General features: G+C 42.4%; 2 protein-coding genes across 2 annotated transcripts; one reads left to right on the top strand and one right to left on the bottom strand.

The window, feature by feature from the left end:
- Nucleotides 1–3559: 3559 nt before the first annotated feature.
- Nucleotides 3560–9523, top strand: LOC310995078 (uromodulin-like; the record flags this gene model as incomplete). The annotated part of the gene is made up of 8 exons (XM_083984007.1): nucleotides 3560–3659; nucleotides 5574–6350; nucleotides 6543–6610; nucleotides 7221–7369; nucleotides 7684–7929; nucleotides 9072–9228; nucleotides 9328–9403; nucleotides 9504–9523. The coding sequence occupies 8 exons, from the start codon at nucleotides 3560–3562 to the stop codon at nucleotides 9521–9523; spliced, it is 1593 nt and encodes a 530-aa protein (XP_083840133.1).
- Nucleotides 9524–31989: 22466 nt separating this feature from the next.
- On the bottom strand, nucleotides 31990–107355 carry ntng2b (netrin g2b; the record flags this gene model as incomplete). The annotated part of the gene is made up of 8 exons (XM_083983204.1): nucleotides 107225–107355; nucleotides 105001–105879; nucleotides 88515–89158; nucleotides 64628–64800; nucleotides 60667–60696; nucleotides 37670–37837; nucleotides 34403–34537; nucleotides 31990–32213 (listed from the first exon to the last, which is right to left on the bottom strand). The coding sequence occupies exons 2-8, from the start codon at nucleotides 105220–105222 to the stop codon at nucleotides 31990–31992; spliced, it is 1596 nt and encodes a 531-aa protein (XP_083839330.1). The 5' UTR covers nucleotides 105223–105879; nucleotides 107225–107355.
- Between the last annotated feature and the right edge of the window lie 36824 nt (nucleotides 107356–144179).

Here is a 144179-nt window from a genome sequence, read left to right as displayed (position 1 = left end):
TCTATTGTGTTGTCTAATATCAGCGTGTTAAACATTTTTCTAGTCTCTGTTTCTATTTCTCTGTTGTTGTTTTTTTGAGAGAGAGGTTTCTAAGCCCAGTATTAAGTCCAGGCCTTTTGCTGGGAATATTTATCCATTGATACCTGCATTTACATGAGGCAAACTGCTGCACGACTAATATTGCAAGATGTTTTGAATTGAATGCTTTGATTCCTGTGATTTCTTTTAGTTGTGGCCTCTCACCTGCAGCAGCTTGAGTCTTTATTTAGACGCAGAGAGAACAATGAGGGGAACAGTAGAACGAGTCTCTCTGTCAGGTCCTGATCTTAGGCCACCTGGTGAACATGTGGTTCTATTTTTACACAGTATGGAGCTCATGTTGCACTAATTTTAATGTTGCAGAGGATGAAATGAACAAACACACACAGACACAACAAAACCAAAACAGTTCTAAAGCTGCAGCCTGCCACTATTTATATCCAATATTGTACAACATCTGCCTCCGTACACCTGCTTCGGTGAAATCTCTGACTCACTGTCTCGTGCAGCTTCAAGGTGGATCTAATTGCCACAAGTTGCACTGTAATTTATGAGCAACTTTCAAATCTGAGAATGTCAGCGGAAAGAACCACCAGCTGGACTCTCAGGCTGCAGATTGGGGGGAAATCTGCACTGCAGTATGGCTGAAGCAGAAGCCGACACTACTTCTGTGCCATGCAGCCCTCTTCACCTCGGTCTAACAGTGAGTTTGGAGATGATCTGAATCTTATTGAAAAGAGGCTGCTTTGCACTGAGGGATTTTTTTTTTTTTGGCCACTTGGGGGCAGCGGAAAGAGATTGTGATCATGAAATTCACATTCTCGTATACCTTTTATAGTAACTGAAGCAAATTTGGTCGGCAATAGGTTATACATATAGGCCTATTAAAGGTCCAGTGTGTAAAATGGGGGGAAAACCGTGATATCTAGCGTTCAAATTCTAGATTGCAGCACTCACTCGCGGTCACCCCTCCCATCCCTCCCATCGGCAAAGTGAGTGGCCTCCGAGGACAAAAAACCTGTGCGTAAATGGCGTCTTCTAAGACTGGAACGACTGGGAGTATTTCAGGAGCATCGATGTGGTGAACATCTAAACTCGATATGTTATAGGTTATCGCTCTAGGTTACTCCTGAACCGTGCTCTCTGGCTGGCTGGATTTTCCGTACAAATGTGGCGGCGCAAGATGGCGACACTCTCTAAAGCAAGACCCTTGCTATATATAAAATAATAATTATCAGGCTACGAAAACCAAACAAATTTTATTTTATAGCGATTATACACTTAGCCTATACAAATATGGTTAGTATTCAGATTTTGCCAATAAACCTTGCCAAATATTATACCCTGGACCTCTAATTCATCCTTCAGACTCAGAGGTATGTTATCTTTTGAAGTCATGAAATGGATGTAAATTCAATATTTACTCTCCCTTTAGCTGTGTTTTTTGGTCTCTACCAATTGACCCTTTGTCAAGTCCTGCCCCCCACGGTTACTGTTGCTAGGTTCGCCAAACAATGGTCACGAAAGGGTGGAGACAGGGAGGGGGACATGCAACAATGGGGCCGCCGGGTGGGTTGCTGCAGCGGGTGTGCTCTACCAAGTCAGATACGACGCTCGCGGCTCAGCGTATTTAATCTGAGATTTCATCAAGCCTTTCGGTGGAAAAACCCTGACCTATTCAAAATTGAAATCCAGTCCTGGGGAGGAACACGCTGTACCACTGGTCCGGCTGCATACCTGACACTGACACTGTGTGGCACATCTGACACTCTTTTTAAAAAAAGTAGTTCCTGTTTATTGTTTGAAAAGTGCAAAAGTGCAAACTGTGAAAATTCCCTCCAGAAACCACTGATCCTGCTGCATATCCGGCTGTGTGGTACACCCAACGCTGTGCATCTTACCTGAGGCTGTGCGGCACATCTGACACTCTCTTTTTTTAATCAGAATGGGCTTTATGCACAGCTCCACTACTTCCTGAAATAAGCCAGCTCGTTTATTTCCTGTCTAACATTATTGGACCAACTGATTAATACAGGTGTGTCTGACCATTGTTGTGAGGTCAGACACACCTGGATTAATCAATTGGTCCAGTAATGTAAGACAGGAAATAAACGAGCTGGCTTATTTCAGGAAGTAGTTGAGGTGTGCATAAAGCCCCAACATTCCGCACTCACAGTGTGGCTTTGTTGTTTTCTCTTTTGACAGACAGCTCCGCTCTTCCTTGTTTGCATGACAGATAACTAGAGCATAATCGCAGCCCATGTGTCACAAAATCACATGTGACCATAAAATACTGATTTAGATCTAAAATAATTGATTTTGATAATTACATGCTGCTATTGGACATATTGGTACAATGCCTGGAAGCCATCTTGAAAAATGGCTGCCATATTGAATTTTTTAGAGAGTATTTGTGCCAAATTTTATGCTTTGGAGTAACCTTGATAATGAATAAAAAAACTAGCTCAATCTACAAAGTTTAAAAACTGTATACATCCAACATAATTGACAAATATAGGGATATATCATGACACATTAGAGAACTGGGAAGTCAAACTCATCGTATAACCATCGTGTTGAGGTACATGAAGGGTTGGAGGTGATAATAAGGCTTCATGTCTTTCTGACAAAGATACCATTTCTTCAATCAATTTGCCTCTTGGTCAACATTGTGTGGTAGGACGAAGAAGGGCCCGGGCGGGGTTTGAATGCGCGCGCTGACTGTTCGACCAAATGGATATCCCTGTGGCCAAGTGTAACGGATGTGCACTCACTCCACCCATAAAAGACGTGCTAACCAACTTGCCAAGCGGTTGTCAACCTCTTGGCGAAGAGGTTAGCATCGTCGCCTCCGGTGCGGGAGGTCGTGGGATCGAACCCCACCTAGGGCAGGCCGTGAGAAACACAACGCAGAGGGCCAGATCGACATCGGCTACACAAGTAGCCAGGGCACATGTTCAGTTGGAGGCATAGTAACAGGACCATCAACTGTCACAATTGGATTTGCATTTGCCCATATGTGATCTGTACACCTTCTGGGTAAGTATAGATGAATGAGTCATGTCTCGCCCTGCTTACCCTTGGCCTAGTCTATTGGAATCTAGAACCCACATGTATAGAACCAAAAACTGTGTGTTTGTAGCTATGTTTAATAGATTATGAGTTTCACGGTGGCCATCTTGAACACCACGGACCCTCAGCGTATTTAATCTGAGATTTCATCAAGCCTTTCAGTGACGGTGAACGGCTGCTGCAGGTACCACCACTACCGCATTTTAATCCAGGAAAAACCCTGACCCAGGCCTATCCAAAATTGAAATCCAGTCCTGGGGAGGACAAGCTGTACCACTGGTCCGGCTGCATACCTGACACTGACACTGTGTGACACATCTGACACTCTTTTTAAAAAAAGTAGTTCCTGTTTATTGTTTGAAAAGACAGGAATTAAACGAGCTGGCTTATTTCAGGAAGTAGTGTAGCTGTGCATAAAGTGAATTGTGTGGCCCTTATCGGAGTGAGTATGGCCCACTGGAAAAAAATCTTGCCCACCCCTGCCCTATGTGACCCCCCTCATTTCGTGCCCTTCATTCTGGGTCAGTCTGCTGCCATGGACGTGCTCTGTACACCGCAGTAAACTCTGGAACTATGGACTTCCACACCCAAAACTCAAGTAGTCGTTTCTTTTTGATGTCATCAATGTTGTATACTGTACCTTTGTGACATATTTTGGGTCCTGTGCCAACAATGATGAACCTATAAATGCTGGGTGCTGGATTACTTGCTTTTCACTTCCCCACCAGCTGATATCCCACATATTCTCTCCAAGGTAAGTGCAGACAGACACTGGCACGGTAAGGAAGTTCCTGCTCATCCTTTGAAAATATGATTTTGTTTAAGACATTTACTTTGTGCTTTTCAGCTGGTTTGTGTTGTGGATGTTGTCCATAATGGGTGTGCCACTGCCTAGGGGTTTGCTATTCCTCCTAATTTTGCAGATTTGGTCAAGAAACTCTTCAGGTAAGTTGTCTGGCATTGTGCCATTCTGGTTTAGACATGATGGTACATATTTACTGTCCAAATGAAAAATTAAATGGTACTGTAAATTAATTTATACACACAAATCTTGCCACCTCTAAAATTCTAGGGATGGATTACACAAATTTCTGCCCTTAATATAGTCCACGTGACATTTTCTCTTTTATTCCATTAAAGTAGCTTTAAAGTCAGAAAAATGTCTTTGACATATGTTGTGACATATATATATATATATATATATATATATATATATATATATATATATATATATATATATATATATATATATATATATATATATATAATTAATTCGATTAATTTTTTTAATCGAGTCCCGGCCCTAATATATATATATATATATATATATATATATATATATATATATATATATATATATATATATATATATATATTAGGGCCGGGACTCGATTAAAAAAATTAATCGAATTAATTAGAGGCTTTGTAATTAATTAATCGCATTCTAATCGCATATAAATATTTGACCTGAGAACAGTGAGAAGCATTTTTTTTTCACATGGATTTTAGTATACCATTGAATGACTGAATACATAAGCTTAAGCATTCAAGGTGGTACTTAACCAAGACCAACAGACTAGGGATGTAAATTATCGATTAATTCATTAATCGATATTTGATACAGATTAAATGGTCTTTCCTTCCAATACACTATGATGATTACTGTAGTATTTAACTAGGCTACTTAAATCACAGTAGCATAAACTTATTTGTTGAACTCAGCCTGATGTAAACATTAATAAAACTCAGTAACCAATCACATAGCAGCTCCATGTTGTCCCTGTGTGATGTTCAGGGACAGGTCAGGACAGTCTGAAGACAGAGCTCTGAGGGTGAAGTCCTATCATAATGAGATGTGATGCACCTGTGACAGTGACAGGTCATAGATATAGCGCTGCAGCTGAGCAATTAGCGCTATATAGCGCATTTAGCGTGCGCCCGTGTCTGTGTATCTATGTGCAGGCAGAGATCAGAGATGGTGTTTTAAATAACCATGCTAGCGTTTCACCAGCTCTCATCTCTGCCAGTCAGCCTCTCAAACTGCCGCCTCTCTTGCGTGCGGGCGCACCATACGTAGACACACGTGAGAAAAAAAAAAAAAAAAAAAAATTTGAAAAAAAAAAAAAAAAAAATTTTTTTTTACAAGTGCGATTAAATGCGTTAATTTTTTTAACGCGTTAAATTTTGTGTAATTAATTAATCGTAATTAATGCGTTAAAGTCCCGGCCCTAATATATATATATATATATATATATATATATATATATATATATATATATATATATATATATATATATATATATATATATATATATATATATATATATATATATATATATATATATATATTTTTTTTTTTTTTTTTATTATGACTTTCTTTCCTCTTGTCTTTATCAAATTATACTGTGAGAAATGTCAGAGTTAATTTTAAGTACGTTAAACTATCCTCTGCCTTTTCACAGGGACCCTTGTCTTCAGCTGTGACTCATGTAATGCCCAGGCCGACTGCCTGGAGTCACAGGAAAGAGGGGACACCTTTGCCAGCCAGGGCTTCACTTGTGTCTGTAAAGATGGCTTCGTAGGTGACGGTTTCACCTGCTACAACACAAAGCTCTGCAGTGACTCCTCTTGCTGTAGCCAAGGTTATGGCTGGTCACCAGAGAGGGGCTGTGTAGACATTGATGAGTGCTCCCTCCCAGACTCGCCCTGTCCACCAGCTCAGGTTTGTGAGAACATCCCAGGCTCCTTCACCTGCATAGAGCGTCCACCCAGCCCCAGATTTGTCCGATCTCCCTCATCTGTCCAGTTCAGTTGTGGAAACACCCCTTGCCCTTCAGGCATGGACTGCATCAATGGGAGCCGCTGTGCTGACCCCTGTGACCATTACACTGTACTGGACGATGACTGGCGCTCAGTAAATAACACCCAGAATGACATATTACACTGTGACCAGCATGTTAGCTGGCAAGGCTGGTATCGTCTGTTTCTAGGGCAAGAAAGTGCTCACATTCCAGAGAGGTGCGTGGAAATGAACAGGTGTGGAACCCACGCTCCTCTGTGGATAACACAACCTCACCCCACACAGCCCCATGAAATTGTACAACGCACTGTGTGCAATCACTGGAACAACGACTGTTGCCATTTTTCATCACACAACATCCATGTCAAGCTGTGTTATGGAGGCTACTATGTCTACAAACTTGTGGTGCCATCTATTTGCCATCTTGCATATTGTGCAGGTATTGTCCATGTGAAACCCCTTTACACTGTAACAAATTAAATTATCTAATACACCTATTTTACTGTTTCAGACTAATTACAACATTATTTTACAACATTATTATCATCTTTTGTAGTAATTAATGTAAGTTCATGAACAGTAAGTGTCACTGGTTTGGCATCAGTACAGTAATGTTTTTAATTGTAAACAGATGTGAACAGACCAGCTGTAGTTCTGACAACCACACCTCCACCATCACCCACTTCTGCCAGTCCAGAGGTAAGCGTCACTGCCACGAATGAATGTAAGTTGCTTTTCATGTTTTCAACTGTCTTGACATATTATAGCCCACTTGCCTCCACAGATTACTCATCTTGTTTGTGGCCGTGATGAAATCCAAGTGGGGCTGGATGTGGCTGCCATAGCATCCAGGGGTTTGAACCCATTGACTGGACACATGGCTGTCCTTAACTGCTCCTCATCCAGAGTGGGTGATGGCGTGGTTTGGTACCAAGTGCCGGCGGAGGGAGGTGCCTGTGGAAACATGCTTACGGTAGAGACTTAATTTGCAATTTTTTTTGCAAAAGATGGACATATGGTAGCTAGAAATCCAGGTCTCCTTTATGCAGTATCCCACATCTTCACCTATGGATACCTTACATCTTCACCTACTCTGAGCCTTATTCCTTTGCGTCCTATCTTCGTTCAATGTCATGTGACATCAAAACATTTATTAATACTAATATAATGACTGGGTTATTAGTACCCAAGTATGACATCTCTATTCTCATACTCCTCTGCAGGTAGTACCTTAAAACCTCCTGAAAGTCCTCTCAACCTGCTCTAATCCTTCAACTGACTAATACTGTGACCATCCTCTGTCTTTCAGACCAACCACACACATGCCACCTACTTCAACAGGTTGTTTTTGTACCCAACAAACGGCTCCTTCTCTCATCCCGTGAGCCTTCCTTTCTCCTGCGTCTATCCCCTGGACACAAACACTAGCCTGAATATGGCTCTCATACCAGTCCTCGAGTAAGTAGCTCACCTTTATGATCGATGATAATAAAATAAATAATGAAATGGTTATGTGTATATTTGTGATTATGCCATTCTGATACCATCATATTACAAAAATAGAATAAACAACCCTAACCATAACTCATGTATTAGAAAGATGTGATGCACAAAATAGTGAAACTGTGCTGTTATTTAGGTAGTTAAGTGTTTATTTAATCTGTAACAATCCAATATTGATTGTATATTCAGAGTGTTGAGAAGCCTGAGTGATTGACAACAAGACAAAGAAAAAATGACAGGTGATCATTAAAAGTACTTTCTCTTTACAGGTCTGACCCAGATGGTATTTCAGGATCAGGTGCCAGAGCCAGAGCCTCCATGTCTTTGTTCCACAACTCCAACTTCACTGAGGCTTACACAGGGAACCAGGTCCATCTTCCAGTGGGCTCTCCTCTGTATGTGGGTATCCAGGTGGACGAGAGAGATCCAAGCTTTGCAGCTGTTGTGGACGACTGCTATGTCACTCCCTCATCAAACCCTCAAGATTCCAGACGATACTTTCTCATCCAGAACAAGTAAGTGTGAAAATGGCAAAAGGTTAAGGGCCGGATTTACTAAGATCCCAGATAGCGGGCGCTATATTGTTTGCTCCCGCTATAATATTGCGAGTTTGGTTAGTGCACGCAAAACAGGTGATCTACTAAGAGTAACCCGCTAAATGAAAACACGTGCAAACCGCAATATGTACATGAGGGTTTTGCGCGTGGTAATCGTTTCCGCCATGGAGAGAGTGGACAGAGAGCTCGACGGACGAAGGGACAGAATGACATTTGATCCGATGCAGACAAAGACAGCATGTGTGTTCATCTCTCTCGCGCTCTGTTTAGATAAATAAACACAAATCGCTACAGGGCCCAACTCGTCATATAGTGACGAACAGGCAGCAGCTGCAGCGACAATCACACACCTGTGTGTGTGCCGCCCATGATCCAGTGGATTAATAGAGATCTCAGGTGGGTCACACGGATCTAAACGCTCTGACCACTGACCAGAGGGATCAAAGACGGGTGAAGGCAGCGGTGATGTCTCAGTCCGGGACCGGGACTGAGAGACGGAGCTGAGCAGCCAGGTGAGAGGAGAGGAGAGGAGAGGAGAGGAGCGGAGCGCACTGCAGGACAGACGTGCCCCGTGCGTAACGGCGCGTAAAAGACTTTTAACACGGCTGAAAAACTGTTACAGAATTACCCAGACTTGAGGAAATGCAGAGATGTAAGATCATGGGGCTCTGACAGGTATCAAATCAATAAACGCATACGTTTTGGCAAAGTTGTATCAGTTAGTACATGGTTTTCAGACGTGGTGAATAAAGACGCAAAAACAGCCACCGCAATCTCTTCCTGGTTTGGTAAATCACATTGCACGCGCTAAATAAATCTATTTGCATCTACTCCTCCCAGTATTCTGCATGTTCTGGCTGAAACGCCCATATTTACATATGCATCAAGGCAAACACGCTAAATGGATCGCACGTGCTATTCTGCCCGTGTGAGGGACGCAATCCTCGGTGCGTCCGGTTAGTAAATCAGGTTCCACATGTGTTTGCGCGTGCAATCACGTTTGCACACGTTTTAATACACGCAAACCTTTAGTAAATCCGGCCCTAAGTGTATTAGTGATGTGAAGTGGTCCTAATGACCTGTTGTGTTTTCTCTGTCAGGTGTCCCACTAACCGTCAACAAGTGTCAGTGGTTGAAAGCGGTTTATCCTCCCAGGCTCGTTTCTCTGCCCTGTTCTTCTCACCTCAGAGTGAATACCAGAACATGTATCTTCACTGCGGCCTCAGCCTGTGCCAGAGGAGCGGGAACTGTGTCCCAGTAAGTCACACATTTCACTTTTATCAGTCAAATGATAATTGCTGTTGCTTTAACATTGGTTTTGATGTGTTTATTTCCCCCCATTTTTCCACTTTACAGGCTTGCAGAGGGAGGAGATATCGCTCTGTTTCCAACTCTACTCCTCTGCAGCCTGTCTCCATTGGACCAATCACATGTGAGTATAAATACAATCTGTTCTCAGGATGGATGTCTCAACATACTGATCAATACAGACTATAATAGTCATGTTTTTACTCTTTCTTCTTTATCTTCAGGGGACAAGTCTCTTGAGTGAGCTGTAACATCAGTAATGACACAAACACGGTCCATGATGTGATTGTGATTTTACGTGTTTTTTTTCTAACACTGTTGATTCATTATGATTAAATCTTACTATATATCATTCATTACACCGTTATATCACCTGTGTAAGGATTTTATTATGAAATCAAATTAAAAAAACCTATAATATCAATAACAATCAATAATAATGATTTCCTGTGTGTGATAACATGTTTTATTATTCTTTAGTGGGCAAATGTGGGTGGATGTTTTCAGTGTATTTCTGTTATATGTGTGACTGTGAGAAAAAGAAAATCACTTTGGGACAATAAAGGCATCTATCTATCTGTCTAATATCTAATAAAAAATCAAGTTGGCAATACTTTTCCTCTGCTCTGTGCTTATTTAATGTAAAACAGCGGTTTTGTTTTGTACTGATTGTAGCACTGTGGTCCTACTGCCTTAAAAAAGCTTATTAACATTTGATGTCTCCAAATGGAGACCTCCAAAATGACTCCAAACTTCCTCACAGTTGTACTAGAGTTCAGGGTGATGCCACCCACCCAAACTAGCAATCTGATTGGAAAATGTGTCCCTGAGATGTTTAGTTCCAAACACAATAACCTCAGTTTTATTTTAATTCAGAAGCAGGTAGTTAGAGCACATCCAGGATTTGATTTCTTCCAAGCAATCTTGCAGATTGATGAGGCGGCTTCTATCGTCTGGCTCTGTCGATAAGTAGAGTATCGTCAGCGTAACAGAGAAACTTGCGGTACACCATATATAAACTACTGTACTCTGAATGGTCATTGTTTAAATTAACAAATTGAAACCTGTCAGATAAGTAGGCCTACGACTTAATCAGTTTCAGGGCAGATACATTAATTCCAGTTTCATGGTCTAATGCAGTAAATTGCTATGATCAATGGTATCGCACGCAGCACTGAGATCCAGAAGTACAAATACAGAACGAATCGCCTTGTTGTTTACAACTACTTCCGGGTAGAAAACCAGCACGTAATTTGAATGAGAACAATTAACAAACAAGAGTTTAATTAATGTTTTTTTTCACTATCACCGTTTAGACAAATCTGAAATGATTGAAGAAACATTACTTTGATCAGTGTAGAAGAAATATTCATGTCCAACAACAAACTTAATTTCTTAACTCAGCAAGGGCTGTCTTTAGTGTTGGGAAGCTAACTCTTGTCTCTATCACGTCTTTTCTTTTATTGAATTAGCATGCTAACCAGCTAGCTCCAGTCCGTCAGCCTCCAATAGGATGCTTTAATGTCCCTAATCAACTCTTAAAAACTCTCTAATTTAAAACTTACTTTCACAATTTACCAGATTTTTTTGTGGTCTGAAAAACGTGAAGAAGATTTTAATTTTTAATTTAACCTTGTTAGTGGATGTTCAAGTCAGAATTCCTCATCTTTGATTTCAGTGTCTGGATTTCGCCAGTCGAATTTTACAAACCTGATTTGAATTTTTAGATTCCATCATGACTCTGAAAATTTCTCTGAAAATTTCTTTTAAGCAACTTTTTGAACTTTTTTGGACACTTATAAAAATGTAAGAGACTATCAAATATTTACTAGTTGTGGATAGATTTCCTAAAGCTCTCAGATATTTTTCATAAAAAAGAGCAATGTTGTAGGCTATGTGTTGCAGTCAAACTGAATCATTTTAGTATACAGCAGGGGTTCTCAACTAGTCTCACTCTGGGACCCACATTTTCCCATGGTCATTAAGTTGTGACCCACATTTATAGAATTCAAACCAAGATTTTTTTTTAAAAAGCCTTTAAAAACTCATTTTGCTCTTTTTTGAGCAAAGTGCATTTCAGAGCACATGAATGAAACTGAGGAGGACCATGACAACTGCATGTACGGAAGTGAATAAAAAAAATATCAAACTGTACAAAATGGAGACCAACAAAACGATATATTTGACCTCTGATGCATCTCTGCATTCAGAGCATGTTCACAAAAGTGAATAAATATCAAATTGCACAAAATAAAGACCCACAAAACAAATCAAGATTCACTGCATTCAGGCCACATTAATAAGAAACTGATATCTTTGCATTCAGAGCAAATAATAAGAAAGTGAGGAGGACCATTACAACTTCATGTGTTCACGTGACGCGTGCCTTTCAATATAAGTTATTTTTCAAAATAAAAGACATGTCCAACATCCAACATTTGAATTAATTATTTACTTTTTTGACCAGCTGTCCACGACCGATCCAGAACGGGTCCGCGACCCACTTTTGGGTCCCGACCCACCAGTTGAGAACCACTGGTATACAGTATTATAAAAATCAGTCAGTAATAAACACAACCTGATATTATGCTGTGTGTAGCAAAGGTACAGGTTTGTAAAAAAAAAAAAAAAAAAAAGTAGACCCCTCAACCAACAATGGAAACTTCCATTCATAACAGTGTCCACTGATCTATAACCACCCACTGAAATATAACCCTGTCCCTGACGATTGCACTAACTCTTCTGTAAACCCCTTTTTCTGAACTTTCTCAATCTCGTGCTCGTTTCCAGATTCGTCCCTCATTGTCCTCCATCTGTCTCCCCCTTTTCCAATTCTTTTCTGTGGTTCTACTACAACTACACACTTACCTTTTCCACAGACTTTCAGTATAGCCTGACACTTCCCTCCACCACATCACCATCTGTTCTTCCACCATCTCTCTGCCTTCCCTCTTTCCCTCTATTTCCATCAACGCTTTTCCATTTCACAAACAGACCTTTTGTCTGACACATTGCTCTCTCCGCTGGTTACCACAGCAGCCAGGTTCAGGCGATGGTCATTTCGTGTAAAGAACCCCCCTCACTCGTCTGTCTGCAGGACAGAAATAAGTTGTTAAAGAGGCCAAATGACAAAAATGTATTAATTAAGATACTACATCACATCATTTAAATGCAGATTAGGACAGCAGAGTTCCAATCATAAAGAATAGTAAATACCACAAGGCCTATGAATTATTTAATACATAAGAAGATTGAATTGAAATAAGTTGAGGTTTAGTATATGCTGTGAAGTGTGAAATGAAAGCTGGCCCATATTCATAAAAGTGTACCTGGTTTCTCTGTGTTTGTGTTTTGCCTCCTCTCATATTAACGCCCACCTCCCCATTTTCCTGCACAGATCCTTTGTCAGTTTTCTATCAGGTCGAGGATCACATTTTTTGAATTATTACATTCACGCCATAAAAGAATCTAAATCCCTCAATAAATATAAATACATAATTAATACCTTTTTGATGAACAAAGCTGCCTGAAAACTCCCACATACAAACGCTTGCATCCATATTTCTTTCTTTTTTTTTTTTTTTTAGGTAGGATGGTGTGTGGCTCTGTGCTTGGCAGCGTCTGTCAGTCGGCCAGTTGATCCACTTTGAGGCTGAAATATCTCAACAACTGTTGGATGGATTAATGAGCTGGAAGTTTACTTTCCCCCGAGGATGCTCCCACTGACCCCATAGTGATCCCTGACTTGTCCTCTAGTGCCACCGTGAGGCTGAAATGTGCAGTTTTGAATAAAAATGTCTTAACTATTTTTGAAAGGTTGCCATGAAATTTGGTACAGACATTTGTGTTCGCCTCAGGAGAGTTTATAATAACTTTGGTAACCATTTAAACCAGCAGGGATTCTTGAGCCAGCAGGAGATGAGGCTCAGGATTACAGCCAGGAGCTGCTGGAGTCCCTGGGCCTCCCTCATCTTCATAATCCTCACAGTCTGAACGGAGAGTTTGTGATCCTCCCATAATGTTCTTGTGTGTTGTCACCTGTTCATACTTCTGCTCTGCCATCGCTGTGATGTTGATGTTTCCCCACTTTAGCTTCTCATTATTGCACTTGTTCTGTCAGGTTCTGTTGATGCAAAAGCGATTACAATTTAAATTGGATTTGCCTGAAATAATACCGGTGGTTAAGACCGTTAAGACAGATTTCTGTTTGGTGGGATAAAAACATCGAACATCCAACGAGATCTGGAGCTTTTTATGCGCTCTAATGAGGTTAGATGAGAAATAACAATGGCTTCTGTGTGGATTGTGGGACATACTTTGCAAATGAAGCGATCACAGGTGCACATCATCAGCGAACATGAGAAGTTAGTAATCAAATATGTTCATTTCTTTTGATTGGTATTTATAAATAATGTGAGCAAAGTGTGTGTTGGATTTGGACGACAGAACTGCACGTGCGGTTCCCTGAGGAATCATACATGCAAACAGCTATGTAATATCTGCTTTAATTGGTGGTTCCCAACATCATTGCTAGTGAACCTGTCTCCCAGCGCGGAGCACTAAAACTACTGATGCTGCCAAATGTAATGCTGCACTCGCACTAAAAATATCAGTTTGCATTATGGCTGAAGTCTCCCATGTTCATTTAATCAAACCACAGTCTTTTGCATCATGCACTTAGAAATCTTTCACTGCCTTTTTGTAAACTCCAAGCTGCTGTCTACTGCCATCTGGACACTCTCCCACACAGTCCAGATTTGTGAAGTGCAGCACTGACTGTTGTCTTTCCAGAGAGACCTCGTGTAGCAGCCAAGGAACGCTGTAGTTCAGTTGCACAGGTCCTTGGATGTTGGTCACCTCCTCCCTCGACCAGGATCCATTGATGCTTGTTGCTTGAGTTGTAGTTGAGGACGTCTGGCTCTGAGAAGGAACCTGAACTCATGGCTGCACTTCCAGATACTCTATGTTCCCACGAAGCCCCAACACTTCTCCTGGAAGTAGCTGTTTGATTTAGTTTAAGGCACTACAGTAAATGTACAATACCAGAGGCTCAGTGTGTCTTGTGTAGTGTCTAAAGATGTTATGACTGCAATGGGACAGATTTTCGTGATTCTTTTTTTTTCTTTTTCCACTGAATACAGCACTGAGTTAAACAGTAAGTTATTCCTGAGGAGCTCCTTGTCATGCTTTGTATTTAACTGATGGAACGTGTCACCAAGTGTGCCGTGATGGACGTCAGTGATCCTTTTGAGAGCTGCAGGGAGCTTAGTCCACATGCTTTTCTGATTTCCTGAGCTTTCTGACAGCATCATGAATATTTGCCCATACTGACACCCTTCACTGCTGCAACATTTCCCCCTTTTTTTGTTTCTTTCTCTCTTTTTTTCCCCCCTGAATGTTTCCTGGTTCTCATTAAATTCTGAAACCACAGAGGGTTTGTAGTTTTTAAGCTTTAAGATATTTCACCAACGATAGACCACCGATCAATCATTTACATCACGGTAATTTTATCCTCATGATCTCATCTTTGTTCATCAAAGCATCTGCGAAATCAACGCTCATTTATTGAATCCCCTAGTTTGAGGTTGAATACGAGGATCAATGCGAGGCAGGTAGTGAAGCAGGACTTAACTGAAAATGATTTTCTCAAGCACCTGCAGAACATAAATCTAGTCTACTCAAAACCTTGTGGAAAACAAATCCTTCCAATCGCTAGAAAAAAAAAAATCTTGGTAATAATAGGTGTTTCTCACAGAAGTAGAAAAAGAGCAGGTTTAATAATAGCATTAAAAACGGCTCTGTTCCATTTCAGTGTCAACAACCAGTAAGAACTGGCACAGATAAATGGAAGACACCCATGATAATTGGTTAAATCTGTGTTTGAGACAGAGACTATGAGAAGTTTTCCATTAAGTTAAGAAGCTGAATTAATACACAATTGCACAAAGATAAACACACAGAGTCTGAGAAATACTGTATCAATCCCTCATACGATCAAGGTGAGTGACAGCTGATTGTCCAGATGTTTGCTCTGAACTCCAACCAGTTTATGACTCGGATCATTTCAAATCCATTTTGGGTGGCAGCTGATATAGGAATGTAAGATGCATGTGTCTGTTTGAGTGGAAAGCAAAGCATTGACACAAAATACAAAACCAGATCAAACACGCTTTGGGAAGCACCTTTGAAACGAGGTTGCAGACTACAAAGTAGCATCGCTTGTCAATTATGTTGAAATGCTGGAAAGCAAGAAGTGTAATCACAACACTTGAGGGCAGAACGTCTTCCAGCGAGGAGTATACGGAGGCAGAAAGAAGTCACTGAAGAAAGTGTGAGTATCGCACATTAACACAGTCAACATTATCAGTACTTGATGTACAACGTGTGGTGAAAGTCGTGTCTGTCTCATTTTTTATTTTTTTTCCCCAACGCTTTTAATATTTTTGATGCGTTCGGTAACTCAAATATGGTGTTGGAGTTTCCTCTTTTCAGTGTTATTAACATTAAGATGATGACATTATGATAACATTAATGATTATTCTGCTGCATTTAGTGAACATGTATACACCTGTCACTACATCTGATAAACACACACACAGTCACAAGGTAATTATCTATCTCCTTTTTTCTTTTTTGAGCTTCTAATGTATCTATCTAATCTCATCATTAGTAACTCAAATTACGACGGCTATAGTCATTTAAGTATTAATATATGTCTTGCATTATGTACACTGCATTGCAGATCTGATGGCATTTGGCACAGGCAGCTTTAGCTCCATGTCCTCTGGGAGCCTCCTGGCAGTTGCTCATCAATACCATGGCCTGGTGGCACATTGGAGAAAAAAAAGAACAAAAAAACAACTGAGTTATGTAGAGAGCATGGTAAACATCACTCAACTTTACAAATTCCCCCCACTGTTATATCTCTTAAAGCTGCCATTTGGTCAACAGTTGCAGTGATGTAGATAAGTCCATTTATTTATTTATATATGCTGCATGTGTTCCCGTGGCTGCCTTGCTGAATTATTACTTGTTATGACACCTCTCTCAGATGGGGCATTAAGGATAAGATGAAAAGAACTTGGCAGAGGTCCTGCGATGCCTGCACATGCTGAACCTGTGAACGCGTTTCACTATGTCATGAGAAATTGATACAAGTTCATGTTATTTTAGATTAAAGAATCTGCCATAAATGGAATAGAAATCGGAGATTATCAGACTGTAAGATTAAAAGATAGTGGAGCATCACTTTAGATAACATTAGGAGGACTTTACTTTTATATTTGAGGGCTGGTTGTGTCTTAAAAAGAGTTACATGAGAAGATCAATAACAACAATTTGATTTCAGCATATCCAGGCGAGAGTGAGCGTTTTGTCTGGAGGCAGAGTCTGTCTCATTCCCTGTTATTATTTCTGTTGATATTAAAGAGCGCTGTGTCAACAGAGGAAAACAAATGACGTTGCTTCCTGTCGGCTCCTGTCTGGCAGCCAAAAAGCAGAAGTCATGTGCCCCAGCGCGTCCATCCTCATCATCAGTGGCGGAGGTGCAGGGTATGATAGCATGGCAGACCTGGTCACAGATGGTACACTTAGGCGCCCCAGAGGCTGCCTGCTGGCAGGACACACACGTTACACAAGAAACACTGTTATCCTCTGCTTCCGCTTCAGACACGCTGACCAATCACCTCCGTCAGGTCCTCCTCTGAACAAATACCACTGATGCACTCTTCGGGTATCTGGCACACTTCTCCATATACCTGCTTCTTTTTAAATTTTCGACTGAATAGACATAAGGAGACTTGCCGATCTTGTTTTTTTGGCAGAGGATGAGTGAAAACACTCACAGCATTTATCCTAAAAAGAGGGGGGAAAAAAATAAAAAATGAATGTATCAGTTTTTCTTCATACACTCTGACTAGTTTTTTTGATCTATGCTGATTTTCTACTGGAGTTAGAGCAGATAAAATATGGAGTATCCAGATTTGTGGGAAATGTAAAGATGCCTGTAACCTTTTGTGCAGCTGATAATTGCACTCTGTGGTGTTAGCCCAGAGTTTCTGTTGCTGGGTCTGCAGGGAGACTCTGAACAGACTCTCTTTCTTGCTCCGTCTAAATTGACCTTATTGACTCCATCACTATCTCTTTCTTGTGATGAAGTGCTTTTGGCAGATCTCATTAAAGCGAGACATTACATCTAAAAAGAGGCTTATAGCAGCTCTCCCCACGGCCTTACATCCCTGTAGCAACATTGAAAAGTTCTTGAATCAATCGGAAATTTGAAAACCCCTGCTGTTCCTTGTCCAGGCCGTCTTTAGACATCTTCACTCGGGGAGTATAATGATGACGTAATCTCCTAGAAACCAAATATATAACTGTCAATAAAAGTGAAGATTGGTAATGCTAATTTATGGGGGTCTCCTGAGCAAAGATTTGCACCCCCATTATTACCTCATACGTAAACCAGCCGATCATATTTATCTGTCCTGGGTTTTTGGGGTGTCTTTTAGGTCAATTAAGGTCTTTTAGATGGTTCTTCTACAAGACGAGATTAGATTATAAAGGACCAGTCTTGGCTCATAATGGTACTTTTAGTGCAAATTCCTAAACAAATGTGCAGTTGATCAAATTCTGTACAACCAGCTGATACACAGTGAAACTGGGGCTTTGAAAGCTCTGAGGAATCTGATCTCCTCTTGCTGGCACTTGTCAATCACATATTCCTACTCTTTTTCAGGCTACATTAAGTTTTCATGTCAAATTTGAATGGCTGCTCACAGGTTTCAATACACACTGGTAAAGGTTTTAAAAAATGATACCTTTTGGGAAAAGTGTATAACCTACGACTATTGTTTCCTTAGCTCAGAAAAATATTTTCTTTTTTTCCATCAGTGTACAGTAAATACATCTCTGAAGCCTTCACTTGAACGTTCAGACGTGTGACAGTAGCTGACACAGTGCTCTGCCATCCATGAAGAAACTGCGGGAATGGGATGACTGTGAGAGGAGTGTTTGAGAGAGACATACGAGAGCAGAGACCGCAAAAGAGGTGGAAATATACAACAACAGAGCAACTTGGGGAGGCTTTTTGAAACCTGAAAAAAAAAGCAAAATCCACTGAATTTGAAGGTATTATACATGAGGAACATTTTAATCTTTTTGTGGGAATTTGAGTGTGTCGGGTTGATAGATATTGTGGTTTATACCCAAATGAAAAGAAGAATTAGGGCAGCAACAAAACCAAATTCAAAATGACATTAGAACATGCATAATGCAATACTGTATTATACTGTGAATATGTGAGCTACATGCTGGGACAGGCCTTGAAATGGGTCAATGGGTTACTGACTGACTGAGTCAACACCATTGACAGTGACTGAGTGATAATGTTACACCATTGGTCAGCTGGTCAAGTGTTGTCAAGAGTTTTGTCATTGGTTTTCGCTCTTTTGATATAGTGTGACCAGCAAATGTAGTGTCATCAAGTTAACCAGTTTTTTAGACACCACTATGACCATGTTTTGCAACAGATGTGGAGATTTTGGACAAACTTTGTTACTTTCTAATGGGGACAGTCGCTGATATTTCCCCACCAGGGCAAGGTTGGACTTTTCCTTCTGCACATTTAAACTTCTCTATGCAATTGCGGATTTGCGGAGTGACTGTTTTACAAATGCATATAGCCTACAGTAGTTGAAATCATGGCACAATCACTATCTTTTACTTATTGTAGGGGTGATATTGTTCAGGAGGATGGATTTGGTTGGGGTCTGGTTGTATTAAAATAAAGTATAAGTGAGAATAGAGAGTAGGAGAGGATCAAACGGATGAAGGGCAGAAAGAAACTGAATGACACCAGGTTGAATAAAAACACTGCACAGTCCGGTCATACGGTGCTAGATTTTTGCCTTTCCCCCCAAAAAAGAAGGTTGTTTCTCACTTTCTTTTGACAGTTTCTTTTGAAAGCGATGCTGAGACTGAGCTGTGCTGTCTTCTAAGCAAAACTCTCAGCGTTCAGGTGACTTAAACTACAGGTATGTCACTGCTGGAGATGATGTTTACTCTGCAGAGTTGTGCATTTCATAAATGTCAGAGCTTCTTTGTTGATGAACTCAGCTTCCTTCGCTTGTCTCACTTAGTTGCCAAGAGTTCTTTAGAGTCTCGTTTCTTTTTTTTCTTCTTCTTTTTTTAAAGACTATTTCTTGCTCCAAATTGTCTTGACCTCCATATTGCTGAGCGGTGTTTTTCTCTCAGATCTAATTTATAATCAGCACAGTTGGACATGCTGAAATCAGAGAAGTGGGTTTGTGAATTCCCTCCTGCTGCTTGAATTGAATAAATGTCAGTGTTTACCCGAAGTCCCTGTTTGTGTGCTCCAATGTATTTGGGCAAATTTCATATGAAGGACAGAGTATTTACTTCAAAGGTTTTCCTAAATCAAATCATAATCCTTTCCTTCAATAAAAGTGGTTTCCTTCAGTCTCTCCTTGTGACAGGTAGCCTACTACTTTATGCCCAAATTTGTTTTTAGACAAAGCCATCTGGAGGTATGTGGACTCTGCTGTTTTGTGTGACTGTGAGGAATGACGGTCAGGTCCCTGGTGTCCTTAATGGCTAAAGTTTCTTCATGTGAATAAAAGTGTCCAACTTGCAGATGAATGCACCCTGCACCTGTGTCACCTGTGGGTTTGGCATATCATTGCCAAAAACACAGACCAGATGTAGCAATGATGAGTATGCAAAAATATGCATGCATGCATGCCCAACTTTGCACAGAAAGACTGATACATGTAATATGGGGGATTTATCTTGTCAGCACATCCAAACAACAACACACATATTATTATATTATAGTACAATAATTTAAATATAGGCTACATATAAAGGTGACTTACTCTGGAGTGTGACAACTACGGCTAACAAAAAATTGTCATCAGCAGTAGGTTATGTACCAGTACCAGTACCAGAACCAGAACCAGTACCAGTAGTACCGGTACCAGTACCAGAACCAGAACCAGAACCAGTACCAGTACCAGAACCAGTACCAATAGGGGAGACCGGGGTTGGTTGGCACACTTTTCACTCTTTGCCATAGCACTCTGGCATCATTTATGTGAGAATATTCAAACCAGCATTAAATGAAAGGTTAAGGTCTCAGCTTTAAAGGAGCATTATCGCAAATACAGCAGTAATAGCATAAAATAAGATGAAATATGCAAAAGATGGGTCGGGGGGAGCCATAACTAAATTTACAAAAAAAATCGCCAACAGTGTAGTGTCCGTGGGGCAAATGCAGCATTTGTCTTTGTTATGATCCAAGCCGGCCCGGCGCTTGCTGCGTTAAAATGCACTCGGAACTCGCAAATCCGACCCCTGAACCGGACAAATATGCAACAGTAAGTAATGTAGCAGTGTTAGGCTGTCACAGTCACTGAATCGCTGGTAGAACACTTTGTCTCCACGTCCCGTGTCTTTCTTTAGCTGTCCTCTCAGCGTTATTAAGGAGGAGGACGTTTCAGTTGCTGTTGTTGTCGTTGTTGTGGTTGTGCGCGACGTAGAGCTGCCGCTTCCACTAGCGAGTTTTCTTTTTCCCGCGATTGCACGTTCATGGAGGAGGAGGGGGGGGGGGGGGGGGGGGGACTAAACGAGGCTGCTCTCTCTCTCTGACAGCTGCCCACTTGTTTATATCTGATAAGCTCCGCCTGGCTCCATCTAGTGGCCGAATTAAGGATTTGGATTTGCGATAATACTCCTTTAAACTAAACACATTTCAATGTCCACCTAGCCTATATTCTAAAATCCATTTATTTATGAATAAAATCATACTGCTCACCCCGACACGGGGTTGGTTGGCACACTTCATGGGGTTGGTTGGCACAATGTAAAAATGAATGGATGAAGCAACCAATATCAAATAAATTGGAAATTTAATTCTAATAATAAAGATAAATAATCTAATTTAAGAAGATTGCATGCATATATTTGCATTGTTGTTGTTTTTTCTACATTGTGGGCCTTTTCATTTTTCCTGCCCCAAAATAATGAGTGGACACATGCTCTCCAAAAATAAAATGTATGAATGACATAAAAATACAAGGTCGAGCTTTAAAAAAAAAAAAAAAAAAAAAAAAAAGCCTACATTTCAGTGCTATTTTGACTTCTTCTGTTGCGCCTTTCTTTTTTTAATCAGGGGAAACAGCGCCCCCTGGGTTGTAACGACAGTCAACGTTCCAGCATGTGTGGTCAAAGATGGCGTTACACTCTGAAAGTCGAGTCCGGCCTGTGGATTGAACCAGACGCCAGGTGCTGTCTATCAACCTTTGATTAAACTCTTCCCCCGGACTTTGCTGATGTCCACGACGCTGTAGGTCCAGGATAAACCATGGGATAAACTAAAACAGGCGACATGGAGCTTTTTCCCTCATTGTTCCTGTCATGTGTCATGTTGGAGAGCACAGGATATCTACACACCTGCATCAACAGAAAAGCAAAATGGCCACCACAGCAACAACCAAGACACTAGAATGTTATGGATATATGGACCAATACAGCTTCATGGAAGAAAGAAGAGCAGCTTCCTCATCTAAAAAGTAAGTCCATCATGGCATCTGTCTGTCTTTGTGGCTGTTTCTCTACCGTCTTGTTCTCTATGGGTTAAATGTGTTAGCATGGCTGTGTGTAGGCCTATATGTGTGTTTTCCTTCCAATACTAAAGCAAGTTGGGGCTTTGGAGGTCACACTGTGTGCTGCTGCGCCTTCATACTGTTGTTGTTGTGTGTTATTGCTTATTTCTTGGTGCAGAGTCTTGTGCGGCTTTGAATATTTTGAGTTTCTCTCTTCCTAATCATTCAGTGGTTTGTCGTCCACTCACTTGTTGATTGTCTGTGAGAGTGACAGAGGTCTGTGCTGAGGCTATTCCAGAAGCTACTGCTGCTGAAATGTTTTTGTCCTCTTATGTCCTCAAGTAGAAAACTTACAATAGGCCATGTTGTTGTTGTTGATTTTCTGTCTGTCAAAAATATAAACATGAACATGGCTGTGTTATAGGCCTACTTCATGAGAGTTTAAATGGAAAAAAAGAAGCACAAATCTGTGTTTGCTCTTTGGACAAATAGGAAGATGACTGTTGTCATGGAAACTGTCCGTCAGCTTCAAGTGACAGCTGGAGCATCAGTCTTGGGAAGAATTGCTCTTTGTCAGGCGATTGAATTGGATAGTGGTTATTATCAGTCTGAGAAACCTTGTAACTGGTTAAGAGATATATTATCGAATAGCATTTAGCCTATAATAACCCCTTTGCAGGCCATAATATGTATTCAAACATATTTTTAATCTGTGCATCCATACGCTGGTTTTAGCCTAAGTTTGAGCGTCCGCTAAAGATAGCAGAGATTATTCCAAAGCGGAAAACACCACGGGCCAAGGTCAAGTGGTTTGGCACCACACTCCCACACTTTTTATATGCAAAATAAGTGTTTTGCCAAAGGACGGACAGAGGTCCATAAATAACTGGATTGAGTTTTATCCTTGACACAGAGTCTTAATTATATGAGGCATGAGCTACACTAGTCATTTTGAATCTTGTACATATTTTAATGCATCTCAAAAGGTCTGTCAGATTATTCATTTGAAAATCCTAATATGAAGTTGTTTATAAATGTCCATCTGTCAACATCTCAATTGCACTTTCTGCTCCCCAGAAATCATCGCCACAATTAATATGCATGCACATTTTGACGCTAATCTGCAGCTGTATTTAGTGTGCGTCTGAGACTCCCTTCTCATGATAAAAGTTTGATCGGGCCAGCCGCTCCATACTCTGTTTTGAGTTTTGAGAGAAGAAAGTGCTGTGTTGTTGGAGAATCCCCAAAAAAGAATTAAATTGTGCATGTACTCAAGTGCTGCATTAAAATGCAAAAGCTCAATTTCTGATATGGGATATTGTGTTCTTATTATTCATATCTGTGGAGTCTACTGCTCCAAAACAAAGTTAATTTGCCGCCTGAAAGCACTGAGACATCCCTAAAAGCATCCCAAAATTCACCAAAACATCAAGTAAGAAGGAAAAAAAGCATCCTTCTTACGGCACATTCTCCGTGACAGTATAGTCTTTAAAAATGCAAAAGAAATTTCACTGAGACACAATCAAAGCGTATCACAGAAGATTCCATGAAAATCCTTGCAGATGCTTCGACTAACAAATGTTTTAACGTTCTTAGAAGTCACATTCATGAGCTGCAAGCCACAGGCATCCGCTCTCACATCTCCATGCAGCTGTAGATCTGCAGCAGCAGGAGGAGAGGGCAGACATCCCAACCTTAAGTTTAACAACTGGCACTCGGTGCTCTGATGCCGGCCCCACTGGAGCACCGAGGCTGACAGCTTAGTTTGAATTGACAAAGATTTCATTTTCTAGGCCTGAAGCACATGCAGGCGTTTTGAGGGTTACATACTGCACAGCAGCAGCAGCCGTTTCTCAAACGTATGCCAACATGTTTGAAATATGGCACGCCGATATGTCACAACTAGTGCATGTGGTGGTAAAGGACAGTGTGGGAAACGAAGCGAAGGAAATGGAAGACAGCTGAACTAAACCATTGTCAGTGATTCTCACTTGCTTATCTCGACAAACAAAACAAAACCAACAAACTTTGACTCCAATAGAAAAGTGTAGAATAGATTATAATGTAGGCTACAGTAAATGCATTTTAGTAGCCTTTTTAAAACCTGTCATCTATTGATATTTGCCCAGAAGATCTTCATGAACTTTTGCTTTAAGGGAATAATGAAGATGTGTATTTTCAGTGTGTTGCTCTAGTAAATTGTTGTCAAGCACGGAGGGTGAAACATCTTGGCATATTGTCTTCAGGTTGTCCATCAATCTCTGTACTTACGGCTCATTCTCATGGACTTGATATATTGAGGGACATTGTACAAATATCCACTAGATCTCATGAGTGAACTGATTAGATGATGATTTGTGAGGTGACACACTGAACCACTGCATCTCTTTTCTCTCTGCAGTGGTGTTTAACACTGCCGTGTTTCTGTGACACTGACCCTGGTTTTATACTAAATGTATGTTGGCAGGCGTACTGCTGTCACACTCCTCTTTAGAGCAACATGCTGTTTTTATCTATTAAACTGTTTTTGTAGAATTGTTAAATCAATTTTATTTCCTTTCCTTACCTGAAAGCGATATTGGCATTCATGATGAAGAGTCTGTGTTATGGATTTCAACTTACTCTTTAGGGGAGCGTGTGTGTGCTGTGGGCTTGTGTCCAGCACTTCTTCTCTCTGGGTGTCTGTCTTTACAGATTTCTTTAGCTGAGCCTCGGGCTAAATGCCTCAGGTATATGTCACATCAAGATGAGTGAGGGGAGCTTGACCAGGGGAGGAGAGGGGACTACACTCTGCTGACTCAGAGTTACATAACATACTGTATATTTAATCTAATCATATTATATGTCCGCTTTCCTTTTCTAATTATTGTTGGTGTATGACCTTGACATAAACACCTATTTCAGATTTGGTTTGTTTGTGTGTCCATGAGTGAGGAGTTCTGGTTTAAGGGAAGCAGTGTGTGTGTGTGCACCGTGCACAAGTAGATGTCAAACCTTTAATGCCAGCCAGAGGCTGTTGCGTCCACATACTAGGTGGTGGCCTGGTGAGACATGAATTATTCATCATATTAATGCAGTTTTATTCAGTGATTTTCACAGGTTCAACCATGTGACTGCACCGCTTTGCTGGTAACAGGTGGAGGTTTAGAGGGTTTAGAGGGTATCATGTATGTTCTTCTCACTATAACTTCACTCTGTAACAAGTGCAGCCAACCTGGGGATGTGTTTCATGGTTTTAATGTTGGCACTTCTTAATATTTTCTGTTTGGAAAAGGAAAAAGATCAAATAATTTACATCTAGGTTCTCACATATTTGCAGTTTCATAGGCACTAAACATTTCTTCCTTGTCATCACTATTGATTTGGATGATACAAGTTATTTATCAGAAGGATCAGTGTGACAGTACACCGATTATTAAATAAGTTTCTACTGAGAAGAAAACAAATTAAAATTTACACTTTGACATGGCAAATGGCAAAATGTGTGGTGATATGTCATACATGACAACATATAGCCTAACTTCAACAATACATAATATGAAGACAGATAGTGATGGGCTTTTTAATCTCTCTTGTTTTTATAGAAAATCTGTAAACAACACTGCTGTAAAAGATATCTTTGAAGAAATATACTGTGCCGCACTTTTATACTTGATCTTATAAAACTGTCAGTATCTTTTATTTAAATGTATTCAGTTATTTAATCAGGGTTTGACAGAGTATAATGCTCTTTACCCAGAAGAACAGAGTCTTTTGCTCCGTCTCTCTCTTTGTTTTGTTGTTTTCACTTTTTTTTTTTTGAAGGGCACCGGAGTCAGATGTCAGTGGATCAGCTGCACAGGAGTGACATGCAGCCTTTTTAAGAGCAGAGCAGTCGTAGCACTTTTGTGACTAAGCATTGTTGAGTGTTTTGAAAAGATCCTTGAGCCTCAGCCACAGGGTGTTATCTTGACCTAGAACTGCAGACTGTGTGTCCCACTGTATCCATTTACTGCATGCATTAATGAAATTGCAAAAGTTGCTTTAAAAACACTGCTAATCCGTCAGCAGCGATGTTTGGTTTGCTGTCAGTTTTGTTGACGATTCCACGAGGATGGAGGTGTGAACTGCGTGACGTCCAGGGCAGGAAGGATGCTGCCATTATGTCCTGTATCTGTGAGGAGTAGAAGGAGGGTGACGGAGACCAGCTGTTGACCAAAACCTATTTGAAGCTCTGATTTTAATTGGCTCGTGTAAGATATAATGCATTTTCCCTCTGATTTTGGAGCAGGCTACAGTATAGTGGCTTGTTATGGCTATTAAATTAGACAAAAATTGATTTTATATCCATGGGTGTAAAGTCAAACGAGGTGCAGGATCGGGACGTGATGTTTTATCTTGGGATGCACTCATCCAATCTGTCAGATCTGTATGAAACTGACCTTATTAAGAGACTCTGCAGTGGCCAGATATCTAAAATATTCTCTGGTGCTCTGGGATCACTTTCTGCTAATTGTGATGCGTTAAACTGCTGCTGTGACTTTTCACTTCCTGTTTTTCCACCATAAAAGCGTCTTAATGTGAAGGCAGTAGTAGCTATTTTGTAAAAATAACATTATATTATCACAAAGTGGAATTTAAGTCTAAAAGTATATTGTTGTAACTTTTTGTTTGAAAGTCGTTTTGAAATATTGCACAATATAATAATAATATTGCAGATTTTATTACGTCTTTAACAAAGCTTGATAAAGGAGAGTGGCTCATAAAATGAGAACTGACCTTAAATCTTATTAAACAAAAACTTTTCAGCAGCAGAGGATAAAAAAAAAACAGAAAACAGGAGGGAGCAGCTTTGAAAAATGTTCTTTTGAGCCGGCAGGTTTTGGTTTATGAGGAGAAATATGGAGCCATGCACAGGTGGTTGTTTGGACAGTGCCACATATCTGTGGGTACACAGAGGCTTTGATCACCATTAGTCTGCTGTTAAACAGTTTACTCACTGCAGCTCAGCGGTGTTTGTGTCTGTTTACAGCACCAGTTTAATCCTGCAGCACAAAATCTGAACCTGAACGATGGTGTGTGGATGTTTCCACTGATAATTAGGAAGTTGGATTTTTTATAGTCTTTTCAGCCTCTTAGCTTTGCGTACTGCAACCATGATTCCCCAGTAGGTTTCATACAGGTTTTAAATGCAGATAAAGCTCTGGTATACGATTGGTATTCGGTGTCAGCAGATTTCCTGAGGAAAGGTTGGGATGGTGCATCCCTAATATTGTTTTTTTGAAATACTCGCATCCTTGAAAGGGAAACTGATCTGAGTTCTGCAGGATGTAGTGATGGATGTGGACATGTCAGGAAATGTTACCTTTACAAAAAATAGAAATAAATAAAAGAAAAACCCACAAGGAGCTCAGTCAGGTCTTTTCCAGGGGGATGTCGTCTCGCCAAAGTTTTGCCGTAGCACGAACTCTACACGGTTTTACGAAACATGATGAAACAAGAGATGAGTTTTGAGCACACACCACCACCACGAGTCACGACCCTGGAAGAAACCAGGTTGTGTACAGGAGAAAGTCATGCAGCCCTGCACAGAGTATGACTGGCAGACACCCATGGGCACACGACGTGGTGAAGGTATAACAGGTGTGTGTGTGTGTTTGTGTGTTTCTGTGTGTGTGTATCCCTCTTAGGGCAATCAGACGTGGAAACCATGCACAGTTGAAAATAATCCAAACAGGAGGCTGTAGTGTCGTACAGCTGGGACAATAGTGCAGCGATGACGAGGACAAATAGAGACATTTTTTCACCAAACTCTGAGTCACATCCTGGAGACCAAAGACAAACTTATTCAGCCGCTGTTCTTCTCCCACATCTCTGATCTCTTACAGCGTTGGCAGGTGCTATCGTCTACCTGTTTAAGATGAGATGATAAGTGTTATATCCTCCTCATGCTATGGCGGTGACAGTATGTACCTCTGAATCTGCAGTACTCAGTCCTCCTCTTCATCTCTCTTATTTTGATTTACACGTCGTCTGGGTCGTCTCGCAGTTATGTGCCTGACCAAATTTACTTGAGCGCCCACTCACTTTCTGTAAAGCGATAAAAAAAAGAGAAAAACAACCCAGAAATTTAAAGATTTAGAGCTTCTTTTTTACACTATTCAGCTGTTCAGAGGTAGGATAAAAAAGAGGAACTGTGTGCCGTTCAGAGAGTTTACTCTCATTCATTTTTCATGTATCTCAAAGCAGCAAAGCACAACGTTGCTCCATTTTTGATTTAATTAGGCAGGTTGATCTGAATATTCATTTATTACTGTAATAATTATTGACAGTTTTGTCTTCAATAGAGGCATCGTTTGGCAGTTCCAGTCCTATTTGTCCAATTTTAACTCGTGAAAAAATAAGCAGCATGATTTTTATTTTGATTAACAACGTGTTACTGGAATATTTATAGTTTGTAAAATGTCAGCACAGATTCGTTTGAACCATAAAGCCACTTAGTAGGAAAAAAAACAGCAAAATATTCTGTTGTAGAAGTTCACAGTTTCTTAAATCCACTACACTATAGATATAGCATCCTTCTCTCCTGCAGCTGTAATGTTTCTTTTTTTTTTTCATTGAATTTTAATCTGATTTTAATTTGTTCGGTGGCAGAGAGCTGGGTGCACTGCAGCTCAAGAAACGGATGCAAATAAACAAAACACAAGAAAGTGAAGAACATTTTCACCATTTTGACAACACATGCATCACATTAACGGGAAGAAAAAAAAACCCTCGAATAAGTAGATCACAAGCAAATTACAAAACAAATCCACCAATTTAACTAAACATATGCAAATAACGAGTTCACGGATACGGAAAACAACACAGAAACTCTGCAAGTTGTAAACGACAACATGATAGAAGTTTCCATGGGACATTACAAAGTCAACACACTGAATTGGCTAATGATAGAGTTAGGGTATCAGAAATGAGAAGTATAAATGAAAAAAACATAGTCAATTATTTTTCAATCATCATTGATAGGTGGTTCATGTGTCCAGTGTTGAGTTTGTATTGTCCCTGGGAATACCTGTTGTGTTGTGTCATGTAAAACCTGCAGAAATTCTGTGTTTTCTTTCTATTTATTTATGATAATATGTAGGGGTGCACCGAAATGAAAATTCTTGGCCGAAACCGAAAACCAAAAATGAGGAAACCAAGGCCGAAAACTGAAACACCGAAAGAAATGATTATGTCAATTATTAGAACCATTAGTTCAACTAATCGCGTCTTTTTCTTTTTTGCTTGAAATAACAGCAATATGAATGGAAAGCATAAGAAACATCCAGATCTGGACGTTTCTTATGCTTTCCGAATTTTCGGTGCATCCCTAATATGTAATGTCAAACTGGTGAGTGTTTCTAATTTGCTCCTTTTATTGATTTTCTGTATTAGTTGTATGAGTATGTTCATTGTTATTTCTCTTTATGAAAGGATTAGACAAACTAGCTATTTGGGAGCTCTATATTATGAACTGGTTTTCTGTTTCCCACTGCTTCCTTCCAGTAATACAAAGCCAGGCTAATTGTCTCCAGTTTGCAGCTCCATACAGTAGGCTATGCACCGCGCGGGTATGAAAGTCGTGTCGATCTCCTCATCAAACTCTCAGCAAGGAAGCGAAGCCGAATAATCATATTTCCCAAAATGTTACTCGGCTCCTTTTGAGTTTTTTTCGAGCGTTGAACTTCTGAACTTGTCATAAAGTCAAGAGAGTTTCTATTTTAGTTCAAGACACAATTAAGCCTGTTTCTTACAGTGGGTCTCGCATTCATCCAAACAGAGCTTTGTTTTTCTCCTTTTTCTCACAGGTGGCAGTTTTTTGCACTGTGCGTAAACATGGTGTTACAGTCAATCATTAATGCATACAGTATCCTATCCTGCGTTACATTTCACGAGTGGAGCCATACCTGCTCTCTGATCCACCATGAAACGTCTTCCTTTATATCATTTCTCAGCTCAGTGTTGTACATTCATAAACTATTCCCTCCCAAGTCTCCGTTCTTGACACCATTCAGGCTCAGAGGGGATGAACCCCTACACACAGAATAGCTAATACAGCTACCATCAGCTCAGAAACAGAAGAAGAAGAAGAAGAGCGGCAATACCAGAATCCTTGTCTTGTCATTTCTCACAGGCTTAGTCTCGCTTTTATCTTTTGATGTACACTGTATCCTGCTGTAATGCCGCATTCATGTCTCTTTATCCACTGTGTACCTGGGCTGACTCAGCAATAGAACAATTCTCTGTGAAATCATGTTGTAGTTTCGCTAAAGGGGGCGAGGGCAGAAAAAAAGAGACTTGAAGGACATTTTTTTTTTTTGCAATATGTCAGTGGCACTGGCCTTGTTGCAAATATCAACGATCTGGAGGAGAGAAGGAAATTTGGCCTCAGGTTCAGTCACTCCGTCTCCCAGGACCGTTGAGAATCAGTGTTTGTATTATCGAAAATATATATATTTAATAATTACTTGTTGTGGTGCATGGAGCATCTGCATCAAGTGACATTTTCCAGATATAAAAAGCTCTTTGCAACTTTTATCAGAGTAAAATAATTTATATTAATAATTCTCTGGACAAGAAAAAAGTTCTTTTGTGATTGTCAGACAGGCCGCTGTATTTCAAATTGGAATAATCCATTCGTAATGATGAGCATTCAACACCATGTCCAAAGTGAATGAAATAGATCAAATGGATGATTGGGAGTGACAGCTCTTGTCTCAACTTGTTTGATTTTTTTTTTTTTTTTCTTTTTTAAATCTTTTCTTTTTTCTTCTTCACCCCACTGGAAAAAAAAGTAATGTTAACAGCATTTAATCATGGACACTTGATTTGAAATGAAAAAAAGTACAAGCAAGAAGGCAAATAACAGTCATATTTACTGCAAGGTTTACACTCGGTGTAATAAAATGCTCATTTGGAATAGTTGTAAATGTCATATTTTTTATAATTTATTTGTAACTCGAAACAAAAATAATTTCTACAAAAAATAGTCAAATAATGTCATATAATATTGATACGTGGTTGATATCTTTTTCTCTCTCTTTTAGACTTCTGATAAGTTAAATTCTCTTAAATTCTGCTTCCTGAATACTTGTGTGAAGATTAAATCTCGCTAAGTGTGGCAACAATCACTCATTCCTATAACAACCATAATAGTGACTAAATTTTTATAATTCGTAACCCCCCCCTGGATATTATATAATATGTATAATCTCAGCGACTGTTAGTGGGCACATTAGATACAATGACTGAAGATATAATACTTTTTTTTTTTTGTTTAAAAAAAATGCAGCAGAAATAGAATAAATGTAAAATCAAGTCTCATCTTCTGAGAGGAAATGAAACCTGGTTAATATACTATGTTGTAGGCCTCAGCAGCAGGATCAAATGCACAGCTCGCCTCCCGACCCGTCCGTCCGTCGCTCGTCGTTCCTCCTCGTCGTGTCTACTACGCGTCTCTCTCTCGTCCTCTCACCGAGTCCGACCACACAACACACACACACACTGGCCGTCAGTCTACAGGAGGAGGTGAGATCCTCAAATCAACCAAAGAACAACGAAAAAACAACAAAAAAAAGGAACAAAAAGAAGAATAAAAAGGTCCTTGTGGTTACAACAGCCATTCCCTTTGAAGTGAAACAGTGGTGATTCCTATAAGTGTTTCGTTTATGCTTTTTGGTTTGATGCACATTGCTCCAGCTCAGAAATAAAGGGAACAGTGGTTGGTATGATTTTTTTTTTTTTCCCCTTCGTCTGTCTGCTTCGTCTCTTTTCTGTGAGGTCGCTCCCTGTTTTTCTCTGTTTGTCCTTCTTCTTCTCACACCTGAGCACACACTCGGTATCATAACCGTCCTGTGAGGTGTGTGTATGTGTGTTTGTGTATCTGAAAGGTGACTGGAGATAGTACTTGTGTGTTGTGTGTTTTCATGTGTGTGTGCTCTTTTGCCAGTGCTGCGGTGTGTTTGTGTGTGTGTGTTCAACGGGTCCATGACTTGGCGGCCCTTTACCTACACACATATACATCCACTCCTTGGTCTGAGGGGTGGTGGGGCGAGGGGGGTTTCGTGGCTCAGTGGGGGATTAATGTGGCCAGCAGGTGGGCTAGCAGAGTGCAGAGCAGCAGGGCGGCCGTGGAGAGGCGCGGCGAAGAGGCGGCGTTGCAGTCCTTGCCCGCCTCGCAGCGGGACTGTTGGCACAGAACCCCCTTAAACTCTGGAGGACACACGCACTTCTGGTTCTGGTAGCACGTTCCTCCGTTCTGGCACAGGAGCATCTCCTCGTCGCAAACGTTAGCTGAGATGAAAGCAGACCGAGAGAGAGATAGGGGTGGGAGAAAAAATTGATTCACATAAGTATCGCAATATTATTTGTGACGATTTTTAAATCGATTTTCTTTTCAAAAATCTTTTTTTTTTCTTTTTATATTGTGCAGTGTGCATTTGTTCACCTTTTTTTTACATATAGAGTGTCCAGGTTATGAAAAGAGTTCACTTTGGAGTATGTTAATTTATAGGCTCCTACAGTATTTGTGTGCAGATAAATGTTAAAATGTAGCAGGGCGCGCGATCGTAGTGGAAATAATGAAAGTAATGGCAAACAAACACTGCATATCTCCAAAATCAGGCAGGTTTCCAGAATGCCAAGTAGCCTACTCATTTTAATGTAACAATTGCCGATGAGAACCGGTGTCAAAAAGGAAAAAAGGAAGAAATAAAAAACAATCGATCACGGACTTCATGATCGATTACCACGAAGCTTCGATTTTTTTGGGTCAGCCCTACTAAAAATTGAGAAAATCGGCAATTTCATAGAATCACAATTTAAATCGAATCAGCATCCAAAAAATATAGAAGAATCTAATCGGGAGAAAAGCCTACTGTATCGTCCCAGCCCTAGAGAGAGAGCAGCAGAGGGTGAAGAAGTGGAAAAGAGGGAAGAGAGAGTGAAGAATTGCAGATGCGAGGGGAACGGGAGTTCGAGGAGTTGGGAATAAAGAGGATGCAGCAAAGTGACAGGTGGTAAAAGGATAGAGGGGGAGTAAAGAGCACAAAGAAAGACGTATGGCAAAGTGACAGACAGGTGGGTGAGGATGAGGAGGGGCAATGTTGGAAAATGCATGATTGGAAACAGCGATACAAGGGCATGAGAAGAATTCAGGGCAGAGAGAACAAAGCAGAAAAGAAAGCAGGAGGAAGGAAAGAGGAAAGATAAATTCTCCATTCTTTGCCTCAGGGACGACAACAGGTAACACCTGCCTTTTTTTCTTTTTTTTTTGCAGCTCTTTTCTCTGTCTGTTTTTCTCGAGCCTGCAATTTCTCAGGGTCAACTTAGAATCATTGTCTAAAAAAAAACCCAACAGAAAATAAACTGCACGTATGATTGTTAAGTAATGATAGGAGGCGCAAATAGCATCATTAAAACGCTATAAAAGACATTAGACAAAGGTGCAGAGGTAGTTGCACTGCACAAGATACTTGACCTGGAAATATTCAGACGGAAAATCAGGCTTCCATGGCAAGAAATAATTACACTGGAGAACAGTGTTTTTTTTTTTTTTTATTACACCAAGGGTAATTGGCTCTGTTGGGTTCAGAGTATTTGGAGTAAGATGTCAAACCTTAAAACACACACTGTGCTCCATGTTGTAATAAATAAAGCTATAATGAAAGAACATGCATGCCAGTGGAGGTTTGAACGTGCGTGTTGGTGCTGGGGGCGGGTCTATTTGAGACGGAGGCCCCTGACTAGATGGTAGATGGTGGAGGAAGGCGATTCCCTGTAATGGGGTTAAGGTGTGACAGGGTCATCAATTAAAGGAGCCGCTGATGCTGCTAATGAGCTACATGATCTATTCCCCCGGGGGTAAAGAAAACATCGAGGAGATGCACTCGCGATGGGACCTGGGAGTAGGGATGTCACGATTATACATTTTCTTGGTACGATTATTGTCAGAGAAATAATCACGGCGTTGCGATTATCATGATTATTACGCATTAATTAGCTAATTTCACAACACTATGAATGTGTAAAATCAAATATAGTCAAAAAATAATTACATTACTAATTGTTAACACAAAATATTTCAAGTATCTATTAATATAGGAACAATTATTAATCCCTCAGGGGAAGTGTTTGAAATATTCAGGTCATAAATTGTCATTACATATCGTTTTTTTTTTTTTTTTTAAATACAAATGACATGCTAACATTTAAATTCCAGCCAATTCAATGTTATATTAGTTAAATGGACCAGTATTTGAGCATTTACCTTAATTTTGGCGCACATCTGCCGATATGGTTCCGACATAATCTTTTTTGGGAAGTGACGGTATATAGGAATCTTTACGATTAATTAATTGTGGCGTTTAATACCGCGATTAATTGTGAATACAAGTAATCGTGACATACCTACCTGAGAGGCTACGGACATTTCTCCAACCCTGGACTTTTTTATTTATTTTATTAAATATCCATACACTTACGGTAACAGCCTTGTTTCCAGTAGAAGCCTGGCTGACAGTCGTCGCACTTGGCCCCCGTGGCGCCGTCTTTACACTGGCAGAAGCCTGTGCCGTTACACCGGTCGTGAACAGAACCCATCTGGTTGCAATTACACTCTGTAAAAGCGGCGGAGGAAGAAGAAGAGAGAAGAGAGGAAAGAGAAGAGAAAAGCGTCAGAGTTGTTTAGAAATTCCTGCTTGTTGTAGTTTTTTTTTTTTTTTTTCAGGGGGATTTGATCTACAGTTGAATTAAGTTCAGCCAAAAATTGTGTGATTTGTCTTTGGTATTGAAGCTCTTCAGAGATGGAGCTTCTGCAGAGTACTGAGCCCAAGATGCTGCAGATTCAGACCCCAAATTAAGGCTCTTTTATTTCTCCAGTCTTTTGTGTCATTTTCAGTGAACTAAATATATCACACAGTTTGTGATACATGTTGCTGTCAGGACTAGAAACTACTGTGATTTTAAATTCATATTTGCATGTTTTTAACTCGGTGTGTGTGTGTGTCACTTGGTACGCCACCTCTTCACAAGCTGCTCCTAAGGTCTCAGAGAGGTGAACGTTTTATAACAAGTCTTTCAAACAAATTCACTGGCAGCCATCATCATACACCCCTAACACTGTGAAGCGACTACAGTGACTCATCCCGAGCAGAGAAATGAAATGACAGATGTCCTATGTCAGAATGTACTAAGTATCTCAGATGTTGTTTGGGAAACTAATCCCGTTTAAATAGAACTGCGAGTTCTTTTGATGGTATGATATCTGCTTTCAAAGGCAGATAGAACAGGTTTAGGGGGAAAAAAATGGTATTTTGAACAGTTGTGAATCTTTTTGTTGAAATAAAATCAAAACCTTCATGATTTAAATGGCCAATCAAACATTACAAATATAAAGTTAACCTCTGAAACGCCCCAAATTCTCCTTCTCACATCTGCCTCGCTCATGTTTGCTGTGGTGAAATGTGAACTTGTGTCACTTAAGTCTGACAAAGATTTACCACTCAAGCTTTTTTTTTTTCTGCTTTAACACAAGACGACATTGAATTTTCTCCGTTTCCCTCAGATGTCTGCACAATATTATCATTACAAATGCGTGTATTTTTAGACGCTGACTGATATCCACATCAGTGGAAGCTGCTATAGCAGATCAGAGACGGTAAAAACCTGCAGATCTGCATATTTGTGCAGCATCTGTGACTTGATGTTGGCCGCTAGCTCAGTCTTTCACTTAAAAAAACCGGGATCAAATTAAGTTAATTTAATATAAGATTTATTATAAAATATTCATTAAGGAGAAATGGGCCAAGATGCCCAGATTACACAACCACAGCGAGGCGGTTGGGATCCATCCGCGTGTCTGTGGGTCCGTGTGCATTAACACTGGGATTGTACTGTATGTGAGGCGCTGGGAAGGAATGTGTGTGGGTAAAAATGTGTATCTGTGTGTGCAAAATGCATTAGTGTTGGAGGGCGCATCGTTTTCTTGCTCTAGAGACGCTGGTGGTGTGAACTGATTTTTGTTGCCATGCTCAGTGTGCCAGTGTGCTGGCAGATGAGCTAATGGGGCCTTATTTGTGCTGACTCCAAGGCCTGGCCCTGTGTGTGCTCCCCAGCCATGGCGAGTTTACCCTCCAACCCCCTGCCGTCCACCTACAGATGGATCCAAATCAACACCAGATTTCTGCTCCACAGCAATGCAAACAAAGTGACCTCTTGCTAGGACGTGCCCTTAATACGGCCGGGTGCCGGAAAGAGTAAATACTGAGTGAATGCAAACAAACCGGTGCGTTTGTGCATAAGGAGGAGTATAATCAACAGTAGTCTGGAAGCACGTGAAGAGTTTTTTTTTTTGTGTGTGTGTAATTTTTTGGCTCTGTACTCCAGCAGATTGGATTTTGAATAGAGTTTACATGTTGACTTTGAGCTTTGAGGATGCTTCAGGGGGTTTGCATCAATATTAGGTTAACGGGGTTAACGCACAGTAGCAGACAAGGACAATATAGTAAACTCTGCTCTGACCATCAACACCATAACTTTGTATGAAAAATGTCCTTTATAATTTCAGCACATACTTTGTTAAAGACCAAACTGAGGGCAAAAAAACCCTCAACATAGGCTATCATCACCTATTCAAACATCCAGCAGACCAGAAAGCTGCTCACTGCCTCTGTCTGCTGCGTCGAGATGAACAAACAATGTGCTGAAAGATGCTAAATGATCAGTAAAGCTGATGGGGACAGTGGAGTCGAGTGACCTCTCTCATATTACACTACAAATAGTCAATTCAGCTCGGCCTATTGTCTATATAAGAAAACAACACGTATGCTCACAGTAATTGTACTTTGTCATCGAGAATGCAAACAGAAATATGCACCAGATTTATTTATAACTATATATGTCCATTATCTAGTCAGCATAAGGCTACATGTGGTCTGAAATATAAATTATTTTTTTGAGATATCATTTCCAAAGACACCAGCATGACAACATGATGGTGGTAAGAGTATTGATTAGTGCAGCTTTGAGTCCAGTTACTATTGTGTTCCTTATAGTCACATATAGTATAATACTATAATGATATCTTAACAGTTCAACTGATCTAACAGTGCTTCAACTAAAATCTTAGGGATGCACGATAGCTATTGGTACAGATAGCTATGGACTTGATATTGGCTGATAATAATGGACCAAAATACAGTACACAGATAAGTCTCATAATGGCATTTTTTGCAGATTACTAGAGCCAATTACAGTTAAAATAGTCTTGAATTTTGTTCATTTTCAGTGTGTTTGCCCCTTGAGTTGATTTGAAACAATAATAAATGTTGATTTTTTGAAGAGTCGTGACTGTTCTTGTTTTTGTTGTGATTACAGTAGTGATGTTGTTTGCTCAGAAGCAGAGCTATAATGTTAAATTTATCTTTACTCACCACATCTTTGCCTCTCTTAACTTCATAAACTATTAAAAATGTTATAGGTATCGGCATCGGTTATTAGAGGCAGATAGCTATCGATTATCAGCATTGGTAGGAAAAAAAAAGTTATTGTGCATCTTTATAAAATATGTTTTCCAACAGTAAAGACATGTGTTCAGGTTTCAGCACTGGACTTTCCATTTGTTGTGCTTGAACTTTAGAAGCAAAAACAGACTCATGTCTTCTTCAGCTTCCTCTGCCAATCACAACACACACAAACACAGACACACACACACTCTCTCTCTCGTCTCTGTCCCTAGTGTGTAGACTGACCGACGCAGACGCTCTCATCATCCAGTTCAGCAGAGGCGTTGCGGAAGTATCCCAGTCTGCAGTGTTGGCAGTTCTGGCCCCTGGTGTTGTGCTTGCAGCTGACGCATGTGATGATGTTCAGGTAGTCGATGTAGCTGCAGCGGTTGGAGTGGCCGTAGCACTCACAGTCTGGAATAAAAGAGACAGATTTAGAGTCATTTCTTAGGGGGGAAGAGGATAGTTATACACTTTTTATGTGAAACTCTCATTTTAAATGTTGAAAAATTGGAGTAGGAGGACAGTTAGTATTTTTTTCCCCTTCCAAGCCGTTTTGGTTCTCACAGGACTCCTCGACGACGACAGGAGGAAGTGATAAATGAGTTGCACTAACAGATGTCTGAAAGTTTTAGTTTTAGACGTCGGTGAAGAAATGAATGACTGTGTGTGTGTTTTATGACTCGCCTTTCTGACTCTATATTGGTTCAATAAAGACAGACCACTCCCTCTCCATTACTACACTCACAGGTTTGCTGAGTCTGCTTCACTGTGCTGCACTGATTACTGATGGGAATTCCACTATCCTGTGTGTGCGCGTGTGTATGTGTATGTATATGTGTATGTGTGTGTGTGTGCATGCTTGTTTATGTATATGGGTGCAAGGCGCGTCGGTACAAGCATGTTAATTGTGTCTGGGAATTTAATTGCATTACAGCATGAGTAGATTATAAGCTACAGAATCGTAACCGAGGGAGTTTGTGGTGAGTGATACAGTAGAGTAAGAGTTTTCCGCCTGCACCTGGCGCTATGTAATCAGCCTGACCCTGATTAACCTCGGAGAAAACTCGTCTTTCTTTCCTCTCCGTTCGCTGTTTGTTCTTCATCTCAGCAGACTTGGAGTTCTCTTTCATAAAGCGCTGCACAATCAGAGCTCGTAATTAAATTTTCCCTTTGTAATTCATGAATTATCTGAGAGGATTTGAACGCAAGTTTTTTTTTTTTTACTCTACATGCTCGATAAATTAAGACTTCTTCCAAATTTCACACCCTTAAACCAAAGCTAAAAAAAAAATGCTGTGGAGAATGGTGTAATTTCTCCACAGAGGGAGAAATGAAAGCCCGGTATCATTTACCGTCGGATCTGCATTGTGCAGAGGGTTGCAGCGAGAGGTGGAGTTTTTTTTTTTTTTTTTTTTGCTCTACATTCTCGCTACGATTATCTTGGCTGAGGCTGCTACCTAATTAAGGTTTTATTAAGCTTTAGAAGTTGGCTGCAATAGTGTGCTGCAAGGCATCACTGTCCTCTAAAGAGGCGTTTACCAGGCATGTTTATGCAAATACACATTTAAATGCACATTAAAAAGTCGGAGTTTAGCTGTTTAATCAGCCGTCACATTATTATTTTATTATTGTTTGGTTGATGATGCCAGCTGAAATATTAATGAGCTGGTTTAAAGGAAGCCAGCGAGAGGAGCACCATAAAATGCCTCTCTCAGCACTGAGGGAACCATGCTAGCAGTGTGGGAAGAACTGCCTAATTAAATATAAATGGTCAATTACTCCACAGACTAGAGAGGCAATGGGACATTGTTCCACAAATTAACGTTACTAGTCAAGATGCTGCTTTATTGGTGTTTATCAGCCGTGGATTGTTAACGGTGAAAGACGGTAACAGAGAGACTATGAGAGATGGCTGTCTGCATCAAAGTGTGTGTGTGTGTGAGGTTGAAAGAACAATATAGTTCGCTAACAAGCGTTGTTTTTCTGAAATTCGGTCTGCAGAAGTGTCAGCGTGGGCAGTTAAGGTAAATACTTACCTTGATCGTGATGAACATTAGAACAAACACAACCACGAGGGAGTCACAGATGCACAGGGAAACAGCGAGCAAAATGAGAAAAGAAAGAAACTTAAAACATGCAATATGAAAGGAATTTTTCCACAGGTTTTTTTTTTATCCTGAGCATCAACACTTTCGTCAGCTAACGGAAAACAGACTACAATCTACCCAAGCTCAAGTTTTTCCCGTCTGTATCCTCGGACCACGCACGTGCTGCAGCTCATGTTGGTCTCTTACCTTTGAAATCATCGTATATGATCCCAAACAACTGTCTGGCCTGCGGCTCTCCTGAGATCAAGAGTTTCAGAAGCCCTTGAGGGATGAAGGAATCTTTGTGTAAGAGGCGTCAGCTCATCATTCACCACCGTGCCGTACACTCGTCTATCTACAGCACTATACCATCACACAGCTCTGTCTTATAGCGGAGCATTAGTACTACAGAGAGGTCGTATGGATTAGGTGGAGAGGGGGATTCCCACTAGATTCTACCTTTGCAAGAAAAAGGGGAGTTTCTTTGTACTATAAAGCTGATAAAATCCTCACTCAGTTATTGGAGCGAACCCAAAAATCAAGTTCAGGTTATATAATGAGTCTACATTCAAGGAACTACTGTAAGGCTGCACCGGAGTAAAGGGTTTTCAAGATAGATTACATTCAACACTGCTTTTACTGTTTACAATCTGATGTTTTTGTGTTTTTTTTTTAAACCTCCAGTAGGTTTTCTGGTGAAAATATGTAACACTTTTCAAAATATTGTGAAAAAAACACAATACAATTTGATATTTGACTTTGCAAACAGCAGCATCTCAACAGAAATGATCATATGACACAGTTTTCTTCATGTTCTGGACAGCACAGTGGGCACGAGTCTCGTTATGCGACTATGTTGTGTCAGACAGTGTTTCTATGAGGAAAAAGAAGAAAAAAAACCTCTTGGTGTCACTTTCTAAGTCATACTTGGATGAGAAGTCTGGAAAACGCTCAGTTAAATGGAAATTTTGAACATTTTACAATGTCATGATAACTTAATCTTCTGAAGAAGATTTTGAGAAATGATTAACAGACCAAAGAAAGAATTTTAAAAACTGAGATGGTTTGTCAAATGGATTCAAACTTTAAATGTTTTTGTGTCAGGCCAACACTGCAAAAAAAAAGAAGAAAAAAAAAGGCTTTACTTTATACCAATGACAGACATGGAAGATTCAGCCAAGAGGAAGATGACTCAACTGAGGGATCAAATGATTCAAATCACCAGGTTTAATGGAGCTGGAACATATTAGATAAATGCAACACTGTGCCACCTATTAACCTCATCATGATAAGTTTGGCTCCCAGTGTGCAGCCAGTTATGATTCACTGTGCTGCTAATACCTCATGTCCAGACTCTACCTTTCCTTTTCTGCCTTTTTCCTTCCTTCTCCTCTCTGTCTTTGTCTTTGTGTGTCTGTTTTGTGCTCTCATGACTCCCTCTTCCCTCCTCTAACACTACAAAGGAGCTAAAGCTTACAAATAAATCTATACTTATGACTATCTCAGGCGGTTTTACCAGATATTTATCAGTAGCCTTTCCTGTTCTCATAGTCTAATGTATTATGTGTGTGTGTGTTCACAAAGTAAAATATTCATTGTTGTTTCTTTTCCAAATGCAAAATTTTCATACTATTTATAAACAACAAGACATAAGACTTGATTAAAATTTAATAATGTTCCTTCTGTTCTGAACATGGAAGAGACATTGTGTTTATTTCAAGAGCATCTTCAATGTCAAATTCATCTTCCTCTTCCTCGTCTATGCATCAACCCCCCCGATCCCTCACCACCTCATCCTCCTGTCTGCGTTTTTATTTCTTGCCCTTCAGTGTCACTCATTGTCTCAGTTAAAAAATACGGTGCTGCTGCCGGTACCAAATTAATATTTAGCCTCATAGCTTATGTTGACTGACAGGTTATCATGCCATTGAAGAGAGGAAGTTAGAGACTTTTATTTCCAGTTCCCATTTCTCACTCGGAGGTGCCACGTTTAACTCGCGGTGGGAGTTGGATCTGCATATTTACTGCGCTAAAAAAGCAATTTGCCACAAATATATTATTGCTATACCACCACTACAAATGGAGGAGATACCTCTGCTGTGGCCTTTTCTTTCTGTGCGCTCGTCGTCGTCGTCCTTTCTCTGCCCGTGCCCGGATGAGGTTGTCGGTTTGTGGCCGTGACTTTCATGTTCGTGCGCCCCAAAATTGTGGGAGACTGAAACGCGGTGATATAATGAGCAAAAAAGAAAAAAACAAAAACAGACTCTAAACTACTGGTAAAGTGTTTGATTTGCTCTGTTTTCCTCTCCTTACCGTGCCCAGATGATGAGGTTGGTGCTCTGTGGCCGTGACTCTCATGCACGTGTCCCTCAGACTTGTGGGCTAACACACCATGCAGAACAACAACATGAGATTCTTTCTGCTCGGTCCTCTCGTCCTATATTTAGCATCTCAGATAAATAATGTGATGCTACTGTTGGTGCCAGCTTCAAATTTTAATGTATGGCCTAAGTTTACCCACTAAGCCGTTATATAGCCGAGCAGATGCAGATGGATGAATTCAGATACATTTCTTGCTGTTTATAGTGGCCCACTTTAACACTGGAGTTGCCAAGTGTAGCTTGTGGGGACGGTTTATCTACTGCATATTTAATGCAACACAGCTAAACTACAGTATCTAAATCTACACCACTACTTCCAATACAGATACCTTGTCTTTCATTATGGCTCTCTTCCCCGTGCGAGGATGAGGTTGCTGTTGTTTTGTGGCCGTGACTGTCATGTCCGTGTCCGTGAGACCCATGAGAGACTGTAACAACTGTTGTCACCAACATAGAGTCAAAAATGTTAATGCATTTCTGCTGCATGAAATTTATAGCAGGCTATTTTTATGCTTAAAGTTTAAAGGGATAGTTTAACATTTTGACAAATTGGCCCATTGCCATAATCCCTATAGTTTTAGCAGTAGGTTTGTTACCTTTAATTGTCGGTGCAAGCTATTTTTAGAACGGTGGAGCAGAGCTGCGAGCTGCTCAGAGCTACGCTACGGAGGCTCATGGGATTTCTTGGTTTCCCTCATCAAACTCATCAAATACACAATCCAACAACTCCAAAACGCTCTGGTGGACAAGTTGTGACCTGCACATTCACCACGCTATGAGATAATAACGTAAAGTTACGAGACAGAGTTTTTTTCAATGTAAATTTGTGCAAAACCGCTGATGGACGTTTCCGTTGGGGGCAGTTTTTCAGCAAACAGTCTCTGAATTTATCTAGAAAACAACTCCGTCTCATGACGTTCCGTTATTATCTCATAGCGTGGTGAATGTGCTGGTCACAACTTGTCCACAACAGCGTTTTGGAGTTGTTGGATTGTGTATTTGATGAGTTTGATGAGGGAAACCAAGAAATCCCATTAGCCTCCGTAGCATAGCTCTGCTCCGCCGTTCTAAAAATAGCTTGCACCGACAATTAAAGGTAATGAACCTACTGCTATGACCGTAGGGATTATGGCAATGGGCCAATTTGCCAAAAATGTTGAAATTTTGCTGAAAGTTTTTGTCACTACAGTTTGAAAAAGACAAGTACTAGAAAACTATAGCTGCTGCTTATACAAGAAATGCTCTGTACCGGTGTGCCCCTCTTCTCCGTGTGCAGATGAAGCCGTTTTGTGGCCATGACTGTCATGTCCGTGTCCGTGAGACCCGTGAGAGACTGAAACGACCATCGTCATCAACGTAAGAATCCAATGAGACCATGAATTTCTGCTGCATGCCATTTATAGGAGGGTATTTTAACACAGTGAGTTTCTGTCTCTACAGTATGTAAAAGCACTGGGACACTGCTGTTCACTGCTACAGATACCTTTTTCAGTTTGTTTCTCTCCACCATGAAAGGTTGAGGTTGTTTGGTGGCCGTGACTCTCGTGGCCGTGACTGTCGTGTCCGTGTCCGTGAGACCCGTGAGAGACTGAAACGACCATTGTGATCAACATAAGAACCCAAAGTTTACATGCATTTCTACTGCTTTCAATGCACTGTGTAGGAGTCGATCTATATTATTTATGCTTCAAATTTACATTTCTGTCACGACAAGTACTCAACAGTTCACAACTATCCAAGAGATACCCTTTCAGCTAAACTACAGTATCTAAATCTACATCTCTACTTCTAATACAGATACCTTTTCCTTCATTATGCCTGTCTTCCCCGTGTGCGGATGAGGTTGTAGTTTTGTGGCCATGACTGTCGTGTCCGTGTGCATGAGACCCGTGAGAGACTGAAACGACCATCGTCATCAACATAAGTATGAAAGATTTACATGCATTTACATTTCTGCTGCTCACAACTTTCAGATGGGATTTTTTTATTCTTAGAGCTGAGATCCTGCTGGAAGTTTCTGTCACTACAGGTGAACTACAATAAGTAAAAGCACTAAAACACGTGAGTTTACCACTACATGCACAAGTGTTACCTTTTTCGGCCTGTTTATCTTCCCCGTGCAATGATGTGGTTGTTGTTTTGTGGCCATGACTGTCATGTCCGTGTCCGTGAGATCCGTGAGAGACTGAAACGACCATCGTCATCAACATAAGAATCTAAAACTTACTCTGCTGTTTGAAATTTTTCAGAATCGGACACTTTATGGCTCGCCATAAACTGCAGTATGTAAAAGCACTAGAGCTGTTCACTGCTACATTTACAAGAGATACCTTTTTCAGTATGTTTATCTTCTCCGTGCAAAGATGTGGTCGTTGTTTTGTGGCCATGACTGTCATGTCCGTGCCCGTGAGATCCGTGAGAGACTGAAACAACCATCATCATCAACATACAAATCCATATTCTTCATGAATATGGTATGCTGCTACAAGTTTTGTCACTACAGGTGAACTACAGTTTGTAAAGGTACGAGAAAACTGCCACCGCTACATAAACAAGAGACACTCTTACTCTCGGTGTGCCTCTCTTCTCCGTGTGAGGAAGAGGTGGTTGCTTTGTGGCCGTGACTCTCATGTCCGTGATCGTGAGACCCGTGAGAGACTGAAACGACCAGGATCATCAACATAAGAATCGCAGTTTATAGGAGGGTATTTTAAAGCTTCGATTTGGACTGTGCTGACATTTTTCTGTCACTACAGCTCAACTACTGTATGTAAAAAGCACTACAACACTGGAGTTTGCCACTACATGTACAAGAGATACCTTTTTCGGTATGCTTCTCTTCCCCGTGCGATGACGAACTCGTGGTTTTGTGGCCGTGACTCTCATGTCCGTGATCGTGAGACCCGTGCGAGACTAAAACAATCGATGTCATCAACATAAAAATCCAGATTATACATGCATTGTTGCTGTGTCTCATTGTTAGGAGGGTATTGTAAGGGGTCGAGTTTTTTGTCACTATAAACTACAGTATCTAAAAGCACTGGGATACTGCTGTTCACTGCTGTATCTACAAGCGATACCTTTTTCAGTTTGTTTCTCTTCTCCGTGTGAGGATGAGGTTGTAGTTTTGTGGCCATGACTGTCGTGTCCGTGATCGTGAGACCCGTGCGAGACTGAAACAACCATCGTCATCAACATGAGAATCCAACGTTTACATGCATTTCAGATACTTTACATTTTTATGCTTTGAAGTTGTGCTGCTGTATGTGTCCCTCAGGCCTGTGGCAGACTGACAAACCACAATTATTATGAACATAACTAGTAGAAACACCTCATGAGGTTTTTATGTTTCCCTAGCAACCTAAATTGTAATGCTACTATAATGAAATAAGATTTAGCATGACTTGAAAGTCTGTTGTCAAATTTTTACAGCTTTGTGTGACTTCACACTGAACTACAATATTTATCTAGAAAGATACCTTTCTTCTCGTTCTCCCCTCCGTGTTCAGATGAAGTTGTTTCATGACCGTGATGCGTCTCGTGTCCATGCTCGACAGGCTTGTGGGGGACTGACATGTCACATTTATGATTAAAAGTTACCAAGTTTAACTGGGGTTAATCTGCTAATGCTACAGGGACACTACATGAGAGATACCTTTCTTTTCAGTGTGGGCCTCCTCGTGCTTTCCATGTCCGTGCTCGGATGAGATTGTGGTTTTGTGGCCATGTTCATGTCCCTCAGAGCTGTGCGAGACTGAAACACCACAATTGTCATGAACATGACAGGGGAAATGTAAAGTGGTCTCTCCTGTTCTTTACCCAACACCTTAAATTATCTTTAAAGGGATTGTTCAATATTTTGGCAAATCCCCTATAGTTTTAGCAATAGGTTCGTTACCTTTATTTGTCGGTGTAAGCTATTTTTAGAACGGCGGAGCAGAGCCGTGAGCTGCTCAGAGCTACGCTACGGAGGCTAATGGGATTTCTTGGTTTCCCTCATCAAACTCATCAAATACACAATCCAACAACTCCAAAACGCTCTGGTGGACAAGTTGTGACCTGCACATTCACCACGCTATGAGATAATAACAGAACGTTATGAGACAGAGTTCATGCAAAACCGCTGATGCATGTTCCCATTGGGAGCAGTTTTTCGGCAAGCAGTCTCTGCATTTGCCTCGAAAACAACTCCACGTTCTGTTATTATCTCATAGCGGGGTTAATGTGCAGGTCACAACTTGTCCACCAGAGCGTTTTGGAGTTGTTGGATTGTGTATTTAATTAGTTTGATAAGAGAAACCAAAAATCTCAATAACCTCCATAGTGTAGCTCTGAGTAGCTCGCGGCTCTGCTCCACCGCTTGCACCGACAATTAAAGGTAGCGAACCTACTGCTAAAACTATAGAGATCATAGCAATGGGCCAATTTGCCAAAATGTTGAACTATCCCTTTAAATAAAGTATGACATTAGCTCTGTGTCATAAACTGACTGACAGGCTGTCTTTATGCTAAAGAGACACATCCAGGTAAATATCTGATGAGACGTAATTTGACAAATTTAACTGCAGGTGGAAGTCGGTCTCTAGGATCAACTTCAGTTCTGCTCTGTAGTCCAGGATCAGGTTATGTGGCTTGCATTTGAATTAATTTAAACATATCAAATGCACATTTTTAATTAATTCAAACCTGAATTTTTTAAAAGGTGACAACCCTGTAATAAATAATCTAAAGCGCTGTATTAAATCTACATTGAAATTGCCACCTCTACATGTAAAATAAAATCCCTCTACCTTCTTTATGCACCTCTTCATGCCCGTGCTCAGATGAGGTGGCGGTCTTGTGGCCGTGATGTGTCTCATGTACGTGCTCCGCAGGCTTGTGGGGGTCTAACATCACATTTGTGAATGAAAGTTGAAGGTTTAGCTTCAGTTCACCTGCTAACATTACACTACACACTACACTGGTGCTAAATGAGACACCTTTCATTCAGCCTTACTTTCTATATGCGCCGCCTCATGTCCTTTGTGCCCGTGCTCCGGTGAGGTTGTAAGTTTGTGACCATGAGACTCATGTCCGTGTCCATGTGAGACTTAACGCATGACGATCGCCATGAACACAGCAAGAAAGAACATCTTAATTGCGGCAGATTTTACATTTAAACTGTAAGATGCAACTTTGTCTTGAAGCAAAATTTTATCAGCTGCTTATTTGATGTGTTTAAAGACGATACCTGTCTTCTCATGTCCCTCCTCTCCGTGCCCAGATGAGCTGCTTGGTTTGTGGCCGTGGGGCTCGTGAGAGTGTCCCTCCACCGTGTGGTGAGCTGAAACACCAATATATTCACTTATATCTGCTGTTTTTCAGGGGCCTGTTAGTGTTTTCAGTGCTGTTTGCAAAACTGGAGCATTGTGTCTCTCCACTACTTCTCCCACTGATACCTGTCTGTTCAGGTTTTCTGTCTTTGGCCTCCTCGTGCCCAGATGAGCTTGTTGTTTTGTGGCCGTGAGTCTCATGTCCATGTCCCTCAGGGTGATGGACAACTGAAACACCACAATCTTGATTAAATAACCACAACCTAAAGTAAAGTTTAAATGCATTTCTACTGCAACCCAAGCTTCTCATTAGTGCAGGTTTCTGTCTCTACACAGGAAGCTACAGTAGAAAAGAAACCAGCTACCTTTTCTTTCTTTATGCTCGTCCTCCTCTCTTTTCTCTCCGTGATCAAATGAGATGTGGTGGCCGTGACTCTCATGCGCATGTGCCTCAGACTTGTGGTGCTCTGACAAAGTGAAATCATTATTGAGATAACAATTAAAAACATCATTTTTGCCTTTTCTGTTTTAGCAACCTACAGTAAACAAGCAGCCATGACGGTGCATCTGCTTCGTCTGGAGACATCTACTACAGCAGGAACTACCTCGAAGGTGGTTTTGAATATTTTGGCAGGTGGTTGTATTTTTCTCTGTCTGTGGATAGATATTCGCTGTGATAGCGTCTCAGCCAAGCAAGATACAGTCACAAAATGTTGCAGGGTGTCGCGGCATGTGCGATCCCATCACTAGATACAGTAGTCGCTATGTTAAACTTGTTTCTCCTGTCTTTTCCTGTCCTCGCTCCTCCATTCATTCACTCACTATAATGAGACAAATTTCTGCTGTTCTTGGTTTCGAGTACTGAGGTAACTTACAGTTAAAGTTTAGCAACAGCACATGTACTGCATATAAAACTAGAGGAGCATTTCTACCTATGACATAAATCACAGGATACCTGTCTCCTCAGCTTTTCTCTGTGTGTGCCCTCTCTCCTCGTGCTCAGATGAGGTTGTGGTTTTGTGTCCATGAGCTTCGTGTCCGTGCCCCTCGGACTCGTGGATGACTGACATCATAATCATAATCATGATCAGAGTTACCATAACAAAATCATATCATATCAAAATGTTTAAAGGGATAGTTCAACATTCTAGCAAATTGGCCCATTGCCATAATCCCTATAGTTTTAGGAGTAGGTTCGTTACCTTTAATTGGTGGTGCAAGCTATTTTTAGAACGGCGCAGCAGAGCCACGAGCTGCTCAGAGCTACGCTACGGAGGCTAATGGGATTTCTTGGTTTCCTTCATCAAATTCATCAAATACACAATCCAACAACTCCAAAATGTTTTTGTGGACAAGTTGTGACCTGCACATTCACCATGCTGAGATAATAACAGAACGTTACGAGACAGAGTTGTTTTTGAGGTAAATGCAGTGACTGCTTGCTGAAAAACTGTCCACGACGGGCACGTTCATCAGCGGTTTTGCATTAATTTACCTTGAAAACAACTCTGTCTGGTAACGTTCTGTTATTATCTCATAGCGTGGTGAATGTGCAGGTCACAACTTGTCCACCAGAGCGTTTTGGAGTTGTTGGATTGTGTATTTGATGAGTTTGATGAGGGAAACCAAGAAATCCCATTAGCCTCCGTAGCGTAGCTCTGAGCAGCTCACGGCTCTGCTCCGCCGTTCTAAAAATAACTTGCACCGACAATTAAAGGTAACGAACCTACTGCCAATTTGCCAAAATATTGAACTATCCCTTTAACTCAGGCTAACTACATCCTCATACATGACAGATAGACAGGTATACCTTTCCTCTCAGCTTGTCTCTCTGTCTGGTGCTCCTTCTCCTCCTTCCTTCTCTCTCCGTGCTCAGATGAGGTTGTTTTGTGTCCGTGAGCCTCATGTGTGAGTTCCTCAACCACGTGGGGCACTGACACATCACAACCATTAACAACATCAACACAAACAGCGCTCTTCCTTTGTGTGTGCGAAGGCCAATTTACACAATGACTCGCCAAGTTGTGAGGAAAGTTTTGTCTACTGCATGTTTACAGCTGAACTACAGTCTGTAAATCTAACAAGAAACTCTGCCTCTACATCTAGAAACATCTAGATACCTTTCATTTCAGCTTTTCCTTCTTTCCTCTCCTCCCCGTGCCCAGATGATGACGTTGTTTTGTGTCCGTGACTCTCATGTCCATGCTCCACAGACTTGTGGGAGACTGAAACACCACAATTATTATTGAATAGCTGCTGTTTCCAGTACGACGCTGTGAGTTGTCAAATGTAATTTTGGTTGACTGCCCATCTGCCCGACTATGTACATCCACGTATATATAAATCTGTAGATTTATATATATACTCTCTGTTCTCTACCACACATTATAGAGATACCTGTCTCTTCGGGTTTTCTTTCTTTTTCCTCATCTGCCTCCTCCTTCTTCTCCTCGTGATGAAACGAGGTTTTACTTCTCTGGCCGTGAGCCTCGTGTACGACGCGTTCCTCCGCCTCGTGGAGGACTGACAGTCGACCAAAGAAGCACAAATGTAGATGTATTTCTGCTGTTTAACTTGCTCTTAAAGTTTATCTCCAGCTTGTTTCTACAGTTGACTACAAGCTCAACTACCGCGCAATCCCAAAAGTGATACCTTTCCTCTCAGCATGGCTTTCTTTTCGCTCCTCCTCCTCCTCCTCCTCCTCCTCTCTTTTCTCTCCATGAGGTGAGTGTGCAGGTTTGTGGCCGTGGGTCTCGTGGTGTACAGTGTGGGAGACTGTCACAACATAATCATCGTTGACACAACAAGCAAAGACAGGAGGTAAATCTGACAAGAGTGGCGCTGCTACATATAAATGAGATACCTTTCCTCTCAGCGTCTCTCTCCTCCTCCTCCTCCTTCTTCCTCTCATGCTCAGTAGACGCGGTTGTTTTGTGAACATGTGTCTCATGTGCGTGTTCTCCATTGTTGTGGGAAACTGAAACACCACAATCATCATTGATGTAACGAGAAAAGGAAGAGAAAAAGAACATCTAGTGGGATATATTTAACTTCTCTAGTCTATTCTCTGCATCCTGAACAGTAAATAAAAAAAAATCTAGTACATATTTTGCTCTTCAGCTTCAGTCCTCGTCTCGGGGAAGAATATGACACATGGTAACGTTATGATACAGCTCCAGTGCATTATTTGACTGACGGATTATTATGTCAGCGAGGAGATAAATTTAGATGCATCCCTGTTTTCAGTATTTAAGGTCTCAGTGTGAGCTGTCAGGTTTATCTACTGCACATTTACTGCATCATAACTTAACTAGAGTCGATAAATCTACAGGAATTGCCTCTCTACTGCTACACATGAAAAGAAATACCTGTCTTCTCAGTTATTGTCTCTTTCTCCTCCTCCTCCTCCTCCCTCCTTTTCTCTCCGTGCTCAGGTGAGGTTGTTTTGTGGCCGTGAGTCTCGTGCGCATGTTCTTCAGACTTGTGGGAGACTGACACACCACAGAAAAGACACACATCATGTGAGCTATATATATATATTTTTTTTTTTACATGGTCTTTTTCCTCAGCGACCTGAACAGTAGGAACTTTATAATTAGGCTGATACTGCAGTGCATGGGTAAAGATTACTGATATCGTCTGCCTTTCTTTCTCCTCCCGTCTTCCTCTGAGACCTTGTTTTCCTCCTCTCTTCTTTTCTCTCCCTGTCAGTTAGTGGATTGCCCCATCAGGGGTCTCAGCCCTGGGCTTGGGAAAAAGCTGTGAGAGTAAGAGAGGCTTGAGAAACTCCTTCATCACTGCACTTTCACTCTGGGTGTGAAAGAAATGACATGCTCTTCCTTTTATCTGAATGTCATGAAATTTTCTGACTGTTACTTTGCTGCAGCTTTGTTTCTTTTGTTTCCCTTTCGCACCGGGAAAACAAGGTTGTGTCTCCTGCTCTTTTATATTTTGTTGTCGTATTTATTCACCCGCTTGAATATTCATGCTTTCAATAGATTGTCGTATATTACACCAACATCTCCTCATGGGTGTGCTTCCTTATGTTGAGAATTAATGTTCTCTCCGGTGCTACGCTGAAAACACAAAACATCTCGCATCGGGATACTACCAGAGACAACTTTGCACACGCATCCCACTTTCGCTGCATTTTTAATTGTCTCTTGCTCAAGTTTTCCCCCCTCTTCCTTTTCCTTTTCCCTTTGTAAGTTCCACTTTCCCAGAGGGCTTTATGCTTTATGCCATTCCCAGGATCCTTTGCTTCAAGTTTTTTTAGAGCTATGGTGAGCACAACTGAAAGAAGATGTGAAAGTAGTTCAGTTTACGGATGAAACCCTCCTCCTACTTTTCTACCTTTTTCATTTCCTGCTACACAGGCACAATTCAATAAATCAAAAACACAGCCCGCCTCCACACGGCGATGATTAAGACTCAAAAACACGGATAACCAATCACACGTAGCGACCACACCATGCATGTCATTGAGGGACTAATGATCGCCAGACCGCTAGAGAATACGGCGCCGCACGCTTCCATCTGTGTTTCCCCCCTTGAGGTGTTTTTGCACGGGGCGCTGTGCATCTCCAGTTGTTCTTCTTCAGAGACGGGCATCCTGCAAGCATCCCGCTCCCCTGCGGAGCGTCCCGCCTTCAGGCTATCTCCCGCCCACTCGCTCCCCTCCCCTTCATCCCTCTCCCCTCCTCCTCCTCCCCTCCTCCTCCCTGGGGCTCCAGTGAGACAGGACGCCAGCAGCTGTTCTCACAGCACCCTGGACCATTTCACACAACTGGCATCATGCCATCATTACATCTCATCGGAAAAAGGTAACCCCTGCCTATACCTCCAGTCATGTCCGACTCTGGCCCCACTAGACCCGCTCTCTCTCTCTCTCACACACATCTGTCACGGGGCTGCATGCATGCACACAAACGAAACGTGCGTGCACACACATGAGGCGGAAAGAAAAAACTCTCTGGTGGGAAAGCAAGAATTCTTCTGAATCACGCTCGTTTTCAAAGCCTGATGTAGCACAGCAGTGAACATAAATGCATTTAATCTCGGTAACCCATGCTGCCTTGGGGGTGTACTGTAGGAAGGGACTGGTACCGTTCTTGGCATTAATCTCAATCAGCTCAGCCCAAAACCGTCGTCTGACATCAGACACTGGCAGCCGGAGCATTTCGGTGGTTTCCCGACGCTCTGCGCTGACTGAGAGGATGGGATGCGTGCAAGAGTCTGTTGGGCTTCGCAAACCATGACAGTGATGGAGCTCTTCATCTGCTCCCTCATTGGCAGGTTGACTCCATGCCAGAAGTAGCAGAAAGTGACCTCAAACAACATGTGATCATCTTTATTTATATCCTGACACTTAACATATTAATGCAGCGCTCGAATATATAAAAAAATAAAATAAATATGTGTTATGTGCTGCTGCAGTTAGTTGAGGTTACATTTTTTGGGGGGAATTGATGTTTTGGGCTTAGTCCTGATTCTGTCTACTGCTGTTACCTCTTCATGTCTTTTCATGGCTCTGATCCTGCGTCTGCTACACAACTCTCCCATTGTCTCTGAATGATGCAAAGACGATGTCAACTGCACTCAGACTTTCACCAACCATCCGCTGCCAGTGCTCAGTGCTCAGTGCTCACGCATCCTCCCATGCTTCTTCTCTCTCTCATCCAGCCTTACACTGTCTGCCTCTCACTCAACCCACGTTAACTAGATTTCACTGTCGCTATATAAATTGAAAAAAGCGTCTCCGACATGCAATATGATGCCGGGGCGACATAAAATGATTATAGCTTGTATATAAGAGCACGTTAGCGACTTAAGCCTCCTGAAAATTGCCCATTTCAGACGGGTTCCACACCATAAAAACCATCGCACTGGCTGGAAATGAAAATGATCTACAGTACTGATACTAAATTGGATTATTCTATTTTCTGGGAGCCTCTATATCTACTGTCATCTACAGCTATAATGGGTGTGTCTTACCTCCTTTCTCACTAAGCACCGGCTCTGAGTGTTTTTCCATAGTTTTGATCGGGCTCATGTGGTGGTGATCGTGAGAGTGAGAACGGAGGATGAAGTCCTCTGTGACAGGATGATGAGGAAGACGATGATGGTGATCAACAGCCGCGTGATGCGCTGCGGACTCCTTCGGGACCGGGTGAGACAGATGTGAGCGTTGGGGGATTGTTTCTGAAGGTGTGTGCTCCTCGGGTGTCAAGGAAACTTGGTGCACCTCTGATGGAGTGGATGCTGAAGGAGGGAGAAACCTCTGTTGTAACAGGAAGTGTGTCAGAGTCTCCCAGGGGTATATAGCAGTAGTGAAGGCTCAGATAAAGGGGCTGGGTGGGTAACACGGTGTCTGTTAGTGGGGGCTGAGCTCTCTGTAGCTCTGGTTTCTGCTGGTGGAGCTGGGGTTGTCTGTTGCATCAGTTACATGAGGACAGAGAATGTAAATGCAATGAGGAACGAGCAGGCTAAGAAATTAGCATAAGAGATGCTGCCTCAGATTGTTTATCCAAAGAAAGCCGAGCTTTCCCTTTTTCCCCTTCAAATGTGCACTTATATACACACACACACACCCTTTTCCTTTCCCAGTATGCACATTCATACACACAGAAGTGAGAACACACAATGAAAGTGTGATTTCACACTGCTGAGATAGGCTAAACTCAAAAGCTGTTCCACAACCCTTTCAGTGCTGGAAAATCGTGGTGTTTTTTTTTTTTTTTTTTTTTGCAAAACGCAGCGATTGTCAAAGGTGTGACTATTGTTAATATGGTTGTAGAAAAAAAAAAAGAGGAATCGCACTGTGTTTGTCAGTGTATTACTATTTTACACTTGCAATGTTGCGTACGGTCGTGTGCATATGTGTTTGCACACTGAATTTTGTCATGTTAGATCCGAGAGATGAAATGAACACTGACGAATAACGGAAACGTTCATTTTGCACCTTCACGACAGCAAATAATCAATTACCGATTCATATATTATCCAGCACTATACAGTGATGCAATATAACTCAATACGTTAAAACTATTTCCTCCGTGTTCAATTTTACTTGTATAGCCCCAAAATCATAATATTATCTCTAATGCTCTGGCTAATCACCACACTATTTCTAACTGATACGAGTCTATTAATGTTTGATGGCCACATATTCATTCAGCAGTTAATTAATGAGAAAATACTGCGATCGTAACGCTGACATTCAGCCCTTTGCTGCACACCACAATGTTCTGCACTGTTAATACATGTATAATGGTGCAGATTATAGAATATAGGACTGATAACAGTGACCACAGACTTCATGATTTCTTCTGCTCACTGATCCAGAATAGTCGCCTAAACCATGTTGTGTAAACAAAACTAAGGACGTCTCTGCTGCATCGTCACACCACAAACACATCTGATGAAAACTGTCATCTTCAAACTCACTCCTCATCCTAACTACTGTGCAAAAAAATTTAGCTCAAATAACTCTGTAGCCTAAAGGGACGGTGGGGGTTGCGTATACTGTGGGTGAGGTGCAGATGTTTTGTTGAACTATACACAGTTGGGAAGCAGCGATGGAGGAGGATGCACACGCAGGGAAGTGAGATCTAGAAGCTTTAACGTCTGGTCGTCTGGAGGTTTAGGATGGTTTTTCTTGAAAGCTCTAACAGGATCAATAAAAGCAGCATTTCACATCATTTCTAACTCTCACGGCTCTCTTCTAGCGCAGTCGCACACTACAATCAACGTCTAAATTACATTACACACAGGAAATCTCGGCCTACCTTTACTTAGCTGAAAGTGGTGAGGGTTTAGTAAACCGAAACGTGAGTTTCTGACCCCGGACTCGGAGTCACTGAGGGCAACAGACTCTGTGTGTGAAGGGAGGGAAAAACAAGGTCTTAGTGTCATTTTCAGCCATGCAACAGCGCCATCACACTCTCACGTAATGCATCAACGATCTAATCTCATTCATTACATAATCCTCTAACATGTGCCTGTCTGTCTTTACAGATGGACTCACTAACTGTCCCATGACACACTCTCTTGCACACACACACACACACACACACACACACACACACACACACACACACACACACACACACACACACACACACACACACACACACACACACACACACACACACACACACACACACACACACAGGCTGAAGTGAGTTCATGTGTGTGCTCGCCGCTCGGACACACATTAAAGTGTCTTCCACATAGGTGCATTTGCATATAATGAGATAATTTGTCGCTCGTATTAATACAGCCTGAGAAATGATAACAATAATGTTTAATGCCACCTGTCAGTCTTAGCATCCTCATCATTTATTACGACAGTGCTGGACATTGATTTAGCAACCGCACTAATGAAGCCATTGCGATTCGGGGACCGGGTTGCGTTGAGCCAGGACACACTAATGGCGGCGGGCTGAGTTGACAGCATGAATGTTATTAATATGTCACATGATTTTCCAGACATGATCCAATCTCTCTCTGCGTCCGAGGCCAAGTTCAACCTTTATCAAAATGCAAGGATTTCAACAGACGGTGGGGGAGTGAGTGAGATGATGGCGGCGGTGCACAGATGGGATTGTCGTTGATCTGAGTGTAGTACATCACCAGAGCTTGTAAGTTTGTACACACATTTCCATCTGCATGTGTGCACGAGTCTGCTATAGTGCCGTCCTTCGCGCTCCTCCGCATTTGGTTTTCAATGAAAAAGATGAAGTAGGGTCACGCGGGGTCACGGCGGCGGCTTGATAGGTAGATGTATGACTGACTGGGTTTTAGGATTTGGTTTTGATGGCCTCCCCTCCCCCCACTCCCGTCGTCGTCAAACGCCCATCCATCCAGCTGACCAATGGGCTGCGGGCTCTGTGGATCAGCCTCTGTTGCCAATAGATCGCTAATCCTCATCCGAGCATGCTCGCTGACTTAACTGGGGCAGGGACACATGACAAAAGGCTGCAACTACTATGACATGCTGTCCAACCTATAAGCATGCTGTAATGTTTATCGAGATGCAGCCGCCGCTTGGGTAACGGTGCCGACTCCAGACATGAAATCAATCACTGATCATAAATGTGAAATCGCACAATACGAACCTTAAGCTTGGATTTGCATTTTCATATTCCTGGAAAAGGTTCAGAAAATATGATTTTATATAACCAACTTTGATGTGGATGAAAAACCGGAAAATAAAAATCCCAGACTGCTTTGACGCTCTTCTACACGGTTCAAAGATTAAGTCAACTTTTTCAGCTTTTGCTGCTTCTAATATTTCAAAATAACTTAACAAGCTTTGAAAGCAGCTGAGAGTCAGAGAAGACGACTGAGGATGCAGGTTGTAGTATCCCAGATAACTGATATTATAATACCATCTAGTTCATCATGTCACAAGGCATTCAGTGTGTGTGTGTGTGTGTATTTGTGTGTGTACGTATCAGTGTGTGCATGTACAAACAGTAGTGGCGGCCCCTCTGTGAGAGTGGAACCTAAGACCTCAGATCCCCGGGAGGAAAAGGAGGGGATGAAGATGATTTATGGGTTTCACTGAACTGCACCATATGCCTGCTATAAATCTACACATACACACGTGTACATGCACAAACACACACATACACACACACACACACACAGATAACAAGGGTTTTCTCACATCAGGGTCAGGCTCAAGCCAAATGCACTTCTCTAAACGTGAGATAAAAAAAGGCACGAATGCACCTTTACACGTCTAAAGTGTCATTTGAACTGATTTTTTATATAAATCCAGCCATCAAGATATTGTACTGTTTTTTGCATTTCTTTTTTCCCCCCTTTTAACAAAGTTACTTCCAGTATTGATTAAAAACAGACAAAAAACATGCAAATATTCAATAGTTTTGCATAAGAAATATCAGAAGAGTTGCAAATGAATGTACCGTTGAGTGAGTATATTTCTCTGAATGTCTGTACAGATGGATGTAAAGTAGAATTTAATTGTGGCATAACTGCAAACATAAACAGAAAGTCTTGATGTGATGTTGTGCGACGGGTTGGGTCGTTCACAGCGGGCTTTAAACAGCTTACAGAGGACTGTAAGTCTGTTTATACAACGTTACAGCTTCTGTCAGTCCCTCCCAAATCACAGCTAATCAGTGAATTCTTTGAGTCCCCAACTGATGTCAGCCAAACAACAAAAGTCAAAAGTGCTGCGCTGTTCAGCATATGCTCTTAATGGATTTCCTTCAGACAAAAAAGGAAAGAAAAAAAAAACGACATCACTGCAGTACCGTAATCCTCCTACGTCCTAAGTGCTTTTCTGGTGGAACATGAGAGGTGCACTGCTATACCAAGATGGCAGGTTTAAATTTAGCATGAGGGCAAGCTGGAGTTTGAAGACCACTTTACTGTACATTCAAGCGGCTGACAGAATCCGTTCACATCCGTCCCCTGGCTGCTTTAAACCCAGTCAGTCAGAACAAATAAAGACTGAATGTCCATATAGTTTGATGCCTGCACTCTCAAGATGGGACAGCCCACATCGGACCCCAACGTCAGAGAGCTACACAGTCGGGGGAGGAAGCAGCCGATGTACATCCTGAGACCTCCAGGAAGTCACGGGATGAATTATGTATGATGTGTATACAGATAAAACCGCGCTGCTCGTCAGCGTCCATAAACACATCCACTGCTGCCTCACACGTTTGATTTGTCACAGGTGAACCGTGAGTCTCTCCACTACAGAACAGTGTTGATGTGCAGCTGTAGACGGTGCTGGATGAATACAGATCCTAAAATCAGGTTAAAAACTCAAGTCTAAGTTCAAATCCTGTCTTCAAATGGAAAATACACTAAAGCATCATCAGCAAAATATACTACGTAGCCTACGGAAAGTGAAAGTAGTCATGTACCGCTAAAGGTGGGACAAATGTAACTACCTGATTATATTTAGGACTATTTACAAAAAACAATAAATTCTTAAAGGTCCAGTGTGTAAAAAGCGGAGAAAACCGTGACATCTAACGCTCAGATTCTAGTTTGCAGTGCTCGCCTGCACCCACTCACCAAAGGCTGCCGTTAAAACATGGTGGCGCAAGATGGCGGCGCAAGATGGCGACACTCTCTAAAGCAAGACCCTTGCTATATCTAAAAGAATAATTATAAGGCTACGAAAACCAAACAAATTTTATTTTATAGTGATTATACACTTTTATACAAATATATTCATGAGTAGTATATTCAGATTTTGCCAATAAACCTTGCCAATTATTACACACGGGACATTTAATAGAGAAAAATTGAGTCTAGTTAGAGTATTTCAGAATTTCTATTTTAATGAGCTTAAATTAAATGAATATATTCTGAAATATGCTCAGTCACTTCATTGTTCAGTACAAGGTTACACCCAGGGCTTGATTAGCCTAGCTTAGCATAGAGATGGCAAATTAGCCTGACTCCCCTGTCCAATAGTAAGAGAACTGCTTATCGTAGCGCACTCAGTTTGTGCTAAGATAAGCTAAAAAAGAAACGGCTGCTGACTGCAGCTTTGTGTCTAATGGGCAAGAATAGAGAGTAGTATGTTGCCTCATCTACAGTAACTCCACCACCAGAAAACAAAACAGGCTTATTCTCCAAAATGTCAAATTACTCCTCAAAGGATTTATTTTTTATTTTTAGAAATTTAGAAACTGTGAAAAAAGACGGGATAAGTAAAAAACGACACCATTTATCTACAAAATCAGTGAAACCAGTGGACTTCAGTGGCAGATGTTTTCACTCTCAGCACTCGCTAATAGACGAAAATGACTGCAGTGTGTGCAATATGTGGAATTTAAATCTACAAAGTAACTAGTAACTACAGCTGTCAGATAGGGCTGGGCAATATGGAGGCTCGTTATTGAGCCCCGGCTGCTTGTGTGTGCAGTTTGGGACGGCAGACTTTGGCTGTCTGTGTCTGTTGGCTGGTAAAACGCTAACTTTTTTTTTTTTTTTTTCAAATGGTAGAAAAGGTTGTTTGTGTTTCCGCTGTTGCAAATAATGTGCGCCGAGATTGCACTGCTGTTTTTCTTTCATATCCACCTTCACAAATCCAAACCATTAACAAATCACTGATGTTCTGTGATCCGTCTTTGCTGTAGTTTCCTTATCTTGTGCACACGAGGTTTGACAGATACATTTATTGAACTTTACCCATTATTACCAGTGTTGTTGTAGAGATCATTTCATCACCCAGCCCTACTGTGATGGGGTAAATCCTAGCAGGAGTGATAAAGTATTGAGTAAATGTAGTTTCTCTATTCTACATCCAGCTAAAACTACTTTTCCGCACCTTCCTGACGGCCTCCGAAGGCCTCGTGGGCGTCAGCTGGGGACTGTTCAGCTTGTGAGATACTCGCGGTGCTCTGTAGTTTGCTCTCGAGTCCGCCTTCGCCTTCATCTCCACCCTTTGTCTCATCTTCGGCTTCATCCTCTGTCTCATCTTCAGCTTCAGGAACAGTAAATGAGATTGCGGCCATTCAGCAACGCAGGTGGAAATCTTGATTAAATCACAGAGAGCTGAATCTGTGGGAACCCGAACCGCTGAACCTGAACCGCCAGACCCCCTAATCAGTTTCCAACAGCAAATCATATCTGTTAAATAACAGCACAGTTGTATCTAATTGTGAGGGGAGATCTTTTGTTTTAAAAAATGCAGACTTCTGCAGTGCAGTCCAATTGCTCAGTCTATCCATGCATCAGCCTTTTACTGTTGGGCCATGTGGAGAAAAGCCCAGTGCTGTCAGGGTTGATGTTGCCACTTTGCCGATCGTTTCTGTCTAACAGCTCTGAGGCTGAGAGCCTCTCCACAGAGAGAATCCCTAATCAAATTCCCTTTTATTCCTGCCTCCCCGAGCTCCTCACCCGGAATCACACTGCATTACAACACACTAACATATGCCCACATCCTTCTCTCCCATTTCTTTATCTTTCTGTGTCTTCCCCCCTTCTCTCACTCTCTCAGCTGCCTTTGCTGCTGCATCCACTGCCCATTCTCACCCAGCTCTCTGTCATCCGCCCTCTCTTCAACGCATCAACACCGCTGTCTTTTACGCTAAATAAGAAAGAGGCACAACTGTGGAAGAATTCCTCCTGTGCAGGTTAGTCTGATGTGCTGTGATGAAAGGACATGGCGACAGAGAGAGGCCTATTAATAATGAAGCACACAGGGCCCCAAACTGCAGCACTGAGAGGGAGAGATGCATGCAGGAAAAGAAAAATGACTGACTAGAGAGCCAGCTGAACATCACAGGACAGAGAGAGAGAGAGAGAGGAGGAGTGGTGGTGGTTTAGGGGACGTACAGAGGGTGAAGTACGGGGTTAAAACTTAAATTTCCAAAACAATGAAAACATCAAAAGGGGAAGAGACAGGACAGAAGATAGTGGAGAGAGCCACCTCTCCTGCTTTGCTTTGCATTATTACTCACTAGAACCGGAGGAGGACCCAGCAATTGTACCTGAAAGAGAATAAGAAAAAGGGAAGAGGAGATGAGACCTTGTTTATTTATGCATTCAATTTGCCTAAAGACTTGAGTCAACCTCATTCATCAGACTCAGGTGCCAGAGAGAGCCTAAGTGCTGTTCTGCAAAAATACGGCGGTTGTAGACAGACCGACTCTCCTCTCAGTGTCCTGGAGTAATTAGTGTGGCTGCACCGCTGCTTTAAACCCCCCCCCCCCCCCCCCCCCCATATTTAACCTGTTAATCCTTCCTACATTCACCATCATCCTCATCACATATGTATGTTCAGAGAGGGAGCGGCCGCTTCACTAAGCTCCAGTCAAAAACCTCTTTTGCCCTTTTTGGCATATTTCCCCCTGATTGTATTTATAGTTAGCTTAGCTCGGCATGCATAATGCAATCTGTTAGAGACCAAACCGTTGTGTGAGCCGTGGCCTTTTTTTTTTTTTTTTTTTTTGTGTAGCATTTCAACCGAGGAAGTTGCAAACATTTTAATTTTTAAATCCCACTAATGGGATTTAGGAGTTTTAAAAGGGTGGCGATGGGCTCCGAAGGTGTGTGTCGGTACCATTAGAAGTGGGTCGGAAACAACAAGAAAAGGCTGACAATAGAGTCGTTCTCTGCAGTGAGTGTGCAGGTACAGGTGTGTATGAGTGTGTCTCTCTGCCTGTGAGTGTGTCCATGATTGTTTGAAAGGAGAAAACTATATAGGGAGGGGCTGCCCTAGATTATTATTTTATCATAGCTAGCTACTGTAGCCGGCTACACTCTCCAAGAGGATTTCCCCCTCACACATTCCCCCCCGTCGTTACACCGCTCTGATCTGCTCCCTGCACCGAGATGACGACAACCCAGAGACCTCAGCCTCTCCATCAACTTCCTTCAACTTCTCCTGTCAATTTCAACTATGTCTCTCATTTCCTGTTTTTTTCTGGACCCCAGAGTGATGACAAAACCTATGTACCTAAATATAATGTTGTGATCCATCACCTCTGATTAAAAAATTAAATTATAACAGTATTGATTGCAAAGCAGTCTTGGATCTTTGCAGTGGCACAAAAAAATAATGAAACTAGAATAAGAGAAGAGACGAAAACTGAGAATGAAGCAAAGAAATTACGCTTATTGGCCATAGAGAGGAGCTAAAGTAAGAGTTAAACCAGTGTTTTTCAACCTTGGGGTTGGGACCCCATAAAACTAAAACTAATTATTATTCTTTTTAAAATATGATTAAAAACACCACACACAATCCCAAACAACTGTATTCTATACTTTCATTTTCTCAAATTTAAATTGAGTTCAAATAAAATGCAGCATATAAAAAATATCTGAGTTGGCGCATCTTGATTGACGGGTTTGCCAGAAATTTGTGATGTCAAAATTGGGTCACAAGCCCGAAAAGGTTGGGAACCACTGAGCTAAACCTTTCTTTCATTTCAAAACTGATCAGCTAACAGTATAACACTACCGCTAGCATTAAAATTAGTGGGTCACAACAACCAGCAATTAAAACTAATAGGGCATTGAGCTAACATAAAATGAGTTGAGCTTAGAAAACAGATGAGAGGACAAGCAGTTAATGTGGCAACAGGCAAGCTTGTTAGAAGAAATATCTTTCAGGCTTACGCTAATCAATATATTTTATATAAACAATTGATTAAGTAAGCGGCCGTAGTGGAGAATTATCATCAACTCTGCAGTTACCCTCAACCCTACAGAGTGTTTTAGTATCTGCTGGCTCTTCATTTTGGTTTTTACAGCTCTCGGCTGCTTTGCCGTTTTGGTTTGCTCTGATTGCTGTCATCAGCACGGTTTTGATTTGTTTCAGTGAAAGAGAAAGCAGTAAAAAACCCTCTGTACACTACCTGCTTAGCATCAAACAGCAGGCAGGAAAATTTGGCAATTAGCTGGGGAACATAGTGGAGCATTTAGCAACTAAAGAGCCTGATATTTCCCTCAGGAGTTTGTCTGTTTGGAGACAAAATGAGAGGTAAAAGGAGAGCGAATATTGGACTTCATCAGGTGGCTAAAAGCACAAACGCTGCTCCACATCTGCTGCATGTGCAAGTCTGGCAGTATTTGTCAGTGTCGTATTGACGGCTTGTTTGATAATTAGTTTTAAGGCCGAACGTTTTAAAGTAGGATTTCCTTTTAAAAATAATCCTCAGAAGTTTATAGGGATAGGTTGACCTTTGGGGAAATACACACATTTGCTTCTTTACAGAGGGTTAAATGAGAAGACTGACGCCACTCTCGTTTCTGTCGAGTCAAATATGAAGCTGCAGTCAGCTGTTGTCGAGTTTATCTAAGTACAAGGACTGGAGATCAGGGGGAGGGAGGTGGTGGTGGTGGTGGTGGTGGGGGCGGGGGGTTGTTTTTTTCCTGGCTCTGAACAACAAACAACAAAATCTAGTTACCTAGCTGTGCAAAAAAACTTAAGTGTAAGAACAGTTTGCTTTTTCCGTTTTACATGTTGTTGTGTGCTGGACCGGTTCTTGGCGCTAAGCTGTTGCCAGACAGACAGATTGCTGTGGAGATCTCAGGAAATAATGAGAGAAAATGTGTTAATTAGTGTGCATTAGAGGTGCCGGTGCATTAGAGGTGTTGGAAGGCAAACGGGTTGTATTTCAACAAAGACAGGGTAAGTGTGTCTCCCTGTTTTCCAGTCTTAAGTTCCTAAGACTAACCAGCTGCTTGCAATGGTTTTTTCCCCTGTAACACGGGGTAGCATGGTCTTAGTTAATGTGGAGGCACTCATTGTTAGGGATGTCATCATTATAGACTTTCGTTAATAATCACAGTGTTACGATTATCACGATTATTATGCAACACTTTGAATGTGTAGAATCAGACTAATTATATACACTATACACTATAATATTTTTTAGACGTATTTCCTCTTTTGTCTGCTACTTTTTTACAGCATATTTTACAGGTTGACGAGTCGTAGTCGCCTTAATACAGTACGATTGTTTTGAGGGAATACGTTTTCCTCTGCCATACTTTACCACTTGGGCACACCCATGTTTCTGCAACTCGCATACAAGTGGTTGTTGTGTAACTTTGTCTTGTGCCGTGCGAGTTGCGCTGATCTGCCTATACTGTATGGTTCTAGGATAATCATTTTCGGAAAGTGAGGAATCTTTATGATAGGGCTGTTTGATTTAGCCCAAAATCAAAATCCCGATTTTATTCTCTCAAAAATCGATTTCCGATTACAATTTTTTCGTGAAATGACAAACTATTTCGTGTGTGTGCTGTTTGTGTCTTTTTAAATGGACCTGGAGTCTAATAATAAAGTCTGTCTGTCCGACTGTCTATCTACTGTATCTATACATACAGTACACGAGACGTCAACCGACTGCCTTCCACTGATTGGCCAGAGCGTTCTCACAGGAAGAGTCACAAGCGCGAGGTCTGACGCGAGAATCAAAACAGCGTATTTTAAAAACATTATTATAACACACATAATCACCCTAAAGACCATGGATGTCGAACATACAGCCCACGGGCCGAAACTGGCCCACCAGAGGGTCCAATCCAGTCCACGGGATGAATTTGCTATCGTGTGAAAATCGCACAGAAGCCAGAAGAGGCATAACATTGTTGAAATTGTAGTATTTTTCTCAAGGAATTTCAGGTTCTCATAACATATTTTGTAAAAGTAGTAAAACAAAGGGAATATTTAGAGTTCTCCTCATTTATACTGTAGGTTATTATGCTATTATTTCACTTTGTCCGGACCACTTGAGATCAAATTGCGCTCTATGTGGCCCCTGTCCTACACTCTTTCAGCACCATGGCTCAGTATGTAGATACTGTGATAGTTATGATACCATTTATAATAGCATATCAACAGATATCCATAGTGAAGGTGTATGAAAGGAGTCGGCTGTGTTGTAGTGCATGTGCTCTGCGTATACGTACAGGTGTTGGGGGTTCCGTTGGGCGTGGGCAGGAAGGACCCGGCCTTCCAGGACTTGGCTTTGAAGCCCTTCTTGCAGCGCTGGCAGTCCTGGCCCGTCGTGTTGTGTTCACACTGGCACTGGAGGTTCCCATCCTGCATCAGGCACTGCGAGGCGTGGAGGTTACACTTGCACCTTTTATTTAAAAAAAGAAAAAAACAAAAATAGACACTTAACACATGTGAGGTGAGATGTACGTGTTGAAGGGTATACAGTGTCTCTCCCGCATGAGGCAGCAAGTGAAAATTGTAATTACTCACTGGTTGTAAGAGCAGTGTTAAAAAGACAAGTGGAAGCATTAACTATTGAAGGTCTGACGCAGAGCGAGAGAGAGAACAACTGGTGTACTGCATTATGATAATAGATGAAGAACAACAACAACGAGCCTGCAGGCTTGATGTTACAACATGTGCATTTTGCATCATTTTGTTGTTTACCGAGCAAATATTGGAAAAAGTAAGAAAAGCTTAATATTCAGAGACTTTCTTTACACCTGAGTGGGTGCATGCGGGCCGTGTGTGGTGTTTTATGTGTAGACAACTATGCACGCATCAGTAAAATGCAGATATGACAGTTTAAACGCCGTCTGAAACTTGACTTCAAGATTCATTTGCTAAAAACACACGCACATAAAGAAAATCATCACAGTTGAAAATGTTACGTTCTCTGATATTTTGTGTCTCAAATCGTTTTTCTCTCAGAAGTCACTGGCAAAGCTACAGTACAGCATCCATTTCTATTTTGATGTGTGCTTGTGCAGTTTGTACAAATGCCAGTTCATCTGATTCTGTGGCTTTTTTTTTTTTTTTTTTGATTTCACCAGGAGCTTCACTGTTCACACTGTGCACAGCCCGACTGAGGGGAAAATAACAGAAACTACTTTTACAAAATGTGAAAGCTCTTCCAAAAGATAAAGGTCTCGTTCTCAAATGATGAATTAGTCGATTGAGAGAAAATGAATTAGCAAATCTTTCTGATAATCTATTCATTTCACTTATTTTCCCCAAGCTGATTTTTTAAAATTTTAATTCAAGGACTTTCTTCTTCTTTTTATCCCATATGACAGAAAAGTCGACTGATTGAATAAAACAAAGAACTGCAAAAAAAAAAAAAAAAAAGTTAACCTTGTGCTCAAAGAGATTTTATTGGTAATTGTTCCACTATTAACCGACAATGTATGGGAGAAATTATTAATGGAGCAATTAAGAGAATAATCAAGATGAAGCTGCTGCCTTGACTGAATCAGATGTTCATGTGTGGCAAATATATAACAGTATATAATTTTAACACAAAAATGTCATGGAAATAACTTCTGATGAAACGAATAGACGAGTGAAAGCTGAATCCAAAATAACTGTTGGTCCAAGATTATGCTAATGTGTTTACCCGCACTTCATCCAAGTCGACCATTTGGGAGCAAATGATTGTTTACAATTACTGCCGGAGAAATTCAAGTGTCTTGAGTGTGTCCTCTTTTGAGCTTGTTGCAAAAACCTTAAAGTGTGTGTGTGTGTGTTTGTGTGGACTAGACACACACTCCACCCTCAGCAGAGGGCAGGGCCCAGGTGGGCTGATCCTGAGGTTGAAGTTCTAGCCGGGAAGGAAATGAGCGTCTCAAGGACACTTCGGCAGCGACGACTTTAAATTACAGCCTTTTCCAGATGAGCGACTGGACTCCAATCCAGTTTGTTCCACTGGAGTGAACAGATATCCGTCTGCATCAAATATTCAAAGAATGGCCCCTGTATTCTGGAGAGATGACTATTTCAATCTTCCTTCCCCGCACTAATCTGCGCTTTCTCATCATTTTTTCTTTCTTCTTTTATTTTTTATTTTTTTGGGGGGGGGGGGTTATGCTGTCAGCCCATCAACCTCAAGCCTAGTTTCACAACATTAGTTTACATTCAGAGTAACGACGACGAGCGAAACTCAGAAACGCACACCGCAGTAATCTTCACAGTGCGGTTGATCACGGCGAGTCGTCGTTGTGTCTGATACCAACACTGTTGCTCTCAGTCCTATAAATTACCGGCGGTTTCTCTCTGATCACCTGGACGAGCTGACAGGACGCGCCGGGGAGAATCCATCCACCGACAAGGCCTTGTGTTTCCTGCACGCCTTCTGAAGGACACGAGCTGTCCACTTAGCAGGGAGGGAAATTGAACATCTCCTTTTCATGGAGAAAATAGTGCACGCGGTTGTGTGTGTGTGAGAGAAAGTGTGTGAAATGAGACAGGTGTGTGTGTGTGTGTGGTTCTGCTTGGTGTGATTGTGATGCATTTATCTGAGAGCGGCGATGACAGACAACAGATCAGAGAAGCAGAGGCACGGTGACTAATGCCCACGTTGAGTGAGTGACAGCGCTGAACGTATCACCGCGTCTGATCTCCTGCATCTTCACTGATAAATCTCATCTGTCTCATCTTCTTCGAATGTGGGAAGGAAGTGTCGCTGCTGCTGCTGACTGACTGAGTGCATGCAGGAACCAGAAGTGGTATAGTTTAAAATCTACACTCTTTAAAGAACAGAGTGATTTCCTGTAGGTGTATATACTGCTGTGTGTTTTGTGCCTAATGGCTGCAGCGTGGTGGTGGAGGGAAACGGCTTGTCCTCCTCGTGTCAATTAGCAGAACGACTGACACATCCTGATGTTGGAGCAGAGCCCGCTTGAGAAGATGCATCTGGGTAAATGAGTTTACTTCAATGAAATATGACTGACTTCTTAATATTAACTAACTCTGCTACTAGGGTTGCCAAAGGGGCGGAAAATTTCCAGAAACGTTCCATGGGAAGTTAAGCATATTCCAAATTGGAAACTTTCCATGGGAATTATGGGAATTATTGGGGAATTTATGGGAATTAACTGGAAATTGGGGGTAATTTAACCCTCCTGTTGTCCTCCTGGGTCAAGAAAGAAAGAAAGATGGAGGAAGGGAACAGATTGGATCAGGGAAGGAAGAAGAATGAAGGGAAAGAAGGGAGGAAGGAAGTGAAAAGGATTGTGGGAAGAAGGAAGGGAGAAAGGAAGGAAAGAAGGATCGGCAAAGGGAACAGATTGGGTCAAGGAAGGAAGAAGGAGGAAGGATGGAGGGAAAGAAAGGAGGGGGGAAAGAAAGAAAGAAAGGGAACAGATTGGGTCAAGGAAGAAAGAAGGAAGGAAGGGAAATGATGGTGGGAAGAAGGGAGAAAGGAGGGAAAGAAGGATGGAGGAAGGGAGGAACAAAGGAAGGAAAGGAGTGGAGAAAGGAGGGAGGAAGGATGGATCGAGAGACAGAAGGAAGGGAGGAAAGAATTTGAAACAGATTGGGTCAGTTTGACCCAGGAGGACGACAGAAGGGTTAAACAAACTGTATCATATCAAACATGAATGTAAATATTTAGTTTTGTCATAAGCAGACATCCATGCAAAGTAATACAATGACATTTCAACAGATTTGTCAGTAGAGCTTTATCAAGTTTTACTTCTTGTATGAACAATCAATTATTTTACTGAACAACAAAAACATGAATGTTGAGTAAAATATTACTCGCATACTGTAGACGCTTGTTTATCCTGTTACATGCAGCGTCTGTTGACTCTCTGACGTCTGCCCGATTTCACGTGAATGCAACATCAAGAATACGTTCCGATACGCAACCGCACCGCTAGATGGGGGTAATTCCTACATATTATACCTTTAAATCTGGTTGTTTTAGCCAAGATTATGCTACAATATATTTTCCCCAACTATATTTAAGTTCCCTGTTAAGGACCAACCTTTAATTTTGTAAATTTTGGATTTATTCCCATTTATTCCCATTTCAACTTTGAATTTTGCAACCCTATCTGCCACTAATTTGATGATTCATCTTGTGTTGCTCGGTCTCAAAGGAGGAAACTTTGCGGACACACTTTATCCCCGTGACCTGATTTTCTGACTCCTGCCACATAAAACGGCCCCGGGAAGAAGAAGAAGACGACGACCAGGAGTTTCTTTCTTTAACGTTGCACTCCTTCCACATGAACGACGTGACACTTCGACTTTTTTCAAGCGCCGCCGTGTCTCTTTTGCTCCCTCTCTTTCGGTTGACAGCTTGCTGTGGGATTTCTCCTCCGATCCCCTCCTCTTCAGTCCCTCCACACACAAATAATACATGGGCACAATCATATGTTAATGTGCAAGATGTCTGCCTTCACTGCAAAGTCATCAAAGTGGGAGTACCAGCTCTGAGCTGAAGGAAGTTAAGACGGGACAGCTGGATCCATCACAGCCCCGTCTATTTACTTAGAGAGAGAGAGAGAGGGAGGCAGAGAGAGGCAGAGAGATGAAATGAGAGAAGGTGAGTGGAGGAAAAGACAAAGAAGGGCAAGAGAAAGCAGGGCAAGAGAGAGAGAGAGAGAGAGAGTGTGTCTAGGCACAGGAGGAAATAAGGATGCAAATGCATTCCAGTCTACATTAGAAACCACACACACACAAGGTGGTGTTTTAATTAGCTGCTGTAATTATGGGTCAATACTTGTGTTTATCAGCCTGTTGGCCATGTTACCTGACCAGACGCTTTTCAGCACCATGGTTTTTCGTGTGTTGTCAGTGCGTGTTGTTGTTGTGCACATGCATGAGGATGCACGTGACACAAGTTCCTCCTTAAATGATTCACGCTGTTCCCCCTGACTGACAGGTGGCGGCACTGGGCCGAGATACAGTAGGCAGCCATGACGCAGCAGAGGAGAAGAAGAATTCAAATGACTGTAGACAATGTGTGTTTTTTAAAATGAGAAAAATTTAAGAAAGGATAAAAATGTTTGCAAAAAATAAGTAAATGCATCCAGTTCATTTGTCAGACCTCAGGGAGGAACTCAACGCGTTTGTTTACAAGAAAACTCCACAGGACACCTTTAATGTTATAATCCCACCAGGGGCCAGAGTTCTGCTCAAAATGACACTGTATTTACAGCGTAGCCCAACAAAGCACAGGTTGAGAGGAATCATTGTTTTAATTAATGAGGCTGAAGAATAAAATGTGGGATGAGCAACATGTTTTTTTTTCCTAAATTTGAGCTGCAAATGAAGATATTTACTTTTTTTTTCCCATGAATAAAATGCAGCCTTGACTTTTAAATATTACAGTTAAACACTACAGTAATTTGCAGTTGCAATACAATATGTTTTTTTCTTTCTTCCTATTATGCACTTGTGGAAACTCCAGCACGCTCAGTGTTTTTTCCTACTGGCATTCAGGAAACTCAAAGCGTGTACAGCAGTTCAGGTTAAACAACGAGCATGTTCTTCTTAACTTCTAAGCTTAAAACGTCTCACTCCATGCATGAAACCTGCTGCACAATATCAAAGGCCTTGGTGATGTATTGATAACAGTCACCACCTCACTGCGACTTGCAAACAGTACAAGAAGTCGCATTTTGTGGATAGGAAAAGAAAAAAAAAGTCGCAAGTAAGTAAACACAACTCTGGCAGCAATTACAGCAGCTTCCTCCAGGACATGTGAGACAAAACCATCCAGTAGGACATGAAGGTAAACCTTTGGAGACATGGGTTTGTACGTGTATCACCAATGCACACTTACTATACATCATATATGTATTATCCTCACACGCTTTTGCTTTAGGATAACCTGTGGTAATTATCCAGCAGCAGACAGTAAAAATAATTGTCAGCCTGTCTGTATCGCTAGTATCCAGGCTTGTCTGATTATGTGTGCGTGTGTGTGTCTCTCTCTGTCCATTCTCCATGCAGTCTGTCTCTGTGAAGTCATGTCGGCCCTGTGTATTTAATGATACGAGGACTGCCTGTTTTAGACAGCAGAGACGCAGCAATTAGGGGCATAAATAAGAAGAAAGATAAACAAACATCAAGGGGGGAGTCATGTGGTGGCAGAGCCTGAGAAAGCAGCTGGAAGCAGCAGTTAATGGGGCTTTATCTGTCTCTTTACTGTAGTCGACGCCTATGCCTCCGTTCCTCTCCGGGGACACAGCTATCACTCTCTCTCTATTTTCTGTTTTGCACTCTCCTCCCACTGTTTTTTTTTTCTTTCTTTCTGTCTTTTTTTTTTTTTTTTTTTTTTACATTTGCTCCCAAATTCCACGTACTGTAGCCGTTCCACTCCTCCGGTCTTTGCTTTTTCTTCTTCCCCTTTGATTTTCCATTTTATCCTCCATCTCTCTTTCTTTCCATCCTTCCTGATATCTGTGCAGCTTTTTTTTTTACCCCCTTGCTACTGCCCGTTGCACCAGCGTCCGTTCACTGGAGGACTGCATCGGGTAAATTGGGTTTTGGACATGTGTTTGCTGAGAGGAGTGGTTGGAGGAAAAAAAAAAGGAGGTTATACAGAGCCAACGTGGTGGGGCTGAGCAGTCAGTACAGCGGGGAGTAGGGCAGTTGTGTCAAATCCCTGTCAGTCCGCCTGCCTCCGACTCCAGTGGTGGAGGCTCGGGGAGGGGAGGAGCAGGAGGGAGGGTCCGCATTGACGTGCTCTAACCTGCGATGACAGACCGCATCGATGCGGCTCTGACCCAGCAGGAGATCTCCCTCCTCCTCTTCTACTACCACTGCGTTCGATCAGCCGTCACGGAGAAAGCCCCACTCGGTATACTCGCAACAGCTCCCCTCCCCTGATACCAACAAAACACACAACCGGCTGCACAGATTCCTGGAGTAATAGTAGAGCGAGAGCCTAATGGGCAATGAGTGTCAGTGCTTTTGTCAAACAGAGGAAGCCTTCACACCCAAACCAGGCCTGACTGACTGACTGACTGAGTGGTCCACGTGCATCAAATGAGGATGAATAAGATCAACCTTGAATCCTACATTATAGGAGGAGTTGTATTTATCTTTCTCTAGATTTCTTTATATTGTGTTGAACTTAATCGCACATGTGGTGTGGACTGTGGGTTGTAGGATGTGTACCGTAATATGCAGCTATTTGGCAGCAGAGACCTGGTTTAGCATCATGAGCGACTGGGTTTAGGCCACAAAAGCCAAGTTTGACATGAAACAAAATATGGTATAGAAGTTAGTGTGGCTCTGTTGTTGTTGACATTATTCGAGTAGCGTTTACAGCTCACAAACCTGTGCATGTGTAGTTTTTGGCTACAGTAGTTTAACTAGTAACACTAGTCTGTGGCACCTGTTTATATTTTACACAATGTATTTATTTCAACTTTTTAAATTTTAAAAAATATTGATTTAGGCTGTTGAGTGAGAGTTTTATGTGTTTGACAACAGTACATTACAAGAACATAACTGAAGTTCCTGTTAGAAACTTGGTTTCTGTTGTTGGCTGTTTATTCACATACATTTGAAAGTTAGTACATGTCCAGGTTTAAAGGGATAGTTCAACATTTTGGCCAATTGGCCTATTGCCATAATCTCTTAATTGTCGGTGCAAGCTATTTATAGAACGGCGGAGCAGAGCCGCGAGCTGCTCAGAGCTATGCTACGGAGGCTAATGGGATTTCTTGGATTCCCTCATCAAACTCATCAAATACACAATTCAGCAACTCCAAAACGCTCTTGTGGACAAGTTGTGACCTGCACAACAACTCTGCCTCGTAACGTTCCGTTATTATCTCATATCCCGACAATTAAAGGTACAAACCTACTCCTAAAACGATAGGGATTATGGCAATAGGCCAATTTGCCTATATGTTGAACTATCACTTTAACTGGAAACATGAAGCAGATGGACCTCCTTTATATCTTTCATGGTTAGAGTATATAATCTATAATTTGTGGGTCACTGAGTACTCAAGTGATCAAATATTGACTGACAATGCTCACTCCTGAAAATGCAGTAGTTGTATAGAAAGTGAGTTTCTAGGAGACACAATTCATGAAATCGAAGTAAAATGGACAGAAAATAATGATATAATCCACTCAGATACAATAGCCCTATTCAGTTAACCCTGCATTTTTGAAGCATTTAATAGATGATTTGATTGTGATTAGTTCTGAGTTGTTATTCTGTTTTGTCGGCCTCTTGTCCCCTCGTGGATGTGCTTGTTGTTACTGGATGTGGATGTTTGGCCTTCACTGTGCTGCAGGATGCAACAGCACTGCAGAAGTTTACAGCACTTCAGATGTTTAGATGTTGATCTGTCCCAAATTCACTCAGTGCTGTATGTGCCAAGTGTGACATTTAAAGGTGTTTTTTTTCCTCAGATTCATCTGCTCCAGGTGCTTTCCCTGCGCTCACCTCAAATCTAAATTTAAGACGTGCGTCTGACTGAGCATCGTTCTGTGACACTAGTTGGAAAGTCTGAGTTTGCAACTTAACACACAAGTCGGATTTGGAAATGTGAAGCCTCCAGCACATTTGAGCTGAGGATGGACTTTTCAGTGAAGTAGGCGACGTCCTGTGTCTGCTCGCTAAAGTTTCCAAAATGAAAAATACTTGTATATTCATAGATTCAGGATTTTCAATGAGGGAGAAGGAGTAGAAGTCTTTTTGGCAATTGAACTTTTTTTCTGTAGAGGAACCATAACAGCTGCAAATTATAATTCAAAGCCGAGTATTTTTGTATTTCTTCTAATATGTCTGGAGGTGGTCTTTAGTATGTTCATAAATTAAAATCAGATCCGTTGAAGGGTTGCACATGCAGTCCTCCACCACCGTTTATCCCGAGCGACCGAGTGAGGAGTGGGAGTTGCATGAAGCCGGGATCATTGATCAGCCGCAACGCCTTATTGGCTTCTGCTGAAGTCTTTATCACCACATCCCGTCCCACTCCCACTCCCCCCCCCCCACTCCCCGCCGCCTCGCCTCGTAAATTCAGAGCAGCTAATTGGACATGACTGCGTTTATGTTCCAGCTTCATAAATTTCTTTCTCTGAAGGGAGAGGATCGATTTTCCTCGAGTGCAGCCTCCCGTGGCAGGGGAGCGGCTTGAGTCTCTTCCTTGAGTCTCTTCCTCCACACCAACACCTCACCTTTATTCTCTCTCCCTCCCTCCCTTTAGACTAAACAGGTAATCTATAACTGACCTGGCCCTGCAGTCATGTGACGAGGAGGAATTACACTCGGCCTCCTCTCATAATCACAATAGTCCTGTCACACACTCGTTCACATTAATAACGGAGCTGATGAAGTTTTCTAAACAAATCCCTCCACCCAGACTCATCATCTGTCATGTCTAATTAAAGTTGTTGACGGCAGAGGACCATGAATGTTTTAGATACATTTCCTGTCTCTCTCTTCTCCTCTCCTCTCATCCACTCTCTCCCTCTCCCTCCATCTCTGTTTTCAGTCTTTTTTTGGGCATATCCCAAAAGGAAGAAAACACTCTACCGGAGCATCTAAGGGAGCGAGGGACAGGCCTGAGGGACGGTGCGTTTGGGGTCTCCCGTTCTCTCCATTGCACACACACACACACACACACAGACACACACATGCACACATAAATACATGCACTCAGTAAATATGCTCAATGTCAAGAGGTCACTTGATGTTTTTGAAAAAAAAAAAACGGAGTGAAATGTCCAGCAGAAAGAAATCTTAAATTATTCAAAGCTCAGGAATGACCTTGGCTGTCTTTGCAATCCACACCGCGTTTGTGTTTGTAGTGTGTGTGTATGTGTATTGTGTGTGTGTGTGTGTGTATCTCTACCATGCAGTGCACGGGGATGTGTGACCTCCCTGGTGTGTTTGTGGGATGATTCATTATATTAGCACAGTTTGCTCTGAGTTTAAAGTGTGTCTTTTTTAGTTTGGGGATCATGCACCAGATAGAGAGATGGATACAGAGGTAGAGGAGGGAGAGACTGTGTGTGAGGCTATAAGCCGCTAAGCGTACATGTGAATTATTTACAACCGGATACAGTAAATGGCTATTGCGTGCTGCCATAGCTGCATGCATGGCGTTCAGACCCAGAGCGCAGCCCTACGATTGGTCGGGTCGGGTCATGTAAAGAGCAGCGGGCAGAGTCAGGCCCCACTTTGTGCTACCTGCTCTCTGAAGTATGTAGTGTATGCACAAATAACTAAATAATGGAGCCCGGGCACATCCTGTTCTCCAGCCCAGACCTCAGAGGACTGAGTGCACCAGAGACTGTGTGTGTGTGTGTGTTCTTGTTCTTACTACGTTGTGAGGACCGGACCGAGTTTTTAACCAACAGAGTGAGGACATTTTTGGGCCGGTCCTCACTTTTTCCAAGAGCTGTTTGAGGGTTAAGACTTATAATTGGGTTTATATTAGGTTTAGAGTAATGGTTAAGGTTAGGCATTTGTTTTGGATGGTTAAGGTTAGGGTAAGGGGCTAGGGAATACATTATGTCAATGAGTGTCCTCACAAAGCTAGCTTTACAAGGATGTGTGTGTGTTTGTGTGTGTGTGTGCTATATATTGGAGGCAGTACAGGTGTGGGTCACTTCTTGCCAGCTGTGTGAATTCACTGTTTCTGCTGGCCTTTCAAACTGCAGAGGTAATTAATATGCAGCTTGTCACTCTGCATGAGGATAATACATCATTTTTAAATAACTTTATTGTTCACTTACTGTACAGTAAACAATGACATGATCTGGTGTCAGGTTTTTTTTTCTTTTAGGAGGTTGTAATTTCATTGACTCGTTAAGATTTGGCCCCTTTATTGATGATGTAAAGAGTTAATTGGCTTTAACTAAGCAGTGCATTTTGATTTATATGCCCCCTCACTTAATATATACGGTATCTGAATTACTTTTAACTGTTGGGCAATTCCGGCTTGTATGGAAATTTACGCAGCAGCAGCAGCAGCAGCAGCAGCAGCAGCAGCAGCACTGTGTGTGCACACTGGAGACATCTGGGCATGCATGGACTACTTTTGTTTTGTGCCCTGTGTGTACTCATGTTGTGTGCATTTTGAAGATCCTTGTTCTAAGAGTTCAAAATAAAATGAAAAAAAAACAACAAAAAGACAAAACAAAAGAACAGCGCACACTAGACCCAAGGCTGCATAAGGCCACGTTTAAACAGTAATTAAACGTGGCCCTGGAAAGCACTGGATGAAAAGCACTGAAATGTTTCATTCAATGGGAAAATTAATAACGGTTTTATATTTCTACATTGAGATTGTCTCTCATTTCAGCCATAATAACTTCCCAGATATGTAAAAGTAAAGTAGTGCTAAACAGCTTGTTCTATCCAATAACACTTCAAACTCATAAATGTGTTTTTTTCCATTAGCTGTTCTACTGTATTTTTGATATCAATTCATGGATTCTTCTTCAGCTTTGTGAATCAGTCAGGAGATGCAGTATCCTCTTCCTCTTTCACTGGTTTAAACTCTCTTGTGCACACGGAGCAGACATTAGGAGAGTAAACTGTGTGTTTCCATGTAAAATGTTTCTTTAAATTTCTATTTTATGTCTTTTGTCGACTTTTTCTTTCTTATTGCCTCTCAGCTGCTTCGTATCGGCCAAATTTAGATTTTCAAAAATATCAAACTTTTTTCCTTTTGATTCAGTGTGGAAGTGGGGAGAAAAAAATCTAAATTATTCCATTTCATAAAAAATAACTTGTAATAACATATGCTGAATGTTCTCACCCTTGAATAGATGCGCTCTCAAAAGTCACTGACCACTGTGATGGGTGACCCTTATTAATTCATCCACACAGACATATTTTACTGGCATTTGGCACTTGGCGGGTGGTAATTTAAGACTCGGCATGCCGGCATTGTAATATTCATGCAGCATGATGCAGCATGAAGCGTTGAGAATAGCTGACACAGTTCTTACTGAGGCGGCCATGTCACTGCGTCTTAGGGGCTCCTTTTCTGAGTAAAGAGAGCGCGATCAGGCCTCGCTCTCCGTCCAGGCTACGATCGCCCTCACATCACTGTGTGTAGCTGTGCTGGATATTAGAGTGTGACCTCCCTGCAGAGTCACTCACTGCTGCTGAATATGTTTTAATGAACACTACAGCAAAGACTAACACCTGGGGAGAGAGGAAATTGGGTGTGAGTTGGAGGGGATGTGGGGGGTGAGGGTGAGGGTGGTGGTGGGGTTATTATACGTCCTCTTATTTAAGATATGAAAGATGAAGACGAGGTAAAGGAGAAATGGGAGGCAAAGGGCGGGGAGGAATGGGAAAAAGAAAAAAAGTGATGAAGAGACAGAAACTCTGGGACGACATGGGGTTTGGTGGGAGGTTCTTCCTGTTGTGCGGCCCCCCCACGGAGTCTGCCGACCCCCCGGGGTGATATGGATCTCTGTGGGATCTTTACGTCTGTTGTGTGTGTGTGTATATATGTGTGTGTGTGTGTGTGTGTGTTAATCAGAGTGAGAAACTTTGTGGAGTGGAGAACAGAGTGTGTACATCTATAGCATCTCCATGAGACTCTGTGGCCGCCATATGAACCTCGGAGACACAACACACTTTTGAACCAATGATAAACGAAGGCATCAAATTATAAATGAGCGCACAAACACACACTTTGCAAACCAACCACCAACCACCCGCACCCGCAGGCCGTCACCCATCCATCCATGTGGAGTAAGAGTTTTATGTGTTTGACAACAGTACATTACAAGAACATAATTAAAGTTCCTGTTACAGACTTGGTTTTCTATTGTTGGCTGATTATTCACATAACTTTGAAAGTATAGGTCCAGGTTTACCTGCAAACACGGAGCAGATGGACTTCCTTTATATCTTTTGCATGGTAAGAGTATATAGTAATATAATTTGTGGGTCACTGAGTACTCAAGTGATCAAATATTGACTGACAATGCCCATGAAGTAAAATCGACAGAAAATAACGATATAATCCACTCAGATACAATAATCCTATTCAGTTAACCCTAAATCTTTAATAGAGAACTGTGTATATCTATAGCATCTCCATGAGACTCTGTGGCCACCATATGAACCTTGGAGACACAACACACTTTTGAACCAATGATAAACGAAGGCATCAAATTATAAATGAGCACACAAACACACACTTTGCAAACCACCAACCACCCGCACCCGCAGGCCGTCACCCATCCTCACCCATGCACAAACACAAATACTCCAGGTTTCTTAGTTTTTAAATGATCAACTAATTTGGAAAAAGTCGCCTAAAAGTCACCACCAACACAAACATCTACACATCTACATCTACACACAACGCAGAGCACACATTAGCGTACAACAGTAATAATGCATGCGCTCCCGTATGCCCATGTGTGTGTATTAGTGTCTAATTCCGGTGAGAGCGCGAAGGGGAGGATGCCTGGGGAAGCTAAGAGCTGAGCTGGGATCAGCCAGAGGACGGGGGTTAATATAATTATCCTGCTAAAACCTTGAGACTGAAAGAACATCATTAGTCATAGCGAGAAGAGAGCTATACCCCAGCCCTGGGCCAGTGGAGAGGAGAGGAGAGGAGAGGAGGTGAGAAGGAGAGAGAGGAGCAGATGAGGAGAAAGGGGAAGTTGGGGAGGAGAGCTTCAAAAACGCACCAGTGCACTTAGCAAGACAATTAGTCCAAGGACAAAAAACTTGAGGGTCTTCGTTAAAGAACAGAAGGGGCAGTGTTTACCAGCGCTCCGAGCTGTCTCGGAAAACTGCTTCACTTATACAGTGATTACGATATTTTTTGCTTAAATGAATTAACTTGTGCTGAATTGGTTTTAGAAATTAGATTCATATTCATATCTGACCTGAACACATAATGATTCTCTTGTGTAGCGAATGCCCGGCGTTATTTAGCAATTAACGAAAAGACCTCGGGTTTGTGCTGACTTAATGAGGCCCTGTAGTTAATATTGAAGGACCCCATACTTATTAATTATTATGTTTAGTTTAGTGGTCAGCAAATGAATCGATGAATAGTAAATCACAGCTCCTCAAACATTTGCACATTAACTTTAGTTCAACAGTTGGTGGGAAAAACACTTTTTTGATCCTTTTATGCCACTACTATAGTATTAACCTAAAAACAGACCTTATAAAGAAGAGCCATTTATTGGCTTTGCAACTAAATCCATGGTGCTAATGTCAATAGATGCTCATTGAAATGCGGCTGTCGAATATTAGGAATTAAGCTCCTCGAGATGAGCAGTTTGTGGTGCTCCGCTCATGTGTTATTAAACCATAGCAGAAGAAGGGAACACAACATGATGATGTCATCAAAAGAGGACCAGTCACGCCTCAAACGGTGGAAAACGGCGAGGAAATAGTGATGGAGATATGACATTTCTGTTTCATCCAGCGATTATGCAAAAAATAATGATTGTAATCAGGTGATTGGGTTGTAATAATTGTGACAGGCCTAATTACACTTAAACAATTAATCATTCGGTCTAGAGGTTGCACAGTCAGACTCCATCATTTCATGGCACCAGATCTCCACCTGAGATAATTTATATATATATATCATTTATCACAACAGAGATCAACATTAAAGCAGAAGTGAGTGATATATTTGTGTTAATATAAGTCTTAAATAGTTCTATCTTCCGACAGCAATCACTTACATAGAGTGTTTGGACTGAAACACGGGTCTCTCAGTCCCTCTGCTCTGCTCTGAGCCGAGGAGAAAACATTTATCGTATCCTACAGTTTTTATCCAATGAGGAGAGAGAACGGCATGCAGGGCTGTGTGTGCAGCCAAGGGACGCCGTGAATGTGGTGACGTAGGGACGAGGACTGTTATGGTGCGTTCAAGGAAACTCGTAACTCGTGTTTTTCCGACCTGTGAAGTCCTACCAGTTCGATCTGGTACGAGTTCACGGGTCGGAAGTTACGAGTGGCCGTTATAGTGACTTTCACCGGTAAAACTGGTCGGAAAAACACGAGTGGGTTGCCTGGAACGCTACAAAATCGTAAGTTGTGACTTGAAGCTGTAATTTACGGTTTCAAAAGCCTGCCTGGAACGCAGCATTAGCGAAAACGACCGGATCACTCACTTCTGCTTTAAGCTTGCTCGCTAAACAAAATACAAAATAAACTCAAAATAAAGCGCCTCTAATGTTGAGGAGCTGCAGTTTTCCTGTGCAGCTGTGCAAGACAACTGTGTACAGAGTAGACTGACCTCACTGACTGATGACTTGTCATGTGCTTTTTTGTGGAGCAACCAAGTAATCGTATTTTTCTTCTTTCTAGCCTTTAAACATCCACTATCGGTCAATGTCTAATTAGATCTATTATAGAATTTCAAAAAGACGTAAAGACTCGTCCATCAGACTTGTGTTGAGAAGTCAAATTTGTTTCTAGCTTTTTGAAATGACCTCAGTGGAAGACAGAGAGTGAGGAGACACCATGTCAGTACAATATAACAGCATGACACCAGAGCAGCTCCAGTTCTGTTGGACGGGAAAAAAAGTTGCTGCCTCTCGTCTCGTCCCACCACAGACGACGGTGGCGGGACGGCGGCTCGCTGCGACATCAAGAACAGTGTGATCACAGTATGACACGGTGCATTTCTAATTGGCTTATTTTTGTGTTCCTCGTCTTCAGACACCAATGGATGAGTTGTTTATCTGCCCCCATACACGCTGGTAATGACAGCGACAGTAGAGTAAAAGGCGCCGGTGTGTTTTTTTTTTCTGAACACACCATGCCTGTAATAATGCTATGCTAATTGATGTGGCTGACTGAGAACAAACCATCTTTCCAAGGACACCCTCCCTCTACCTCATGTTCTCCCACTTACAATTCCCAGCATGCTTTTCAGCTTTAAAGCACGCTTGTGGTATCAAGAGATTCCCCCCTCTCACCAGATGCTGGCGAAGGCACAGTGCAGGCGCTACTGGGGAGAATTCTTTATTGTATTTGTGAATTTAAAAGGATATTTATGGGATGAGTAAGAGGCGGGGTGGGAAGGTGCGGTAGTAAGAAAAGAAAAATCTATTGAGGAGGGTGGGGATCGGGGAGAAGAAAGAAAAAAAAAAGACGTTCATCTGTGAAACAAAAGATGGGGAATGAAAGGAAAACAGGCGAAATCGCTGACTTTAACTTTCTTCCCTTCTGAGGGGAAATAAACTGTGATTATCAAATCAGTTACAACCGTTGTGTCATAAATCATCGCATATGAGAGGAACAATGACACATTCCTCATTGCGGTCCCTCAGCTTTCTGCATGCCCTTCTTTTTCTGGGGAGTGCTCATGAATGATTTAAAAAGTGATCTGTTTCCGAGCCTCGGCTGCCTCAGAGGGAGATAACTCAGAGAGGAGGAGGCGGAGGAAGAGAAGGAGGAGGAGTCTGAACCGGGTGGGAGGGGTCACACCGCGTGAAGGTTTTCCTGTCTTTTTGGTGACAACCCACACCAGCCGCCGCTTCTTCCATGTATCGCTCATCACACATCAATCACGGCTCGTATATTTCATTCATGAGTGAGGGGGGGGGGTGAAGAGAAAAGGAGGCAGCGTTCAAGAGCAAAGCGTTTTTTGGTTGTTTTTTTTTGCCCCGCATGAAACAGAATAGACGACGTGGCGAAGTTTCTTTGCAACAGTGGGTGGAAAATCTGGAGGATACGTGCATGTGGCGACTGCGTTACTCTGCTCTGCGGTGGCCATGTGAACTGGAGAATAATATTTACAGAGCATCACACCTCACATCATTCATCACAAAATCACACACCCCAGCTAGTCCCATGAAACTAGGAGTTAATCCATCATCTGCCTCCCTCTTTTCTTCCTCTGCCCCCCCCCCCCCCCCCCCGCCCCATGATCCAGGCTTATACCTCCCATCCTCTCACCTTCACTCCGCAAAAAGGACACCAAAGAAAAAAAAAAACTTTGTTGTAATTCAAAAAATAGTGGTGACAGCTCCCAAAGTCAAAGTCACAGTACGTGGGTAATCAAGACACAAAAAAAGAAAGACTGGAGGCTCAGAAAAAAGGGGGGAAACAGAGGAGAAGCATCTGTTCTTCCTGCATGGGAAGATGGACACGCCTCGAGGCCACAGAGAGTTCTCCTCGCTATCTGCCCTGCCCACTACAACTACAAACCTTTGTCACAGTCGGATTTAGCCTGTGTAAGCCATTCAGAGTCTAATTAGTCCGTCCCCCAGGAGGCAGTGTGACTGCGAGTACAGATCGGGGTTAGAGAAGGTGTACAAATGAATTTCAATTTGGGGAATAATTTAGGCTTTTTTTTGTGTGTGTGACTGTGTGTGTGTTTGACTTTATCTTTCAGCTGCTGTAAGTTTTTTCTGGATCAATTGCACTTTGTTTAATTGTCAGAGTAGCAGAATGATGTATTCCTCTTTCTAATACAACCCCTCTTCTTTTTCTTCATCTTCTTTCTCTACTTCTTTGTCCAAATCTGGCGACTGCATTACCCACAATACAACTCCTCTCATAAGCATGGGGGATTTGGAGTTAAAACCACCATTGGCGGCGGGAGTGTTGTGTTGTTTACGGTTCCGGTGAGACAGTGAAATGCGATCCAGGAAGTCCAGGTGGAGTAATAGATTAATGTGTTTAAAGGCTTATCAGATGCCAAAACACTGCACAACAACAACAGTTTGTGATACTCACAGACGGGATTTTACAACGCTGGAAACTTGAAAACGTGTCAAGACAGAGGCGTTCCCTGGTTTTGTTTTCTATTCACCTAATTTTTTAACTTTTTTTAAATGATTTTTAACGATTTCATAAGTATTAACCTCATGAATTAAATTATCCTGGTATTAACACCTGTATCTGGATGTTTTATAGGGAAAGACCCATTAATGCAAAGTGTAAATAGCTGCAGCGTGTATTACTGTGATCAGTATCAGGATCCATAAAGTGGCTTGAGGCTCTTAGTGGGAAATTGTCATCTAATCATCCTTCACCGTGTAATGTCTTTGGTCACATTCCCCAAAATCGCATTTTCACGCTTTGCATTGTGCTCTGATTTCTAAATAGTGTGCACAAAGCTCACAAAGACCAAGTGTAATGTGAGAAAAACACTGATGACAGAAGCAGCACATGAAGTAAACTCCTCTAATAAAATAAGCTTTTTTTTACACGCACAACAAGAAAAAGCCTCTAAACCACTTCACTGAAATATTTTCTTGGATTTTTCTCAACGTGTTTGTTCTTCAAAAAAGAGCGAGAGAGAAAAAAAAAGAGAAAATCAAGTGATCTTTTGAAAAGTTTGTGAGAAATAATATTCATGACTTACAGTTGCATATTTTGCGTAGCATGGAAATATTGCCATTTGATGGAGAATTACAAAGAGCTGCTGCTGCTGCACCGGCTGTCATGATATAAGCACAAACGAAACACCTACAGAAACATGAAAGAAGTCATAAAATCTGCATCGACCTCCTCTCTTCCACCCCCCCCTATCCCCCCACCCCCCTTCCCAGCCCACCCACCCACAACCCCTCCACCATCTCTATACTCTCTGCAACATGTTAATAAACACCAGGAAAGTTTCTCTCTTCCAGTCTGTTCCAGTCTGCGAGGAGACGGAGAGCTTAAACCTCTCAGCACATTAGCTCAGTCAGCAGGGGGCCAGGATGGCACTGAGAGAAACACAGACGCACGGTGGAGAAATGAGTCGAGCAGGCATGAAACAACAAGACCATGTAAAAAAAAAAAAAGGAAAAAAAAACCCTCTGAATATCATTAGCATTTATATGGCTTGTTTCCTGCCAGGTCCGCTCTTAACTAATTTTCACCACTGCAGAATAATTAGTCGCTGGTGAGGGATCGGGCCTTTTGGACAAGACCGGGCCTATCAGATGTAATTAAGAGTTAAAGCTGATGAAATGAAACCACTATATAGTTTTATACTGATAGTAGCAGCAGCAGCTGTACTGTAGTGGTGGGTGTTAACTGGGTGTTAATATGAGATGAGGGAGTGACGGTGTCAAACTCTTTGGTCCAGATTAAAAATATTTGAGCATTTACTTGTTGAATTTAAACAAACTTACTTGTCTGTTCTTCCCAGAGGATAAACCAATTTTTGACCTCATTCCTGTTACTGTACTTCTTTTGCCACTGTGAGGTTGACATTTGCGGTTTTCTGGTCAAAGGACTTCAGATAATGTAAAAAATGTAAAAGCCTGTGTTTAGTTTGTCTGTTCTGAGCTACTGTAGAAACGCGGCAATGCAACATGGTGAGCCTATATGTAATGTAGATACAAAGGACTGACTCTAAACTGATGGAAACAATCATTAGATTCAAGTGTTAAATAAATGTATGAATATTGTCATTGTCATTGTGAACATGTTAGCAAACTGACACAAACTATCACTATGCGGAAGTGTAGCCTAGAAGCTAGCAAGTCTGTAAATTATTGTAACTATTTATTTAATTCACAATCACCAAAAGCAGCAGAACAGCAGCAAAATTAGTAAATAAACTCTCCGCAAAATTATCATGGAAATAATCCTTACTAACCTCATAATTTATCTGCTGGCAGGCTTGTTCTATAGTGTCACTTTTTTATATTTTGGGTCAAGAGGAAAACATTTCTACATTTGCTGTTCTGTCATTTGCAGAAACTAATTAAGAAAAACTGATTTTCAAAACTTAAACTGCGGTTTAAAAAAAACAAAAAACCCTCCCTCCCTGAAATGCCAGCAGTGGGTTAATTCTGTTGTATTGTACACGTGCTGAACCTTTAGTTTCACCCCTTGCTTGGCTTACTGACATAGGGGAATAAGAGACACTCAGGCTGCATACTTGGCTTCTCTTAAATGTCATTCTTCCCCCATCAGCCAATCAAATCAAATTGAGAAGTCTGGGAGAAGAGGACCTGATGCTGCAGCGATTACCAGCGAGGAGAGAAAAACGATGCAGACTTCGTCTATCTCCTCCTCAGCCCGCTCCATCTCCTTCCCTCCCCGTCTTGGCCCTATAATCCACTTAGTTGGCTCTTCCTGAGCTTACAGCCTTTCCCTTTATTCCATTATAAGGACCCACCGTACGACCTGCTGCTTATTTCATTAAAAAGGCCCAATCCGTGACCTCGAGTCTAATCCATAATGGAGACTACAGCCTAGCCGCGGCCCTGCTATAGTCCACGCCAGCGTCCAGCAGGTGCCTGACAGATGGGACAGGAGAGATACGGGTCCGATGAATGAGGGAGAATTTGAGAGCTCGGCTTATACGAGTGAAGCTTCCTGGTGAATGTGATTTCACTGATGTAAATGATGATAGAGTCGAGGCTCCGCTACTCTATCTTTGATGCTTTGGTGATGGCTTTCACATGGGCCCCATCAGTGATATGGAAATGGCCACATCTGAAAGGGTTGAATGTACTGTAGCCTGCAAAAAAAAATGAGAAGGAAGCCCGAGGCGCTCGGCTCGCTATACCCAAACCCAAAACACCTGGACTTGTATCGTGTGTATGTGTGTGTATTGTAGTCAGTTCTGTAGCTCATTACAGTTTAACCTTGGGAGAACTTTGCAACACAAACCCAGGCGATGCTGAATCATATAATAATTTTCTATCGACTGTCTAACTTGACTTTGCCTCCACTACACCACTCCCCCCTTTTCCTCGACCTTCTGCCCACTTGGTGCCACCTCTGGCTGCCCTCTACCCTAAACGCCCTCTCTCTCGCAAAACCTGCTCACCATCCAATTTGCTGAGTGTTTTTCATCACGTCCACAAATCTAAATTTACAACCTGCCCTCCTGTCAAACCTATAGCTTCCCTGTGTTTGCACTTAATGGCCTATCAGGTTGCGTATTTATTGATAAAGCAGCACTCTTTAGCCCCGAGCACCTGGCTCTTCCCGCATACCTGCGCCAGCTCTTCTTCAGAGCGCCGGCCACGACCAGTCACTCTTGGCAATGCAGCGTCAGTTAAAAGAGACACGTCGTCGTCGTCGACTCGTCCCCCCACAGAGGTACAGTAACGTCTTCCACCGGTTGATGGAGGAAAGGGGCTTGTTTTGCAAGTCTCAGCCCGGGGTCATTAAGAACAGTTAACTAATAATAATTACTTTTAACCGGGTTCATCCGGAGAGCCACCGCTCGGGGCTCGGGGACATACAATACAGGGCAGGAAGTGGCTACAACCCTCTCTCCATCGATAACACCAGCATATCTCATTACCGCGGCGACCTGCGGTACACTGCCACTCGGTCTTGATCATATAAAACCCATTTCAGTGCGCCGTCCCCGCCGGAGCACCAGCAGACTAGAATATTCATTATTCAAATTTTAAGCATTGGAAATCCCAATATGTTACTAAGGCCAGATGAGATGAGATGAAATAGCTTAGCCTTTTGTCCAGGGAACACTGACTAATCGTCTCGCTCCCCAAAATCAATTTCCCAGCCGTAAGCATCACACTCCTGATTGTACTGTACTGTTGAGGACCCCCCATCACTATCACCTAATACTCCTGCTTGGCTGCCCAGAATAACTTATTGATTAGTGATTATGTTACGGGAGGTGAGGGTGGCCGGGAGCGGAAGACGGACTGGCCTCAGTCATCTCCACTGAGCTAAATTTGGGTTCTTCTTGTTACCAGATCCAGCACATACTGACACTATCACCAGCTGCCACCAGCCACCAGCCCTGCTACCGGGGACCAGCAGAGGAATTATGAACATCTTCTGAAAGTATAAATAAGAGGAGAATATCTTTTTTTTTTTTTTTTTAAAGGTATAATATGTAGGAATTGCTCCCATCTAGCGGTGCGGTTGCATATCTGAACGTATTCTTGATGTTGCATTCACGTGAAATCGGGCAGATGTCAGACAGACAACAGACACTGCAGGTAAACAGGATAAACAAGTGGTCCACCAGCACGAGGCAAAATAATACAGGCCTGACAATTTGTTGTCATGGTGATGTCGTATTGTTTACCTACGGTCACGCTGCCACTGAATGTAAAAAAAAATGGCGATGCAACATGGCCGCCGCGGTTCGGTGCGGCGCCCACTTATGTTATTTGTAACGACTTGTAACAACTCATTCTAAGGTACGGGAAAGCTTTCATCTGTATGCGGGTGTGATTCGACATCAGTGAAATATGTATTTATGAAAGCAATATTTGATTTTTGCTAATAAAAAGCCAAATAAGTTACATACTGGGGTTTTAAATGGAGTGTTTGAAGCAAAGCGGCACAGCAGGGGGTTTCATGTAAAATGATGAATTTTTGGATTTGTTGCACTTGTGGACAACTAGATGAAGAAATAAGCACAAATATTTCAAACACTGGGGATGGATGATTATTAAATTTTCTAGGTTTGATGGAGGCTCTGTTTTTTTTTTTTTTTGGCGGAGAACTGTTTCACCCCCAAGGTGCTGGGCCGATCTCTCTCCCCCTCACTCACTCTCTCTCTCTCTCTCTCTGATTCTGTGCTGAGGCTGAAATGTGGCTGTGATCAATACCTGCAGGCCCTTTCCCCTGTGCCAGAGGGCTGTTTGTGTGTGTGTGTGTCTGTGTATGTGTGTGTGTGTGCGTGCATGCCTTTGTGTGTGCTGTGTCAGCATCCACTCAGGAACTCCATCAAACACCCTCCATACCCTGACTCTCCACACACACACACACACACACACACACATACAAGACGCCCACATCGGTCGACGCTCCACACAAACAGTCGCTCATTTTCACTTCCCCCCTTCTCACACACGCACACACACACACACATACACACACAAATTTACGCCTCCTTCCTCCTTTTCCGGGGCCATCCCAACAAGGATGTTAAATACCATTCAAATGTCAGCCTGCCGTATTGATTGGAATAATAATTCTGAAAGGTAGGAGAGATGGCTTGTTGATGCTAAGCAGGCGCGTGACGGCCCGCTGCATCCTTCACTGTCACAAAGTTGCCTTGTAAGGTTTTCCCGGGCTCCTCCGGCAAGAATGTGGATGGCGGTTTACGTTCGACCACCGAGGCCGTATGTTTCTGTCATTAATCATTGTCCTCACCGGCCGCTGACGGACAGAGAGCCGCGTCCAGCCAGGCTGAGAGAGGGAAGGGAGGGAGGGAGGGAGGGGTCATTTTGAACGCCGTCAGATCACAGTGTCTCTGTGAATGTGTGTGTGTGAGTATGTGTTCATCACCAGGTGGTTTTCCTTTGTCTGTCATGTTTAAATATAAGAAGGCAGGATTTATATCCGACCATATGGAGGTAATAGAATTAAATTGATCTGATAACAACGCCTCATGATGTTGATTTGATTTAACTCTATAACAGACTAAATGTTATTGTGGAACATTGCATTATATATGTAATCAGTAGTTTTGATCAATTTAACTCAATCAATCACCAACTTCTGTATAATTCATGTCAATAATTCTTGATGGTACTTACCCATATCTATCTTATCACATTATTGATCTTTGTGGTTGTCTGTGAAAATCCTTTTATTTCTGCGCCGACATAAACAATTCAACCAGGATTTATGCACATTTACTTAGTCAAGAGTGACGTTTGTTTATGTTAGTGTGTGGAAGATGCAAGGATGAAGAAGAAGCATAATTATTATTTAAAGCAGAAGTAAGCAATCCGGTCGTTTTGGCTAACTTCCTGTCAGCCGATGGAGTTAGCAGTCCCCGCCCTCGTCCCTACGTCACCACATTTACGCGCATCCCTTGGCTGCACACACAGAGAGGACCGCCCCTTTATGCCGTTCTCTCTCCTCATTGGATAAAGGTTGTAGGATACAAGGAAAGTTTTCTCTGACAGACCCATGTTTCAGACCAAACACTCTATATACTGTAAGTGATTGCTATCGGAAAATATAACTATTTAAGACTTATATTAACACACACATTCCGCTTACTTCTGCTTTAATTGAATAATATAGCTCCCTTATTTCATAGATTTAATAGTCCAACTCTACTTTTCTGTATGCACCAGTAGAACCAGTGTTTTAATGGAAAATTATTTTGAAATTCATATTATTTTTTACAGTTTTCTGTGATTCTGGTTTTATATTAAAAGTTGTGAATGTGTCGAGTCAGCACCGAGTCTCACCTGGCAGGTACCTCGATGTTTGAGATGGCATAGAAGTACTTGAGCAGGTTGTCTCTCTGGACGTAGGTGCCTCCGAGGGCGGGCCTGAGCAGCCTCAACCTTAAGTTGGTGAAGGTGAAGAAGTCCCTCAATCCCTTCATACTTTCCATGCGAGTGAACAGGTTGTCCATGTTCTGTAGCCGCGGCCCGGCGAACACGGCAAAGCGCGTCCCCACCTCGAACACCACGTTCTTGTCGTTCTTGGAGCCGACCCAGCGCGAGTACTGCTCGGTGCAGATGACCCGTGTGATGTTGGCCGCCGAGAGGTCGCGCACCCGTTTGGGCGCCATGTTGAAGGCGTCCAGGCAGTCGTCGGCGTAGAACTGGTAGGGCTGCCAGGAGCGCCCGTGGTCCATGGACTTATCCAGCACCATGATGGTGGGACGGCCGTACTCGAAGGTGATCTGGATGTCGTCCGTGAGCTCCAGAGTCTTGTTCCAAGCCATGGTGATGTTGGCCAGCAGCGGCTCCGGGTGGCGTCTCCATGTGACCGTCTGCCAGTAGGTGATAAGGCCGGTGCGTTCGCGGTCCTGCATCAGCGCAGGAGGATGAGCCAAGTCTGGGTTAGAGGCATCACACTCGTCGCTGCACAGGTACGGGTTCTCCTAAAAGGGAGATTAAGACAGAACAAAGAGACATCAGTCAGGGATTCACTTTAAAGGAGACATATTATGTCCCGTTTCCACAAATTGAAATAGTTCCCAGGAGTCTTAAAGACACGTCTGTGACACTGAAAATAAACCCAAGGAACAAACATCACAGCTCTTTTTATCCGCTCAAAACAGCCCTGTTCAGAACGGCTGGTTTCAGTGCCTGTCCCTTTAAATGCAAATGAACCACTGCTTGCCCCGCCCCACCCCTTCAATGACATCATTAGTCATTACAGCTCGTAAAACCACACTGATTTCAACCTCGGGAGCCTGAAAATTACAGATTTTTTTTGTCAATTCTCATATTTGGGGGGCCGCAAGGCAAGACAAACACCCAAATATATGTTAAAGAGCCTTCAAAAAGTGATATTTTCATAATATGTCCCCTTTAAAACCATAACCAGAAACCTTTGAAGGGGGCATAATAGGGCAAAGTTAACTTAGGGGCCTGAACTCCTAGGGTTCCCACCTCCTCATTGTGCGTTTTATTTGTGTAGCATTTAAAGGGACAACGAGGAGTTTTGGAAAAGCGAAGCGTTTTCACACTACATTTATGAGCCTCCGCGCACCGTGAAATTCTTTTGACCGGCGCAAGACGGACTCATGTTTTCATTCATCAAGAATTAAAGTCAGAGGTTCAAAGAGGTTCACATACCGTTGTAGTTCTGACCATAAACGGCGATTCAGCTGCGTTATTCTCATGACTCGTTGCGAAACCGAAAGTAAAAAACGCTGGTCGGCTCGACCAGCATCTCCGCCACCACTAATAATAACAAAATAACGATAGAGACAGAACGATATATTTATCGAAAATGGGCCCATTAACAAGTGTGGGTAGCGGAGATTCATCCACATTAACGTGAGACTTTTTTATAACCGAAATAGAAACTCCTCGTTGTCCCTTTAAGTACCCATCAGACACACAGCGGCCGACCCAAGGCAGTTTCATTATACTGTAACCCAGAGCTGCAGAAACAATAACTACCCCAATGCCAGAATATTAACTTGCCTTCAGTTTGTTTGGTGTAAGTAAGGTAGTGGTAGTTTTATGACTTGTGTTAGGCAATAGGCATAAATTCACTTAATAGAGGTTTTAAAGCCACATTTTAGCCTTGAGATTGGTTAGAGAAATGTGAATTGATGGTTCATCAATTCAACACAAAGTGATGGTGCATTTGGGGTCTGTCTGCCCGTTTAGACCTTGTACAGTAAAAATAAATAATGCCAAAGTTAAAAAGCATAAAAGTTTTCTCGCTGTTGTAAAATATGGGCGCTCCCCTTTACTGTTCGTGATCACTGTTACTGATTCAGCGGATGCAGCTTCCTCAGCCGCCTGACTCCCCACACCTATTACTGCCATAAAGGATGTCGTGTATCCAAATGAGAAGTACATTGAACTCGCCGCCAAGGGCAGTGAGGGACAGGGCTTAAAAGGGAACTTGCCAAAACAACACAACAGGAAGTGTGAAGGTCAAGAGGATCGTGCATCATCACTGTCTTTGCATAGGCAGCAGAGTGCCGCTGCACTTTTAACTCCAGAGAATTGATTCTCCTCTTTTTAGTGATGACAAGACTTTCAAGCCTTCAACCGCCTCTCTGCTCAGCTCAGAAGTGTACGGGATTTATTCACACACAGCTCACACTTAGCTGCGGTCCGCGTCCCACCTGCATTCAGAAATGCCTTTCACTCTCGTTCGTTAGATCTCTCGCCTCTCATCTGCATTTCCCTTCCAAAAACGCAAATTCATCTTCTGTTCATTCAGATTCCCACATTTCCATGTTAGAGGAAATGTCAGGTCCCGTCCCTCTAACCCCCGTCTCCTAGGAATTATGGTAATGTGTTACTAAATTACTTTCCCAATTATGTTGTGGTGACAGACGTAGTTTGATGGCTTGATTACGTTCAGTTCAGTTGAGTTTTTTTTTGTTTTTTTTGAGTGACTGTTTAGGTCAGTGAGTCTAGACACTAGAGACCGAGGCTGTAGGTAGATTAAGGCAACAGAGGAGCTTTGGTTAATGTTAAAGGGAAAGACTGAAATCTTGGTTGAGTGTAGATCAACACATTTGTTTCTCAAGTCACTTTTATGCGACTTTATGACTAATATATTTATGACTTGTAACAGGGAGAATGGAGGCTCTCTGCCTTCCACCCAGCGTCTATTGGCCCAAAAGCCAACCTTGCAAGATCAGCGCCTCCGACACAAACACACCCCACAGTAATCCATAATCTCTTGTTAATGACAGATAAGACTACACAAATAAAACGTATATGATACATAATGTTATCCACTGCTTGTTGAAAACAAATGCACATGTCCTGGGTGGAGGGGTGTTACCAAAACAGGGACTGGACTTGCATACAGTAGTTCCCCTTTAAGTCCTGTGATTGCCGGAATATAAGCATTAAAATTTCAGTCCAGCACTTTAGTAATTCTGGCGATTGAATACATGTTTTCATATCACATCAAACTTCTCTGCTTTTCAGGGAGCCCATTGGTACTAGTTATTTACAAATTAATTTTTGCGTACAATAGATATGGAGCTTGTGAATTTGAATTGATTATAAATGATAAATGATCAGTCAGTTGAATGATAGACAATTAATTTGGCAACTTTTGAAAAAAAGTACTAAATAATTCAAGGTTCCAGCTTTTTAAATGAGAAGATTTTCTGCTTTTTCCGTTTTAGTTTTACAAACCAAGCAGCCTACTGTTTAAAATATGATCAATCCATAATAAAAAACCATCAGTAATGCAACTGTAAAACACTGCAAACACAAAAATGGATGCGTAATGTACTGAATACTTCCTCCACCACTGGAGCAGTTCATCTTGTCGACATTAAACCTCCTTCAAAACGTTTTGCTGTTGCAAATTAGTTGTATATTGATGTCATTTCTCGCAGACAGAGTCGCTGCCTCCCGTGACGTTCCTCGTCGCCCTCTACTTCGATTTACTTCTCCGAATCCCCCAATCCCGCAGTTTGCCGGCTCCTCGTGTCGAGACATTTGCAGACATTTCAGTGAAATTGATGTAGCTTACTGTTGTAAGCCAGTTGTCTGACAGCCACATCACCACGGAAGTTAAATATTTACACAGAGAAATCCCAGAGATCCACCAAGACGTCTCTCCTGGTGCTTAATTTGCAAAATTCAGCTCTAACGTTGTTTAGATTGTATCACATGCAGAAGGCTCATCATGCCCCCAGGATGTACTAATTAGACTGATAAGGGGTTATTATTTTCTTCAATATCCAGTCACAGTCATTCATTGTATCAAAGGGGTCATAACGTATTGTTTTTTCTCCAATTATTAACAGTTTTTTACGCAGCCTCCGGTTTCTTTCATTATATTTTACTATACACATTTGTAGCATCACTCAAAAATACAAGTCCCTAAGCTGTCATTTCCATCCTTTCAGTAGAGTTATTACTTGATCAATTACTTTTTTTTTTTTTTTTTTAACTCTCCTCTTAGCACAGAACATAGGTTTTATTTAGGTAAGCTTATTATCTCTGTGGGGCTTTCACCTGATTTCTGTTTCCAACCTTCTCCTTAAAAAATGTAGTAACTGATCAAATTTTATAGCTAATGTTATCCGTCTTCTTTTATTTAATGACAATCCAATAGTCTTTGTGAATTTTACTGCAGCCTTCTTAACAATCTCTTGATGGAGTGCAAGTGTATAAATATCCTGCTTTTTTTTTCTTCCACCACCTCCTCTTCCTCCTCCTCCTCCCCTTCTCCTTACTCCCCTTTCTTCTTTGTTTTGTTCCTCTTATTATTATTTTTTTTCTTTTTTGCTGTCGGTGTTATGCTGCTTCTAATTGTAGAGTTTAAGAATATGACCAGCTTATCTTGAAATGCTGTGTTTGGTGAGGTAATGGTAATTATGTCGACAACTGCAACAACTACAACGGCAAAAAAAAAAAGCCGATTTGCTTGAATAATTATTTTTGGAATATTATTCAGATGCTTTAATCCTGGGAGAAGAAAGGCCGGAGCAGCAGCAGCCATAGTAGTAGAGAGAGAAGAGAGGCAGCAAACAAGGCAAACTAAAGACTCAAGTGTTTTCCCTGAGTCCTTGAGCAAGGCAACGACAAAACGGGAATGTTTAACCTGCATGCTAGGAACAAATGGATAATGGTTTGTGGAATTTGTACGGTTTATGAGTGTTTCATCTTCTCCTCCATAAAGCTGTTCAACCTTGCAAGTGTGGGGGAAGTGACCTTTCAGATGAACTCTGATTAATCACATGTAAGCTCAGAGGAGGGAGAGCCAATGACAGATGAGGATCTAGTCTACATCTGCTATGTTTTTATTAGACTGAGTGACTGGTCTGGTTCGTCCTCAAAAAACATGACGAAGTTTTTTCAAAAGTTCATTATGAATTCTTAATATCTCCGGCTGTTAACAACCGAGACTCACTAATACTACATATTTAAGCACATAATAAGACAATTAAGATGAATGAAAAAGTCGACGACGACGTTCAAATCCCAAGCTAATGCCAGGATGAAATTACACATATTGCCTCAGTGAAGACATTATTCATCCTGACAGTCATATTTTTTCAAAACGGTGAAGGGTGTGTGCTCGTCTCTCCCCGACTTTGAACTTGAGAAAATTCGAGTCTTAATGGTGCTTAATGAAAATCATGGTAATATATATAGGATGAAATGTTTTATGCAGATTAAAGTGATGCGTGAAATCCTTATTAACGGCGCCAAAATTACTGCCCACTCCACCATTTGTCAAATTATAACCATGACTAAGATACTGACGTTTAAGTGCTCAACGTTGATATAATGTAATGTCACAGCAGAATCGCACGATAATGACTTAAGTGGTCGTCTGCCCAAAATCCATGTGTAGTGAATCAAACACTCCTCCTCTGTAGACTGGAGTGTGTAGTTTTGGGCTTAGTGGGAAATTGTGACACGTGCCTGCTAATGAGCTCAACAGAGTCATGCATGAGCCTTATATTACATGTTGTTTGTATCATACTGAGCGTACAGATGGAGAATGGAGGGGTGGATCATGAGTTGGTTTGAAGAGTTCCTACGGATGTTTCAAAGGAATTTAAAGGGACAACGAGGAGTTTGTATTTTTTTTTTATAAAAAAGTCTCATTAATGTGGATGAATCTACGTTACCCACACTTGTTAATGGGTCCATTTTCGCTAAATATATAGTTTTGTCTTTATCGTTATTTTGTTATTATTATTAGTTATGGAAATGCTGGGCGAGCTGACCAGCATTTTCTTACTTTCGGTTTCACGGACGTTGCCCAGCGGGTCATGGGAATAACGCAGCCGAATCTCCGACTTTCATTCTTGATTTGAAAACATTCTTTTCGCTTTTGTCTGTCTTGCACTGGTCCAAGAATTTCACCGTGCGCGCGGACGCTCATGGGAAATGTAGTGAAAACACTTTGCTTTCCAAAACTCCTCGTTGTCCCTTTAAAATCACTAACATTGAACTGATGCTGATGAACTTTTCTACAGCCTATAGGGTGGAATTTGCCTTTAAACAGCAGTTTCGACAGTCTTTATGACCTAAGCTCTAATGTGAAAGCAATACTGCATCATATCGATGCAACTGTGCAAGCTCAGATCATGTGTCACCGCTCCTTTGCAGACGTTCACTTTTTCACGTCGGTTGCCAAGAGGCAGCATCTGCCGACAGCGCTGCCTTTTGAATAAAGTCACTGGACTGTACCAGGGGAAAGTGAGCAGTCACTCATACCCACTCTAGTGGTCTAATAACAAAAGCAAAACTTAGAATCCTTGCGAGGCTAAGATTATAAATCATCTGATTTATGGTGACAACGCAGAGTGGGAAAACTCCAAACATAAGCAAACGCAGAGTCCTTGGTGAGAGAGAGAGAGGAGAGAGGCTGCACACAGCCACACAAGACAGTGTATGCAGGGCCATAATGCATGTGAAGGCACAGCAATGAAACTACAGTATCCTTACACCCCACAAGAAAAAAAATAAAAAATGAAAACTGCAGATAATCTATCTTTCTCCTCAGTGGAACGACATAGCAGCATTGTTCTCTATCTGATAACCCAATTATCTCCCTTGCACTGACTCAGATAGAGATCACTGTCAGCGCAAACACACTTAGGATGATAATCTCGACCGGTCATAAACAAGTGCAGCTGGAAAAGATGATTAGAATTAGACGAAGGGGGCGGGGCCTAGTGGAAGTCAGGAGGTGGCGGTGCTTTTTATTCAAAAGCTGCTGTGCACAGTCAGTCAGTGGCCTTGTTGTTTTCTATGACCTCCGTCCAGACACACACACACACACACACACACAGCACTGGATTAGTAGGCTGTTGTTCTGGGGATGACCCTCGACCTACAAATCCTATTGAAAATGATCGCACTGTCACACCGTCCCAGATACGGAGGAGGCAGCTCCATATAGGTTAGGTTAGCTCCTGAGGTGTGTTTGTGACGCCGTTTAGGTGTCTGGGAGAACAGAGCAGGATGTGTGTGTGCGACTTGTGCGTCTGTGAAAACCACAAACTAGACAAGACTAGGGTTGCAAAGGGGCGGAAAATTTCCAGTAAATTTCCAGAAACTTTCCATGGGAAGTTAAGTTGGGGAATTTTGGAAATATTCCATGGAAATTATGGGAATTTATGGGAATGAACTGGAAATTAGGGGTAATTTAAACAAACTGTATCGTATCCAAACATAAATGTAAATATTTTGTTTTGTCATAAGCAGACAATTAAATGCAATACAATTTAAAAAAGCATGACATCTCAACAGATTTATTTGTGAGTAGAACTTTATCAAGTTTTAATTCTTGTATGAACAATAAATTATTTTACTGAACGACAAAAACATGAATGTTGGGAAAGAAAATAGCCCTGCAGTAAGCACGTGCTATGTGCATGTGATTGAGGAATAGCATATAGATATTCAAGTGTACGCGGAATATTTGTGTTAATATAAGTCTTAAATAGTTATATCTTCCGACAGCAATCGCTTACATAGAGTGTTTGGTCTGAAACACGGGTCTGTCAGTCACTCTGCTCTGCTGTAAGCCGAGGAGAAAACTTTCCTTGTATCCTACAACCTTTATCCAATGAGGAGAGAGAACGGCATAAAGGGGCGGTCCTCTCTGTGTGTGCAGCCAAGGGATGCGCGTGAATGTGGTGACGTAGGGACGAGGGCGGGGACTGCTAACTCCATCGCCTGACAGGAAGTTAGTCAAAACGACCGGATCACTTACTTCTGCTTTTAAATCTGGTTGTTTTAGCCAAGATTATGCTATACAATATATTTTCCCCAACTATATTTAAAGCAGAAGTAAGCGACCCGGTCGTTTTCGCAAATGCTGCGTTCCAGGCAGGCTTTTGAAATCGTAAATTACAGCTTCAAGTCACAACTTACGACTTTGTAGCGTTCCAGGCAACCCACTCGTGTTTTTCCGACCTGTTTTACCTGTGAAAGTCACTATAACGGCCACTTGTAACTTCTGACCGGTGAACTCGTACCAGATCAAACTGATACAACTTCACAGGTCGGAGTTACGAGTTTCCTTGAACGCACCATAACAGCCCTCGTCCCGACGTCACCACATTCACGGCGTCCCTTGGCTGCACACACAGCCCTGCATGCCGTTCTCTCTCCTCATTGGATAAAAACTGTAGGATACGATAAAAGTTTTCTCCTCGGCTCAGAGCAGAGCAGAGGGACTGAGAGACCCGTGTTTCAGTCCAAACACTCTATGTAAGTGATTGCTGTCGGAAGATATAACTATTTAAGACTTATATTAACACAAATATATCACTTACTTCTGCTTTAAGTTCTCTGTTAAGGGCCAACCTACAATTTTGTAAATTTGGGATTTATTCCCCTTTATTCCCATATATTCCCCTTAATTCCTGTTAATTCCCATATATTCCCGTAAATTCCCATGGAAAGTTTCAAACTTTGAAAAATTCCCGGAATTTTGCAACCCAGGACAAGATGCAGTTCTTTCCTTGATGTAATTTATTTTTCACGTTGTCAGGTCAGAGAGCTTCATGTCGTCGTCGTTGGTCTGTCTGTTGTCGCGGCGACCTCCCCGAGCCCTTTAGGATTAGCCCCAGTGGAGGTGATACTGTATAGTTATATAGGCTGCAAGATTTTTTCTTTTATCCCCCATGAGAGACTTACGCGCGAGGTTATGTTTAAGCCCTTTGTATGCCCTGTCCTCCTTATCCCACTCTGCCTCCTGCCACCACTCTGCCCCGGTCCAGTATATCTATGCCAGGATACACACACACATACACACACAAACACACACACAAACACACTCTCTCTCCCTCACACACACACACACACACACACAGATCCCGGGCCAACTGCTGCGGCAGGTGGCCCGCACTGCTAAGCCCCTCCAGCAATTATCCTCGCTGGGATCCTGTCTCCACGACAACAGCCGCCATGATGATGATGATGCCCCTGCCATGAGTGACTTCCTTGTTTTCACTCGCGGGATAACAATGTGATTCTATAAACACTCGTTAATAACTCCTCAAGTTGCTCCAGTCTGGTTCATCATCTCTCTCTAGTCTGCGGCGGCTTCTGCTTCTGCTTGTGATTGTGAGACTGTGACTTAAAAAAAATAAATAATAAAAAAATAAAAAATGAGTGCGCTCTCTGACCTGAAAAATCATCTCACAGAAACATCGGCTTAGAAGTGAATTACTGCGGCGTTTTTGAACAGCAACACACAACGACACATTAGACTGGTTGCTTATGGAAATAGAGATCTGCCGTTATGAAGGGAACTGTTGTGTGCATATCACCCTGCTTCACTTTTATGACCGTTTCTGTCCTCGCCACCAAAATATTTCCAGCCAGCCAGTCAGCCAGTTGCCTCACTCACTCTCTCTCTCTCCTCTTTATTTCTTCCTCCACTTATAGAAGTTTCTAAGGTATATTGCTAGCAAGGGGAATAAAGGTAGGGACACACACTCAGAGAACACAATTTATTTTGTTATGGAGAAACATCAAATGAAATGACCCGGCCATTAAAAAAAAAGCCACAGAGGAGAAGAGAAAAGGATATTGCTTTTTCACTTATAGTGTTAATCTTTTATTTTGTTGTAGGGGGTTTTTCCATCATACTGGAGGTTTCTCCTTATCCTGACTGAACATGGTCTGTCTGTATAGTAGGTGTGGGTGTGTACTGTACTGTATGTGTGTGTGTGTGTTTCCGGAAACAAGTGCATGTGGAGTATACGCGTAAAGTTATGCATCACATTCACATCCCCTCTCCTTTAATTACCAGAAACAGTGATTATTCTCTCGCTGCAGCGTCGTCTCACTCTGTACAAAACAGCAGTTGGCAAGTGGAAATGTGTCTTAGGTGTGTGTGTGTGTGTGTGTCTGCGTCGGTAGGTGTTGTTTATGTCTGTGTGTGCGTGCAAGCAAAAGTAAATGTTTACTGTGGGCATGTATGATTGTGTTGTGTTGTAGAGGAGGAGGAGGAGGAGGAGGAGGAAGAGGGAAGAAGGACAGAGTGGGGACACCACGCTGCTCCAAAGCAGCAGCAGTGTCTCGTCCTGCCCAGATCTCACACACACACACACACACACACACACACACAAACACACACCAGGGCGAGTTATATTAAGAACTCGACTTCGACTTCAGGTAACAAAGCACTGAGAGAATGAAATATCAGGACGAGTTACTGTTTCCTTGAAGTGCACGGCACCGATAATGTCAATCCAGGTAAAAGCCGTTATATTTTATTGATGCCTGTTATTAAATCAAAACCAATCACAGAGGAGGAGACATAGAAGAAGTACGACAGACGAGCTGGAAGTGGAGTTTAAAATCAGATTTGACATTGCTCTTATATAACATGTATATAAAATATTCATGTCATTAATAAAAACCTCAATTTCCCACAATGCAACTTGACTAATGACGGTTCAGTTTGACATTCCAGTGTTGTGGCTAATGCAGCCTCAAGCTGAAGTGATATTGAAGATGTTTATGGAAAAAAAATGTTTTTTTCTTTTTTCTATTGCAGATATTTTTTAGGGGAAATCTAGACTTTAAGTAAAAATGTCAATTGGAGCCCGGAGCATGAGTCTCAGGTGGCTTCCCTGAAAATTAGAGGTCGACCGATTAATCGTTTTGGCCGATTAATCGGCGCCGATAGGACATTTTACAAACTATCGGAATCAGCTGAACTTGGCTCCGATAGTGGCCGATGGCTGCAGTTTTTCCACAGCGCCATAAACTGCTTCTTCCCTGCCGCTCTCTGTCTCTCTGATCACTGAGGGGCGGGGCTGCTCTTCACACACACACAGAGCATGGGAGAGAGAGAGACAGGGCGAGTGCAGCAGCAGCAGGGGAAGAAGTGACCCAGGTGAGGGAAGGTGCGGTGCGACCGCAGTAAGAGAGAGGCGGCAGGTGGAGGGGCTGAACACTGTAGTATTTTCTCTTAATCATATAAGGGTTCCTGCATAGATAAGGTGGTGGCGGCTGCCACGCTAAATATGTCACCGCCACCAGCTCACGAGTCAGTGTTTTTTTTTTTTTTTTTTTTTCCCTCCGGCTTTTTGTGCTTTTATTTTGAAAGGACAGCTAGAGAGAGACAGGAAGGAGGAAGAGAGAGCGCCGCTACAGCTTCAGAGTTGGGGCAGACGCACAATAATGGCTCTTTACACTACTAAGTTGGGCTCTATGGGCTCTACTCGACTTGGTTTAGGTCCTGTTCCATAACAGCCGAGTTCCTCCTCAGCGGGGACGGTGTCGTCATATCACGGCCGCTACGTGCGTCTCGCGCGTCTCGCGCGTCTCGCTCTCTTTTTTCTCTCCTCCCGTCAGCTCCAAACACACTCGTCCAACTCGATCACGATCATTACAGCGTGGTTTTTCTTTTTACAGGCTATGGGTTTTCCACACAGTAGGCTAATTGTAGTGAAACAGTCACCTGTTAATGTACGGCGTAACCACACCACGAGCTAACGTCCTGTTTAGTTACAGTCTCCTCTCCTGCAGCGTCACGTCCTCACTACAGCTGTTCTGATGTAAACAAACTCACGTGTGGAGTTCGGCTGTTCGTCACTCACAGGGTCCAGGGATGATTCAGTGTCCCACATCCTTTAGTTTTACACTAGCTAATAGCTATATATTATTATAAAAAATAAAAAAATTGAATAAAAAAAAAATTAATTAATATATCAATTTTTTTTTCGTGTGGGGGGGGGGGGGGGGGATCGGCCGATTAATCGGCTATCGGCTTTTTCCTGCTCCAAACTATCGTTATTATATCGGAATTTAAAAATCCACTATCGGTCGACCTCTACTGAAAATCTGACCAGACATCCTCCAACATTTGCCTCTAGGTCCGACCGAACAGAGTATGTTCATTTGAAATTCTTGCAGAGGAGCGATTTTTTTAATGTGTTTTAGAAATGGAAGAATCGCCCCAACCTTTGCCCCAACCGACACATCGCTCTTCCCATACGTGGCATTGAAATTTCCTACAGTATCGATCCTCTTAGAGCTTTCTACAGTAAACACTTAACAGTAATAATAATCTCAAATACTTTTCCTACAGGCGCTGCCACGGGACTACTTTCTGCGTTTCTCTTTTGAGATGGATTCTGTTGCATTTAACTTTTATAGAAAGCTATAAGAGGCTTGTTGCTCCTTGCCCTCTGTGATGGAGGGAGGTGAGCAAAGTGCAGACATAAACGGTGGTTAAAAGGGGCAAATAACGTTGATAAAGCAGTCTCCCATACATCCACACCGACCGGCTCTGTACTGTAGCTTCAATACATGATGTCTGGCCTCAAAGGGCCGTCAGTCCTGAGATCCTGCTGCCTGGCGCTTTGCTAAGTTCACCTCCGGTTGTCTGAGTCTCTGCAGCCAATCCCTCTTAGTATCACCTGAGTCGGGGATAAATCTCACTTATAACTATCCTCCCGTTCTGCCAACACATCTAAACACATCTGATCACTTTCAACTGTGTCCCTAATGGGGAAGCAAGCCATGCCATTACATCACTACATTACACCATCCCTCTCCCTTGTTTGTACAGTCACTCCACCCGTCGTCGCCGTCTTTATCTTTACTGTAGCTGCCTGTTTCTCCCTCTCTCTCTCCGTTCCCTTCGTTAATTATGCCCTACGCTGTCAGATCGGCTCACGCTGTGCCCAAATTCACCTCCGAGGCTGTATTATTAGAACACCGGCCACCTGGGTTTATATCTTTTTACCCCGAGGGGAAGCTGCATCAGGGATGGCCCACTGCTGGGTGTGGTGGGTGGCCCTTTTTCTTTTTTTTTTCTTCTTCTTTCTTTTCTTTTCTTTTCTGCGTGGCCTTGATGGCCCCCACTGCTGGGCAGGGCCACGCCAGTCGAAACCTGGCAGCACTACACTGGGCAGGGAGTGTGAGGTATGGCCATAGGCCCAGTCTGGGAAGCACTGATCCACGCTACCAGCTGCCATCTTCCTCCCCTTCCTGCATGCTCCCCTTCCGCTGCTGCGCGGCTTCTCTCTCTTCTCATGTCTATTTTTAGAGCTGGCTGATTTCTACCTTCTAAAACGGGCAAATGTGTTGTGGAACAGGAAGGTGTGTTGTGTTGTGTTTTCTTTTTGTCTTTCTTAGACATACTACCACTGTGCACTGTCGGGCCAACTCGTGCACATGCTTCACACACACACACGCACACACACCTTCACACACACACACCTGCTGGTCCCCGGTAACGTCACTGCACACTGTACATTCCTGCACACACATGCGGCGCCGCGCATCCCATTTGCATTCGGCTGCTCTCTGTTCTCGGCCCCGAGGGAGACGGCTGATTGAAGGTTTCGGTTCAAAACCAAAAAAAAAAAAAAGTGAAATAACAAACAACAGCACAGCGAGACCTTTTTGAATGCAGCATTTTTATATATCGACACAGTGTGTGTACTACTGTGGAACTGTGGTCTGATTTCATCTTTCTGCTTAGCTAAGCTTGGATCTTCCTCACCTCTCCCTCATCATTAGCTCCCCTCCCCTCCAAACCTCCAAACCTCCTTACTCCATCATCCTCAACTGCAAGCTAGGAGCCTACTGTATAGTAGCAATCAGAGAGAAAATAAGAAACTACAAAGAAACTACTAGGCGCTCCAGACACAGCGCTAGTGACAGTAGCATCTTTGTCAAAGTGCTGGAAGCCCGTCACACTGACTGAAAGAAGCCAACATGCTGGCCTGTTTGGCTGAGGAGAAAAGATGCTGCATTCCCAGGGAACAAGAGAGATAAATAGAGTAGAAAAAATGCATCCCTGTGGAGATGGAGAGACCAAAAAGCTACTGTAAACCAATGCAAGCAGGGGGAAGCTACAGTATTCCTCAACATCAAAACCCCCCAAAAGTGAATTCTTCCATAGTTTTTTACGAACACACTCCACAGCATTCATAGGGGGTGAGAGAAGAGTGGGTGGGTGGGTGGGGGTAGAAATTATTTTGCATCTTCCGCAGTATGTCTCAAGTCTTATTAGGGATGAGCAGCTCTGCGCACTGGGTGATGCAGTCTTTTTTTTTTTTTTTTTTTCCAGTACTCTGACTTTCCCTTCACTTGTGGGATTGCTGAATGAGTGAGTGAATGTAAATGTACACCAATTAGATAAGAAACCGGCTTTTCTGTAAAGCTGCCAAATCCGGGGGCAAGAGGAAGAGGAAGAAGAAGAGGAGGAGGAGGGAGGGAGGGAAGGAGAGGGAGAGGGGGGGAGAGATGCTGCTTGCCTGAAAATAAATGATCTGTATACCAATAACCCCTTAAACCAATACCCAGTTGGTGCCTCCAAAAGAAAAAGGCAGAGAGGAGAAGAGAGGAGGAGAGGAGTGGAGATGTGACGGCCTTGATTCCCTGCTGGAGTCTGTGCAGACGCATTAATCCTCTTTTCAGGAGCAGATAATAATGTAGATAATATGTAGATATACTCCCAGATTCTCAACTCCAAAAACGAATGCCAGGAAATATACCGTTACATCATGCCAGAAGAACAGGATCCCACATGATGTATATAATGTTTCAGATGAGAATTAAACCGCATGCACTCGCTGCTGCTGCTGCTGCTGCTGCTTTCTCATTATGTAGGTATTTGAGTCTGACATCCCCCTCTGCTTCTTAAGTAAACTTTCATCTCACGGAGACTTCACTCTAAATCCTCGGCCGTTCAATCCCCACAGCCGCAGATGATGACCTGAGAAGAAACCAAAACTTTCCACTATAAAGCCCCCACTCCTCCTCGCTTGCTGGTCCGATGTAAAAGTGCTGACTAAGGCCGGACTGACTCCCCTTCCTGTCCCACCCTCCATCCTCTCTCTCCCTCTTCTCATCATCCGGGCAGCAGCAGCAGCAGCAGCACACTCTCTCTCTCTCTCTCTCTCTTTCCCTGGATCCTTGGGATGGAGTGACGCTGGCCAACCCTTGTAAGGAAGCCCATTAAGGAGCCCATCAATATTTCATCATTGCTCACTCAGAAACATAGTTATAGAAGTTTCCAGGCCGGGGCCATTAGGGGGCAGACGTCAATACGTTATGGCAGCGAGCATCTTTCTTCACTTCTGCACCGTCCTCATCCCCCCCACCTCACCATCTCCTCCTCTTCCTCCTCCTCCCCTTCACTTGCCTCTGTCCGTCTCTCTCTCTACCCCCACCACCCCTCTCTCTCAGGAGAAAGTCATCGGAGAGGCTTTCTGAAGACGACAGTGGTTTCCGCTACTTCTACATTAAACAAATCATTAACCATTAGGTATCCAAGGAGCACAATATCCCTTCCTGCTCCTGTCAGATGACCCCAAGTGCTGTTATTAGTCTCAGCAGGAGCGAAGGAGGGAGGGAGGGAGGAAGGAGGGAAGAGAGGGAGAGACGGGGCTGGAGGGTTGTTTATAACATCTGTCTCAAGGTAACAAATCTCCAGTCACCCAGAATACAAACAGCTAATTAACAGCTTGACATGATTGTACAGTATAATGTGACGTCCAGAGGCCCGAACTCGCTCTGCAAATTGAAATTTAATCTCGTGGCCGTGGAGACGACGGCGACGACGGGGTCTCACACACACACACCTGCAGCACACAGACCGAGTCAGTGAGTGGACAACAAGAGGACGGATATAAAACTTTCCACCGAGGAGGCAGGCAGGTGGGGGGGGGGGCGGGGGGGAAGCTTAATTACAGGCTTCTTAGGATCACAATGATTTTATAACCCTTATTTCAAATTATTACACCTACATTAGCCGGGATGGGAAGTATCGCCTGCAGGGTAAAGTGTTTTAAATATTGCTGGAGCAGACATTTTAACGAGTTTTCCTGCAGCTCACCCTTCACTGTCCTTGGAACTAAAAAGGTCCCGCCATGTGCATTTTTTTTTTTTTTTTACAAGAGGAAATGTGAGGTCCTGTAGAAACCCAAATCAAACCGGATCTGAGGATGCCAAGTCCATACTAATGTAAACAACACCTCACCTCCACTAGAGCCGGGCTCTGCCAAGTCACTGTGGTTCCCTGTTAGATCCCTATAGCTCCTGTGAATTCTCCTCTGACCTTAATTAGACCATTTGATTTTTTTTCTGCCTGTCATCACTTTTCACATTGTCACTCTTTAACTTCACTGCATGACTGGGCAATCCCCAAAATATCAACTTTTCTTTACACTTTAAACTATATTTGCTCTATTTATTCATTCAAATATTTCAAATTCTTTATATTTTAAAGTTAATAATGTGCAAAAGTGTAAAAAAAAAAAAAAAAAAAAAAAATGCAACTCACCAGGGTGCAGAACCTCTCCGGTGGGTTTCCACATGTGATCCCGGGCGGGTCCACCTTGATCCGCATGTGTTCCTTCATGGACGCGGACTTTGGCTGGCACGCGTAATACTCCCACACCGAGCCCTCATCCGTGCTCACCAGGGACTTGCACAGTTCGTACTGGCCCAGCGTGGAGGCCAAGCAGTGCAGCAGCAGCAGCAGCAATACGGCCTGGAGGAGCATGGCAGGCTAGGTTGGGGAGGGGGGTGTTAGGTCCGGCGCAGGGTGAGGGGGCCACGGAGCTCAGAGGAGAGGTGGTGACGCGCATGGAGCGGAGATCATGAGGAAAGAGTGGACATCCCTATTCCACCACTACCACCAGCACCACCACCATCATACTGCTGTGCTGTGAACTGGGAGGGGGGGAGGAGGTGCAGGTATAGGGGTTGTAGGGGGGGTGGGGAGAGGAATTGACACAGCTCGCCTCCAGGCTTATAAATAAATTCCCCTAAATGACACGGAGAACACTGACTGGATCGGCAACTTTCACTCAGTGTCTCTTCGCAGATATCGACGGCCCCCAGAGAGCCGAGAGAGGGACACTTTGTTGTTTTGACGGCTGACTTCCTGAGGAAGATGATGGGCGGTGGATGGAGAGGCGGATAATGTTACAGAGATGGATCTCGGCGTGTACACTTTAACCATAGTGTTTGTTGCAAGGGGGGGGAGTTGAGTTGACGTTAACGCGGATGCATGGTCTCAGACAGCGCCGTCCTGCAGGCAGACAGAGGAGCAGGTCGGGGAGGAGGGGGAGGAGGTGGAGGAGGAGGAAGGAGAGGTCGCTGCGTCTTCAGGTATATCCATTGGAGGGTTGAGACTGACCGAGCTCCTGTGATTGTCCTGGAGGAGGAAGAAGAGGAGGAGGGAGAGAGAGAAATGGGGACAGAGGCGGGAGAGGAGAGGCAGAGAGTTAGTGTGATGGCTAATGAATCCTCATCCTGTAATCTCTCTGTAAATGCATAAGAATATTCCTGTCATATTTTTCAGAGCACAGCGTGAGATGAAACATATCCCGCACGGCACTCCCCCTTTTTTGCATGAATAAAAGTTTAATGTCAGTATTTGCAATATACATGCGCCAGGGTGGATCTTGTAGTATAATTAACTCTTGAATTATTATACAGTGGATTGCGGTGATTAAACGAGAACTTTTTTTTCAAATGTGAATTAATGGCAAAGCCGGCTGATTACAATAAAGACAAGTCGAAAATCTAACATGGAGAGTTGCGCCGAGTGGATATAACCTTGTGCGTAAAAACACGTGCTTCTGCCGGGTGCCGCCTGTGCGTGCAGGAGTTGTAATTGCTCATATGGCTCTCTCTCTGTCTCTCTCTCTCTCTGGTGCTGGACATGGAGGCTACAGATGTTCATTTAATAAATGCACAACAGGAAACAGCCACCAGGAAGAAAAAAAACTGTTTCATCATACATTTCTATGAAAACATGTGCATAAAAAAATTAAACTTAGTTCAGGAATTTAACTGGAGACAGATGCACCACGGGCCTTCACATGCTCTCACTTCAGCCAGCCACTAAATAATAAACTTTAAGCAAAACACAAACTGCAGCGGAAGTAGGTCTGCACACATTAATCCACTTTAATTATGACTCGATTTTAAAACTGAATGCATGAATAAATGAATAAATATGGGTGACATTTTTTTGTTGTTATTGCACCGTGGACTCACTGATCATAATCCGACCGTCATCCCACACTGACAGAGAGCCAGGTCCTTGCGCAACCCACTGTAGCTATCCCACGCTACCCCTGTCTGTGGACTCTGACTTACTTCAGTTGTCAAGTGAAGTCGCCAAACAGCCAGTTTCCCGGCACTGACAGTCTTGTAGGGGTGTGTCAGTCCCCCCCTCTCCCCCTACACACACACACCACCCCAACTAGTGCATCCCACCCTGCAGCAGCAGCAGCAGCAGCGCTCACACTGTATCTGTTATTATTATTATAACATATTCACACATTAATGCACTGATGCACTGATGCGTTTGTGCAAACGAAGCCGAAAAGTGTCCTCACCACTCTGCGATTGTCCGGATGTCGTGCTGTGCGTAACTCAGAGCGGCTCCTCGGTGCAGACTTCAAAGAGCTTCAGTTCAGCAGGATGCATCGTGTTGCGAAATGTTTTTTATTTTTAATTTTTTTTTATATCACATCAGATAAAGCACTTACTTCTAACGTGCATCCGTGAGGTGAGGCGGCTCAGCACTTTGCCCGGCGATGGAGTGGAGTCTCTATACGTCCTCTCTCTCTTTCTCTCTCTCTGGACAGAAAGATCCTCCCGATCGTCCACTGTCCCCCGGTTCCCCGCCGCGGTCCTCACTGTATCCTACTCCCGTTATCTCCGCCTGCCCCGGCTCGCTGTGCTGTTTGTTGTTGCCTCTGTGCCGGATACTTTTTCTTTTTTTTTCTGTATCACACCGTGGATGGCTGCGCACCGGAGATCGGTGTCCTAGATCTGAGAGCGGCGGCGGCTGGGGGGAAAGAGGACTGAAATCCAGCGTCAAGGAGTATCAAAAGTATAAAATATTGACTTTGAGGAAACGCTTGTTCCCGCCCTTCTTGCCCTCCTCTCCGCCTCCTCCTCTTCTTCTTCTTCTTCCCACTTTACAAGCTCGGGTTTACCCGGGATGCTCAAGGGCAGAAAGAAAGCGAGAGAAAAAAAGGCTTTATGGAAAATATCACCCTCCCTCCCTCTCCTCACTCCCTCCCCCGCTCTCTCTCTCTCACTCACTCTCTCTGTCTCACTCTCTCTCTCCCTCTGTCTCTCTCTCTCTGTTAATGCCGAGGCTAAATCCTTTTACCATCACTTTCAATCACTATCTGAGCTTTTATCTGCTCCAGTCCTGCTGCCTGAACCGGGGCGGTGCAACTTCCCTGCACTCCTCGCTCCTGCTCCAAACTGTTCTGTTCCCCCACCAGCAGCAGCAGCTCCGGTCTGTCTGCAGCCTGCTCGGCTTAAAGGGACCAGCAGGACCCGGCCGACCGCGGGACAGAACTCTGTAACATTACACACACACACACGCACACACACACGCATGCACACACACACACTCCAGTGTCCTGTGTCCAGATGTGTGAAACGCACCGTGTGCCTGCTTCACTGCTTCACTGCTGCACACACGCTGTTTTCATGGAGGCACAAACTCCGTCCCTGCATCGAGAAATGAAATGATCCGCCTTTAATACTATCCCGGGACTTGTAGCTGCTTGTCTGCAGCGCAATATCGTGACCTTATCCTACTTTATTGCATTATTCATCTCCTAGTGCAAAATAACCTCAGAATTCCTTGTAACATTAAATTGCACAATGCTTTGTGAATATATTAACTTTCCCCGTGGTTCCCCCTCAGCAGCCTGCAGTATATGCCATTTTAATTCTCTATAGTGTAATTATGCAGAATTATCAATGGATCTGAACTTGTGCTTTTAATATATATAGTATAGGCAATATACAGTTGACATTATTACACAGGGCAGGTGCAAGGCTGTGTGGTGCTTTCATCCTGCAGCACAGTTACTCCTGTCCACTGGTGCTGGGCCCTTTAAACTCTCCATCCAGACCAGGCCACATAACTCGCATTAATACTACAGTATTGTATACTACCACACATTTTCTCCACATTTCTGTTGCTGCTGTCAGAATTTTTTTGCATCAAGTTTTACCAAGAAGTTGCAAAACTATGCATACCACAGTTCAAAGTGTCACCGTAGTCACAGGAAAGCAGAAAAAAACCCATATCTTCTGCTACACAAGGACATATTTGTCCATGTACATGTTCCATACTGAAATGAAAAGTACATTTTCAAAGTTTCAGTCCTATGTCCTTGTATCAGATGAGTATTTAAAAAAAAAAAAAATATATATATATATATATATATATATATATATATATATATATACTGTATAGCTCAAGGCGTGAATGTATTGAATCATATATCATTTAGGTTGACTACCTCAATGTAAGCAAGTAGATATTGAGTGACTGAGTGAGTGATGACATTACACCATTGGTTGCCTCAGAGTTGGACTTTTCAGATGGGCTGTTTATGGTTTTTTGTCCAAACAGTTTTTATTATCAACAGGCGGTGTTGTTTACAGTAAGTGTATAGTTTTCAAACTACTGTATTTACTCAATTAGTGATCATGTTTTTTTTGTTGTTAGTTTTTTTTTTTAACCTCGACTGCAGAACACAGCTTTATTTCAGCATCCCATTCCTTGTCATGTATAATTGGTCATACTGGTATCCCAGTAGTAGCCTAGTTTCAGCCCACACCTGTTTTCCCTGTTAAAGTTGCTGCATTATGTATGAGTACAATCTCCACACTTCTTGTAACTGCTTCAAATTAAAAACCCTCTAGTGTTTCAGTGGACAGTTGTTCAGATGTTTTTTTTTTTTTTACCTTGCTTGTGTCTCATGTTAAGTTATTCCTGGCTCTGCCTCCTTCGGTTATAATGTTACACGTAGCTAATTAATGCAGTTTATTGGGTGAATTGGGAGTGCAGTTCTGGCCCATATGTGGTCCAGTCATATACTAGATTTATGAATAGTCTTATTTAACAGAATGACTTATTTTTTACAAACAGGAAGTTCAGGGGGGAGTCTGAAAATTTAAGATGCAGGGTGGTCTAATTAAAAATACTATTGGATTGAAGCTTAGTGGGAGCTTGACCTTTGACCTATGCTGCTTCGATTTTGACATTTATTATGCCTTTGTGCTATCGGCATGATTTTTTTCCAGGTTGTCCGTCCGGTCCATTCTCATGAATGTGATTCCTCAGGAGCTCCTCGAGGCAATTGCTTCTAATTTTGCACAAATATTCATTCAGACTAAAGGACGACCTGATTGTTTTTTTTTGGTGGTCTAAAGGTCAAGGTCACTGTGACTGGACGGGAGATGTTCTCATACCATTTTCTTTACCAATATACCTTGAATTTGTACAAATCTGATACCAGTGCGGTAAAAAACTAATATTCATATGATAACATGTGGAAGAATTTGAAACTGTTGTCCACACGAATGTCTTATAGGATAGAAAATATGTAAAAATTGTATTTGTATGAGAAGGTTAAAGGGATAGTAGCATTTTTTTTAAAGTGGGGTTGTATGATCTACAAATAGCCCCTAAGTACTTTAATTGCAGTAGAAGACTCTTTGCACTCCTCCTGTTAGCAACGCCAGCCCATAGCCCTGCCCAGAGATTTACAACATACAGTGTTGTGAACAGACCCAAAGAAACAGCCTATTTTCGCGGCCTAAAAGACGTTTTACTTGGAAGGAAATACACACATTGTTTGTTATAATATATTTTTTTCCAGCCCTTCAAAGTGCAAAGACAACTCACGTATCCCTCCGCCCAGGGTTAGCGCTCGCCGATCAGCAGTTGGTTAGGTCCAAATAAAAACTGCGTTTTTCCTGCACTTTGAGGGGCTGGAAAAAATTATAGTGAACAATGGAACTGTGTATTTTTTTTCAGGTAAAACCTCTTTTAGGCCACGAAAATAGGCCGTTTCTTTGGGTCTGTTCACAACACTATATGTTGTAAATCTCTGGGCAGGGCTATGGGCTGGCGTTGCTAACGGGAGGAGCGCAGAGAGTACTAGGGGCTATTTGTAGATCATACAACCCCACTTAAAAAAAATGCTACTATCCCTTTAACAGTGATATCAAGCTATTTTGTCATAACACTTGCAGGCCATCTAGTCAGGAACTGATTAAGACCATATTTCACATGTGGTCAGACAGTGGCTTGGTGACACTGCCCACCGGTGACTGTGTGTAGATCCTCTGTGCTTCCAGGTGGAAGAACTGCAAGAAGCATCCTCATTATAAAAACCCGTAGCTTCCTTGTATCAACTCACTGTGATTATAAATTCCATTTCTCTTTTCACCAAAGAAAATACGCCCCGCTCTCTCCTGGCGGACAGGGGAGTCGCTGGAAATGGAGACTGCTTACCTTTTGTTACTTTAATAACTTATGAACCCAGACGTTCAGCAGGTCTTTACCAGCAGCCAAATTATCCGCAGAGGTGTCCTCCACTCCATGTCAAGCAGACCAGGGGATTAAACGAATAAAGCAGTTTCGCTTTAAGAAAGAAAGTCAGTGATTTGCCGACGCAGTTCAGCGAGCACAGAACAGAACGTCTCCAGCGGCTGAGGGCTGAGCTGCCTAACATTTGCCGGCTTCTTTTCTCTGATAACTTAAGATCCAGACGTCCAATGACTAAAATCCCTCATCTGGTTAGGATATATAGTTGAAAACGACCAAGGTGGAAAATGCGTGCGAGACTTAAAACTAGATAAAAGTCAGATTAGAGCCTCTGACAGGCAACCTCAACAAGGGAATATGATGTCACTGAAAGGCGATGGTATTACCATATTGAAATCATGTATTTTTCTAGCTTTTGGAATTTCTGTGGGAACATTTGTGGCAATGCACACATCAAAAAGCACAACACATTTAGTCATTTTTGACATTTTAATGTGGAAAACCTACCTATTATAACTTAAAGTGTTGACTGATGGGAGGGGGAGTGAAAGTTTTCAGTTGCAGCGTGAAGCTATACGACATGACAAAATGTAAGAAAAAGTGAAGGGGTCTGAATACTTTCCGAATGTTATATGTGGCTTTCACAAGGGGAAAGATTAATTAACACTGCCGGGGACCTGCTGCAACATCCTCGAGAACCCCAAAGGCCGCCTACAGTATGTACCTAATTTTGGAAACCACTGAAGTAACTAACACCATTGTCGTGCCAACACAGGAACAGATGTGTATAATGAGTTCATAGTGAGTCAGGACAGTGCAATTCACACTTCAGAGGTGAACGGCAACCATTTGGGCTTACATAATTCACACCTCAGGTCCGGTTTTAGGCCACCAGAAGACGAGAGAGGCCAAAAGACAAGGAGGCCGGAGGGAGAGAGAGAGAGAGAGAGAGAGAGATGTACGATTCAGAGGAAATTATGAAGCTCTATATGAAACACTGGCAGCACACCCAGGAGGGGATCGATAGTTTGTCCTTGCAGGGCCTTTCCCACTCTTTTCGCATCTTTGAGACGAGTCTTAACCCTTTTTTTTTTTCTTTTTTTTTATCTCTTGAGGTGTTTCAGAAGGAGAGGACCCTTTTCCTCACACCAGTGTGAGCAAGGCCAGACTGAGAGACAAACTCCTCCCTGAGGGATCAATAGAGCATCAGAGATATGGCGTACGCTGCAGCTGTAACGGGCTCTTGATGTAGAATAACACGGGGGCCCCTTTAATCGACGCCGCGCTATAAAACAGAGGGGAAAAGAAGGAGCCCGCTGAATTTGTCAAACGGCCTCTGAGTCAGAGATGAAACAAACTACACGGCATTTTGTCAGAGGTTGAGAAAAAAAAAACTCTGTGTGAGTGTTTTAAAGCAGATTTAAATCATCACTGATTCAGCGACGGTCAGAGAGTGTCTGCCGGGGCCTGAAATGTGACTTTGCATGATTAAGCTCCAAACATTTATTTCACAAATGGATCAGGATTACACGTGTAGGCAGGGAAGCTGATTGCGTTTAGTGCAGCCGCTGTGATTTACCGTTCTCTCCTCTGTGGCGAAGTCGTCATCATCATCATCATCATCATCATCACATTTAGCCAACTACACATCTGTATATGATTTTTCTTTTTTTTTTACACTTTACTAAATTCAAAAGAATGTGCATCAATAACCTGATAGAAATGTCAACCCTCAACATGATGAATGAGTGATATTGTATTTTGGAATTCAATTATGTCTACCTAAATAAGAGCATCAATAACAATACAACAGCCTGTCTTAATAGACTCTCACTCACTGCAGCATGCATAAGGCACCACAGGACGTTTCTGCATTCATTTCCTGCAACAATATTAGCGATCTGACCGTGTTGTGTTCAAAGAGCCAGAATAAAAATTAGAAATCGCATACTTCTGTCTGATTCTGACTTGGATTTCTCTGATTTATTGTTGCAGTTGTGAATAGAAACCAACTGCGCCGCCGAGTGCTCTCACCAAATCTGTAAAAAGCTGTGTAGCTACTGTAGAACGATGAGTGTCAGTAGCTAAGTGGCAAAAAATTTAGACGACAAGAAGACTCGCCGCTATTCTATTCTTCCTCTGTAATCTCCCCCTCGCTTCCGCTTTCCCTGTGTTTGTATTTTAGCTGAAGATAGAACTGTCAGAGTAGCCTCGCTGGCAGACCTTGATAAAAAATATACCCTTCATCGTGGCAGCCTGCAGAGTTTGGACAAGGTTCAGGACAGGACTCATCGCTCTCTCTCTCTCTTCTCTCTCTCTCTCCCTTCCTTTCCCTCTGTTTGCCAAAGGGATGACGCAAATGTTAACTTGTGCGGGAGTCACGCTCCCGCATAAATCAGTTTGGAACTTTGGGAAGGCCCCAAAACAAGTTGTGCATGATCTGATATAATTTATCTATCCGTGGTGAAGGGCTTCGACCAGATGGCCAGGCATAATGAACACACACACACACACACACACACACACACACACACACACACACACACACACACACACACACACACACACACATGGATCAGCATACAGTGTAGCCTACATTTTTCTGTTTGTCTTTTTAAAAACACCAAACTCCTGAGGATATTGTCTGGAGCTTGTGGCTCAAAGGACCAAACACAGACGAGGGAACTCCATCCATTGATTTTACCGACCAACAACATCTGTTTACACGTCTTGGGGATCACTGCTGTGTGTGTATACTGTATGTGCAAAAAACACAGTTGTAGAAAAAGCTTTTGTGGCTCAGTCGGGAGCTGCATGAAATGTCCTGTAGGGATGTCACTGACACTGTTGGTCAGCGCTGGGGAATACCAGTTTAAAGATGGATTTGAGTTGGATTTACACTAAAGCGGGCGACAGTGTACCTGCTGGTGGAGAGTGGAGGGGTCCAAGGTTACAGCGTGTGAGCCGACGTGCATCTCCTTAATAATTCATCTGCATGTCAGCGCTGCAGCATCAGTGGAAGATGCCACACGGGGACAGGACAGGACAGCGCTAAGTTAACTGACTGGCTGCTTACTGTAGGTTTTCCACCCCAGACTTGTTGTTTTCTGAAGCCATGTGGAGTTTGTGGAGAGAGAACACAACATGAAGGAAGTTAAAGACTCAGACTCAGTGTTACTGTAGTCTTCTCTTTACACAGTTACACTATATCCACACACACTCAAATCTCACATCAAAGCCAAATTCAGACAAGGAAATAAAATACATGGAATAAAAAAAGAGATGTTATGTAACAGTCCATTGTGATTTTTAGACAAAGTTGTAAGAAATTCAGGGCTAAATTGGTGAAATAGGAAATTCACTTTCTAGTTTGTTTTTCACACATATTCCCCAAAACAAACTAGAGATTCAGTTTGATAAATATAATTTTTTTTTTTTTTTTAGTTTTAAGAGTTCATCTAATGAAAAAATATTCAAATCTAAATGCGTGTCTTCATTTTTATTTATTTTTTTCATGTATCATGTAGGAAACTTTTGATTTGGTAAATTTCCAACATTTCAGTTGCTCTTTTTTTTCCCTTTACACTTTTATCTCACAGGTCTCAGACTACAGAGCACCTGTCAATATGAACATATGATGTACTTTATACAACCAGATGGGTCCTCCAGACAATGAATAGACACACACACATGCACGCACGCACGCATCCACACACACAAACACACCAATCATTGTCTCCTAGCAACCCCTAGTTAGTGGCCCTACCTTGGGAGCGATGCTCTTTTCACTTACATCAGGTGTTTGCCCACCAGGGAACCAGAAATAACCTTGGTATGACCCTGAAACACAGACACATTTCGCCTCATTCCCACAAAGCACATCTAACCCCGGTACCTGGTCACCCCGCATCCCCGCCAAAATAATATTAACACCACAAACCACTTTTTCTTCCTTTTTATATTTCCCCCAATAACCACCTCCGTTGTAGTTTTGTTGTTGTTGTTGTCTCCTCTGACCACATGAATGAACAGAGGTTTATTTGACCTCTGAGCTGGTTTGGTGTGAGGCTGGATGTTGTGTTTATCCCTCCTGTTCTCCTGAAGGAAGGAAGGAAGGAAGGAAGGAAGGAAGGAAGGAAGGAAGGACAGACAAAGGGAAAGATGGGAGGAGAGAAGGAAGGGAAAAAGGAAAGAAAGAAGGAGAGAGGGAACAGATTGGGTCAATTGGGTCAAAAAGCAAGGAAGAAGTAAGGACGAAGGGAAGGAAGGACGGACAAGGGAAAGATGGGAGGAAAGAAGTAAGGACAAAGGGAAGGAAGGAAGGACGGACAAGGGAAAGATGGGAGGAAAGAAGGAAGGGGAAAAGGAAGGAAAGATAGAAGGGAGGGAACATATTGGGTTAATTGGGTCAAAAAGGAAGGAAGAATAAGGAAGACAGAAGGAAGGAAGGGAAGGGAAGGGAAAAGGATTGTGGAAAAAGGAAGGGAAAGATGGAGGGAGGGAACAGGTTCGTTCAAGGAAGGAAGAAGGGAAAGAAGCAAGGGAAAAAGGAAGGAAAGATGGAGGGAGGGAACAGATTCGTTCAAGGAAGGAAGAAGGGAAAGAAGGGAGGAAAAAGGTCAATTGGATCAAAAGAGGAAGGAAGAAGAAGTAAAGACGAAGGGAGGAAAGGAGGGAAAGAAGGAAGGGAAAGGGGATTGTGGAAAGAATGAAGAGAGAAAGGAAGGATGGAGGAAGGGAACAGGAGGACAACAGGAGGAGTTAAGGATCCAAAAGAAGTTAATGAGCAGAAACAACAACACCTGAGGGCTCGTCGTCCTGCTGCATCACTCACTGGAAGTCGGCGACTTAACGGCATCTGTGGCGGCTCCAGTGGGTGTCCTGTCCCACACTGGGCCCAGCTGCAGAAACACTCATCTGCTGCTGTGGCTGTGGTGTGTGTATATGTGTGTGTGTGTGTGTGTGTGTGTGTGTATATGTGTGTATATGTGAGAGAGAGACAGAGAGACAAGGGGTCGATCATACAATAGAGGCATTGTTTGCATTCAGTTTGTATGTGCAGCAGCGTGTCAGGAAGGTGGAAGGTGGAAAGAGAGAAACCGTGTGAGTTGTACTACATTTGTGTACAGTGGCCTCTTTTCTGCCTGCCTGAACCTCCTCAGTGTCCCCGTGTGATCCAGTGATCGATGCGAACCTCTGGAGGTGCCTTTCACACGCACGTGCACACACACACACACACACACACACACACACATGCACACACACACACATACACACACACACACTTCTCCTCTCCGCTCTTCAACACCACTGCAAAAAGTGTCTGTCGCCACTGAAGGTTACGGTAACAAAGCCAACCTTTCCCTCTTCCCCACTCACCCTCTTCTTACTCAATGGGTCGATCAATTCGTCATTCACTTTCTCATTCCTCCTCACTCACTCATTTGTTCACTCATCTATCACTTCACCACCACCACACGCGTGCACGGGGCTGCTGCTGCTGCTGCGCTCACCAGATCGCCATGCCGCCGACATGACTGATGCAGTCACTCAGACGCTCACACCGCTCACCTACTCATTCATGCGTTGAGTGAGTGAGTGAATGAGTGAGTGTTCATTGGTCACTGTTCGGTGCGTCGTCTGCTCGCTCTCATCACAGTCAGTTATCTGGAGGCATCAAGCTCTGGTTTACACACTGTACTGTATGTAAATGACTTCTGCTGTTGTTGATATTTGACATCACAGCGTGTGTTCGGTGTCAGAACCAGTCATGTGCTCATCAGCCACTTGACACTTTCTCACTCATTCGTCCACTCGTTTACAGTTCCTCGCTGCCAGAATCCGTCTCTCTCTCTCATTTGTTGATTCTTGATAAGTTGCTTTTAGTCATAGGCTACAATTATTCATTTATTAGTGACGGCCTTATATGGTCGGTCGCCCACTCACTTCCTGTGTACGTACAGTAGCTTCCATGCTACATGCTGTTAAAAGCCTAATTATCTTTTATTGTTAGCAGTTAATCTCTTCCGATGAGCCACATGACGAGTAAGTAAACAGTGTGACAAGGTGACAGGGGACATATGGGCTAGTTTCCTGTTTTCAAACATTCAGTGATGTTTCTTTTATACATCCCTCAATTGCTCACCCTATTTAATTGTCATTAAAGCAGAAGTAAGTGGTCCGGTCGTTTTCGCTAATGCTGCGTTCCAGGCAGGCTTTTGAAATCGTAAATTACAGCTTCAAGTCACAACTTACGACTTTGTAGCGTTTCAGGCAACCCACTCGTGTTTTTCCGACCTGTTTTCCTGTATTCCTGTAGGATACGATAAATGTTTTCTCTTCGGCTCAGAGCAGAGCAGAGTGACTGACAGACCCGTGTTTCAGACCAAACACTCTATGTAAGTGATTGCTGTCGGAAGATATAACTATACTATATAACTATATATATATATATATATAACTATATAACCCTAACCCTAACTACTTATATTAACACAAATATATCACTTACTTCTGCTTTAAAGCTGTACAGAAAAGAAAATTGAATTTGAGCCCACTGTGGGTCCTAACATTAGTGTAATAACTCATCTATCAGACGTTGTAGGCCAAACTTTGTGCAAAATTCTATTTTCGAGTAAATCCGGGATGAAAGTGGGGTATTTTTTTCCCGCATTGGATAATGCAGGCGCATGGATTATACGTCACGTTGCTCACGATTCATCAGCCACTGATATTGGATCCGCCATCCATCAATCAAACGTCTGAGACACACACACACACAAACCGAGCTCGGTCTCGCCCCAAGCATTGAATATCCCGCCCGCTCGATAACGACCAATCAAATTTGTTTTCCTTACTCGGGTAAACTCGTGCGGCAGCTCGTTGAAACTCGGCGCGACAAACAGGACAAACGGCCGTTTCTGAACACCTTTAAAAACCCATGAGCAGTAGATTGGAATTGGTACTAATTAGTAGCCTAATACTATAATCAGAAATTGCCTTAACAAATCACCTTGCACCTTGCACCCTGTATTTTGTACGCTCCATAGTAATTTAGAAGTGAAATTTGAGTGAGTTGTCAGTCGGCTACGTCACTAAAAATACCCCGAAAGTGGGAATCAGAATTTGAAAAAACTGAGGAACATCAATAATACCCATTTTTAGATCTCAGATGGCTGCATCAACATTGAATAAAAGCTGTGTATTACACTGAGTATCAGCTACTTAGTCTTGTTTTAGTGTCTTTAAATCTGTCAAACTGACTGTATTGTGCAGTTTCCACCTGCAGAGATGTTGCTAAGTTGCTTTATTATCGGCTGGTATTAGCTTATACGATGCTAACTGCAGCAATAACTGACAAACTTGTTGCTTTTCCGACTTGTTACCGGCGGCTCGTAACTGGAACGTGGTGTGATGCTAATACAGGACATCTGTAATAATCAGTGTCTGTGGCTCAGCTGGTTTCTCAGTATCAGACAGTGGCTCAAAAAAAACATCATAATGACCACGACAGACGTCCTCTAACCTGAACAAAGAACTTATATGAACCCAGACCGTCATCCTTTCTAAATCTAACCAGGCTATTTTTGCACCTAAACCTGTAATATGGTTTTATGTATTTTTATCCTCTGACCTTTAACTGTTCTATATACTGTATCTCCTGCCACCAATCCAGGAGGTGACCTGTGTGCTCATTTAGGTCAGAGAACGTGTCATGCTGATTGCAATGAAGATGTTTCATATATTTATTGTTGTAGTTCAGTGTTTTGCAGTGAAGAAAGAAAAAAATCTAAATATTTAACCATATTTTGTGCTGTGGCAGGAAATTATGCAAAACATGTTACAATGCAAATCAGTCAAGCGACTTAAAAGTGTCACTGTATTTTTATTTATTCAAAAGTTTATTTTAGTGTTGTGAGGTGTTTCTGAAGCTGCTTCACCATCATCCACATGCAGGCTGTGACCAGCTTCTCCGTTTCCTCTGTGCATTGTGGGAAAACTGGAACACAGACTTTCTAACGTACAGTCACAGAATTAGTTTTTCTTCTCCCTTTCTTCTCTTTGCTCCTCTGTCTATTGTTTTTTTTGTTTTTTCCTCCATTGACTGAATAAGCTGCTGCCCCATTATTCACAGACACATAAAGTTCTTTTGAGTGAATCCAATGGGAAAGGTCAGTAAAGACTTTTTTTTTTTTTTTTCCATATCCAAGGGAGTTGTTTTAGTGTTTTTCCACCATATAAAGTGAAAAGTGTTGCACAGCAGAGGCCGAGGTGTCGTGACTTTTGGGGCTTTGGTTCAAAACGATAGATCCTATGATGAAACCACATGTTTTTTTAAACTTGATAAACTCCTCCAGAGCCTGAAAAGATTTTTCCTGTCACTGTTTTCATGTAATGAATTGCGCTTTCTCTATTAAATATTGTCAAGCCGTGTATCTGGAGGTGGCGCCGGGGGAATGAGAGATGTTCCACACTGATATGTTTATTTGTTATTGAATCAACAGAGGGCTGAGGACTTGATTTAACACGTTCGGCTTTTATTGGCTCTTTTCCTTTTTTTATGTTGGCGTTCATTGATTTCTTTTTAACAGGCGTTAATCAGTGTGAAACAAAGTGCTTTTTGCTGCAACAGTGTTCTCCGTCCAGCGCGGCTGTAGCCTATAACTGCATTGGAAATATTAAATCTTTAAAGTTCATGTAACCAAAGATGAACACATTATTTGCCATGTGCTAGCGTAGCCCCTTATACGCCATTTCAGATTTATAACTCGGGCTTAGCAGCAAATTAAAGTCAGCTCCAGAGGAGGATAAAAGATTTACTGTCTATTCACCAGAATGGTCTGCTAACAGTCGCTCAGCCTACTCACACCATTATATCCTTCATTAAATGAGCTGTAGAGGAGAGAATGAGATTTATCCCGGTGCTCTCAGGGCAAATAGGGCACCGTCTCCTCTTCAGACTGACGCTCCGTGTTGACATTGAGGGGGGCGGGCGGGGGGGATAAATCCAGCAGGATCGATACCCAGCTTTTTCGTCTCATTGATTTGCTCGTACGACCTCACCCTCGTCGTCCCACCCAGAGGTTCTTCCGCCGCGCTGACCCCTCTCCGTCACTCCGTGGATGCCGCCCATTCATCTATCTACATACAGCGCCTATCCGTTTCACTGATGGCCGATAGTGACACTGGTGAGCGAGAGCAGCTCTTTTAGAGGTCCCATGATGTCATTGTGGTTTTAAAAAGATGAAGACGACAAGAGGTTCGACAGTGGCTCGTGAAGATTTACCTCAGACTTACGTTAGGAAATCAAGACAGAAAAAAAAACCAAACAGGACCTCAGAGTTCATCCAGAATACACTGTTCCTCCTGAATATTTTGGGATAGCAGGACTCATCAGATCTGAAACATTGTTCATCTCTGCAGTGGGTAAGAAAGGTGAGGCCTGTCATGGTAACAGACTGTGTGAGCCAGTGGCAGCTGGTGTAGTTTTCTCCAGAGGGGGCAATACCAAACTTCAAAATAAAACTTGGCGTGTTCCCCGAGTTTCTGCACAATACAGCACCAGTACAATTAACAACATTGTAAAAGACCAACACCACATATTTAGGCCCATCTTCCATCTCACCTCTGTACTAGTGGTGTACCCGAACCTGAATACGTATTCGGAAGTACACAAATAATGCTTTGATCCCGAATAGTTTTGCTGTCAGAAGTTTCTCCTCATTATTTGGGAGCTTTTTTCTAAAGAAAAAAAACGTTTGGAGCAGCAACAGCACATAACCAGGTGATTCGTTCAACAACTTAGCATTTTTCTCACAGACAATAATGGGAAAAGAAGCGGCTATAAAACGGTGGATAATTTTTTTTGAGTGTCACAACCCCAGCGAAACGACTCGTTTCACTACCAGAATTTGATCCATTCAGTCCGATTACGTTTGGAAAGTCTAGAAGAGCCGCACGATTAAATTATTTTATTCCTGTTCTAGTTAGTCGAGAGCTAAAGCGGAAGTTAGCCGGCTAGCTTGGCGTAGCACTAGCTCGGCTGAAGTCAGTGCGCCCACTTCCGGTTTCTTCCCGAATCCGAAGCTTTTTTTAAAAGCCCGAATCCTAAACCGAATAGTGCACTGGCTGTACACCCCTACTCTGTACTGTACACTCTGAAGATCACCCGGTCCCAGTGTGTGACGTTTCTTGGAGATACACTCTCACTATGGCGGGTGGTGGTGGTGGAGGTGGAGGTACAGTAGCCTATGTGTTATATAGTTAGTTTGGGTTCTTATGATAAAATAATACTCTTGGAGTCAGTCTTGACTTGTTTACTGAAAACTTCAGGTGAAGAGATAATATCGCAGGCATGAGCAATCGCACATTGAACACGTCAGCCCAGGTCTCTCAATCGATACCAAAGTATAATATATCACGGTATGTAATGGTGCGTTTCATTTACATTGGAAGTCAGAACTTGGAGTTGGAACAACATCGCCTTCGAGTTGAGCGCTTTCCAGCTGAAAAACCACCATGGAAGTCGGAAATATGGACAATTAAAAAAATGAATCGAAAATACAATGTTTATATACTTGTAGACGTTGGATGTTAGAAATTCCAACTTCTGAGAACACCTGGAATGCACCATCAATCAGCTGCATTCAGCTTTGCTCCTATCTCTTGTATTGAAAAGGAACATTTGCACATGTACAACTTATAACGAGACGCCCCAGACCGGAAACACGTGACCAATCGGTAACTTTAGACAACGCAGAACATGTTTAATCACTTATATCCTGACCCAACATTTGGGTTATTTTAACCCAACAGGTTGAGTTATTTTTTTTAACCCAACTTTTGGGTTGAATTATTTAACCCAAGAGTTGGGTTATGTTAACTACAACATTGGGTTATTTTTAACCCAACTATTGGGTCGTGTATGAAGTGCTTGCTCAACCCAATAGTTGGGTTAAAAATAACCCAATGTTGTAGTTAACATAACCCAACTCTTGGGTTAAATAATTCAACCCAAAAGTTGGGTTAAAAAAAATAACCCAACATTAACCCAAATGTTGGGTTGGTCCTTATTCAACCCAACATTTGGGTTAATGTTGGGTTATATTTTTTAACCCAAATGTTGGGTTGTTAAAAACTACAGAGAGTGCTCCAAACTTTTCTACCAAGTGACACCACTGTCACAGAAATAAATGGCAGTGGCGTCACTGGTTAACAAGTTTGGAGCGCTCCCTGCAGACCTAGATTGAAAAGTGGTGAAGTGGTCCTTCAAGTACAATTACTTATCATTAGTACCTCTTTAAAAGAGAAAGGAAACTTCCTCGATTGATTATCTTATGTTTTACTATAAACCTATTAAAAGTAAACGCTTGTAAAAAAAATAAATAAATAAATAATATACACTTTTAACATAATTACAGTGTTTCTCAGTGAAAAAACAGGTAAAACAGTATGATATAGCACAGCACAGAATTTTATTGCAAAGTTCAACTTTACAGTAACTTACCAACAGCCGTGGTTGCCAGAATTTCACCATAACAAATATGGTACAACACATGAGGAATTACAGTTTGTCAGTATAGATTTAACAGGCAGCAACTGCTTATCCTTAAATGATATCACAAACTAAGACCATTGTGAACCAGAGTAGAACATCATTGATAAACTGAAATAAACTCTTTTTGCATTTACACATTCTGTGAAAAACAGGACTGCTCCACTACCTTGTCCAGTACACAGTGTTGAGATCTTGAAAAAACAGCATGTGTCCATATATGAAGGATAATCCATGGTGAAAGAAAATTAACATCATAATAAAATTAGCCACTTGCCCTTGGTTGATCAAGAGTAATGAGTCAATAGCGCAGTCTTGGCTGTAGGGTGCTCAACACGGTGTTCAGGGAAACTGGAACTTCAAGGATTCGCAGTCACCAACTCTGCATGAGACTCCTGCTGTTCATCAGGTGTTTGGACTGGCATGATCCTCTCTGCATTCAGAAAACAGAAACATAGCAAAAGTTAGATTGATGCAGTACCTTAGCATGATGCCCACACAGAGATAAACTCAGCAATCTGTTGCTCCAATGAGCTATAAGCTAACCTAAATACAGATGCATCTCCTCAAACAATCAGACAGTCACCACATTTGGTTCAACACTGCTGTATAAACTTATTAAAAATTATTTTTTGGCATTTGGCAACTAAACCACTGCTTACCTGTGATTAACCCTGACAAGACTGGTGTCAGAGTCATTGGTCCAGACTTGACTGAAGACAGGTGGGACAGTAGCATGGTGCGATGTTCAGGAAACTGTAACTTTGAGCAGGTGGTGTCATTGTTTCTGCTGGAAGATTCCCAGGGTCTCAATCAGGTGTTTACTGTGGACTGGCATGATCCTCTGTATAAGCAGACAAAGAACAATGAGGAAGATTTTTATCAGTCATAACTCAATTTTATCTATTTAATGATTACATTTACAAATGTACTCACTGCTTAGTGTTGATAATGCTGAAGACAAATCAGTTTGCTGGCCATGCCACATTCCTGCAAAGTTGGCTGCCTTGCATTCTCCAGCTGCACCATGCTGTGGAGAAGGTGAAATTATTTTGTAGTGTTAAAAAGGTGTACAAGGGATGGTACAAAATTGTATGTTCAAATAGACAGTGGTTGAAAACAAAATTGCCGTAACTCATGCTCTACTTCATGGATATCGGACCAAGGACATTTTTAGCCTGGTGTATTTTCCCACTTCTCCATAAACAGAGTACAAATACTGTACCTTTTACAGTAATGTGTGATGTTGGCCTCCGTTGGGAACTTCTGGAGGCCGCTCCTCCAAGAGAGCAAGGCTCCTCTTCAGACTGTCTCTCTCCATGTGCTAGCTTCCACATACTTTACTCTGATTAGAAAACACAAAACAGTATAACATTAGGCTACAGTACACACAGTTTACTCTCTGGCCTGGTCTCTCATGCTACAGTAGTTGGTAATACAGAGGTAGTAACATCCAGACATACACACAAAAAACTGCCTGTTTGCCAAACAAAAGCTGAACATAAAACAGGTTTTCTTTTAGCACAACATGCTAACCTGAGTGCAACAACAACACATAATGCTGACAGCAGAGGACCAGCCATGAACGGTACTTCACCACCGGCTGTGAGCCACTGACCCACTCTCCACGGCAGGTGAGCCCCCGTGGGGTCAGTGGCTTATTCTGTGAGTGAACATCAGTTGTGAACCCTGTTCGCATTTAGCATCAAACACAGGCTATTTTAGAAGAAGGATATCTCCACATCTAACGTTAATTGACTCCAAACTTATCCATGACTGCTGCTATGATAAACTACTAGCGTTGTTAACTCTTTTCTCTTTTTTTGCATTAACATGCGGCAGCAGCATGTAGCTCATCCTCACACATCCACTGTTAGCGTTAGCCTAGCTCATGCGCTAAAGGCCAAAGTAACACAAATATACTCATTTTAAAATACTTACAGTTTATCTGTAGCTTTGCCACGGACAGTTGGTATCGATCCAGCCTGAGAAAGTCCAGTCCAGCGGTGCATGGACCCTTGTAGCTGAAGCAGTCAGACTTTGCCGAAGCTGGGGCAAATAAAATTAACCCATGTCTCTTTGGCTGGGGGCAATATGATGGAGCGTGAGGGTTTGTCTCCAACAGAGCAGCTTTCCGGTTGTGATAGCGCTCCGGCGTCACATAAAAAAAGAGTAAATAACGGATCTCCACAGGTAGCTGTGGTGGTGGGTGGAGACAGCATTTTTCAAATGAACCGGCCGGTTACGTCACAGAATAACCCAACCCTTAACCCAAAAAATGGGTTACTCACTGAAAAGTAACCCAATTACTTGAACAACCCAGGAATTGGGTTAAATTCATAGCCCTATAACCCAGAAAATGGGTTACACCCTGGAAAAATAACCCAACAATTTAACCCAACACCAATAACCCAGAAATTGGGTTACAGAAATAACCCAACACTTTTTAGTGTGCATCTAAAATATATATCCTCTTCAAAGTATTCTTATTTTATATTTTCGGATCAGTCAGGCCAAGGGCTAAAATAACATGACGCGTTATTATCATGTTAACTATGACAGCCTTATAGTTTGGACACAAAGGACAGTTTGGTCGGGGTCAGAGCACGATCATGGTTTGGGTTAAAATGACCTCTAAGTAATTACCACTGAGGCCAGGGAGTGATTGTTGTCATGGTTGAAATGAACAGATGTTGACTGGGCCAGATGGGGAAAAAGAAGAGCGTCCATTGTTGTGTTGACTCATTCACCCACCCATGACCTCCTCCACCTGAGGACTCTGCTGCGCTTTGAGCCATTTAATGTCTTTGTCATTTCAGCTCAAAAAGATATGTCGTTTTGAGGGACTTTGCTGAAACGACTTTGATTCATAATTGAGACTGTGTCATTGTTTTGTTATTATATATATATATGTATGTGTGTATATGATTGACAGCCAGTGGGCACTGAGCAGGATGGCAGCCACTGTAACCTTTCACTGCAGCAGTGTTTTGTTTCCATCACTCGATCAGCGGTGGTCTTTTGTTTATTTCTGTCCTTCCTCGGGGGTAAATAAGACCCCGCTCTGCCAGAGAGGAACCTGGGTAATGAGGCTTGTGTCTTTGTAAGCTCTACATCCAACAGGTCATGGGTCAACCTCTGAGATACGGGGGAAATGGATATGAGGCTGGAGGAATCTATTTATATTATATTATACTATATTATGTTTCTGTATATGTGTGTGTGTGTGTTGCATCATGTCCTGTAATACTATCCGTGACCATCATTACCATCATGAGCGTCCATAACAAGATTTCACATTGAACAAAAGCAGTAACACAGAAACACAAATGGAAGGAAACAAGTGAATAAATTAAAAAGGTGAAATCACAACATGTCACAAAACCCAAATGATTACAAGAAACAACAAACTCATTAGTAAGAGGATAAAAATGAGGAGGGTAGAAGACGATAATTAAAGTTTCCATGTGTCGTTTTTTTTAAGTGACTCAAACAGTGTGTAAACAATGTATTGATGATATTTGTGTAACAGATACATCCTCAAACCGCGTCTCCGATTTCATGGTGCCTTCAAAGGAGGAGAAGAAGATTAAGAAGAGAAATAAGAATAAGGAAAAACAGAGAACATAATCCCTCTGTCAGAACGAGATGTAAACAACTCTTCGTCTCCGTCTGAGCCGTTCTTCTTCTTAAGTCCTGCTGCTCACAAAAATAATATTCTCACAACAACTTCCCTCAGTTTGTCGGCATCGCTGGTTTTAATTCCAAGTTTCACTTTCTGCCAATTTCTTTTTTTACTGGAACTCACCCGACGCTCTGTTGTCGGCCTTTTGCTCTTCCAGTGCGTTGAGACCATCTGTTGGACATACACTAAATTACCAAGAAGAATCCCATATATATTTTCCCACTGTATTTCCCATTAATAAAACATGTGCACTGTATCATTAGTCAAACCAACAAGGAGGGCAGCTTCTGCTGTTTGGGCTCTTAATTGACAGCTGAACTAATTAATCTCCTTCTTTATAAACAACAATTTTACTGCTGTGTTTTTCTTGATTTCAGTTTTTTTCTGCTTCGATTTTATACTAAAACAGCATATTCCATATGTAATAAACAAAATGTAACTTTTAAAGCTGCAGTAGTAGCTATTTTCGTTTTTATTTTGTCATGTTATTACATTTAATGTGACAGGTGTTACACATGGTGACAAACTCAGAGCAGTAAACACCTTCTGACTTTGGGCAGTCGGTTTCTGGCTTTATACTCTTAATGCTGCTCAGTAGTGAGTTTCAGTGTGTGCACCTGCCCTGCACCAAACCAAAGTCAACACACAGTCTGTCGGTGCAGTGAAGCATTTAGCAGCTAAAGAGAGAGATATTTCCCTCAGGAGCTGGTAGAGACTAAAACGGAGCTAAAATCAGAGTGAATATTGAGCAACGTACAAATGAATGCTTAAAGCAGAAGTGAGTGATATATTTGTGTTAATATAAGTCTTAAATAGTTATATCTTCCGACAGCAATCACTTACATAGAGTGTTTGGACTGAAACACGGGTCTGTCAGTCCCTCTGCTCTGCTCTGAGCCGAAGAGAAAACATTTATCGTATCCTACAGTTTTTATCCAATGAGGAGAGAGAACGGCATGCAGGGCTGTGTGTGCAGCCAAGGAACGCCGTGAATGTGGTGACGTAGCGACGAGGACTGTTATGGTGCGTTCAAGGAAACTCGTATTTTTCCGACCGTGAAGTGGTACCAGTTCGATCTGGTACGAGTTCACCGGTCGGAAGTTACGAGTGGCCGTTATAGTGACTTTCACCGGTAAAACAGGTCGGAAAAACATGAGTGGGTTGCCTGGAACGCTACAAAGTCGTAAGTTGTGACTTGAAGCTGTAATTTACGATTTCAAAAGCCTGCCTGGAACGCAGCATTAGCGAAAACGACCGGATCACTCACTTCTGCTTTAAAGTGTTTGAAGACAGGCTATAGAAATCATAAAGTGGCTCTGTTGTTGTATTTATTGACAGTGTATTAGGACCATGGTTTGAAAAATAGAGCTGGAGGCAAGTGGGAGTTTTTTTCTTTCGTTAAGTTTAAGAGAATATCTGAGTTTCTTCTTGTAGATTTTTGCATTTAATCTTTAAATCCTTAGTTTTAACCTTTGAAATTCTCTCCTCCAGCTAATTTTTTAACCTATAATGGTCCAAATACACTGCCATAGTATTAGATTGGTACCCTGCCAATTAGAAAACTGGTCTATGAGCTGGTGTCAGGGCCGTGGGGGTTACACGGGATACAAGAGAGATTTGTGGCTTCATTATGAACACCGTTACAGCAGGACAATGAGACGGTTTTATTCAACTCACTTGCATGAGCAACATCATGCCAACACAGTGGAGATGGGACAAGAGCGAGGGGGCCACGCCTTTACCTGTCCCCCGTAGCACACGGGTAGGCTGAACTGAAAACATCCACTAACGGAGGAGAGGTTGTAACTAAAATATTTAAAAGACACAAATGAAATACCATAACTGTGGACTAAATAATTCATCAATTAAGCAACACTACCCAACTTAAAGACAAAGTAGGTACATAACCAATACATCATGCAATGCTAAATTAATGCACAAACCATGTACAAGCAACATGAGGTCTAATAATAATAATTAAAAAAATATATATAAAGAGAAATTATAACATTTTTGCCGTACCTCCATAATTTAAACCACCTCTCTGGCGTATACATCAATAGCCGCTGCTCGGTTCGTCCCTCTGTTTGATTTCACACACACATTGTTTTGTTACATGTTGCCGGAGTCGACCGTTCATCATCAGACCTGTTTCACACTTAGTGGCCTTCTGCCTTTTATTTTCCCTCTTGCCTTTAAACCTCTGTGTGAGCGTACATCAGCAGCAGCAGCAGCGCATGGGGTCCTGGTGGTGCCACAGTGATGAAAGCTGTTAATTATCATCAGATCCAGCCCCCCCTCCCGTCCCCTCCTCTCCCTCCCCTCCCCTCCCCTCCGTCTCTCTCTCTCTCCACTCTGGGGGTTCGATGTATGGCTTCAGTGCAGACCAAAGGTTCGCAGGATTTAAAAACCGTTTCTTCTCCCACTCCCTCACACAGACAAAGAACATTGATTCTCGTGCAATTATGTTTTCTGCTCCACCACTGCTGCATGACTTCCCTTCATGCTTTTATTGTCTGTTTGCTGGGTCATGGCTCGTTGGAGTGTGTGTTGTATTGTGTTCTCCTGTGAGTTAAGGAATGTGTGTTTGTGTGTGTGTTGTTCATACAGCAGGTTCACTTTCCTACACAAGCACCTTCACTTTTCTGTTCACTCCTCTCTGATGTTCCTCTTTTTAAAGGGATACACCAACATTTTTTTTCGTGTCTTGCCTCACTCCCGAGTCCATGACAAGCAGATAGACACCATCCTTTCGACTGTGTGTGCAGTAACAAGGGAGATAGAGCCGTATCGCCTGTAATTAGCTTAGCTCAAACGCTGGAAGTGCATAGGTAGTGTTAGCGGGGTCATTCCTATGTTCCCACAGCCCTATGTTCCCTCAGCCCTATGTTCCCACATTTCTAACTTTTGTTGTCACTGAAAATTAGGCCCATGTTCCCACAGCCCTTTGGTCCCACCATTGGTTGGGTTTAGGCAATGAAGAAAGGAGTTGGTTAAGTTTAGTAAAAAGACCAGGTAGAGGCTAGACAGGCCAGATAGATAGAGTCCAGATAGGTAGAGAGAGTCCAGTGGGAACATAGGGCTGAGGGAACATAGGCACGCTCCCGTGTTAGCCTGCCTCCTACCTGAGCCGAAATCAGCAGTCAGAAGCTGATTTCATTTTAGCTCTAAACTCTATATATCACTTTATCGACATTTCAAACATTTTTAGGTGAGAAAGTAGCCGTTCAGATCAGCAGTGTGTCGTTAATTTGTCTAAATACCAGCTGTTTACAATTTTCTTCAGAAGAATTTGGCGCTACTCAAGCTAGCCGTTGTGACCAACTCACTTCCGGTTACTTTCACAAAATAAAACACCCGTTTCCCTTTACATACAGAAAACCATGACGACAGAATTTGTGCTTTTACTTTGAAATAGGAAGCTAACCTACCCTCGATGTAGCTAGCTTGAACCAAAATAAACCGTCTTTGCTTGAACCCTCCGTTTTGACCGATCTCGTCCCGTTACCGGCATTTGACCGCTCAAGATGCCTTACCGGAGAGTTCAGCTCTGAGACGAAGATCGGCCCGCCGGTTTCCGTTTAGAGTTGCTGAAGAGTTTCTCTGATGACTTTAAGTGGAGGCAGGCTAACACTACCTATGCACTTCCAGCATTTGAGCTAAGCTAATTACAGGCGCTTCTCCCTTGTTACTACACACACAGGACGGTGTCTATCTGCTTGTCATGGACTCGGGAATGAGGCAAGACACGTAAAAAAAAAGAAATGTTGGCGTATCCCATTAAGGATTATTTGTGTGTGTGTTCACTGTTCATACAGCAGGTTCACTTTCCCACACGAGCAGCACCTTCACTTTTCTGTTCACTCCTCTCTGATGTTCCTCTTTTTAAGTCAGTCTGTGTAGTCGGAGCAGTCTCGTTGCACCATTATTAACTATTTTCCCACTGCATACTGATTGGGGGGGTGATAGGTTGGGTGTTAGTGGGTGTACCTCTCATGGCCACTTAAGGGGTGGGAATGAAGCAGGCGGTGGGTGGAGGTCTGGCCGGAGATTAGCCCTCCTCTGTCTGAGTGATCCTGGGACTGCAGCAGAGCAGGGCCGGCCTCTCCTCTGCAGCTCTCCACATCCCCATTAATGTAAACAGGATCAATATGTTTGTTGTGAGACCTGCACAGCTAAAAGGAGCGAGTGAAACCACAGACCCGTGAGGTCGACGTTTTGCCTCGTTCTCACTGTCTTTCTGTAACACGTCAGATTTCCACGACCTTTTTTTTTTTCTTCTGTTGACTGTACTTACACTTCAAACATCTAAATTATTCTGTTTAAACACCTTTTTGCATCCTCTTCGCTTGTATACAGCGACCATTACAGCCAAGTTGTGACACGCTGCCAAAGTACATTAAAGGAATAGTTCACCAAAAAATGAAAGAGTAGTTTTTTATTCCTCAAAGTTGCATCTGGAGACCCGGGAGGCCGGTTCGTAGTCCAACGAAATCTTTATAGGAGAGCAATAGCGCCTGACACAAAAAACGTCCATTAAACTACACAAAAAACATTTAATATTCCTCCACACTGCTCGTCCGCTGCAATCCAAGTGTCCTGAAGGGATTTAGTCCAGAGTTTACTCGAAACGACATCATTTAGGACATTTTTACAGCCTAAACAGTCCTGTATTGAATTTGCCTGGGACTGTTTAGGCTGTAGAAATGTCCTAAATGACGTTGTTTCAAGTAAACTCTGGACTGTATCCCTTTAGGACACTTTGATTGCAGCAGGCGAGCAGTATGGAGGAATATTACAAGGTTTTTATGTAGTTTTATGGCCCTTTTTGTGTCGGGCGCTATTGACTTTAATATAAGGATTTCGTTGGACTATATACAAACCCCCCTCCCGGGTCTCCAGATGCACTTTGAGGAATAAAAAACTACTCAGAAGTATTCATCAGCATGAGGGTGAGTTAATAATAACTGAATTTCATTTTTTGGGTGAACTATTCCTTTAAGAGGCTGTAGCTGAAGAGAATATATATGTGTTAAAGTTACAGGAGAAACTTAAAAAAAAAAAAAAAAGAGTCCTGTCCAAATTTAAATCTCAGGATTAGGAGTTATATATGTCTTCTAATGCACAGAGACGTATAGTTCATAAAGTGATTTAAGATAAGCTAAGTCAGACTTAGCAATGGAGGTCGACGTCCTGATGTCCCATCTGTTCCACTCTCTCTCTCATTCAGCCTTTCTTTCATCAGTCTTTGTGAAAGAGAGAGAGAGAGGAAGAAAAAAAAAAGAAATGTGTTCCTGCGGTTGACTTTCCATATTCAGAGACAGTCTGCAGCTGCTCCGCTCGTCTTCTCTTCCCGTCTCTTCCCGACTCATATGCCGCCCTGATAGCCTCTCACCCGGAAAGACTTTTCAGCATTTTAATGACATTTTTCTTTTTTTTTCTTCTTTTTTTCTTTTTTTTGGGGGGTCGTCAATGGAAACCGCAATTCATATTTGATAAGCATTTCCTTGTTGTGTCACATCTGTCGCTCCGTGCTCAAGTTCACAGGCTTCCTACTCAGAGAAACGTCTGCCTTTGAAGGTTGGGAGCATATTTGAACCTTTAATTCTCAGCAAGGTTACATTAGCTATTATTCACCCAGCGTGCCAATGTCTCTCTCTGTGAATATTAATATTCTGTCTGTTTTAAAGTGAAATGAAGAAACACACACACACACACACACACATGCTCACACATCTGATTTTCTGACAAATCTTTATCTTTCCTGTGTTTTCTGACCTCTGCCACCAGTTGAGAGCAGTAATTATGTTTTCAATAATACATCAGTGGAGGGAAGTTGTAGTGTCTGAAATAACAACGTGCCGATTTAATAAGAATTTAATCTTTTTTGGAAAAAAAAAAGCCTGACTCATTCTGTCAGGTTGTCACGGTCACAGCTGATCTGTCTGCTCTCCTCTGGCTCCGGCGGTAATTTCTCCCCGTCAGGGCCGTTCCTCACCTGTCCACCAGATGCCCTCGCTGTGCTCTCCTGTCCTTCACACCTGTGACTCGGCCCTAATCAGCTGTGATCCGCCGCCTGCCTTCACAGCTGCTCCTCAGCTCCAATTAGGGCTCCGGCTCTTTCTCCTCTTCGCTCTGCTCAGCCTCGAATCTGCTGCCTGACGTGTTACCTGCTGTTCCACACACTGAGCTACCTTTACCTCCACCTGCATATAATGACTGAAGTGACAATGGGACTATCGTGTAAATCTGGGGGTACTGTAAGGTGTGTGTGTGCTCATTCTGCGCAGCTTTGCTGTGTATGTTGTGTTTGTGTGTGTGTTTTGCTGCATTTGATGAATGTTTAACTACAGATTCGACTTCAATTCTGCAAGAAAACCAGTTAAAAAAGTGCTTGATTTTTAGATTTTAGATTAGATAATAGATTATTTCAGGTTATTTTTTATTAGGGATGCACAATAACTCTTTTTTTCCCCCCACGGATACCGATAACCGATAACATTTTTGATTATTATTTATATACACACCTGAGGTTAAGAAAGGCAAAGATGTACTGTAGTGAGAAAGGATGAATTTAACATTACTGTTACATTACTCCATGGAGCTTTTCCTCAGTCGATGTGAGGGTCTAAGGGCAGAGGATGTTGTTGTGATGACATGTAAAGCCCTTTGAGACAAACTGTTTGTAAAAACGGGCTATACAAATAAAATTGCCTTGCCTTGCCTTGCCTGTGCGTTCACACCAAAAGCTGAAAAGAGGCCAAAAGAGGGCGCGCTTCAGAGAAGACAGCTTCCAAAACAGCAAATATTTGGTTGCTCGTCACGTGACTGACGTCAAAGTTTGATCGCACTGGTCATTGGGGAGCCGAAGGACAAAAAAAAGAAAAGAAAGGGAGCCGAAGTACGTCTCTATTCTGACAGGTTGCCGCCGAACCGCGTCATAGCTACTTACCCTAAAGTTAACCAAGGCTCAACTTCTCGTCTGGTGATGCTTTGGAAGCGCGGCTGATGGCAGTTGGCGCTTTGGTCGCTGAGGTTGCCGAAAAATTAACTTGCGGCGTTTTGGCACTTAAGAAGCTTTAGGTGTGAACGCACAGTTACAGCTCGGCCTCCGACTTTGGTGATGGCCGATAATCATCAGCCAATGTCGGGCCAATAATTATCTGTATCGTGCAACCCTCATTTTTAAATTGTACAGCTTTTAAAGCCTAAATACTGATAGTGACAATGAGAGAAAGACGTGAATATCAGGGACAGAGAGAGAAAGAGAGAGAGAGAAAGGAGGTGACGAGCAGCAAAGGTTCAAGGGTTTGGACTTGAACCTGGTCCCAAGTCTCCATGGCTCACGTTTTACTAGATGAGCCACTGGACCAAATCTTCAGATGTGTTTTTATTTTTAAAAAAAGTTAAAATATTAGATTGTGAACCAGACTGAATCAATTCTGACTGAACTGGCTGGAGAGCACAGAGTGTGCGTTTTGGGTTTTTTAGATACAAAGAGACACTGTGATCCATTTATTACTGGGCTTTTTTCTCTTTTTTTTTCCATGTCTGACTTCTACAAGGACAAAAACAAGAAATCATCCATTAAGTATAATCTAAAATCAAAGTTTATGTCCTTGTTTCCTGCTGAAAGAGAACTGTGTTTACTACAGTTTCTAATCCCAAACTCCTGCGCCAAAAGCAGAACATAATTTCAGTAGTTTTAAAGGCTCTATCCACATTCAATTAGTTTGAATGATTAGACCTCTGCAGCTGTGCTGCACCTGAGTCACCTGATGAAGTCTAAAGTTTGCGTTCAAACAGAAAACAATACCAAATCTTCACCTTGTATACCTCACAGAACAACTTTGTTTTTTTCTCCTTTAAAACAGCCAATGTACCAACTTTTTACTCCTCACAGTAGCAACTTTCGGGTGCAGCGACGTGTTTGTGTGGCAGGCAGCTCAATCTGTTTTGTTACAGGTGGAACAAAGAAAACAGACTGACAGAGATGTCAAGCTGTTGCAGCCTCAGTCAAAATAACAGAAAACACTGATGCAAGGGTTTTTTTTTAATTAAGGGAAAGAAATAACACAAACCTGCTAATTGATCTTTCTCAGAGAATCCAACATATCAAATGGGTGTAAATAAAACCTATTCTACTTTTTTCCATTTTTTAATTGGCAAAACAAAACAGAATACAAATCAGTGTTATTAGTGCAGTTTAACTGTATTTGTATGTAAACTATCACATAGCCTAATTATTGTAGAGTTGCAAGCTGGAAAAAGCACAGGAACATTAGTAATGCTGTGTGGCCTCCCTTCGCTTTAATAACACCCTCGGTCTGTCATGACAACGACGACACAAGATATTGGAAACATCATTTTATTTTATTGCCCTCTATGTTGACATGATTGTGCCACGTTATTTCTGCAGACTTGACAGCTGCACATCCCTCTTTCTACTGGACTCTAGTCACTGAGCTCACACACTGCCACCACGTTCATGAACTATACTGTAGTTTTGAACAGACTTTTTGCTTTTGTGAGTCGGAGCATTATCTGTCCGGAAGCTGCCATTAGAAGAGGGTAAAGTTGTGGCCAAAAAAGGGAAGCACATGGTCAGCAACAATACCCCCGGCTGTGGCATTTAAACTATGATCGATTGGTGTTAAGGGGGCCCAAAGTGTGCCAAGAAAACACTCCGCACACCATTACACCACCGCCACCACCACCAGTGTGTTTGCAGCCCGGTCCAAGTCCAGTGAGCCTGTGCTGTTCACTGCAGCATCGGGTTTCTTCATCTTCTTCTTCCTCCTCTTCTTCTGAAGGTTGGACGTGTGGTTATCGGAGTTACTGTAGCTGTTCTGGCAGCTCCAACCAGTCTGGCCAGTCTCCTCTTGACCTCTCCCATAATAAATAAGGTGTTTTTTTTCTGCTCACTGCGGCTCACTGGATGATTTCTCTTTTATTTTCTCTTCTCTACAGAGACTGTTGTGTGTCAAAATCCCAGGAGATCAGCAGTTTGAGAATTACTCAAACCAGCCTGTCTGGCACCACAGTCCAAGTCACTGAGTCTGATGCGATTATTAACTGAAGCATCTGACCCGTATCTGTGTTACAGTGTAGTGCTGCCATGCACGTGACTAATTACACGATCACAGTTAGAGAACAAGCACAGTTTGAAGGAATGATATTTATGTCCCAGGAAGCTGTGACAGAGTATATTATTATCAATCATTATTGTTACTATTAAAGCCAGTGTCTGTTGATGAGCTTTGTTGTGAGGAAGAATAATAATAATAAAAAAGCTAAATTTAGTGATGTAAAAGAAAAAAACAAAACTGTCACTTTTTTTTGTATTAAATATACCCACAGGGAGACATTTAACATGAGTGTTCAGTACATTTATACAGTCTGTGCTTCACCGACAAGTTTTATAACTTAAAATACACAATTTACATTATTATTACAGTATTTTTGATAGTATATGTATTTTAGTGACCTTGTATAATTCCCTGCATAGCTTCACACACCTGAGCAGAAGTCTCATCAGTCAGTCAGACTTGTGTAGGTGTGAGAACATTAAAGAGATAGTTCAACATTTTGGCAAATTGGCCTATTGCCATAATCCCTATAGTCATAGCAGTAGGTTTGTTACCTTTAATTGTCGGTGTAAGATGTTTTTAGAACGGCGGAGCAGAGCCGCGAGCTGCTCAGAGCTACACTATGGAGGCTAAAGGAATTTCTTGGTTTCCCTCATCAAACTCATCAAATACACAATCCAACAACTCCAAAACACAGAGTTGTTTGAGAGGTAAATTCATGCAAAACCGCTGATGCGCGTTGCGTTCAGGGAGCACCAGTCTCTGTATTTACCTCGAAAACGGCTCCATTTCGTAACGTTCCGTTATTATCTCATAGCGTGGTGAATGTGCAGGTCACAACTTGTCCACCAGAGCGTTTTGGAGTTTTGGGATTTTGTATTTGATGAGTTTAATGAGGGAAACCAAGAAATTCCATTAGCCTCCGTAGCGTAGCTCTGAGCAGCCTGCCGCTCCGCCGTTCTAAAAATAGCTTACACCGACAAATAAAGGTAACGAACCTACTGCTATGACTATAGCGATTATGGCAATGGGCCAGTTTGCCAAAATGTTGAACTATCCCTTTAAGACACATGAATCCCGGGCTGTAATCCTAACCTCTTAATATTAATGAGTTTTCTTTTTTCCAGTTAGACTTTAAACCACTACAGTCTTCTGGTTATTTTGAACCTGTCGGAAAATCAACATCCAATTAGTAACTTGACAGAAATGATGCATTCTGGTCCACTGACAGTGACTGATTGTCTGTATTGTCCTCTTCAGCAGAAATTTGTCATCAGTCTCTCCCAACAACATAATAACGTACAAACCAACCAACAACATAAATCAAAAAAAAAAAAAAAAACATAACATAACATGTACAACTAACAAGAGTGTAAATGATCAGGGAGCAGCATCCATCCATCTAATACATGCAGGGTCGCACCAACTATACGAGCCAAAATGTAAGTTGGCATTTTGACCTGATGATGCAAAGTGAAAAATTAGCAAATTGATCAGGTGTGAATGTGTTTTCTAAATTTTAATGGCAGGCCATACCAAATAAAAGAAAAGTAAAGAGGGACTCATTCTCTGGGGAGCACGAATATCTGTGCAAAATCTCATTGCACTCCATCCAACAGTTGTGGAGATACTTAAGACCCCCACCCGGCCTCCTGCCACAAACACTGAGCATCATCAGTCTGAGAGAGAAGAGACATATTTTCTAAAGGTTGAGCTGCTTATCCAAGCTCGTTCTCATGGCGTCTTGTGGGAATTGCGCTCCAACAATAGAAGCTCAGAGGAATCTGTTGGTCCGATCTTTGTTATGTGACTTGTGGGCCCAGGAACATTTGTTCTCCTTCATCCCTCGATATGTGTGGGATGAACAGATCCCTCCCAGGAGAGTCCAAACTGTTTGCTTGCTTCAACTCTCTCTCCAGCTCTCCGTTTCATCCTTCTTTCCATCTTTCTTCTCACTTGCCAGCCTTCTTCTTCTTCTTCTTTTTTGTATCTGGTTAATCTCTATAATCTTTGTCTATTTCTATTTTGTTTGATTTTAGCTGCTTCTTCTTCTTTTTTTCTCCTCCTCTTCTCTTCGCTCTCCTTCCACCTCCTGTTATTACAGTTTTGTTTGCCTGTAATCATGTGAGTGAAGTAGGTACAGAAACACACCCACACGAGCAAAATAATGAGCACGGGCTCACTACATATCATGCAGGGCTGTTTTTATGAGGGAGTGTTGAAATATGTTATTGCATGCCTCCCTCCCTGGATACACTGGGGTCCAAAAGTCTGAGACCACGAATCAAGATGCTTATATTCCGCATTTCTTTCAAATGTGACACAGATTTTCTGCTATAAATCACAAAACCAGCTTAAATATGTGAGTAAACAGTTCAATCTTTTTGAATTTTCAGAATATTTTAGTATCTGTTTTGTTCTGTTTTGGGTTTTGTGACTATTTGTGTAAAATCTGATGGCCCAAGTCACAATAAAACAAACAATAAAAGACAAAAGTATTGTAAAAAATATTGTAAAATAATAGTAGCTCATATCAAAGGTCGTTGTCTTCAACAGCTTTATATACAGGCCCCATATCTTTCTTTCCACTGGGATGTCGTCTTCTCATACTACAGAAAACTGACTCCTCTGATGTTAGCTGTTCTCTAGCAGTATAGTTTCAGGGCTGCCGCTCGCTGTCATCCGCAGCTCACAGTGCCACACACTCCTCCCACTCAGCTGCTGCCTCTGTGTGAGATGCTGGAATAAAGTGGAGTCGAGCTGCTGCGTTCAGTCGCCACACAGACTTTTTGGCAAACTTTACGCAGCGAACGCTGGTTCGCTCGAGGTCGGACGCTAAAAATCTGATGAACGGCTTCCAGGCGACTGAGGAGACAGACGCTGCCTCATTTGGACCTTCTCCTCACTTTTATTAGTGCATGCCGCCATGTTCATACCTCACCTGTGTGTGACAACAACTTTTATTTTACTGCGAACTACAGAAGCTCAGGGAAGTGGTGGCGTCTCTGTGCCATGATTATCCAAGTTCAACTGAGTTTTTATTTATTTTTAAAGGGACATTGTGTAACTTCTCCTGTTATCTATTCACGAAAATCAATTATTATTTCGTTCAAATGTATGTTTTTCATTAATCAGTAATCCAATCAATAATTGTTTTGCCTCGTGCTGACGGACCACTTGTTTACATAGAGGCTTGTTTATGCCGTTACGTGCAGCGGCTGTCGTCCGTCTGCCGTCTGCCCAATTTCACGTGAATGCAGCATGAAAAATACGATTGAGTTGCTTGCGATATACACTACAACCGCAACGCTAGATGGGAATAATTCCTACACAATGTACCTTTAAACCTCATCCTAAAGTATAAATTCATCAGTATCAACCGGGTCTATACTTTGAGATGTGTTTGGGTCTTTGTCCTTCTCCACAAAGATGCCGGTCTGAAGTTAAAACATGTCTCTAAAGAACAGAGTTTTACTTCTGACACCAGTGGAAACACAGCAAAGGGAACAGACTTATTATTCTCTGGGGGGGAGCTCCAGCAGTGGAAACACTCATATAGTCTTGTGAATTGCTGTGTTGTTAATTTTACCCATCCAAATCAAGACATGTTCTCTCTCTCTCTGTGTGTCTCTGCTGTATTATAACATACGCTGCAAAAGACGCAAAACCATTTCCTTTGCAAAACATTTGGGACGGCAGTTTTGATTCCCTCCCTCCCTCCCTCCTCACCTCCCAGTCAGCTCGTTTACTGTCCAAAATCTGTCCCCAGTTGCAGAGAGCAGACCCACACACACACACACACACACATATGCACATTCACACAATGAAAAATACAGGCACACTTGGGGCACCCCAACTGCCTGCAGGGAAATAAGGGGCTAATCCGACAGTGATCTAGTGACTCTGGAGAGAAACCTGGTGCACGGTGGAATGTCACAGGCTTAGTGAGAGGAGGGGGGGACTGTGTGTGTGCGTGCATGCATGCGTGTGTATGTGTGTGTGTGTGTGTGTGTGTGTGCGTGCACAGGCACACTTGTGAGTGAAATGGCAGAGAACGCGGTGATTAACACTGAATGTGTGGTTGCTCCCGGCGCTGGCACAGTTATAGGGAAGTGCTGAGCCGTGTAAGCACCTGCTTTATTCCCCCCTAGTGAGACGACGGAATAAAGACATCAAGTGCACCCCCTCACCCCCCACCCATCCGGTCCCCCCCCTACCCTACCCCACCCCATCCCTCTCTCCTTCACACACTCACATAATACATACTATACACAGACATACACACACACATTAGGGGCTGATGTCTGTGTAGCAGGCTGAAGCTGTGCCAGCCATGACGACCAGATTGGACCCGTGTCTGCACCACCTTTCCAAACATGACCCCCCCTCCTCTTCCCCCCAGATACACACACACACACACACACCGCAGGCCCAACGCTGCTGGAACGGAACTGCATGTTCCACCTTAAATGGACCATTACTCAGATCTGTGGTCAGCTCTGTTCCGGCTGCTCTCTACCACCGGTCCTTGGACCCGACCAGCAGACTTTCAGATCACAGAGTCTGAGTCTTTGGCTTGTCTTCCAGAGTGTGGCAGAGTGTTTGAAGAAATGAGAGTCTGAATCAAACAAAACAAACTGAGAGGAAAACACAGAAATCCTGTTGGGATAACCTCATAGCGAGGTAAAAAAAGAGAGAGGAGGGCTAAGAAAAAGGGGTGAGCTTGCCTTGCAGGAGGTGCAGCTGCATGCTTAATGTTACTGCTGACCTGCAATTTGTTTTTATTCATCCAGGATGTGGAATTTGGTCAAAATTAAACAAATATATAGTTATAAATGTCTTATATTGTAGCTGTATTGCCTTCTGCGTCCTTCTGTTATGTTCCAACAACAAAATGTTCTTTTCTTAATAATAAAAAAAAAAAACACCCGGCTGCTACAAGAGAAAGTCAAGGCTATAAGGCAATTGCTTTCAGATTGAGTGACTTTGGGTCCAGGTGTGGCTTAAATATGAGGCTCGCCAGCTGTGTGCAGCTGTGACTGAGTCATGACAGAAACCATGAAACATGGAAACACAGAGAATTATCATTGTTTTATTTATTAATATAATTTATTGATGCTGTTTCAGCAAGAACACAAACTGTTATCAGCTTTCTTTCTTTTTTTTAGTAATATAATAATAATAACAGCCGATCAGGATACCTACAGTTCAGTTTTTATCTCCCCCCCCCCCCCCACATTTATACATTTATTTTCTACTTTGAATTGAAACACTGCAGTAGTTTTTACCATTGTAAGTGATGTCTCCCTCTCTCTCAGGCAGTTCAGCATCTGCTGCTCTGACCTCAGGAGCCTGCAGGCCTTCAGTCTTGGCCTTATTGTCTCACAAGGCCAGTGAGGCTGTCATCACATCTAGAGACAGGGCTGCGGAAAGGAAAAAAAGAGTTGGACTTTGGAGGTTTTGTAGCTTCACCTGAGTGTAATTCACAATCGTAGCACTGCAGAGAGACAACGTATGTGAGACGTAAACACGAACAAGGTTAGATTTTATGTTGTTGTACTTTACTGTATGTGCATGTCTTCATTCTGAGAAACAGGAACTGTATAACCAATGTTACAGATGGTGCTTAAAGGAACAGATCAATATATTAATGAATCTGTTTATTCTTCATTGTTGTGTCTGTTGTAGATAAGGCTTAGAGATGAATTTAGACAGCGCTTGGCTAAATATTCTCCATTTGAACTAAGCTAAGATAAATGTCTCCTGGTTGTAGCGTCATATATAATGAACATGAGACAGGTGGCAGGTAAATTACCCGAGTTATGTTCTTGAAGACAAAACAAATGTGCAATATTTCTGGTTTATGTCTCTTGAAATATTGCAAAAAGTTGACTGCTCTGCCTGTCTGTATTTATTTTGGGTCTGCAGGCAGATGTGCCCAAACCAAAACGGGGGTGAGGTGCAGGTTGTATGACATGCTGAGCAATGCTGTGTGCAGAAGCGCTGACACCGACAGGGTCTATATAGCGGTGATACTGGGGCACTGGAGGTCTCTCAAGTGTCACAGAGAGCTATGGCCACATAATTTGATATAGCTGCAGTGGTGAGAACGAAGAAAAAAAAAAAAAAAAAAACTCAAACAGCAACCTTTAATTATGCTGCCACGGCTACTTCTCCTGCAGCCGAGTCTCCGGCTCAGTAAATCTCATCATTTTTGTACACGAGACCAGGTTAACTCTACGAGGAGCGTTTTTTTTTTTTTTTTTTGATCAACCTCCTCCTCCTGGGTGCGATCTCCTCGCTTGAAATCAAACCTGAGATCTTCCTTCACCTCAGATCTCTCTCCTTGTGACATGTCTTCAAGGGGTTAATTTGCCAACAGCCATCAGCAGAAGAGGCATCAATCTCCAGTCAAACCATCTCCCTCGCACAAGAACCGGCTTTTAAAATTCACTCCCTCTCTCTCCCCCTGCCAATCACCGATGGCTGCATCAGATCAGAGTTTTGTCTGAGCTCAGACCGAACTTGGTGGAGATCAGTGGTGTCAGAGAATTCCCCTGGCCTCCCTCCATCCCCAGAAGGTCACTTTGCCGCAGGCTCTCTTTTCCTTTCTCTGGCTCTGAGGGTTGCAGGAAAGCTAATGTGGCCAACTAATGAGAGAGAAAGACAGAGAGATAGAGAGAGAAAGAGAGGAGATAGAGAGAGAGAAGAGGGGGGGGGGGGGGGAACAGGCAGCAGATTAGCTTCAGATTTCAATTTAATATGTTAATCTGTTGTCCAAAGTTGAACTCTATGTTTCTGGCAAAGTCCCCAATCATGTGTGTGTGTGTTCGTGTGTTTGTGTGTGAACATGTTCTGCCGCTGTCGCTGTGTGTCAGGCGTTTTTGTGGACCAGCTTTCTCCTGAAAGCTGATCAAAAGCTGTTCATTCGCCTGTGTGTGTTGGGGCACCACTGTGCACATTTCATCTTCATCTTTGTGTGTGTGCATGTGTGTGTGTTTCTGCTCTTGCACACACACACACACGATGCAAACACACATACATTTTCTTTCTGTCACCACTGGCTTTAATCATCTGTGGAGCGAGGCCATGGGCAGAAGTCAGTGGTGACCCTCCCACGCTTATTTAGAGTGTGCGAATATGTGGGTGAATGTGTGTAAGTGTGTGTGTGTGTGTGTAAGTAAGTGTGTGTGTGTGTGTGTGTGTGTGTGTGTGTGTGTGTGTGTGTCTCTTTATGCATCGTTCTTCCTTGTGCTCCGTTCCTGCTCCACTGCTAATGACCCAGCAAAGCACCTAAATGACAAGGAACACATACTCCCTGCTGTTCCCTGAGCCACAGCTAATAAGTTGGTCAGTCAGACGGGGAAAGTATTGTAACCCCTTTAAAAAACAAAACAAAACAAAAAAAACAAAAAAAGAGAGAAATCAAGGAGAACACAGTAAAGAACGAAGCTACAACAAGCAAATAAGATTTCACAGTTCTGGTGTGCAGCGAAGAAAGCTCCCATCAGTCAGATCTGCTCGGGGCTTTGATGGGCATGGAGGGGAGGAGGGGGAGGGAGCGCGGGGGAGCACCCAAAGACGAGAGTGAATAGTAAAATCAGAATTTGTTTGTTTATCTTTTACTGCTAATTCCTCATTAAAACCAGTCGGAGGCAGCAGGAGGTCTTTGATAAGAAGCAGCACAGTGTTTGCTTTACTTCTCTGAGCGCCGTCATCTGCTGGGCCCACTGTGTGAGTTGGCTGCAGACACCAGGAGATGATGTTGATTTTACCTTTTTTCGAAATGTATCATTTTCGTGGCTCCTTCGTTATTTTGCGTGTGGTTAACTGTTTACTCAGTTGTAATCTGGTGAATCAGAGCAGTCGGCGCTGCTCGGGCTTTGTCTCTTGTTATTGAACAGCAGCACTGTCTGTCGGCTTCCATCTCCAACATGAAACACTGTTCACATAATTGCTCCCTTTGCATGTGCATGGTGTGCGTGTGTATGTGTGTGTGTCCTAACTGAACATGTGTGCTGTATTGTGTTTAAAGGGATACGCCAACATTTTTTATTTTTCATGTCTTGCCTCACTCCCAAGTCCATGACCAGCAGATAGACACCATCCTTTTGACTGTGCGTGCAGTAACAAGGGAGATACGGGCAGAGCTGGCGCACCACTAATTAGCTTAGCTCAAATGCTGGAAGTGTATGGGTAGTGTTAGCCTGCCTCCTACCCGAAATCAGCGGTCAGAAGCTGATTTCATTTTAGCTCTAAACTCTGTAAATATTATCACTTTATCGACATTTCAAACATTTTTAGGTGAGAAAGTAGCCGTTTAGATCAGCAGTGTGTCGTTAATTTGTCTAAATACCCGCTGTTTACAATTTTGTTCGGACGAATTTGGCGCTACTCAAGCTAGCCGTTGTGACCAACGCACTTCCGGTTACTTTCACAAAATAAAACACCCGTTGCCATTTACATACAGAAAACCATGACGATAGAATTTGTGCTTTTACTTTGAAATAGGAAGCTAACCTACCCTCGATGTAGCTAGCTTGAACCAAAATAAACCGTCTTAGCTTGAACCCTCCGTTTTGACCGATCTCGTCCCGTTACCGGCATTTGACGGCTCAAGATGCCTTACCGGAGAGTTTTGTCAGTCTCTGGGACGAAGATCGGCCCGCCGGTTTCCGTTTAGAGTTGCTGAAGTGTTTCTCTGATGACTTTAGGTGGAGGCAGGCTAACACTACCTGTGCACTTCCAGCGTTTGAGCTAAGCTAATTAACGGTGCGCCAGCTCTGCCCATATCTCCCTTGTTACT

This window comes from Trachurus trachurus, assembly GCF_905171665.1.
Source record: "Trachurus trachurus genome assembly, chromosome: 12".
NCBI lineage: Eukaryota > Metazoa > Chordata > Actinopteri > Carangiformes > Carangidae > Trachurus > Trachurus trachurus.
The sequence above is the reverse complement of the archived record's forward strand: the minus strand, read 5'-3'. Positions and strand labels throughout refer to the sequence as shown.